This window comes from Protopterus annectens, chromosome 6.part0 (genome assembly GCF_019279795.1).
Source record: "Protopterus annectens isolate FY-2018-M chromosome 6.part0, PAN1.0, whole genome shotgun sequence".
NCBI lineage: Eukaryota > Metazoa > Chordata > Ceratodontiformes > Protopteridae > Protopterus > Protopterus annectens.
In genome coordinates, this window is record NC_056737.1 from 786,705,629 (window position 1) to 786,849,807 (window position 144,179).

Here is a 144,179-nt window from a genome sequence, read left to right on the forward strand (position 1 = left end):
TTTTCTTTCTCCTTTCTTTCTTTTCTCATTATTTATTTTAACTGCATCTTGTCTTCCTTTCTAAATTCTCTCCTATTTACTATACTGATATAGTCTGTATATATTTAATGACTCACTATCTATACATAGATAAATAATAGTCTGAAATAATCTAGTTTTAAGGTAGACTAATTGGAATAGTGAACTTAATTAATTATTACAATATTTATTAGATTAATGATAGTCACTGTTACGCTTATTGGGATTGAGGACATGTTCGTGATTAACTCTGAAATGTTTCATTCATGTACATATGTCCTTTGAATTATTTCCTGTTAGTATTAACAAATACATAAAAAAGGAGGGAAAAATGTACATTTGGTTAAGAGAAGTGAAGCTTTCTTCACAGTCTATTGGTGTTGCCATAGCAACAGTAAATAATTGCTACAGTTTCTAAGGACACTGTGAACCTGCAAAGTGCATTTAGCCTCACATATAACAGATAATAAGAAAAAGTAATGTTGTTTAGTTATTAAAATGAAAAACAACCTAAGCAAGGTAAAATAAATACATAATAGGACTATTTGTAAATACTTTATGATTTATCCTCATAGGATTCACATTCATTTTAGACCTGATGTAATTACCCATTCTGGAAGCAGGAGGTGCCCTATGCAGGATGGGAATTGTCAGGGTGATCATAGTTCATTCTTAGACTCTGCTTTGTAAATCTATAAATATGTAAAAGCACTGCACACTAGAATGTAGGGCGCCTCTACTCAGAGTCAGGATATCACTGATAAGCCATGTATTTTCATGAGTGTAAGTTGAAGTTAGCGAGCTGAAGATTGGGAAAGTAAAGGAAGACAGTACACCTACAGTAAATTCATATTTCATTGGTAATCACTCATTGTCTCCTGTAGAGTCCTTTTAGTCAAATTATTTTAGTAATAATCTATTTGTTGTTGGCTTATTTAGTGTATGCTCCTGTGCTGCATTTAATTTATCCAAAATGACATATCTGACATGTTTGGGATCTCTTAAGGGTAACTAAATATTGGATATTTTCTAAGTCAACATAATAATTGTTTACACAGCTAACATTCCATCCTAATATATAAAATACTATAGAACAATAATAGAATAATATAGAATTTCATATTTCTTTTAAGAAAATTCTACATATAATAATTTAACATATGGAGCTCAGTTGATATTGTTGGTTAAAGGTATGAGTGATTGTCCAATAGATATATCTTTATCTATTGGAATAGGAATTACTTTCATTCCATATTCAACGGGAAATTCATATTTACTTGTATTTTATACTTTACAATTAATGTTTTATAGAAGTACTCTTTTAAAGCCTGACCAGAATTTTACCCTACTTATATTTAAAGAAGAAAGAACATTAAATTACACTCCCAAGTTTGCACACATAAAAATAACATCCAATGTTATCAGATAATGTGGTATGACTACTATAATCAAAATAAAAAAAAAGAAGCAAAAAGTTTTTTCCAACAATAACTTGAAATGGATGTAACATTCTTATCATTAAATACTAATGGCTTAAATAATGCAAATAAAAGATCAAACTTACTAAAATATTTAAATCTAAATAAGGTACAAGTAGTATTTTTCCAAGAAATGCATTTTAAGATTAATGATAGCTTTATTTGGAACCCTAAGGACAGTACAGTCTTAGCTCAATCTTCCTATAGAGCAAAGACAAAAGGAGTATCAATTCTCTGGAAGAAAAACATAATCATTCCAAAAGTTATTTATAAATATGAAGACAAAGAAGGTCTACTAGCATTTGTTATAATTCAAGTTAATAACAGAATATGGACCTTAGCTAATCTATATTGGTTCCCAGGAATTAGAGCAGGAATGGTTAAAAAACACCTAGGTTTTATTTCCAACAATTATAAAGGAAATCTTATACTGGGAGGAGACTTTAATTGTACCTTAGAAGCTTCTGAAACCACCAAGAAGTCTTTTCGCATAGCAACTATTTCAAAATACTTAAAAAATGGATTGATTAATTTCATTTAATAGATACTTTTAAAGTAAAAGATGATAAATCCTTATTATTTTCCCATAAAGACCATAGATTTGGAACACAAACCAGAATAGACAAATTATTCATAGTTCAAGATTTACAAACAAAAATCCTCAACTTCTCAATAGTTCCATGCCCCTTCTCAGATCATGACTCTGATAATGAAGCTCCAAATAGAGTTTAAACCTTTAATCCTCTCAACTAGAATTCCATCATATATCACAACAATTAAATAATTCAGACCCTGGATGTTGTCAGAACTACAATTATTTCTTGAAATTAATAATACAACAGAAATCAGTAGAGTCATGGTTTGGAACTCATTAAAAGTGTATTTATTTGGTAAGAACCTTAGCTGGTACGAAAACAAAGTTAGAGAGTTGGAATCTGAATCAGTAGACTTGCAAACCAGACTCTTGACAGCAAAATCTAAAAAAAAATCTGAATTGTCCAGAAGTCAAAAAAGAAATAGAGGAATTAAATAAAAAATATAATAAAATTTTGACACACAAAACTTGTCTAACCTTGGAAAAATTAAAAATAAACTCATTAGCCACCTCCCCCAGATATCTACATAACCTATCTACAAGAATTGAAATACAATCTAAAGTAAATAACATTAGTAGTATATATCATGAAAAGAAAGGGAAAAAAATATCAGATATAGGAGACATCCTTGAAGCATTTCAGTTTCTTCATATGGAACACTTCAAAAAAGAAGATTTAGGTACCAACCAAATAAACTTAGATACAAACATTATCAATATAAAAAAAATCCCAAAAATGTAAAACTAGACCTACAAAAACCTATATCCTGCAAAGAAATTGTTGAAAAGATAAAAGAAAGTAAATCTAACAAAGCTCTGGAGATAGATTGTATAATTACGGAAATTTACAAACTCTTCCCTTCAACAGTAATCTCACTTTTTCATAAAATTTTGCTAGAAGTCCAGTCAGAAGCAAAAATACCACCCTTGTGGAAATATTCTCTCATAACACCAATTCTAAAAGATAATAAACCATCGGACCTTTGCACCTCATACAGACCTATATCATTACTGAATAATGATTACAAAATATTCATGGCAGTCCTAGCTAACAGAATGAAAATCCAACTTTCAAAGACAATTAATAATGATCAAACTGGATTTTTATATAACAGGCATACACATGATAATATTAAAAGGATATTTACTCTTATAGATTATGTGAATAAAGAAGATAGAGAAACACTTGTAATCAGATCAGACATAGAAAAAGCCTTTGATTCCCTCAACTGGGAATATCTATTTAAAACTTTAGCATTATTTGAATTTCCTCCTCCCTTCATCTTATTACTAAAAACATATATATTAATAACTTAGCCTACATTAAATTAGGTCCTTTCACCGCAGAATCTATCCATATAATGAAAGGTACTAAACTAAAAACATATATATTAATAACTTAGCCTACATTAAATTAGGTTCTTTCACCTCAGAATCTATCCATATAACAAATGGTACTAAACAAGGATGCCCCCTTTCTCCTATTTTATTTGCTTTGGCTGTAGAAATACTTGCAGAAATAATATGCAATAATCCAAGAATAAAAGGAATAGAAGTTTATGATCAGTACATATCTAAAATGAAGCTTTTTGCTGATGATATTTTATTAACCCTATCAAACTCCAGAGAGTCATTAGGAGAGCTAGAAGAAGTAATGGAGAAATTTTATAAGATTTCAGGTCTACACTTTAATAGATCAAAATAAAAAATTCTATTTTTAAAATAAGAAACAAGACCTACAAGTTACAGATAAATCCATCATAGGAAAACAGCTTCCGCTAAAGTATTTAGGAATAGTGTTATGCAAAAAATATAAACAAAACAATATTAATAAATTATAAAAACATTATTGAAACTATATATATATATATATATATATATATATATATATATATAGAGAGAGAGAGAGAGAGAAAAGTGGAACAAAATTATATTAACTTTCGAAGACAGATTGCAATTAATAAAAATGGTCTTATTGCCAAAAATACTATATGTAGCATTAGCAATACAGCTAATTCTTGAAAGATGCATTCTTAAAGAATAAACTCATGTTTAATAACATTTTATGGTATCCCACAGAGAAAAGAGTAGCTTTAACTCATCACATTAGACCCTGGAAGCAACGAGGATTGAACTTCCCAGAAATAAAAACATATAATAAATAATAAAGATAATCTATGTAAAAGATGTAATGTAGAAATTAATGCTGACTGGGCTCATATGTTTTATGATTGTATAAAATTGAAAGAATATTGGAAGTCAATCAATGATTTTTTGCAGGCTCTTTTTACAGATAATTTCATTATTTCTAAATCTCTTATATTATTCAACACACCTGTACCTCAAAGTGTTAAAAAGGTTAAGCTTCCCTTGTTATGGTCTATTCTAGCAGTGGCTAGAAAAATAATAACCAGAAATTGGATTTCAGATACACCTCCTTTGTTCAATGAATTTAAAAATGTTATGACTATAGTGTGCCATATGGAATTGATGACAATAAAATCAAGAACTACTAGAAAAACATCTTATTATATTATATGGGATACTTTACAAAACTTGTTAAAAAAATCTTAACTTCAATAGCATGGTATTTTAGTTTAATTAATTGATATGATTGTAGTGGATGTCTTTGTAAATACTATGGTTATTTTGTTGAATGTTATAATCATATCTATTTTAATTACTTGTATAAAATTGTTATGATATTTCTCTTGTATGTTAAAAACAATAAACTTGTTTTAAAAAAAAAGAAATAAAAACATATATAAAAGCATCTGTGCTTAAAACTACAATAGACTGGATAAACCCACATTATTTTGCCAACTGGAAAGAATTAATGATGGCTATATTAACAAATGAATTTAATCTGTTAAAAACATTTTTAATAGTAGACAAATCAAACAAACACTGGTACATACTATGCATAAGTATACAATATAATATAATATAACAAAACCTTCTAAAATAACACTGATTAATCATTACATCAATTCCATTAGGAAACTTATCAATACAAACATAGATCTAAAACTCTGGTTTGACCTTTTAACCCCATTTACCATCACTAAGAACTTTCTTCACAAAATATATAGGGAAACAATAACCTCCTGGGAACAAAATGGATTCTTATGCTGGTTTCAATGTGTAAATAAATTAACGTTTTAGATAAAAATATGATAAAAACTGCTTACAATATTACAACACAGGACTGATTAACCTTACAAAGCATTCTAATGTACACTCAAGATTTATGCAGATTAATTAATAATTCCTCATTTACAGATATTCCAAATCTAATAAGCTTTCTGTATGAATTTATATATAATAGTTATGAAAAGAAAAATTCCATTTCAAATCTATATAAAGAGTTAATAACATATAAAACAATTCCCAAACCATCATACTGGGAGTTCTTAACAAAAGGTCAGTCATTGCAGTTAACAGAAGAAATTAAAAGTAACATCTTACTATCAGTTAATTAAACCTCTAACACACAGTACTGGAAAATATTTAACTGGAAATACGTACATAGTGCATTTTTAACAGCAGAAAGAATTAAAAAGATCAGTACTACTAAAAATCTTTTTTGCTGGAGGTGTGAAAAGTCAAATAAAGCAGACTGGATTCATACTTTTATGAGTGTAATAAAATTAAAAAATATTGGAATGGAATCAATCATTTTTACAATCTTTATTTAATGGATCCTTTACCTTAACTAAAATATTGATAATACTAAATATAAATGAAGGTCCCTACCTGAATAAGACAAATATGTATTTGTTATGGACAATACTTGCTATATCTAGGAAATGTGTAACCAGAAAGTGGAATTCAAATACACCCATGACCTTGGAAGAATTCTACACTTTACTGAAGACAACTGCATCGATGGAAATAAAAATCAAAGAACTATGAATCTATCCTAGGCCATTGGTAAATAATCCTTGGAAGAAAGTTATATCTTTGTTGGACACTCTGCAATAATCAGTATTGAATCTCTGATAACTGATCTGTTAATTATATATTTAATAACATACAGTGTATACAATTGAAAGTCAGGCTATTGTAAATATTGTATATAGTTGTTTAAAATGATATTTAAAAATATTATGTAAATGTTTTAAATTTTAATTGAAAATAAAAAAATTGAGAAAAAAAATAAGTTTTGTATCTTCAATGGGCTCTATTTTTGTGCCATTGGAGGATGAAATAGAGTTAGGTTGTTTGTTGTTCAGGTATTATAGAAGACCATAAGCTTGGTTTTATTGGGGTTAAGTATAAGTTGATGGGCTGTTAAGTGAGTTGCCTGGGTTTTTTCTTGGAGTCCTTGATAGAGGGGGCAGAGTAGTTTAGGGAAGCATTGTCAGCATATTGTATAATTGAGGCTGGATTTGCTGAGGAGTTTAGGTCATTGGTAAAACTGTGAATAAAAGTGGGCCAAGGGTAGATCCTTGTGGGACTCCTATACATATAGGGAGCTGGAGGGAGAGTTTATTGTCCCGTAAAGTGGCTTGTTTCCTATCTGAAAGGTAGCTGTGAAATCAGCTTAGGGGTTCAGAGCTGCACTGGTAGAAAGCCAGTTTATTGAGAAGTATTTGATGAGATACAAGGTCAAATGCTTTTGACATATCTAGGAAAGTAGCAGAGACTAGTTGTTTTTTTTGTGTTGATTTATGGTATTAGTAAAGCTAATTAAAGCTGTACTGGTGATATGCCTTGGTCGTAAGCCATGTTATGTATTATATAATAGATTATTTGACAGAAAGTGGTCTAAGATCTGTTTGTGTAAACATTTTTCCAAGATTTTGGCAAGTGGTGACAAAATGGCTTTGGGTCAGTAGTTGGATACATCAATAGAGGGACCACATTTATGTAAGGGTATGATGTGAAACATTTTCCAGAGGAATGGTACATACTGTTCAGAGATAGAATGCTTAATGAGAATAGATATAGGGTAAGCAATGGAAGTAGCAGCTTATTGTACAGAGTCACCAGGTAACTGGTCTGCAGCTAGTGTGCAGGGTTTTATTTTTGAAAGGAGATTTTTAACATAACTTGTTTGGATAGGTTTGAGATAGAGGTGGGTAGAATTGTTGTTGGAGGTTTGAGGTATGGACAGAGGCATATTAGGGATTCTGTTTAGTAGAGAGGTTACTGAGCTAATAAAAGGGGTGTTAAATCAAGTGACTATGCAATCATTTGAGTTTGTCAGAGTTGGTGCTGGGGTAGTGGGGTTTCCTGGGTTGAGAAGGAGGTTGATTGCCAGAATCATTTGGGATTTTCCTGGCATTTTAGCTGGCTTGTTTGGAAGTAGTTTTTTTGTCTTGTTTAATTAATTTTTGGTTTGATTTCAAAGTTGTTGGTAGGTAATGAGATTTTGTTTACTTCTACTATTTTGAAAGAGATACCAGACTCGGTCCCTTTGTTTTATAGGTTTATAGGTTCATAGGTTCATACTAGGCTATTTGCCCTGGGGCAATTATAAGCCTAGCCCGATTTTGTATGGCTTACGCCACCCCTTGATTTGAGTATACTGTGCCCTTCTTAAGGTTTAGTTTACTGTGCCTCTGTCTAATAGTGACACAGGAGTAATCCCTGGGACAAACCTACGATCTCCCATCCACTTATAGAGATTCTTCTTGAAGAGATTCAGTGAGGTGCTCTGCCTCACATGAACTGGAATTCTATTCCAGAGTGAAGGGAGCCTCTGGGTTATGAACCTGTCCCTCCACCAAGTTCTATTTATTTCTGTGCTGAGGTTCAAGTCCCTCGAGCATGTGGCTCTAAGGGATTTAGATTTACTGAGGTGGAGCATGTCCATTAATTCTGGATTTGACATAGCTTTGTATGTCAGGCATAGATCGCCTCGAAGTAGGCGGTATGCAACTGAGTAGAGCTGGAGTTTTTTTAACCGAGCAGCATATGGCATCTGTTTGAGACCCTTGATCCTCTTGGTGAGATACTTTTGGGGTCTTTCTAATTGCTGCAGGTGTCGGGTAAGGTACATCCCAAAAGAGGCATTGTATTCTATGATGGGCCTGATGAGGGATGAATAAAGGGCACGATTACCTCTCTTGATCTAGATGTGAAACCCTTCGTGATGAGGTGGGCTATGTAGAAGGTCTTTCTAACCACTTTGGCAATGTGGTTTTCAAAGGAGAGATTGCTACCAACTTGGGTCCCCAGGTCCCTAATAACTTTCTCTGTACTTAATGGGTTTCCACCTATGTGGTAATTTGTGGGCACATTGTTTTGCCAAAGGGTATGACTATACATTTTTGGCATTTAGCTTTAAACCATGGCGCTGGCACCAGTTATCTGTCTCTGTGCGACCTTTTGAAGGATGTTTGTGTCAGCTGGAGAGTTGATTATGGCGCCCAGTTTGCAGTCGTCTGCAAACTTGGTGAGTCATAGTCCTCCCACATTTGCCTGTACCTCAGAAAAGTATATACCAAACAAGAGTGGTCCCAGGACAGAACCCTGTGGGATGCCACTTGTGACCAGTTTCGAGTCTGACATGGCTCCAGCAACTCTCACTCTGTGGGTTCTGTCTTTGAGCCAGTTTGCGACCCATCTTGTGACATAGGGGTTTATATTTAAGCTGGATAGCTTATCTATGATGCCCGAGTGGGGTATTGTGTCAAATGCCTTTGCAAGGTCCAGATAGGCTGTGTGGACTACCTTCCCTTCATCTATGGCTTTGGTGACTGTTTCAAAGAAGTCAACCAGGTTCAAAAGGCAGGATCTGCCCTTGACAAAGCTGAACTGGGTAGGATCTAGTGTCTGTAGGTCCCCAATGTCTTTGTTTATGAGCTCCATGATGATCCTCTCCATAGCCTTGCAGACTAAGCTAGTCAGGCTTATGGGTCGATAGTTTCCAGGGTCCGTAGAGGCTCCACCTTTGTGGAGTGGGACCACTGTTGCTGTACGCCATTCTGTGGGCACATATCCTGTAGTGAGGCTGAGATTGTATAGCTGTTTTATTTGAGAGATTAGTTCCTCTTGTAGTTCATGTAGGACGCAACCTGGGATGCCATCTGGTCCAATGGAAGCAGTGTTTTTTGCTTTGGAGAGGGCAGCCTTCACCTGAGCATCTGAGATGTTTGGGAGGCAGCCCTCTGCCGGGATAGATACTTTCTCTTTTGGGGGGGAGGGGGTGGAGTAAGTTTGCACTTAACCTGTCTGCCAGGATATTGGCGATGTCTGTGGGTTCAGTGTATTTTTTGTCGTTTAGAATCAACTCAGAACAAGTTGGGAGTTGCATCCCAGGTTTCTAACATAACTGAAAAAAGCCTTATGATTGTCTTTGGTGTCCTGTGCAATTTTTCTCTCAAAGCTGGCCTTGGAGGATTTTATGAGGGATCGTAATTTTTTGCTAGTACTGATCAGAGATGTCTTCCCTATTAGGGATTTTGCTCTATCATGTAGTAGCTTCCTCCTTCTGTTGTACAGTTTATTTATGGCAGGGGTCCACCAGACTGGACGCCTGCCTTTGGCTGATTGGGTCTTTAGTAGAAGAATTGTGTCTTTTGACAACCAGGGAAGCTGTTTGGATTTGGTACAAATTTTTCTAATTTGGGCTAGATCCTTAAGTACTTGTAGAAAGGCACTATTGAAGTACTGTACAGAAGAGTTTTTAGAGCTGCCCAATCATATTGTTGAAGAAGAGTATTAAATAAGGTAGGAGAAAAGTGTTTTTTATTGTGAATGTAGAGAAATGAAATGTTACAGGAATTGTGTGTATATTTTCTAATCAAGTAGGTAGGGAAGTGATCACTTAGTGTGTCAGGGAGACACCCAGCATCATAGCTAATGTTGGATTTGTTTGTTACAATCCGGTCAAGAATGGATTGCCTGTTGGTGTGTTTGTTGATGTGTGTGGGGTGGTTAATTTTTTGAAAGAAATTGTACATGTTTATAAAGTTAGTAGGGGGGCTAGGAGAGCAGGTAGTCCAGTCAAGGCTGAAATCTCCAAGTATGATGGTTTCATGGCTAAAGCTGGTAAAGGCCCTTTCAAGGATGTTTTCAATATTTTGGAGGTTATCAGTATGGGACAGGTAGATAGCTATAAAGATAATGGACTTATGATTATTTGTATCTAGGTGTGCTACTGAAACTTCTAAGTTAGGGATATCAGGTGGAGTACAGTTAAGTTGTGCCAATTTAAGATGGTCTTTAAACAAAATGGCAACCCCAACACCATGTCTAGACACTCTATCAGTTCTGAGGATGTTATAACCATTGGGAAGAAATTCTTCAGATTTAATATGAGGCTTAAGCCATTTTTTAGTAATGACATCTATATCAGGGGAGTAAAGGGCAATAACAGCATGAAATTAATGTACTTTGTTTATCAAGCTTCTGAGGTTGACATTAGGAGGTCATAGTTACTTTTTTTCTGTGGCAGATAGGAGTTAGATGCAGAGTTAGGGGAAGTATCAGAATGTAGATTTGGGGGGAAGAGAATGTGGCAAGGGTTGGGCCTGAATTAGGATGGATGTCACACTGGATTTTAATATGGGTAAGGGACTGGAAGGTAAGACATCTTAGTTTGGAAAGCAAACTGTGATATATATATATATATATATATATATATATATATATATATATATATATATATATATATATATTGCAATACTAGAACTGTGGGTTTAAAAATATCTGAGAGAGAATAGTAAAGTAGGGGTATGGGGAGATGTGAACAGTGGATTTTTCATGATGCAGGTCCTCAATTACTGGCAAGGTAAGGGAAGGGTTGTTTGTGAGAAGGTATGATTGGAAGGAGGTGGTATAAAGGACTAGAAGTAACAAAGCTAACAGGACAGGGAGAGAGATGATAGGTTTTATTAGAGGTATAGTAAAGAAGGTAGACTGTAGTTAAGGTCAGGGGTGATAGATTGTAGATAAAGTAAAAAGAAATCTTATGTAGAAGAGTCAGAAAAGAGACTTGATGAGATAATGGATGAAGTGAGATTGAAAATTGTAGGTGGCTTGCTGACTGGAGGATAGGGAGAAGGGGAGGAGCCTGTCTAGGAATAAAAGAAATTAATCCTGGGGTGGGTGGGAATGGGAGTAGGGTAGGGGAGCTGAGTGATCCCGAGCGCAGTGAGAGCAAATGGAGTGAGAAACCAGCACCTAGAGCTAGCAAAGTGATAGCAGAAATGAGTCTGCAGAATAAAAATATCGGTATCAGTGTAGACACTAACCAAGTAAGTCAAGAATAGAGGAAAAATAGTATAGGATGGCTTTACAATAAAGATGAGTTAAAGAAAGCACATGCACTTGCTTTTGAAAGTCAAATAAGAATTTCATGCACTAGTCTGTGAAAGTCCACCTGAAAAGCCTGGTAATAAGATAGATGGTTGAATGTATCCTTTTGTTAGGGAATTATAAGCCCTGGGTCCAAATACACTTCTGAGGAACAGGGTCACCAAACTACAAGAAGTATTGAAGGGAGTCACTGGAGGGAATCCACAAAATGATAAAAAGGACCAGTAGAATCAACATTTGTTTACACATGCAAAACTTGTCTGTCTGTACCACCTCAGCTTCATAGCCTTCCAGGAGATTATAATATACCAACATATGCAAACACATTAAATAGCAGCATCAATTAAGTCATTATATAATTGAACAATTATAATATTAAACCATCAACACAATTAATTACAAAAGGTATTTCCAATTGCACTCTTGCTTTAAACCAAGAGGGGTCAGAGTATTGTATTTTAAAATAAAAACAGCTTTGTTATGTAACAACCAATCTTTAATATCATCAGTAGCAATAGGAACATAATTATGCTCCAAAATACAGCCCTTCAAACAACCATAATTCTCCCCATGTATAGAATTATAATGGCAAGCAATGGGACTTTCAGCTTTCTTATTCTTAGTATCATAAATATGCTCCCGAAACCTAATTCTAAAGCATGTTTTAGTTTCCCCTATGTAAAAAAGGGGGTCTACCTGATAACACTGACATGCCAAAACACCGACAACAAAATCACCGGCACCACAAAACTGAAAGTTCAAAAACACGAAACTTCACATGCCCGACAAACCACAATCCCGACAACAAAACAATTACCTTTTCTGAAAAACACACACACAACACAAGCACACCAACAACCTTACAAACCTACACTAAACCTTACATACACATCTATCTATGCACTAACCTTAACCTAAACCCTAACCCTAAGGTCCGTCACTATAGCACACTTACCTTACCTGCACCCTAACCCTAACTCCCTTAATCCGCCCCTAACCCTTAAGTCTGTCACTATCGCACACTTACCTTATCAGCACCCTAACCCTACCTCACTTAATCCATCCCTAACCCTTAAGTCTGTCACTATCACAAACTTAGCTTACCTGCACCCTGACCCTAACATCCGTCCCTATCGCACACTTACCTTAACATGTCGGTGTTCTCAGTGTCAGGATTTTCAACTTTCGGTCTTCTCTGTTGTCAATCTTCTGGTGTCGGTTATCTCGTTGTCATTCTTCTCAGCTTTCGGCGTTATCAGGTAGACCCAAAAAAGGTTCCACCTTTGCGACCACCACAAGAGCCAGAGAACTTTAGAAATTGTTTTCGGAGTCAATGAGATGAGAAAGGGAGGAAAAGAAATTGGGCATAGGCCCATGTGTTAATCTAGGTCATATGCAAACCCAGATATCCCAGCTATCTCATTATAGGTTCATAGGTTCATAGGTTGGTAATAGGCTATCGGCCCTAGGGCCTATAAAGCCTAGCTATAACAATTCCCTGGATATTTCTTCCCACAATGTTTACTTTCCTGGACCCATGTCTAGCAGGGCAACTGATGTGATCACTGGGATGATTTTCTTATCTCCCATCCAATCATCAAGGTTCCTTTTGAAGAGGGCCAAGGAGGTGCTCTGCTTTACATGTATGGGCAGTCTATTCCAGATTCTGGGGAGTCTTTGGGTCAGGAACATATCACTCCAGCATGTTTTGTTCATTGTGATGACAAGGTTTAGATCCCTGGAGTGTGTGGCTCTGAGGGATTGAGATTTTTTTTAAGTGGAGCATGTCCAACAGCTCAGGGTTTGACATGGCCTTGTATGTTAAGCAGAGATCACCTCTGAGTAGACGATATGCCACAGAGTACAGGTGGAGTTTTTTTAGATGGTCAGCATAGGGTATCTGCTTTAGGTCTGTGATCCTTTTAGTGAGGTATTTCTGTGACCTTTCCAGCTGTTGCAGATGTCTTGTGAGGTACATACCAAACGGGGTGTTGTACTCTGTAATGGGTCTAATGAGGGATGAGTACAGTGGGACAATGACCTCCTTTTTTCTGGATGAAAAGCCCTTAGTGATGAGGTGTGCCACATAGAAAGATTTCCTGACTATTGTGGCATTGTGGTGATGGAAGGTGAGACCACTGTCCACCAGTGTCCCTAAGTCTCTCATCGCACTTTCGGTGTTTAGTGTACTGCCACCTATGTGGTAATTCATGGGTACATGTTTTTTCCCAAAGGGGATAACTATACATTTCTTGGCATTAAGCTTGAGCCCATCACTCTGGCACCAAGCATCTGTTTCTGTAAGGCCTTTTTGTAGAATATCCACATAATTTGGGGATTCAGTAATGGCTCCCAGTTTGCAGTCATCTGCGAACTTTGTTAGCCAGAGTCCCTTAGTGCTGGCCTGTACTTCAGAGAAGTAGATGCCAAACAAGAGAGGTCCCAGGACTGAACCCTGAGGTACTCCACTTGTCACTTGTCTGGAGCTGAATTTGGAGTTGGTTACATTTACAGTGTGGGTTCTGTCACTAAGCCAGCTAGCAACCCATCAAGTAACGTAGGGATTTATGCCCAGCTTAGTAAGTTTATCTATGATTCCAGAGTGGGGGATGGTGTCAAAGACCTTGGCGTGGTCCAGATAGGCTGTGTGGACCACCTTATACTCGTCCATAGTTCTATAGACTGATTCTACTACTGCATGGACAGACTAAAACGCTAATGATTGACTACCTTAAGCCATATATCATGGAAATACTAATATTGGTCACTGTGGACTGAAATGGTGACTAAAAACACAGTATTGGAATCAAGGAGCCATTACTAGACAAACAAACTAGAGATGTGCAGTGTTAAGGAGGTTTGAACGGTGTGCCAAAGTATACACCGAGCTGTAACTAGGTCAATGGATACCTTGGACATTTTCTAAAGTGGCATTCCTCCCCCCAAACCTAAAGATGAGGACAAAAAAAGTACTCTAAAGGGTACCTGTAGGGCTTTGAGGTGGTCTTTATAGTACGTGTCATTTACATATTGTATTCTTTTAGTGAGAAACTTCTGTGGATGGCCTAATTGTAGAATGTGCCTAGTTGAGTACATACCAAAGGAGACATTGTGCTCAAGTATATGTCTGATGAGCACCAAACACAGTAGAAAAATGACCTCTTTGGACCTAGATGCCATACTTTTGTTTATAAGTTGCACAATATTGAATGATTTCTTACCTATCATGTGATGGTCAAAGGATCACTGTCTCTGTGTCCCCAAGTCCCTGACTACTTGGTCAGCTCTTAGGGGTGTGTTGTTAATATGGTAGTCAATAGCTGTGTCCAACTTCCCGAAGGATACTATTATGTATTTCTTGGCATTTAATTTTAGTCCATGGCTCTGACACCAGTTGTTTGTCTGTATCATCCCTTCCTGAAGAACATTAGTGTCAGTGGGGGATTCTATGACAGCTCTTAATTTACAATCACTTTCCAATTTGGTAAGCCATAGGCTCTTGACATTGGCCTTGGCTTCAGACAAGTGGATGCCAAAATGGTGCGGTCCCAGGACTGATATCTGAGGGACTCTGCTGGTGACTTGCCTCTTTATAGGAGTGGACTACCCAATTTTAACTTCCTGTGTCTTGTCACTGTATCAGCTGGCTATCTACTGGATGACATAAGGGTTTATACCTAGCCTCTTCAGTTTGTCAACAATGCCTTAGTAGGCCATTGTATCAAATGCCTAGGCCAGGTCAAGGTAGACAGTGTGAACTGTTTTACGCTCAAGCATTGCTTATGTGACCTTCTTAAAGATGTCCAACAGGTTGTGTAAGTATGACTTGCCCTTGGCAAAACCAAATTGGGTTACTCCCATTGTTTGTATGTGTTTGAGAAATGTCATTTTAGTGGTGTACTTATTATTCAATGAAGTATGTATGTCAAGTTTTAGACCTGATAAAAATATATTTCAAGAGAGCTTGCATATTTGATAATGAAAACTTTTATACATCCCATTGTGATTTCTGATCATGTTGCCATACAACATCAGTAACAGATTAATATGCCTCTTGTAAAAGTTTTATTATAGTTTTTGGTGACTGTAGACAGTATTGAAGGTGATAAAGTGTTGCTTTTATTTTTGGATTTTGTTTTATATTTCATTCAATGTTATACAGACAGAAAACAAGAGTGGCCATTGGAGCATTGATGGTTCCCTAATTTGCCATTACTGCAATGGATTAATTTGCCATTACTGCAATGGATTTATTTGCCATTACTACAATGGATTTATTTGCCATTACTGCAATGGATTTTGGCAGGAAAAATACAATATGTTTAATGATCACTTTTTAAATGTCCTATTTTTTCTATGCAAAGTTAATGAAAAAGAACTAGTATTATTTCTAAATTATTTGAATGGTACTTCTTTCACTTAAAAATGTTATTTTAAGTACCATTATGAAGCTTTTGATTTTTAGATTAGATTATTTATAACAATAAGTAAGCTATCAAGCTTATTTAAGAAAATAGTAAGTACTAACCAATATCTTCACTATGATAGCTTGTATCCCAAGTATATGAAATTTAACACAGTGAAAGGTCACGTGACAAAAGTTTTATGTCAACGCCTGAATGTGGGGCATTTTAGTAGAAAATGAATGGGTCAGCATGAATGCTTAAGGAAAGGGGTTATCCCCATTATTTTATTCAGGAAGTGTGTGACCAGCAGAGGAAGAAGAGGTAATGCCCATTAAACAATTGACAAATATAGAAATACTGGATGGTGGTCAGACAAATAAAGACGGTTTTCCAGCTATGAATTTAACTTCACATGTAACAGTAATTTGATTAAAACAATAAAGAGGAAGCACTGGGATATAATAACAGGTAATGAACAACTAGGTCAGCCAATTGTTATATTTTCTCATTTCAGGAATAAAAAGTCTAAGAATTTACATTTTTTTCCTTTGAGGAATAAAGTATCAGCAAGTAATTTATAGACAACAAAAGGTGAAGGTGCATAGGAATCAGATTCTGAAAAAGCTATAGGTTCCTTTCCAATGGTCCATATACTGTAAAGAAAGAAAGTGGCACATCTGGAGTAGTGGACCATGATCATTGTGTGGCACACCTGGAGTAGTGGACCATGCTCACTGTGTGGCACTCCTGGAGAAGTGGACCATGCTCACTGTGTGGCATACCTGGAATAGTGGACCATGCTCACTGTGTGGCACACTTAGACTAGTGGACCATGCTCATTGTGTGGCTCACCTGAAGTAGTGAGCCATGCTCATTGTGTGGTATGGCTGGAGTTGTGGACCATGCTCACTGCGTGGCACACCTGGAGTAGTGGACCATGGTCATTGTGTGGCACACCTGGAGTAGTGGACCATGCTCATTGCGTGGCACACCTGGAGTAGTGGACCATGGTCATTGTGTGGCATACCTGGAATAGTGGACCATGCTCATTGTGTGGCACACCTGGAGTAGTGGACCATGCTCACTGTGTGGCACACTTAGACTAGTGGACCATGCTCATTGTTTGGCTCACCTGGAGTAGTGAACCATGCTCATTGTGTGGTATGGCTGGAGTTGCGGACCATGCTCACTGTGTGGCACACCTGGAGTAGTGGACCATGGTCATTGTGTGGCACACCTGGAGTAGTGGACCATGCTCATTGTGTGGCACACCTGGAGTAGTGGACCATGGTCATTGTGTGGCACACCTGGAGTAGTGGACCATGCTCATTGTGTGGCACACCTGGAGTTGTGGACCATGCTCATTGTGTGGCACACCTGGAGTTGTGGACCATGGTCATTGTGTGGCACACCTGAAGTAGTGAACCATGCTCACTGTGTGGCACAGCTGGAGTTGTGGACCATGCTCACTGTGTAGCACAGCTGGAGTTGTGGACCATGGTCACTGTGTGGCACATCTGAAGCAGTGGCTCAAGGTCAGTGTATGACTTGTCTAATATTTTATACAGGTATGGCGACTAGATCTCATAGATTCAGTATTTCAGATTAAGTTAGATCCATTAGTAAACATGTTAATGAATTATCAATATACGTTACTGAATGTGCAAATTTTAGCATATTTCATGTTTTACAGAAAAAGAATTTGGATTAAACTGGATGTGGTATGAAATGCACTTTAGAAAGGTAATTCATTATTAACAAATAAACTGAATTATAATAATTTAATAAATAAATGTAATACTGTCAGTAAACCTGCTCTGACTGTAATGTTTAAAAAAACAGAAGGCTGCATTATTAAGTTTATAGTATTTGCATATTTTGGCAATTTGATTTGTTAGTTTATGTCACAGAAAGCTTGGGGAACTCAGAAGCTTACATGTCATGTAATTTTAAGAAAACAAGTCAAAGTAAAAGTAAACATTACTGCCATTTAGTTACACAAGTGCAGTCTAAATGAAACTGCATGTATCAGGCTTGAATTGAGAAGACATATACATACATACAATAACACACATCCATCCTCCATCCATCCACAATCCGCTTTTCCCATTTTTGCAATTGAAGTCAGGGTGTCACTTCACAGTGCCAGTCATCTTGAGCCAAGGTTTACACTGCCGGGTGGCTAACCCTGCTGCAGAATAACACATACACAATGGACATATATTCATCATTTCACATTACATATATATACCAAAACTCACCACCCAAAACACACCCAACACCGACACACAAAACTCACAAAAAACACAACGACACAAAAATCACCAAAACATACAACACAAAACACGAAACAACACGCCCCGACACCGCGGGCACACACAACAAACCTGACACCACACACCATACCCCCACTACATCACAGCATTGACCTACCTCACCCACCTACACTCTCACCCTCCTACCCTAGCCCACCCCTCGACACAACTACGACACTTATCACCTACCTACCACCACCACCCTACACCCTAACACACCCCTAGCCACCTAAGCTACCTCACTAGCACACTAGCCCAAGCTCCACCTACCCCCACTCTCACTTACCTGACTCCTACCTACCTCCACGGCCCGTCCCGACACTTACCCGTCGCGGTCGCATCGCACCCCCTTCGGGTTCTTTCCACTGTCGGCTTAATCACCACCCTGTCGGTAATACCTGTTCGTGGTCTCATCTGCCGGTGATTTCGCGTCGAGGGAAATCGGCGTTTGGTCTTTGAATGCATACATACAATAACACATACACAATGGACATATATTCATCATTTCACATTGCATATACATACATCCAATAACACATACAACAGACATATATTCATCATTTCACAATAGACAGGTTCTTCTTCCTACATATTACAACAGTTTACCATATCTATAAGTTTTCAGCAGCTGAATGATTTCTTATTGCATAAGTTCCTATTGCACTGTATGATTCTCACATGAATAAGTGACTCTACTTACATATGGTTGTACATTCATTGCCATCTACATATTGTTAGTGTAAGAATCTGAAACATCTTTTAAGTACCAGTTAGACATGCCATTGTGTCAGTCTGATAAACTTATGTTTCTGGTAATGAAAACATTCACTGATAAGTTGTTAGTAAACTGACTGTCGCAATGTCCCTTAATTCAAAGTGATATTGAAACCTTCTTGTTTTTTTATTTAAAGACTGGGAGACAAATTCAGAAACAAGCTCCTCTGCTGTGCAGGGTTTTGTGTGCCATAAACTGGCTCACAAAGCCATGTCTTATTTATAAACCCTTCTATTACAATAGGGCAGGACCAAGCAAGGTCCCTTCCACAATCCTGCTCGATTACATCCCAACCACTTACCGCTATGCTAACGAGCCCACCCTCATTTGTTCACTCCTCACAAATCTGGCAGAATTGTTGCATATGCTGGTTCTTGTGGTATCAACTGCATCATGTCTATATCATAACATCGCAGACGCAGAATGTCGAACACTCACAAGAGCGAAAATGCTGAAACTCGAATTCAGTATTGTGGGGGGCTATGCCCTCCACACCCTCCGATAAATATATATTCCAACTCTGAGACTGCACTACAGTGAGGAAAGGCCAAATATCCCAATCTTCACTGTACTGTGATCTCAGAAACGGACCCTCGACATTTCGGCACTTTCGCTGTTGTGCCATTCGACATTTTTATTTTACGATAACGTGATATAGATTCAACTGCATCACTCCAACAGCATAAAAAATGTCATAACAGCCATAGCTGCAGCAGTCACACCCTGCTTGCTTAGTAGATTATGCTGACTAGTGTCCTGGTGCTGACACAATGTAAACCATCCCATAAATGACTGTTACACATCAGAATAATCCATATCGGCAATGTAATCCTGTACAATGTAGGCAAACCTGCTACCATATGTTGCCATATCACTTGAATGCTTAAAGCAAGCTTCTGCTAGTGACAGTTTGCACAGCACCAGACATCCTGTTTGCCATAATAGGGTAGTGACTCCAGCATTGCTGGCATACTGAGTGGCCTTGCTTTTTGGTGTGAATGGCTAATCATGAACACAGGATTACCTGGTGCACATTGCACCATGTGCTCCAACCTGCTGCAAAGAAAAAAAAAAAACAGGAGAGTGAAGGTGTGCCCCAGGGAGTATCACAGCTCAGTGAATCATGGCATTCATCGGTAACATACTAAAGGTAACACACAGGATGCATGTATGGCTCTATGGCATCAAACCACTTGTGTGTGTGTGTGTGTGTGTGTGTGTGTGTGTGTGTGTGTGTGTGTGTGTGTGTGTGTTTTTGCACTGTGCACCTGTCTGTGATAGTGCCCAAATTCAAAATTATGTTACTTCACGACCTGTTACCTCTTATTCCCTGTTCAAGTTTCTTTGTAACACTAGACTTAAAAGATGCTTACCACTGCATCCCTATTCATCCAGACTTTACGTGTTTCTTAAGGTTTTGTGTGTCTGGGTCACATTATCAGTTCTCTACCTTAACCTTTGAACTATCCACTGCACCAGGAGTGTTCACAAAGTGTCTAGATCCAATTATAGCTCATTGCAGGCTACAGGGTATCCACATTTTTCCATATTTTGACAACTTGCTTTTCTTTGCAGAGTCTTTTTCAAAATGTCAGGAATCTTCTGTTTGGTGAGAGATCCCTTTCACAAGCTGGGATACCAAGGCAGCATTCAAAAGTCTTTTTTGACACCCTCACACAAGATTGTTCCTGGGATGTCAACTAGACACTTCAATTCCAACAAGGTTTCTTCCACAGGAAAAAAAGGGATCTTTATATAGATCTCTTCCTACAGTTTTCCACTCAGACTTCAGTCACTATGAGGGAATATTTCAGGATTTGGGGTCTCATGGCATCTGTGATACTCATTCTACACCCAGCAAGAGTCCAAATGAGAAAGATACCAACATAAAAATGTCAACAAAATGCAAATTAAAGGTCATGTTGCTAAGCGCTAGGAGTCTGAACATGAAACTGCACTCATTGCAAGCACTCTTAACCCTGGAGGATGCTGACATTTGTGCAGTCACAGACACCTGGTTCAAAGCTGTAGAGAGCACCCCAGCCTTACCGGGTTACTCATCCTATCATACATTCAGACCCCAAACTCTGAGCAGCAAAGCCAAAGGAGGTGGAGTTTCAATGTATATTAAAGACACACACACCTCCAGGCTGGTCAAACATTATGATGCACAGGAGACACTTCAGGTGCAGTTAACTGTTGACAAGACCCCTATTCAAATCATAGTTAGCTACAGGCCCCCAAAATTACCTCAAGATGCTCACTCCACCTATCTGGACCTCTTCAAATCTGTCAGGATTCAACCTATTACCCTGATCCTGGGTGACTTTAACTACCCAACCATAGATTGGAAAAACTACTCATGCCAGAATACAAATGCTGAGAGAGTCCTTGATTTTATCAATGCAAATGCCTTGGAACAGCTAGTTGATACCCCCACAAGAGGTAATAATAGCTTGGACTTGGTATTAACCAACACGAGTAACCACTGCAGCATCCCTACAGTATCATCCTCCCTGGTAAGATCCCTCCATAAAGGGGTCACTTTCGAAGTTGCCATCTCCCCTGAACCCCTCTAGCTAGGGTTAAACAAAAAAACTTCACCAAAGATGATTACAGCCTCCTGAGGGATGGTATAAACAGCTCCACAGCCCCCTCCCCCTCTCTAGGAACTGGCACCAGTATCCAAAACTACACCAAATTACTATACGAACATTTATATAGATGCATGGAATTGGGAATACCTGACAGGACTAAATAATTTCAGCAAGGAAGAGTGAACCTGTCTGGTATACATCTGCAATAAATAAACTATATAACAAAAGGAAAAAAAATTGATGTCCAGGACCAAGAAGGAGCAGGTGCCCAATTGGAAGCAATCTCTCCTTAGTCTGAACAAGCAAATAAGACCACCAGTGAAATCCTCTAAAGCCAACTTCCAGTCCAAATTGGCCACATCTACTAGAGACAATCATAAGGTCTTCTTCACAATTATCCACAATCTAAAAGGAAGCACCCAGATCTGTTCAGAACTGGTGGTCAAGGCCTCCACATACACAAATGTTGTAGATATAGCCAACCTACTGGCTGACAGATTCAGTGAAAACTTCACTCCTCCTTCCCTCATCAGTATATCAGGGTAACCCCAGTACCTGACCTCTCCCCTTATCTCTAGGGCATAGGTCATCACTGCCCTCGCAAAGGCATAAAATACAGCCTCCATGGGACCTGATAACATCCCAGGCTGCATCCTACAGGAACTCAGGCATGAACTTGCAGCACCATTAGGCACCCTAGTCAACCAAAGCCTGAGTACCAGCTTTGTCCCAGCCCAGTGGAGGACAGCCACTGTCACCTCTTTACACAAAGATGGAGTGTCCACCAATCCAGGAAATTATAGACCCATCAGCCTAACTAGCCTGATCTGCAAGGCCATGCATATCTCTCAACTGTACAGATTTTCACAGAATGTCCCAGATGTTTGCCCCATGTTTTTGGATCATTTTGCATAAAATTGTGTTTTTTCCTGGCAAATAATTGGCAAATCACTGAGGGTTAAAGTCAGAAAATAATGACAGGCATTTGGAGTTTCAGATTTCATACTGTTCAGAAAATTGATGCTAATATAAAACCTCTTATACTATCAATTTTCTAAGTTTGTAAGAGCAATACTTAGAAAGTGCCCCTATTTTTGGGCCTTTGTCCCCCCATTATTGATGGCCTTGTCCAGATTTGTTTGCTGTAAGAGGTTGAGAGGTATGAGGCCATGGAACAGATTATCATGGACCTCATTAACAGGGACACTGGCAACCTCTAAACACTTGACCTCACATGATTTGGCTTTGTCAAGGGGAGTTCATGTCTGTTAAATCTGTTTGATTTCTTTGAGACAGTCACCAAAGCCATGGATGAGGTGAAGATGGTGCACACTGCCTACCTTGACCTGGCCAAAGCCTTCAACTCAATTCCCCACTTTGGCATAATAGATAGACTCTCTCTACTAGGCATCAATCCATATGTTACCAGATGGGTAGCAAACTGGCTCACTGATAGAACCCACCTAATCAAAATAGACTGAAATTCAAGGAAAATGGATGTGCCACCATGGTGTTTTGCAAACAACCACAGTAAAACACAAAGAAGTCTTTAATAATAAAACTCTAAAAACAAAATGTTTGTACTCAGGATAAGTGCTTTTGGCTGTAGCCTTCCTCAGATTCTGAAAACTCCATCTAATTACACTTCTTAAAAACTGAGTTCTGGACAAATAAGATTAGTGTTCCACCCCTTATTTCCTTACTCAGATATTACAGTTTCAAACCCAGGTGTTACGTTCTCCAGTGGGATGGTATCTGGAAGGACATGCCTCTTCAATACTGAGTGACTCCCGTTAGGAAAAAAGAGACATGTCAGCTTTAAAAACATGATCCTTACTTTAATACAAAATTATTCCTATAAATAGAGTAGAGGGAGCTCTTCATTTTTTCCAGAGATGCCTTTCTTTTAGGATAGGCTTAAGGGGTACCACACCATTTAGTCCTGGAGATCGAGCACCTCTCAACTCTACAATCTAGTGTGTTTCCTCTACTTCAGTTCTATTACTGAGGTCTCCCCCTCTGAGGTTCGCTCTTAATTGTGCCAAAGCCATGAATTTAAACTTGTGATTAGGATTATCCTTAATATGACATGCCAATGCATTCGTGTCCACACTCCTCCTAATATCCGATAGATGTCGAAGAATCTGTTCTTTGAATGGTCTGTTCATTTTTCCAACATAGTAGGCAGAACAGTAGTCACATGTTGCAATATAAACAATGTTTCTACTGTTACAAATTACAAACCCATGAAAAGAGTATTTCATTCCTGTTACAGGATGTATAAAGTTTTTATTAGTTCTTATGGCATCACAAGCCTTGCAAAAACCACATCACCATGTGATTGTGCATATATTACTAATGGCTGTTACACTGGTTCTTCTTGGATGACCATCTTTTTGACAAAGCATCCTCTTGAGGGTTTTCCTGTTTTTAAAAGCAAACCTTGGTGTATCTCCCACAATGGCTTTAGTCTTGGCCAATATTTCCCGATCACCAGACATACAAACACAGAATCAGTACTGTACATCAAAGTACACTTCATAACATTATCCTCTAGAGGGCTTCTGGTTTTTAATTTGTTATGAGTATCTCTTTTAGAATAGTAGGGATGACCTTTACTTGTCCTAATGCTAATTGCATCTTCTTTTCCTACATTGACCTTTCTACCAGCATAGCCCCTCTCAGTAAAATTGTCAATGATTCTACTATACTTCATTAGAAAAGCTTCCTCTTTGGCACAGCATTTAGATGTCCTCATTATTTTATTGTCCACTATATTTGAAAAAAACATGCCTGGGGTGCATGCTATTATGACATAGCATATGATTTTGCCATGTGGGTTTCCTATAGAGGGCAGTATTAAATCCTTCTTCAAGGTCCGTACTTATTTTTGTATCCAAGAACTCTATTTTCAAGTTTGAAAGATGTAAATCAAACTGTAAAAAAGACGTGGTTTGACCCAAAAGGTTGCAAAATCATGTAGGCTGATTTCATCATCTTCCCACACAAGAAAAATGTCATCCACGAATCTGCTGTAAAACACCAACTTTTGCTTCTATATGTCACATAAATCATGCATCCATTCCACCTCCCATTGTGCTAGGACAATGTTGGCATAACTATTGACAGAGTGGGGTGCCCATGGCTACTCCCCATTTCTGCCAGTAGTAGTTGTTGCCATATATAAAAACATTGTTTTCCAGCATCAGCTCTAATAGTCTGCATATCAGGCCAATGTCCATGATACTGGGGTTAGCAAACTTCCTGATTGCTTCGATCCCATAGACATTGGGAATCACTGTGAATAAGCTTCTCACATCCTAAGTTACCATGATCAGGCCATCAAATTTTTTTCTTGTCCCAAATTTATCATAAAGTTGTTCTAAAAAATGGAGTGTGTCTTTGAGTACAGTAGTGGCTTTCAGCAATACCTTCTTTAATTCACTCTCTTTGTATATGATCAGTGGTTCCCTTATCCACCCTCCTCCCGATACTATGGGATGCATCAGAGGGTCTTTAACTTTTTTATGTATTTTCGGTATTTTTATGTATTTTCGATAGTCTGCTCAAGCAGGGAATCACTGGATACTGTACTTCAAAGTAGTCAGATAGTTCTCTAGTGATGCATCTTGATATTAACATATCATAAAGTGTATCCTGCACCATACGTATGAGTTTCAGTGCATTTTGTTATTAACATATCATAAAGTGTATCCTGCACCATACTTATGAGTTTCAGTGCATCTTGTTATTAACATATCATAAAGTGTAACCTGTACCATACTTATGAGTTTCAGTGCATTCTTCTTAGTAATCTTCTGATATGTGCTGCTATCACTCAATAGTTCTTCTAACTTCCTCACATAATGTTCTGATCTCATCACGGCAATAGCCCCACCCTTATCAGCTGATTTCATCAGCACCTCATCATTATTCATTAACTCATATAGTGCTGATCTTTCACCAGGTTTCATGTTGTGAAAATGTTTGTTGGCACCTACTTGCCTACATTTGGATATCTCATCTTCACAGAGTCACATAAACATGTCCACCATGTGGTGGGTTAGTGGTACAAATGTACTAGGTCTTCTAAGCTTTGTAGAGGAGTCAGTATTACTAGCATCAAACAGATGTTTCAGAGTTAGATTCCTTCCAAATCACTTTAAATAAATGATAATCTCACTAAGAAGGGATCGTATAGATGGTATGAATGTTAAGCCTTTCTCTAACAATGATCGCTGTTCCAGGGTCAAATCTTTGCCTGATATGTTAATAACCAGGGAGGTGGTGTCTATATGACTGACTAGAACACTTTGCATTTCTTTCTCTCTCGGCTTGCCAATCTTGAATTCCATGTTTTTTGTTCCTGAATTAAAAATGGCAATTTATGAAATACAGGTACATGTGTCACTCCTTCCTTCGGTTTTGTCCTTAGGACCTTAGGAGTATTCCCAGAGTCATTGTCTATATGTATATCTTCACTATCAGATACATTACCTTGGTTAGGGGCAGGCATCACATGATCCGAACAATAAGCTCCTTCATTCTCAGAGTCAGTTGCTATTAAGGTCTTTGTTACTGGGCTCTTCTTTCTAATTGCATTTGCAGACAAGATATATTCTGGTTCTTTATGTATAGTGGCCATCACAAAATTATGTATCACACCTGCTGGCTGTTTGTCACTAATATTGACTTCACTACCCCTGTTTTTATTTCTGGATCTGTAGTTGTTAATATTATCCTCCATATTATGGCTATTGTTAGTATTCCTGTTATTAGTGTTACTCTCTTCCTTAGGCCATTCAAACACATGGCCTTTCTTAAAATCTGCATGGTCCCTCTTTAACGTATGACTCTTCAATGTCTTTAATTTATTAACATAAGCATCCAGTTTAGCTAGTAAGCTTTCCAGCTTTGCTATACATGCTTCAGGGAGTTCCATGCATTCAAGCTCATTCTGTTTCAGTTTTATGAACGATGCTAACTCCTCTTCCTTAGGTTTAAATAATTCAATAAGTAATTTTATGTAGCTAAAGCTAGTTTCCAAGTTAATCATTAGCCAACATGCCAATAGGTCTGGATATGTGTTGCCATAACTAGGCAAACACCTAACCCTATGACCTCGAGGAACGATCTGATGAAATAGGCAAGCTTCCATATGGAAGCGTTGCCATTGAAGAAGCCAAGATTAAAGCCATTGTGGGAGATACACCAAGGTTTGCTTTTAAAAACAGGAAAGACCTCAAGAGGATCCTTTGTCAAAAAGATGGTCATCCAAGAAGAACCAGTTTAACAGGTATTAAAAATATATGCACAGGCCCATGGAGATGTGTTTTGTACAAGGCTTGTGATGCCATAAGAACTAATAAAGACTTTATACATTCTGTAATAGGCATCAAACACTCTTTTCATGGGTTTGGGACTTGCCAACAGTAAAAACATTGTTTATATTGCAACATGTGACTATTGTTCTGCCTACTATGTTGGAAAAATGAACAGGCCATTCAAAGAACAGATCCTTTGACATCTATTGGATATTAGGAGGAGTTTGGACATGAATGCTTTGGCATGTCATATTAGGGATAATCCTAATTACAAGTTTAAATTCATGGCCTTGGCACAATAAATAGAGAACCCCAGAGGGGGAGACCTCAGTAATAGAACTGAAGTAGAGGAAACACGTTGGATTGTAGAGTTGTGAGCTGACTGCTCTCCAGGACTAAATGGTGTGGTACCCCTTAAGCCTATTCTAAAAGAAAGGTGTCTCTGGAAAAAATGCATAGCTACCTCTACTCTATTTATAGGAATAATTTTGTATTAAAATAAGGATCATGTTTTTAAAACTGACATAAGTCTCTTTGTTCCTAATGGGAGTCGCTCTGTATTAAAGAGGCATGTCCTTCCAGATACCCTCCCATTGAAGAACGTAACACCTGGGTTTGAAACTGTAATATCTGAGTAAGAAAATAAGGGGTGGAACATTAATCTTATTTGTTCAGAGCTCAGTTTTTAAGAAGTGTAATTGGATGGAGTTTTCAGGATCTGTGGAAGGCTACATCCAAAAGCAATTATCCTAAGTACAAACATTTTGTTAGAGTTTTATTATTAAAGACTTCTTTGTGTTTTACTGTACTTGTTTGCAAAACACCATGGCGGCACATCCGTTTTCCTTGAATTTCAGTCTGCTGTTTGCTATTCGGACTGCCTTTAGTGGCATAGCTAGCTTTATTTTTATTTTTTAATTTAATCAAAATCGGGGAAGCTACCTCAAGCAGTAGACCCATAACAAGCAGCATACCCCAGGGATCGGTCTTGGGTCATCTCTTATTCGGGATAGACTTCTCTGAGGTGCAGGCCAAAACCAGTGGGCTACGGCTGACCAGGTTTGCAGATGACTGCAGGCTGGGCATGGTCATCAATTCCTCTAGTGATGTGAACGTCCTCCAAGAGGGGGTCACCCAAACAAATGACTGGTGCCAGAAACATGGCCTCAAGCTGAATGCCAAAAAATGCATCATCATCCCCTTTGAGGTAGTGATGTCCCCACATATTATCACATCAATAACAATGTTCTAAGCACGCAAACAGTGTGAGGGATTTTAGCACCCAGGTTGATGGCAACCTGACTTTTGACCCACCATGTTGCTTCCACTGTACAAAAAGCTGTCTACATGGTCCACCTCATAAGTAAGGATATCTCATTCAGGGACACGGAGGTCATAACATCCCTGTACTCTTCCCTTATATGGCCAATTATTGAGTACAATGTCCCCTTCAGCATGAACCTTGCAAAACACATGCACCAGCTGGAAAGACCACAAAGGTTCCTCACCAGGTGAATCCAGGGCCTCAAACATCTACCCTATACAAATAGGCTAAAAGCCCTGTCCCTCTACTCAGTTTCATACAGACTGCTCAGAGGTGATCTCTGTCTGGCATATAAAGGAATCTCAGACCCCACCTTGAGGGGACTGCTGCATGTCCGCAAGTCAAGCTCCACTCAAGTAACCCACATGCGCAAGCTGAACCTGGTCTGTGACAACAATAGGACTTGCTGGCAGGATAGCTTTGTGTCCCAGAGACCTCCCCATCTGTGGAATAGTCTCCCTCTCCACATCAAGCAGAGTACCTCATTATCCCTTTTTAAGTGCAACCTTGATAACTGGATGGAAAACAGAAAATACACCCCTAGGATTCCACCTGTGTCCCTGCTGGACAGAGGCTTTGGGTGCTGACTTGTCTAAACATGGGCTAAACGTAGGGTAAACTCTTGGTTAGGCTTATAAGACCCTCAAGGCCAATAGCCTAGTAACTTCCTATGATCCTATGATATTATGGCATCTGAAATCTCTTTTGTCCCAGCATCAGCAACCTTCATCTTTTCACATCTCAGTACTGGGGTTTTTCAGAAAAGAAATATTTTGCTGGAGATAATATCCATAAATCCAGGTCTCCTCTTTTCCCTCCCTGCTCCAAAGCAGACAGTCACCACAGACACTTTGGGCTTTGATTGGAGAGGAGATTTAGGAGGGATATAAAGTACAGAGGATGTGGGACACCAAAGACAGATGAAATCATATAAATATCAATGAAATGCTTACCCTGATCAAGGCACTCAACTCTCTGAATCATCTTTACATCTTCAAGTGGTTACAGACAATACCAGAATCATGTGGTGCAGACTAGCCAATGTTAGCTTGGGATATAACTTCACAGCAAAATCTCACTCTACAGTAATCTTACATTCCATCAGAGCAAAACTGCATGGCAAATAAGCTGAGCAGGACTAGGGCTAAGATGTTATTGTTCCCCTTTACTCAGCCCTCATGAGGCGAGTCCTTGAATATAATGCCCCCTTTGGCATGTATCTGTCCAGACACATGCAACAACTGGAATGGCCACAGAGATACCTTACTAACAGGATACAAAGCCTAAAAACACATCCTACATAGACAGACTCAAAGCTCTGTCACTATACTTGGTATCCTACAGACTGCTAAAAGGTGACCTGTTACTGACTTACCAAGCATCTGGCATCCTCTGACCCATTACTGATACATTTAATGCACATCAGCAAGTCAAATGGCATCAGAACTTATCTGTCTAGAGATTTAAACCTCTTCTGCAACATCAATAGAACGGTTTTGAGGGACAGATATATCTCATAAAGGATACCACTGCTATGGAACTGAATCCCCATCCACATAAAACAAAATTCATCCCTGTCCATTTTCAAATACAAATTAGATCTAATTTGCATTTTCAAATGCAAATTAGATATATGGATGAGAAACAGAGAATTTACCCTAGGACTGCCCTCTTTACTACTAATGGACAGGTGCAGCTCCTAAATGCTTTGTCCCATGTGTGCATCCCCTCAAATTATCTTTGGTATGATCTCAGATATTCTCATTGGGCTAATATATAATTATTGACCATGGGCAGGGTAAGGCCAATGGATAACCAAATGGGATAGGTCAGTTTTTTGGAAAGAACAAATGACATTTGGGTGTAGTTCTCCTAGTTCTCCTTTAATACTCTCTAAAACTGAAAAGTATTAATGCATTAGTTTCTAATCTCCATGAAAACTCTGAAAATGTTCTCAGTCATTTAGAGAAAAGATAAGCTCAATTCACTGTTCATGCATATGACAACAAAATAATGACGTCAGTACCTGATAGCATTTTCATTTGGCATGACACATAGTTTCATAAGCCAATGTCCACCATCTCTAGATGTTCCCATTTTTAATAAATTCCCTGGAAAATACTTCAGGACCATACTTGGTAAAAGAAGTGGGATCCCTTTCTCCTCACATTTTGTCTCTGCTTTTCCCACCTTATCTGCCATCTGCATCATGTGTTTTTCAGACAGGACAAATAACATGCTAGGGTCCTTTAGAAAAACTGTCAGAGCATGACACTTCAAGAGGTGCCTAATTACAGTCCATTTCCAATAAATTCACTGAGACATGAAAGCATTTTAAGGCAAGACATTTATTTATTAGAACAGGATGCAAGCAAGCTGAAATTACACATAAAGAAAAATTACGTGAAATCTATCTCTAAATCCAAACATGATAGGCTTAAGTATATGAAACAAAACACTGGTGTTATCTTTTAGAAAATACTTTCCAATCATAATTCATAAACTTAATTGTCAGTAAAATAATGCAATTATCATTTAGAACCTGCCAATACTGTTATCCCTCTCCATATTCTCCTACACCCTTCTGCTTTTCCATGATCCAATGTTTGTAGTAATTTTTATTGCACAAACAAGGCTGCATTCATTAAAGGACTTATAATAAAGCAAGGACAAAATATAAGTCCATATTATGCATGCTTCTAGCTGCTTCTCTCAAGTAAGCAATGTTCCATAATATTCTTTTTTTGAACAATGCAGAACTATGAGTTTCATCCAAATGTTCAACATATAACTGCTGTATCTATGTCTAACAGAATATATTCTCAAACTTTCATTGTTTGTTTCCCTTATCCATTGTACCCATAATATTGTTTTCCTCTGTAATATTGTTAATTTGTCTCTATTCGTATGTATTTGTATGTCTGTTTGGGGCTTTTCCCCTCAGGTCTCCACTGAAAAAGGGTAATTCTTACCCAGCTGGACCAACCCGGTTAACAAATGCAAATAAATAAATAAATAAATATAAAGCATGTTTCTGGTCTGAATTACAGAAATCCATTTGCCAGTTGTAATATCTGAAATAATTCTACTAGAGAAAATCCATTTTGACACTTATATTTTTGATATTTCAATATAGACTTAACAATGGGGTCTCTAAGAGGAATGCAGGGAACAGATCAGTCAGGAATGAGCCTGTAAGACACAGAATAAGTGGACAGCATTTTAAGCATTTCTTGGTAGCTCAATCGTCTTAGTTAGGAACCTCTGGAGCCTTTCCAAGTGCCTAATAATGTACTTCCTAAAATGGGTATTTTACTCTATAACAGGTCTAATTAGGTCAGTGTACAAAGGTACGGTAACCTCCTTTGACCTGGATAGCATGACTTTAAATATTATTTGTGCTAGAATGAATGAGTTTCTGACCAGTGGAGCCACATGATGGTTGAAAGAGAGGGTATTACTAACCCAGGTTTCCAGAACCATAATTGCACGTTAATTTTGGAGAAGAATATTGGCTGTGCTGTTTCCCACATGAGATAATTGTATTTTTGTTTAGTCCTTTTTCAGTACACAACCTGTTTACAATGGTAATCCTTTGCTGGAAAAAGGTGGTATACAAAGGGGATTTGACAATAATGCCTAGTTATCTGTGAACTAAGTTAACCAAAGATCCCAATTTCTGGTCTGAAGATCACAGACACAGATACTAAAAAGGTGGGGTCCAAGTACTGAGCTCTGGGGGGGGCATCATTAATTATTTTCAGTTTTACAGAGATGGTGCCTGCTACTTGCACAGTATGGGTTCTGTCTTTTAGCCAGTTTGTGGCCCACCTTACTATGTAGAATAGATGTTTAAGGCACTTGGCTTATTAATGATGCCAGCATGGGGAATAGTATAAAGTGCTTTGACCAGATCCACATAAGATGTGTGACCGGGATAACCACTGTCTGTAATCTGAGTGGCTTTCTGAAAGAAGATACATTAAACAGGCAGGATATTCCATTGACAAGGCCACCAAGCTGGTGTGGGTGTTGACTTATAGTTTTTTGATATTGTATTTAAGGAAGGAAATTCTGATGCATTCCACGCCTTTGCAACTCAGTAACCAAAATGAAGGTCCACCTAGTCCTAGGCAATACAAGTTGGAAAAAGAAATTCTGGATTATTACTAATGAATCATGATCTGGAACAAAGGCAAACCAAATATTTATTCAAAAGATAGTTAAGCACTTTCATCCCTTCTACTTGGGACTTCCTCAAGACAATCTTATATCTAAAACCCATGGTTTAAATACATATTGACCATAACTGAGTAATAAATTCGTCAATGAAACAATTAATGGAAAAACATGTAAAAGGTTAATACAAAAATCCATAAAAGACCTTTTTGGTCATTGCTAATGAAAAATAAAATGTTATCAAAATTATGCATGCTAAAATAATGCTAATAATAATAAAAGAACAGTTAAAAACATGTGAATTAAGGTGACAAAAACAGTTAAATTCAACCAATAATTCAGAGCAAGAGAATTAAAAGACATCATAATTTAACAGCCTTTATTTTCAAAACAAGGTGAATAGATACATGTTCTCTTTTAAGGGAGAAGTAGAAAGGTTTCTCCAATTTAACTAATGATGAACAGATACTTTTGAACAATTTAAAAGGATAAAACTATAAGAATAATGAAGCTGATAAAAGAGGAGGAGTTGTGATAACAAATCAGATTGATTATGTCAGCAGGCTTTTTGAGATGTTGCAGGATGAATCTAAATATATGCTCACTTCCAAAAAATGAAATTAATATCACATATACGAAAATTGATCTTTTTAGATGCCACTTTCACTCAGCAGAGTGAAAAAACCTGAAACATTTGACTTCCTTCTTAACAAACACCCACTGATTCCAGCAGTTTTTATGATTCCTAAAATACACAAGAATTTGTTTAATCCCTTTATAGCTTAATTGTGACTCCACAGAGGTCTAAGATTTCCTTCTTCTCAGTTTACATAGAAAGGAAATTGAAAACTTATCCTTGAGGGTTATTCCCATGTTTTAAATGATTCATGGGATTTTTGGAGGAAATTAACATCTGACTTACAGAATTAAAATAGTTTCTTAACAGTGGACGTTATTGACCTTTTTACGAGTATTCCACATGATGTGATGTTGGACTTATTTCATGAAGCTCTCTTGGAATATGGAGTATTGGACACTAGGGAGGTGAGGTTTTTAGTGGAATTAATGGATTTGGTTTTACAGAACAACTTTTTATTTTTTGAAGGTGAGTTCTATAGACAGATCACAGGTGTTGTTATGGGGGATCTTGTGCCTCATTTTTGCTAATTTGGTTATGATTACTTGGGGCAAACATTATGTGTTTAAATTACTTTATCAGGACTGGTTGACATTTTACTGCAGGTTTCTGGATGATATCTTTATGGTCTGGCAAGGAAGCCCACAGGATAAGGATATGTTTTTGGAATATATTAGAGGTACAGCTACCTTTTTAAATTTTACTCACAAAGGGGTGAGAGGTTGGCATAATGGTTAAGGTGTTTATCTTGTAGACACAAGGTGCAGGGTTTGATTGTCGCATGGGGTAATTGGCTAGGCTTAAAATGGCCCACAAGGGCAGTTAGCCTAGTACTAACCTATGAACCTAAACTCTCAGTCCAATTACTCGTTCTTAGATCTGAATCTTACTGTTGAGATGAATAACATTGGGCCTTCCATTTACAGAAAGAATACATTTTCTAATTTGTGCTTACATTGTAATAGTTGTCACCCCTGGCTTTGTAAGGAAAAACTAAATGGAGAGACAATTTAATAGGGCAGCAAGAATTGTTATTGAGTATGAAATATTTTTGGAAAAATCATGTATAATGAGGCATGTGCTCTTGGAGAGGGTATACCTGAAAAATTTATTTATTAATATTCAAGCTGAGGTACTTAGGGACAGAGGAGTCAAAAACACCCTGTTGTTAGACAATCCCATAATGGTAGGGAGATGGAGATTTGTGTACTACTGTGTCTAACTTCCAGAATTCTATGAGTATTAAATACTTGTGAGGAATATTATTAGAAACAATTTGTCTATTTTAAAGGTTGATGAAGAAGGTTTTAGAACTGTTGGAGAAACGCCACAGTTTGTTTATAAGGCTGATAAAAATATCAAGAGAATGTTAGAGAGGGACAAGGCAGAGACTTTAATAGTGAATGCAAAATGTGGGACATGTAGTTTTTGCAATTATATTTTTGCTGAGGCAGCTATTATTTTAAGTAACTATTGCTGTACAAAGATTAGGTTTGAGAAAGGCAATTTTGAAACCAAAGGGCTGGTTTATATAGCAGTTTGCAAGCAATGCCAGTTGGTCTTTGTGGATAAAACTGAAAGGAAACTGGAGAAAAGGACATGTGAACATCTTTATGATAATAATGCACTATATAAACATTCCCTGATTTTTGAAGTTTTCATAAAGTCTGAATTTTACATTCTTGAAAAAGTATGCCCCAATATTAGAAGAGGATCGTGATAGAATAGAACTGTATATCGAGAACTAATCTGGCAAATTCAGCTTGATGCCTATACATTACCTGATTTGAATGAACATATATCTATTCACCCTGTTTTGAAAATGAGGGCTCCTAAATTACCTTGTCTAAATTATTGGTTGAATTTAACTGTTTTTTGTTTCCTTAATTGATGTGTTTTTAACAGTTTTATTATTATTATTATTATTATTATTGTTATTATTATGTTATTATTATTATTATTATTATTATTATTATTATTATTATTATTATTATTATTATTATTATGTTATTATTATTATTATTATTATTATTATTATTATTATTATTATTATTATTATTATTATTATTATTATTACTATTATTATTATTATTATTATTATTATTATTATTGTACATGCATAATTTTGATAACATTTTATTTTTTATTAATAATGACCACAATGTCATATGCATATCTGCCCAGTGTAAGGGAGTGAAGAGCCCTTGCAACATCACAGATCATGGTGCCAGAGAGACAACTGTCACCTAGTCCAGCCTAATAAGCATGGAGTCATTGTGCCTGACAATGGAGTCAGACTTTTGTGTGTTTTTCAATTAATTTTTTCATTGATTGATGAATCAGGAATGGCCAATGTGTATTTCAACCATTGGTTTTGTGTGTAAGATTGTTCTGAGGAATTACAAGTAGAAGGGATGAAAGTGCTTAACTGTCTTTTGAATAAACATTTGGTTTGGCTTTGTTCCAGATTGTTATTCATTAGTAATAACCCAGAATTTGTTTTTCCACCTTGTGCTGCCTGATACTATGTGGGCCTTGTTTTTGTTTCCTGGTTTTATGGTCGCACAGCATACACACCTATATTTGAGGTTTCAGACTTTGCAAATCAGATTAGTCAGGCTAATGGGTTTGTAGTCACTGGAATCCATAGTAGGACAACCCTTATACAGGGGCATCAGTTTGACATACTTTGTGGATCTGTCAACCCTGTAGCTATGTTTATATTAAACTGTTTAACTCATTCAAGCCTGTAACAACTTCTTGGCATACTTCTAATTCACACCGTCCCTCTTTATGGCATCAATTTTTTATGTTGTAGCTCTTTTAATTAAATGACTTACTAGCTAATAATAGGCAGCAGTATAAATGGCAAGGAGTTATTAACAAAAGACACTGGGCCAGATTTATGAAGGCTTGCACAGAGTCTAAGATTAGTGTAAGACGGCAGACAGCCAATATGTCTGCCTAGCGATCCAGCAACAGCCGGCAGGGGTGTGCATGAGAGCTTATAAAGCTACTCTTGCACGGGCAGTGTTATGGTATGCAAATTACCTCATTTGCTGCTGAAAACTATGCAAATGAGGTAAGTTTGCGATCCAAGAAACACTAACCTGTCCGTGTAAGAGTAGTGTTATTTGCAGAAATGTACTCCATTGGTAACAGTACCGTTCTGCAAATAGCTAAATGGAACTATGACAGCTCCAAATAAAGGATGCGTCTAGTTGACGAAGCATGCCAATGGCCAAATATAAGGCCACTGGCATTTGCAAATGTTGTAAATCCTTAAAATCCATTTTATTCCCCTGATCTCCGATGTTTAAGCATAGTGCAGCGCCGCACAAACATGCGGTGCTTTAAATAAAATGAAAAAAATTGAAAAATAGCCAAAAAATGGGCATTTTCACTAAAAAGCTTGTTCTGCCATGTAGGTGAATGGTAGGCTGAAAACAACATGGCCACTGAGTAGTGGTTGCTAAGGGGGGGATGCTCAGTGTGAGAGATGTAACCAAGCATTAATAGGCAATCCTATGCAAATGAGGATGTTGTTGTTGTTGTGTCTTTCGGCTTTTCCCGGTTAGGGGTCACCACAGCGGAACTCCGGTCCACTAATGATTGGTAGTTGATTTTTACGTGCCGAGTTACCAGCCCTGATGCACAACCTTCAATGAAGGTATGCCCATTCACGCTTGTCACCACGCAGAAGACGCTCTAGCTGAGAATTGAACCGGACAGCGTCTTACTGTGAGGCGACAATGCTACCGCAGCACCACCACCGCGGGTCCTATGCAAATGAGGATAAGGATAGTGAATCCAAATTTTCCCCAGCATGTGAGCCATATCCCTAGAGTGTAAGTGTAGGAGTAGGGGAGTAGTAGAGTAGAAGATAGGTGACATCATGAGGGGGTATGTCTGAAAGACTGTAAGTTTATTGGAGCACAGTGGCTTGTGTTTGCCCTGAGTTGCTCAGGATTGCAAGAGGCATGTCTACAGTTGTCCTAGCTGAAAACCAGAAACCAAAGGTGTACGCCGTGGATATATCTGAAATTTCTTGCAAATGTCCTTACACCGTGTGTGCGCGTGTGCGCTTGTTTGTGCGGAGCTGCCCCTTGTGGAAACAGAAAGGGAAAAGGAAGGAAAAGAAGTAGTAGGAAGCTAACCAAGAAGAACTAGCAGAGCTGCCAGGTGAAATATATCAGAATAAGCCAATTACACAGGCAGTAGACTAGCCCAGTCCAGCCCAGCACTTTAAACTCTGCAAACAGCAGTCTACCCTATTTTTCCCCAAGAACTCTGCAACATTGCAGTATACAAAGAGTGAAAACTTAAAAAGCTTAAGTCAGACAAAATGTTAAGGGCTGCTATTGCTATCTTAAACCAACATGTGCAAGATGCTGAGGATGCTGCTGAGCAACCCGCAGTGAGGAGATGGAGAAGAGTGTACAGACCCAAGGTAACCTACCAGGGGCTGGAGATAGTGGAGCGCTATAGAGTGGAGAGAGACTTCCGGCAGAAAATTGTTCAGCTGTGCCGGCCATGCCTCACACACAGAACCAACAGAGGGGAACCCATCCCAGTGGATACCAAGGTATGTGTTGGCTTATGAATACTAGCTACAGGTACCTTCCAGAGACCAACTGGTTATATGATGGGGTTTCACAGGCATCAGCATCCTGGGTACTGCACTAGTTCCTGGATGCCATGTCAGCACATGTCGGTGACCACGTATATTTCAAAACCACACAATGGAGATGGAAAGCGAAAAATAAAACCAAAACCAAACTAAAAATTGCTCTGAAGAAACCAAATGAGGGACCAAGACCGGAGAGTAAACGATTAATGATCCAAAGCAGCTTTATTCACAAGACCAGCAAAACACACTTTAATGCTATACATCCAAATTGCATTTTCGAACGTCTTCATCAGAAGCCTAAAAACATGTCATTCCCACCAACTCTCTTATATAAGCACCATAATCAATCAATAAAAACATCAATTAGATAATTCCATTAAGTAATTAAACCAAACTCATCGTATTACACCATTAGCCAAACCATGAAAAGATATATATATGTATAAATTACTGATTTAAATAAAGGAACAATTTTATTAAAAACACTTTAAAATTCTTATCCATCTTCTTGTGATATGTATTTAATAATTTTAATTTTCTCTTGTTTAAACAATACCAGCTAGTCACTGAAGATAAAAAATACTGTGCAGATCACATATATTTCCCCAATTCCCATGAGGCATTGGCCAGCAATATGCGTCTTTTCCACCAAATAGCAGAATGCCCTGAGGTAGTGGGTGCAATAGACTGCACGCATATACACATCAAAGCACCACCCGGTGAGTGGGGTAGGGTCTACATCAACCGCAAGGGCTTCCCCTCCATCAACTGCCAGGTCGTGTGCAATGCCCAGGGCATAATAATGAATGTGTGTGCTGGCTGCCTGGGAAGCTATCACGATTCCCACATCTGGCATCTGTTGCAGCTGAACCAGAGATTTGCCAGTGGGGACATCCCTGACGGTCACCTAGTGGGGGATGCCTGATATGCACTGGAGCCATGGCTGATGACACCCATCAGAAATGCCACACACCCAAACAAGAACTCCATAATGAGGCACACGCACAAACAAGAAACATTATTGAGCATGTGTTTGGGATACTCAAGTCATGGTTCTGGTGCCTGGGCACATCTGGTGGAGCCTTGCAGCACTCAACAACTACATGTACCCAAATTGTCATGGTATGTGCCATGCTGCATAATATGATCCTGTGAAAACAGCTGCAGCAGGAAGAGCATGGGGCAGGGCCAAACAGTCCCCCACCATTGCCAAGGCCTGCACAGGCACAGCGTGACTCAAAGGAGGAACAACCTGAGCCTGCCCCAGTAGGAAGAAGGAGGCGTGCCCAGTATGCCTTGGCAAAGAGGCAACGCATAGCAGATACACTGACTCAGTAGGAACCCTGGAAATGACACCTCTCTCTGACTCACACATACAATAAAAGGGATGCCTAACTTGACACTACCTGTTTTCAAACATGTATAGGTAGTGTGCTATGTGCATCCGACATAGGCAGTCCTGCAGCACCATCTGAGGCATGATTGCCCTAATTTAAGCAATATAAAGCAGTGCTAAGCACAGTTTACCACTATTTAGCATATTTAAACACAATTGCATGGAGCTGTGCACCACGCTAACTAGCGTAACGTCGGGCAACGTTGAGCAATGTTGGGCAATGTTGGGCAAAGTTGGGCAAAGTCGGGCAAGGTTGGGCTAAGTTGAGCAAAGTCAGGTAAACATGCTCACACCTGCTTTACTGTTCCTTAAGCAGTCTGGTCTCTCCAGCAGGAAAATAAAAAGTGGCAGGGCTCGAACTCAGGATACTGTGCACTATAGTCACAGTGCTGAACCACTAAGCCATGACAGCATTTCGCTGGCACAGACACAGCAGGACAGTTGTAGACTAACGCAAACACAAACAAATGCTGTATCATGCCCTCTGAAGAGGCATATGAGTAACTTCCCCCCAGGTCTATGCAGACAGATAACAGCAGGCCAGGCAGTGTGATGTGGGTTGGGTAGGCTATGAAGTTACAAACTAATATACGTGAAATTGGAAGCTAAGATCTGTAGTACAGTAGTATGCCATAAGCCAGTACAATAGGCAACAGTACAGACTGAAATGAAGTACCTGACATAGCAGTGCAGGCCTAGCAAATGTGTATAAGTGTCAGGTGAACCCCTCATCCTATGTACACCCACAGTAACAATCAGGTGTGCCCCCGGGTAGAAATGTACAAATAATAGCCGTCCCCCCTGTATGTAGAAATGTTGATAAGTCTATGCAAAGAGACTCATGGAAGCCCTGCAGGCACAGCATGCTTCCTGTTAATGTACAACACAAAGGTGAACCCTGAAGTAAAAAAACAACTTGATTTTTCACACACATATAGTATATATGTCCATACTGGGCATGTTCATACACTTAAACAAATTTAGCAAATTTCAGTCAGCAACATACTGAAAGGTCATACTGGGTGTGCTCACACACAAATAAATGAAGCAAATGTCAGTCAACAACATACTGAAAGGTCATACTGGGCATGCTCACACACTTAGGCCATGTCTGAGTACAGCAGTGGGCCACACATATCTGGCAGTTGCAGTTCTTACCTCAGAAACTTGTCACTATTCACCAATCCTGCCTTGCACACACAGTTATATGAAAACAGACCCATATAATATATTGGACTCCTGTCATAATCAAACTATGTACTACAAGTACTTAAGTTGTTCAAAGAAAGTGAAAATTCAAAGAAGATCAATAAATCTCTGATCAGTATCATCAATAAACAATGAGCACTCCAACATTATCCAATCCATGTTCTGGCAAAAATAATGTCAAAGAGTCCGTAGAGAACCATGAAGCTTTCTTTCGCTATGTCATAAATATCAATGTAAACTCATATATGTTCTGAGTCAGTGCAAACTGTAAATGAATACATGTACATGACTGACATTGCCAACATCTTGTCAGACAGGTTCATACATATTTACCCCCCTCTCACTGACAAAAGGGCCCATTATCATACCTGGAGATTGTGAAAACCCAGAAATCACATATACAATGGTTAAATAGCTCTTTCTAAATCTAAAAGCAGGGCATCTATTGGATGACATGGTTTCCCTAGCTGTGTCATATGTGAATTCCAAAACAAACAGACCCTACACCTAAACAGTCTGTTGAGACTCACCCTCTGTACAGGATATGAAACTGTTGAATGGGTTACAGCAACGTTTGGCACACTCCACAAGTGCTGGTGCACAACAGACCATGGGAACTATTGTCTTATAAGCCTATTAAGCCCGATCTGCAAGGCCATGGAGTCCATCATGATGGAACTCATAAACAGAGCTATTGGGAGCCTACAAACACCCAACCCTACCCATTTTGGTTTGGTCAGGGGCAGATCATGGTTCCCAAACCTGCTAGACTGTTTTCAAGGCAGTCACCCAGGACATACATCAATGAAATGAGCTACACACGTCCCACATAGACATTAAAAAGCCCTTTTCCAACATCCCAGACACATGTCATATCCACAAAATCAACAACCTGTGCATAAATATGTATGTCATCTGATGGATTGCCAACTGGGGCACAGATAGATCCCACAAGGTAAGAATTGTGGTCTCCTGTTCAAGCTGGTAACAACTGCTGTCCCCATGGCTCAGTCCTGGGACCCCTCCTGTCTGGTGTATACTTTTCAGAAATACAGTCAAACACACGAGGGCTATGTTTAGCAAAGTTTGTGGATGACTGCAAAAAAGTTGTCATAATCGATGTTTGGGACAACAGAGACATCCTTAAAAAGGGTCTCAGTCAGACAGATGTGGTTTCAAAATTATGGCCTCGAGCTACAGTCATACAAATACCACATAGGTGCCAGCACCCTAAATATGGAGGTGATAATAAGGGATCTATGGACACATGTGGATAGTCATCTCTACTTCCAGAAACACATTCACAAAGTGGTTAGAAAATCATGCTATGTGTTCCCACAAACTGCCAAGGTCTTTGCATGTAGGTCAAAGGAGGTTCCCTCTACTCATCAGTCATCAGACCCGTCAGAGAGTACCACAACACACCTGTGATGAATCTGACTAGGCACCTTCAGCAGCTGGAAAGACCACTGAAGTACCTCAACAAGAGGATTACTGGCCTCAAACAGTTGCCCCATGCAACAAGACTAAATTTAACTCAATCTGTACTCTGTTGCATACTGTCTACTCAGGATATCTCTGCCCAACAGACAGGTCCATGTCCAATGCAGAACTGATGTACATGCACTCTCTGAAGTAAACCCAAGCTCACTGTACCACATGCTCTAGGGATATCATCACCACAACATTAAACAGAACATGTTGGAGGGATACATTACTAACTCACAGACTTCCCTTGCTTTGGAACAGGCTCCCAACTGACATTAAGCCGAGTCCCTGACACTCTTCCAGAAGAGCCTTGATGAGTGTATGTGAAACTGAACTGTCACACCATAGATCACTTCATCAGCTCTACTACACAGATGCCTAGGGAACTAACTCCATGGGTGGTGATAGCTGCACACTCTGGCCATACTAATATATGCCTTCAGGCAGATAGCCTATTACCTACCTATGTATATATATATATATATATATATATATATATATATATATATATATATATATATATATATATATATATATATGTGTGGGGGAACACAGTATAATAAGCCAAAGATGGATGGGCAGAGATGTGTGTAAGAGGGTGACCTTGACAGGGAGCCATCCAGGACTGTCCCACCCAGCACACATCCCAGTGGCATGAAAGACATGAGGTGCACATCTCTCCCACTGTGCATAACAGCCACCAGTATCTGTAAGCATTACAGTGTATGTGGTCTATGTGCCTGCTGTACAACATGACTGTACAATGAAGTACACATCTACTATCTGTAGACATGTACCTGTCATGTAGGTTCATAGGTATGTAGTAGACTATCTTCACAAAGGCATATATCAGCCTATGCAAGTTGTGCAGCTTTCACCACATCATTGGGTAGTCTCCCAAGGTCTAGTTCTAATAGTTAGTACCCTAAGCCCCTTTCTAGTGGGGCTGCTGATGTGATGCCTGGGATGAATTGTCTGTTTCCCATCTACTCATCTAGGTTCCAATTGAAGAGTGTCAGCGAGGGGTTCTGTCTGATGTACATTGGGACTCTGTTCTACAGTAAGGCAAGTGTCTGGGATGGTACTCTATCCCACCAGCATGGTGTATTCATCATTGTAATGAGGTTCATATCCCTGAAATGTGTAGGGCGACTCAATGTTGTTATCTGTAGATGGAACATGTTCAACAGTTATGTGCTGGACATGGCTTTGTATGTTAGGCAGAGTATGCCTCTGAGTAGGCAGTACGCAACGAAGAACAGATTTAGTTTTACCAGTTGTGTTGCATAACACAACTGTTGAGGCCAGTAATCCTCTTGGTGAGATACCTATGTGGTCTCTACAGCTGCTGGATATGCTAAGTAGAGTACATCCAAAATGGTGCAGTGTACTCAATGATGGGTCTGATGACTTGTAGAGTGCCAACACTACCTCTTTGGATCCTGATGCAAACCCTTTGTTGATTAGGTGGGCCACATAGGATCTCCTAATCAATTTGGCAACATGGTTGTCAAAGGAAAGATGACTATCTACTTGTGTCCCCAGATCCCCTATCACCTTGTCATTTTTAAGGGGGTAACACCTATGTGGTAGTTTGTGGGTATTTTGTTTTCAACAAAGAGGATCACTATGCATTCCTCCACAGTGAACTTGAGGCCATGATTCTGACACCACACATATCTGTCTCATAGAGTCTCTTCTGGAGAATATGTCTGTCTTCCGGAGAATCTATTATGGCAAACACTTTACAGTTCCCAGCAAACTTAGTCAACCACAACCATCCTGTGTTGGCATGTACATTTGAGAAGTTTATACCAAACAGGAGGGACCCCAGGACTGATCCCTGGGGGACACCAGTTGTTACCTGTGTAGAGTCTGATATGTAGCCAGCAACTCTTAATGTGTGGGATCTATCTGTGAGCCAGTTTGCAATCCATCTTGTGATGTATGGATTCATGGCCAGGTTGGTGAGTTCATCTATGATACCTTACTGGGGAATGGTGTCAAAGGCCTTAGAGAGGTATAGGTAGGCTGTGTTGAGCTCATTTCAATCATCTGTAGCCTGGGTAACTGTCAAAGAAATCCTCTCAGTTCAGGAGGCGTGGTCTGCATTTGACAAAGCCAAACTGGGTGTGCTCAACTGTGTGAAGGTTCCCAATCTCTGTATTGTTGACTTCCATTATGATTGGCTCCATTACCTTGCAGAACATACTCATCAGGCTCATAGAGCATGAATGCCAAAGGGTTTTTTGTGCCCCACCCCTGTGGAGTGTGAAGAACATTGCTGTGCAACATTCTGTGGGTACATATCCTGTAGAGAGCATGTAGAGAGAGGTGTAGGTATCCTTGATGAATATGGATACATCCTCACCCTATGTGCTATGATTCAGGTTATGATGCCGGAAGGTATGGAATGAGTAGTATCCTGGTAGTGCTGGTGTGCCGTCTGAAGCCTTGAACTAGGTTTCTGTTACTGCACAGATATCAATATTCTCCATAATGAGAAGTGCCTCGAGTGTGTGCATCTGGATGCTGAGACTTCTGTCAATGAGTAGCATTTAGCTCACTTTGTGGTTATTTGTGTTGGTTACCGGGTTTGGTTTGTCCTGCATGACAGGTGTTCCACACCTGAAGTCAACGCTTCATTGGTCCCATCTGACCATAAGCGAATTATCCTTCATATCCACATTCTGGACCCACACCCTATTAAGGAAACCATGTTAAAAAATGTCTCCAAAGCCAACTTCATGCATCTTAAGACAGAAGTGTTGAACTGCAGGACACCCATGCAAATGGACAATACAGTTACGACTACTGAATCCTTCACAATTGCACTTTATAAGCACTTACATGACTGCATGCATCGTGCTATCACAAACAGAACCAAGATGCTATCCTCCAAGAAAAGGAAGCCGATCTGGTGTCCCTGCCATAAACAAACTGCACAACAGAAGGAAGAAACTGTTGCAAAAGAGGGTAAAATCCCATGATGGGAGGAGCTCCATGGTCAACATCAGTAAGAAGCTGTGATCCCTGATAAAATCCTCCAAAGCTAGTTATGAAAACAAAATTGACACTGATTCTAAAGACAACCACAAAGCATTCTATAGCTATGTCAGGAATCTCAATGGCAACACTCAGATCTGCTCTGAGTTACAGCACAATGGCACTAAATATAAAGACCCAACTGATATTGCCAACATCCTGGCAGATAGGATCAGTGCTAACTTTAACCCCCTCTCACCCCAGAAAGAGCACATCTTTATAACGGAAGACTGCAAAGTTGCTGTCATCATGGCTGCACAGGTAAAAAACACTCTCCAAAGCCAGGAGCACAGCATCCATGGGACCAGATAACATCCCAGGCTGTGTTCTACACAAACTACAGAACGAACAGGCACCACACCTACGTACCACGTTCAGTCATAACCTCACCTCAGGCTTTGTGCCTACTGAATGGTGCACAGTGACGGTTATCCCACTACACAAGGGGGGAGCCACCACAGACCCCAGGAACTAGCGCCTCATTAGCCTGATGAGCCTGCTCTGCAAGGCCATGGAATGCATCATCATATAACTTATATAAAAAGACATTGGTAATCTCCAAACTCTGGACCACAACCATATTGGGTTTGTAAAAGGCAGATCATGTCTCCTAAACCTGATAGATGTCATTGAAGCAGTCACCAGAACCGTAGACAAGGGTAAGGTGGTTCACACAGCCTATGTAGATCTTGCCACGGCTTTCAACAGCATCCCCCACTCTGGAATTATAGATAAACCCACGAAACTAGGTATAAATCGCCATGAACTACAACATAGGTGGTAGTATACTTAACACTGAAAGTGTGATAACAGACCTTGGGTCACAGGTGGACAATGGACACACATGTGATAATCACATCCCCACAGTAGTCAGGAAATCCTTCTACGTGGCACACCTCATCACAAAAGGTGTCTCATGCAGAATAGAAGAGGGCATTGTTCCCCTCTACTCATCACTCACTAGATCCGTAATAGAGTACAACGCCCCTTTTGCTATGTACCTCACAAGACATCTACAACAACTGGAAAGCCTGCAGAAATACCTCACAAAGAGGTTTAGTGGCCTGAAATACATGCCATATACAGAACGTCTCAAAGTGCTTCAGCTGTACTCTCTCGCATATCGCCTACTCAGAGGTGATCTCTGCCTAACATACAAAGCTATGCCAAACACAGAACTGTTGGACATGCTCCACATAAAACACTCACAATCCCTCTGATCTTCGGCCCCAAAACCCAGAGTGAAATACAAAAGGAAGGGGTGTATCCATTTACATTACGGATACCCACACCTTCAGGTTAGTGGCACAGCATGAGGCCTTGGAGCCCATGCAAGTGCAACTAACATTGGGCAAAGCTGCTTATCAGATTGTAGCCTGCTACAGATCACCTACCTTGTCTCAGGAACCTCACTCAGTATTCCTGGGAACACTGGAAAATATAAAGGTCCTACCAAACACCATTATATGAAGAGATTATAACTACCCAAACATTGACTGGGAGAATTACTCGTGTACAACGTCCTTTGCCCAATGCTTCCTAGAGTTTAAAAACTCAAAGGCCTGGAAGAGTTGGTCACCATGCCCACTAGAGGTGACAACATACTGGATCTGATCATCACCAACATGGGGTGCCAGTGTTCCACACCAGAGATAAACCCCTCTCTGGTAATATCAGACCATAAAGTAATCAGACTGGACATCCACTCCCCCCTCCAAGTCAAGGAAACCACTGTGAAAACATTTTCAAAAGCAAACTGCACACTTCTCAAGACCAAAGTGGAAAGTTCCAAAGTCCCCTTGCTATAGGATAATGCTATACAATCTGCAGAATCATTTACAAGTGCATTCTATGAGCATCTACAGGGATGCTTGGATCGAGACATTCCAAATAAAACCAAGATGCACTCCTCCAAAAAGAAGAAACCAATCTGGTGGTTGTTGCCCATAAATAAGCTATATAACAGAAGGAGGAAACTAGCACATGATAGAGCAAACTTCACAAAAGAAAAGGCATCACTGATCATTATTAGGAAGAAACAATGATCACTCATAAAATAATCCAAGGCCAGTTTCTAAAGACAAATTGCCAACGAATCTAAGAATAACAACCACAAAGCCTTTGTTAGCTATACCAAACATTTAGTTGGCAACTCTCAAATATGCTGTCAGCTACTGCAAAATGGCAAAAAATACACTGAACCAACTGACATTGCCCACATCCTGGCAGACATGTTCAGTGCAAAATTCACCCCCCTCACCCCCAAAAGGGCCTGTGTCCATCCCAGAAGAATGCAGCTCCCCAGACTTCATGGACATGCAGGTAAAAACAGCCTTCTCCAAAGCTAAGAACACAGCATCAATGGGACTGGATGGTGTCCCAGGCTGCATCTTACACCAGCCCCAAAAGGAACTACACCCTCACCTACATTCACTGTCCAGACTCAACCTTACCACAGGCTATGTACCCAAAGAATGGCATACAGCAACAGTCATCCAGCTCCACAAAGGTGGTGCCACAACAGAACCTGGAAATTATTGCCCTATAGACCTACTCAGCCTGGTCTGCAAAGCTATGGAGCAAATTATCATGGAACCCATAAACAGAGACATTGGGAACCTCCAGACACTGGACTCTACCCAATTTGGCTTTGTTAAAGGCAAATCTTGCCTCCTAAACCTAGTTGACTTCTTTGAAACAGTTACCAAGGACATAGGTGGAGGTGAAACTAGTCCGCACAGCCCACCTGGACCTCACTAAGGCCTTTGACACCATTCCTCACTCTGGCATCATGGACAAGCTTACCAGCTTGAACATTAACCCCTATGTCACAGGATGGGTGGCCAACTGGCTCACAGATCAAATGCACATGGTCAGTGTTTCGGGTGCCTTGTCCGACTCTAAACCAGTCACAAGTGGCATCCCATAGGTCTTGGTCCTGGGACCCCACCTGTTCAGTAGATACTGCTCAAAGGTACAGGCAAGCATGGGAGGAGTATGGCTGACCAAGTTTGCAGATGACTGCTAACTGTGGTCCATAATTGACTCTACGGCTGACACAGACATCCTCCAGAAGTGTCTTACAGAGACAGGTACCTGGTGTCAAAACAATGCCCTCAAGCAGAATGCCAAAAAATGCATAGTCATCCCCTTTGGATAAAATAAAGTGCCCACAAATTACCACATAGGTGGTAATCCAGTATGTACGGAGAATTTAATTATGGACCTGGGGATCCAGGTAGATAGTAAACTCTCCTTTGATGATCACATTGCCAAAGTGTTTAGAAATTCCTTCTATGTAGCCCACCTAATGTCACCTGATGTAACCCACTTTGTCAAATCTGATGATGTCACCATCCTACAAATATACATGTGGAATGAAGTACTCCCAGTAATATGCATAGCACGTTGTGTAAATGTGTACTGCTCTAGTGGCATAAAGTAGTTAGATAGGGGTTTGATTCCTGTACTTGCCAACTGTATGAGAGTGTGTGTGTTTCCTTGGAGGGGAGCAAGCTTTTTGAAGACTACTGAAACACCTTAAAAGTGGTATACTCATCTTTGTCAAGTTTGATGATGCCACCATCCTACAAATATACCTGTGGAAAGAAAAGCTCCCAGTAATGTGTATAGTGCATCATGTAAATGCATACTACTGTAATATCATAGAGTAGTTAGATAGGGGTTTGAATCCTGCACTTGCCTACTGTGTGGGTGTGTCTCCTTGGAGTGGAGCAATCTTTTTGGAGACTACTGAAACACCTTAAAAGTGGTATACTCATCTTTGTCAAGTCTGATGATGTCACCATCCTACAAATATACCTGTGGAAAAAAGAGCCCCCAGTAATGTATATAGCACATTGTGTAAGTGCATACTGCTATATTATCATAAAGTAGCTAGATAGGGGTTTGAATCCTGTATTTGCCAACTGTGTGTGTGTCTTCTAGGAAAGGAGCAATCATTTTGGAGACTACTCAAATACATTAAAAGTGGTATACTCATCTTTGGCAAGTCTGATGATGTCACCATCCTACAAATATACCTGTGGAAAGGCAAACTCCCAATAATGTGTATAGCGTGTCGTGTAAATGTGTACTGCTGAAATATCATAAAGTAGTTAGGTAGGGGTTTGAATCCTGCACTTGGTGACTGTGTGTGTGCTCCATGTGTGTGACACTATTGGTCAATGTGTCGTGTGTTTTGCTTTTACTACTGTATGACATATCACAATGACAACAGTATGTGCATTGCACATGTCAGGTAGCTGTGTGGCAAATACATATACATACATGTGACCTCAATTATTTCATAGGTGGGAACCCTGCTTTCTCCATGAACACATCTGTTATCTTTGCCAGAGTGTGCTGCCACTTTCCAGACCTTAGGTCACATCTGTATGCTTGTGACAAGCCTAGCCACTGCAGTGATCCCTGGTCTACGTCATGAGTTTCACATACACTCATTATGGTTTCTATTGAATAGTGTGAGTGAGGGTTTATGCCTGAGGTATATTTGAAACCTGTTCAAAAGCAGCAAAGTCTGTCAAAGATGGCTATTTATTATAGGTGTGCAACAACCTTTGTGGATATGCATGCAGACCACTTATTTCTTATGTGATCCAGAGAGGGATTTCCAAAACCCTTTGGAAATGTGATTATCAAAGGATAGATGACTTAACACATGGCTCTATGTATACATTGGTACCTGTTCCACATTTTGGGGGCTACTACCTATGTGGTACTCTGGGGATACTATGGCTTGTAAAAGTGGATGACTATGCTTTATTTGGCTTATAACTTTACAGCATGGGTTTGACACCAGGTATCTGTCTGTATGATACCCTTTTGGAGGATGTGTGTGTGTCATCTGGAGAATGCATTATAGCCCACAGTATGCATTACCAAACGTGGCCAGACATATCCCTACTGTGTTTACTTGTACCTAAGAAAGCTATATGCCAAACAGGAGTGGTCCCAGGACTGAGTGCAGGTGAATTCCACTTGTTACTGGCATAGAATAGTACTTGAAGGCTTCAAATGTTACTATGTGTCCTACATCTGTGTGTCAGTTGTCAAGCCATCATCTAGCAATTGTTTATGGGCACGCTGTTGAGGTTATGTATATTACCAGAATGCAAACCAATGATAGATAGTAACAACAGTATCACCCACAGCACAGTGTCAAACCGTGTCATACACACATGTGTACTCACATTCCAAAATGTGTGTAGTACAATGCATACTGGCCACCAATAGAAACTATGGAGTGTTACCACTATCTAATACAGGGCATGTCACCCTGCCCATGTGTCCAATATGCACGTACATGCAGACAGTGCATCTCAACCATGTTCACAAATGTACACCTGCAAATCTATGCTGCACACATCCCACACTTACTGCCCACTCTACAACACATGCGGACAAAACTACACACTTCAGCCAAGTGGCACATGGTCAGACAATACACAGTTGGAATAAACACTGGTGTAAACAATACTACATTGATAATTATAGCTTTAATGCATCATGCCTGCTCAGCTACACCTTCAAGGATATCATTACACTTTACTGCTGACAACATACTAAACATTAAAACATTGATATACTGTAATAAAGTCACCCTGTGCATCAGCACCATGTTAGCCTGTTCCTGCATCAATGTTACAGATGACAGGAGGTGGCACAGGTTTCATCATATGCACAGGGTGTGTTGCTGGTTTGCCAGAGGCCTACATTGAGCCATACAATCGACATGTGTGTGTGAGTGTGTGTGTGAGGGCCAAGAGTACTGTTATGGGCCAATGTGGATGTAAAGTGCGCGGGTATGTGTTTGCCCTAGGTGTCTGGTTTATGTGTTTGTATCTGCATGCACACAGTTCCACCATGTGGCTGCCATATACGGGGATATGTGGGACAGCTACAGACTGTACAAGGCAGGCTTTACAGATCACCGTCTCTGGCCATGGATACGGGACCTGTGCCTAGCAGGGGTGCTACAGACAGTATCAGGTACTAATCCAGACTGGGTACTATCCTCAGAGGTTGACAAATGTCCACTGGATCCAGGTCCCTGCTGGGACTGGCCAGAGCCACGTGCATGTGGTCTTCTAGGACGGTCTATGGACAGCTCCCCCAACATTGCTGGGGCTGGTACTGGCACTACAGGAATGGCTATGTCTTGATGGACGTCCACGGCGACTGACAGCTGATGATATTGCTGGCATATGTCCATGTCGACTTCTCAACCATCCTGCACTGTCCTGACACATGGACATGACATTGTGGAGGACATCTAATGTCTCACCCCAATGTCTATCAATGACCTCAGTGTAATTACATATGGCACTTGCTAGGTCACAGGTACTGTCATTTACAGAGGTGTTATGAGCTCTCTGTGCCCTTAGCCCTGTCTGGTGTACCGCTCCATACGTGCCTGTGCCTACATGACAGCCTGGAACATGCGTGTGGTTGTAAGAGTTGTGGCACATCTACCAGGGGCATGATGACCAGCAGTGCTCTGACGAGAACCCCTGGGCATCTGCCTATGTGGTACTGTTCCAGACATTTGGCTATGGCTGCTGTCTCCTGATGCATGTGCCATAGATACCACACTGTCCTGACCAGTGCCGATTGTACACTGTCCCCCTGCTAAGGGCATTGGTGATGATGGATGTACAGGCAGTATGACTGTGTGCATGGATGGGATGGAGACTTGTGTACTGTCAATTGGTGGCCCAACAACAGACCCTGACAAACCTGCCTGTGCCTCAACACACCTATCCTCATTATCACTATCTGTGTCAGTGACATCAGGTTCCTTGCTGCACTGAACCAGCCCCACCTCAGCACCTGTGAGAGGAAAACAGGAAACACACTTTAAGACCTGTACATGATGTCAGACCACATGCACACATGTGCACATGCACACGCACACATGCACACATGCACACGCACATGCACACATGCACACACACACACATGCACACATGCACATACACATGCACATGCACACATGCACATGCACACATACACACACATGCACACGTGCACACATGCACACATGCACACACACAAATACACTCCTCACTAAAGCAGACACACACACACACACACACACACACACACACACACACACACACACACACACACATACACCACCAGCAATCTCAGAACATACTCAATAGCAGTTGATGGTGGGATACAGTATCACAAGCAAAACAGTCATATCACACATGTCAGTATGCAGGACATGTGTTGCTCAACAGCATGCAGTGCAAGTGTAGACAGTCCTTGTTACTAACAGTATACATGGCTTTGATGCATGTGTTTTCTTGTTCAGTGATTGGCCTCCCCCTGGAACGCAATGCATACATGGACACATCATTGTTGTGCAAGTATTCAAAACTCTGTAATGTACTGTGCACCATCACTCACAAGTCTATATACCATGGCTGGATGTGTATCTGTGTGTCACATAGATATCCAATTTTGATTAGAGCCTCTGTGTCTTTAGCAAATAATTGTGGACACAGTTTTAGCTCATGCATGATGTGTATACATACAAGATCAGTGGTGCATGTATAACTTATGGAATACCTTTGGTCCACATACCCAATGTACAGCAGTTATTGTGAGTATATATATTGTGGACATGCCAGTGTCATCCATGACATGGCATGGTAAAACACAACTGCAAATTTAAACATCACACATACCTAATGTGTGTCATATGACCTAGCCACTCAATAGCATCACAAGACATATATGTGTAAGTTGTGTAAATGGTGATTGGTATGCATATTGTTTAGAGGTGCATATGCTTGCACACACACAACATTGAGGTGTATAGCAATGAAAGCTATGTGTAGTATTGTGGTTACAATAACTGGATGGGGTGTAGTACCATAAGCCATCATCATGAAGCATCATGTGGTCACCCAAGGCTACAAATGTGTCCCAAACCAAAATCTATCATGCTGTACTGGAACTGCACTACCATGGCTACATTCACCATTTCACAACCAGTTGTTACATGGGTTTGTAAGGAGGCCAATAAGGAGCATTCCCTAACATGAATGTGTTGTGTATTGTAGAGTGTTTCATTGCCCCATGATAGGCCTCTACCCCTCAGGTATATTATGTGTGCTGTGTGGATGATATTTGGGATACTGGAGTGTGACTTTACAGAGGGTTTGCAAATCCTTCATGTGTAGCATGTTAACATGTTCTGTGTATGACATAGTTATGTATGTTATGTGCATGTTGTGTTTCGACTCTGCCTATCCAGTGGTCACTACAGTGTAGCCACACTTGTTTGAGATGGTCTGCATGTGTTTGAGGCAGCTGCTCACATTAGTGATATGTGTGTGGTCTCACAGCAAACATGCACAGTATGCATTATGGGTAGGTGTGTTACATGTGTACATGGCCTACACCTTAACTATGACATGCACTTTTTATTTGCAATAATAAATGTAGAACACACTCACCAGCATCTGTCCGCTGCCTTGCTGTCACACCAGAGGGACCCACATAGATATGAGACAGTTTGTCAGTGGCAACAACTGTGGCATTGCTACTGTGGGTTTGCAATCTTACAGTAGAACAACAGTTTACATTCACAGGCCTACATATTATGTTCCAAATGATCAGTATTGCACAACAACAGGCTCCACATCTTCTAACTACACAGTACACATCTCACATATGCATGATCTACCAATAGAGGTAAGAGTAGTCTACAAATATGCCATGTTACCTGCATGTTCCATGTGTTCTTTCTGGGTGGCTCCAATCTCAATCATGGTACATGTCTGCTGCTGTTGTTGTTGGGCAGGTGCTGCCAGGCTCAGGAGCAGCTCCTCCACACTGGTGAGGGGGGATGGATGTTAACCCCACCACCTGTTGCAAGCTGTTGTCTCTGTACATCAGAAGCATGCTGACGGACATGTCTAAGTAGATCACTGCAGTGGTGGCGTACCTGCTCATATGTCCAGTTATGCAGGCCTACCTCATTTAGCCTCCGGACAACATCTTGCCACATTGCAGTACGCTCCTGCTGGTCTTGGCTTGTTCTGGAGAATAGTAGGCTATAGTGCTGAATCAGACAGCTGGTAAGGATCTCATCTTCAGCACTACTGTAGCTAGGATTTCTATGGTGTGCCATGATCCCTGGAAGACATAAAGAAAAGATATGTCTGAGCAAGTCATATGGCACATTTAACATTATACAGTACAGATATCACTGAACTGCCATATACAGCAATCTATGACTGAGGTTAAACACTTTCACTACCACTTATCAGTGCTCACCCCACAACTGCTTGAAAGTGCCTGGCACGCTCTATATAATAAACCATGTTCTGCACAGCAACAAAATAAAATCACTATATAAGACTATACAAGAGTACCTGGCACACTGTATACAACACAATGCACCACCTAGCCACAGCAGATATAGATCAAGCCAATGCATAAAGAAATATGTCATCCATCGCAATGTTTGTAAGGTCCAGTTACAGTATTACCATTATACCACACAACTTGTTGATGGCAAACCCGTGGCCAAAATATGTGCACAATTGTGAATATAGGTGGCATACTGCTATAGTAAACTATAAATGCTGCTAGATATGCAGTTATATCTTGTAACACACATATGACAGAGGACATGTTACAGGCATACCCACACACACATCAGACATAATTACAAGACACAAAGGTATGGCAACCCAGATAAGCTTTACGTGTATACCATACAGTACTGTGTGTCAGTACTTACAAAACCTTAAGCTTGAGGAATGTAATCTGTGATGACTACAGGGACCACACAAAACAGTGGTTCCAAGCAATGTGGACATACACCATACTTTGCTGTTTAGGCCCCGAGCTTCAAGTAGTACTACAGTACATACAGAATTTGGATTCAACATCAGTACCAATCAATACGCATACATGTAGTGCTGTAGCCTCCAATGACACACCCCAGTTAACACCAAGGGACTACATCAGACTGTATGCCATAGTGCTTTATCTGCCTAGCAACAGCATACACAGCATTTGATGGGATCAAAGCAAGGACCCATAATACCATGACAGAAACAGTTTCCCACTAAGCTATCCCACAAATACACATATTTGACATATTCACCAACACATTGACCATCACACTCAGTCAACTTTACATAGAATCTATTGCAACAAGTAGATGCGGGTGTGTATGAGTATATATATGACTCTGTGTGTGTGTGTGTGTGTGTGTGTGTGTGTGTGTGTGTGTGTGTGTGTGTATGTGTAGATATATATATATATATATATATATATATATATATATATATATATATATATATATATATATAAATATATATATATATATATATATATATATATATATATATATATATATATATATATATATATATATATATATATATATATATACACACACACACACACATCCATTGGTGTACATATACATACACATACAGGCACATATACAGTCCACCTTTCATGGTGGGAATATCAATTATACAAAGGATGTGAGGTATACAGTAATGTAATAATATCACACAGTCTTGTGAGAAATGCATTGAAAGTGTTCACAGCCCGGGTAGCTTTATCAGGCCTCACTGGCTGCAACATTGCAAATTGAACAAAACACCCACAGTGTTTAACCACCACATGTGATATAACAGCACTGTATGCTGTCTTGTTTATCACACACTAAAACCTACATACAAATAGGTACATAACAACCTTGACCAACATATATATGTCCACCCTTCACAAACAGTTGCAATATGTCCCTTGCTCTATGCACATATACAGATGCTAATATATATGACACATACATCTCTTCATATGTGTGTGCCATACACACACAAGGTCCACACTGTTGTAAGTCCCTGGACCTCACAGCTGAACTGTTGGACCTTGCTGCAACATGAACAGGTGTCACACGTGAACACACAGTAACATTAGAGGGGTATATATAGCTCCAAATGCTAGATTAGCATACTAGCCAGGTACAGCAGTTGCCAATGCTAGGCTACACTTTAATATAACTATCATGCATGTGTTATTCTGTCACACCCATGTTTATATAAATGTTTGGGCTAATCCCCCAAACAGCCATTGGCCACACTACTGTACAGAACACAGATAACATGGATCAGATGTTTGACATTTAATGCTGAGCTACACATTTCAAAGTTATGTCCCACTGCCCACAGGTACACACTGAATTGTCCATGGCAGTAGTTAAGCAGGACATCTGTGCATAGATACATACTGCTGCCACATATGAATGGTTCACATTATGTAGAGTACTCTTCAAAAACATCTACTACATGCCAGTAAATACATATCTTATTTTATTTTTATTTTTATTTTATTTAACATATCTGTTACATACCTTTCATTTGTATGAGTTGGTATTATTTCTTTTTCTTTTTCCTTTTGCTTTTCACTCTCTCTCTCTCTCTCTGTCTCTCTCTCTCTCTCTCTCTGTCAGTCTCTGCAATAGAGTGATTGAGTTTGTTGGCAGCAATTACAGCCTGCTTTTATAGGTATTTGTACATGTGCATGTGATGGCCTCTGCACCAATTGGTGGCCACCATTTGCTAATTGCATGCAGCCTGCTGTGTGGTAATTGCAGTAATCGCTGTCATAGCAACCCAATGCTATAAATTGCTAACTCAGGTAGGCATGGCCCTTTCAGCTTTCCAAGATGGGGATCATGTTTGTTTGCTGTGGACATCGTTGTTTAAGGCAGAATGTTGGTATAGTTCTTATATCTGAAGCCAGGGGTGTAGCCAGTGATTTAAATGTTGTACTCAGACCTGAATGTTGCTGCTTCCAGTACAAACTTGTCAGTGTAGATTTGTACTCACCCCTCAAAATGCTAACCCAAGATGCATGGGATTATGTACTTTCTTTTCTAATTGTACAATTAACTTCCATACAAAACTAGTTATTGAGATGTATTCCTTTGGCACATTAATTGTTTGTGAACTGCTATAATGTTAATATTAATTTACTCACTTCTGAACAGTTTGTGCTTTTTTAGTGTTGACATTAGCACAAGCTGCTCAAGAAAACTGGACAAATTTCAGTACTGAGTATGCCTACCTACATCCTTGGTAGACCCTGAACACACAGGTATATTCTACATTTGGGTAGGGGTGCAGAAGTACAGAGAGCATTATGTATTATCGTGTGAATTTTATCTTGCTGGACTTAAAGGGTTGCTGTGCACCTGTTAGTTTATCAAGGCAAGTGGTCTGTCTGCGTAGCTCCCAACTGTGGACCTATCCACATGGTGGCCAGAGGTTAGCCTGTTATTCTTTGTCTGTGCACCACACTGGTCTTTTCAGCACTGGAACAATGGCATTGTTACAGTTGGTTGCTACCAGTACATGGCTACATCCTTTGGTATTTCAGTGTTGTACTCCTACATAAGGGTGTGCTTCTGGAACTTCTTCCAAAGCTAATTGCACCGTGTGTAACAGCAAAAATGCTGATATGCCTGTGTGTTTCTGCCTCTGCCAGGCCTCAAAAACACTCAGGTACATATTTGAACAGACTCAGGGAAAAGTAGGTAAAAGTGAGGTACACCTTTAAAATATTAATGCCATTAAGTTGAGACTTTGAGAGAACCAGAGCATATGGAGTAATACACCTTTTCTGAAGTACAAGCAGTGTCTAACTCTTACTTATTGTCATTATTCATTAAGTATAATTCACCACCTTTCTGGCCAACGTCAATACTTTTCAGAGGGATTCAGAGGGACACAGCTAAAATTTGTTTCAAAATCAGGAACATCCCTGAAAATTAGGCACAGTTGGGAGGTATGGCCTCTGCCCTAATCAGAAATGCCAGTGTTTGTCTTGCTATGATACTGTGTGAGGGTTTTAAAGTGCTGCTGTAACATTATTTCTTGCTAGAATGGCTGCTTCTCTTATCACAGTCATGTAATGCAATTCCACAACAACTGCTGGTAAAGATCCACAGAACAAGTTGTGTGTTATGACATTCCTATTTTTCCTTTACATTCAGTCACTCTGATGCATGATATATTTATTTAAGTACCACCTTGTTGTATATCTGCTGTGGCTTAGCGGTACTTCATGCAGTGTAGTGTGTACAAGGTCCTGGGTTTGAAACTGACAGAGGTGCTTTATTTTGCTGCTGAGCAGAACAAGGGTCCTCACATACAGAGTAATTAAGGCACTTTTAAGCAGTTGTGAGCAGGTTTGCGTGGGTTTGTGCGATGCTTAGCAATGCTTAGCTAAGCGCACACAAGTGCACACTAGCGCATACTCACACAAACCTGCTAACTACTGCTTAAAAGTGCTTACTCCCACTAATCCCCACGCTCATTTCTTTGAAAGAAAAGAAAATGGGGAGATAGGAAAGTGGTGAAAAAAGGGCACAAAGAGGGAAAGACAGTAGGGGAAACAACTTGGGATGTGCAGGATGGGTGTAGGGAAGGTCCATAGCTGCCCATTTCTTTAACAGCAACAGCTGTGCATATGCAATTAATTTGGAGGGAAATACGAAACCTTCCACCCCTGAGAGAGGGGTGAGGATAACAAAGTATGTTGTACTGCCAATTAAATTGCATTTTATGTGTCCAGCAGACATGTGTGCAAAATGGGCAGCTATGTATGGGGCGTATTTTTTTTTGGGAGCAGATTGCCCTTTTTTTTTCATGTGAGAGTGGAATGTGGGGTAGGGGAGGTAGGTATATTTGGGGAGGTAGGTTGGGGAGGTAAACAAACAAGACAACCAAGATGCATGCAGGGGTGGAATATGACACATGTGGTAGGTGAACACCATTGATGGGGAAGGATGTTTGGAAATCGCAAGCCCATGCGCCCACAGATGGCAACAGTGGAACTGATATCCCCACCCATGGGCAGTCACCACTGCACCTTCACAGCCCGAGGATGGCTGTGCTGGGGGCTGTGTAGAAGGGGCAGGCTCACCCGTGAGTCACGCCACTTGTACCTCAAGCTGGCATAGAGGATCAGTGACAGAACGCTCGATCTCTCTACGCACCACAGCCCGGACCATTCGGAGGGTGATAGGTTACCCTCCTCCGCCCACGCTTGCATGGTGGGGATGAGCCCCATCCCCTGCAGCGCTTCCACCTGAAGGTGGCACAGGGCCAACGGAGGAGGAGGTCCCAGGCTGGGCATCAGACCTGCTGGTGCCAGGTGCCATCGCCAGCTGAGGTGGGACAGGTGGGTCCGCTGGGACCAGCCTTCCCATATGTTCTATGTTTTGAAGGATTTAATGAAAATATGGGTTAGTAACAATCAACAGCATTCCCAAATAGTTCTAACAGCATGCAGAAGTATTCCCATTAACCCAACACACCAGAGTTCCAACAGTTGAACAGCAAGCATAACACATGCATATATAGAACAACAGTGGACATTACAACAGCATGCAGGTTTAATTGATGGCAACAGGCCACCAATATTGTGGTATTTGAACAGGGCACATGCATCGAAATAAATGCAGATATTTATAAACCAATAGGACATATGTCCCAACAAATGTTTTGAGATTAGACATACCCATTGAGGTGTGGAATTGCATTTTTTATGCACATACAGTAGGGTGGAAAAAGATAGCTCCATTAACAACTTATATATCCTTCTAGTTTACACTACATTCCTATTAACTGCAGTTATATGTCCCCTACATGTATCATTACACTACCCAGTTGTCCTTAAATTGTGAAATGGGTTTTGCTAGATCTTTATATACATGAGCTGTATCTGACATACAAACTGTCCGGGATGCAGATGTTACTGCTACATATTTTGTGAGTTGCTCAGACACACTACTGCTGAGATGGTACACTGACAGCTCTACTTTCCTATAATTATCTAGATATGTTCAGGTGAAATTATCAGTTATATGTTAACAGCTCCCTACATTTCTGGCAGCACACTGACATTTCTGGGGAACACAATACCAAGCTACTCATGTGCCAAATTAACCTGTACATGCTGGGCATGAACCAACAGTTGAGGGCTGTACATATGATTAAAAGCTACTGGCACTCCCTTCATCCACTTTATATGGGCCTACCCAAGTGTGGGTTAACAGCGCTTAATACAACAGTATTATTTCTATAATGCAAGAGTACAACAACATATCAAAGAAAATGACACAGACACACTCCAGGAATTATACCTTTATTAAAGACTTAAAACACTTTTCTAGAGGCTCTCTCATTTATTTTATATAACAGTATATTCAGAGTAATTACTAACCTGCCTGGTGGTACAGCCTTAGCAGCCTATCTGCATAGGCTTGCTGGTTCGCAGTGCGGACACCTGCAGCTGTGAAGTAAATGAAGTGATATTGAGGCATACCTATCCATAGTATAGACTAGAATAGCAATTCTTACATACTTAATTCCATGACTACTTACTCAGTAGTGGGGCATTTTCCATCCCACAGGCCTCCTGGATCTACTGGTCCAATTGATCCTCCTTGCGTCTCTTCAGGTCTGCGTGGTGGTGTCTGACCTGCTCACCAGTCCGAGGGAAGCCTGTGGCATTGGTGAGTTCATGAGCTAGATATTTCCAGGCTACCACTTTGTATTGGGTGCCCTGGTACTGGCCCCGCAGGAGTCTATCCTCATGATTATAGACAAGGAGCCAAACCATTACTTTTGACTCCTCAATGCCCCAACGTTGCGCTTGAAATCGAGAGCCCTCTCCAGCACCGGCCATGCTGCCTGCAGATGGGAGCTACAACCAGTTATGGCAAGTATTCCTGCCTCTGGAGCATAAATATGCCTCATTTCCCACACTTATTTGTGACTGGCCAGTTTTGAAAACACTCAGCTGAAGGCACACCTGCTTAGAAATGGGTAAACTTCCATTGATATGTATGTGTGTGTTGAAAGTGCATGGTTGTGAAATGCTGTCATGGCTTAGTGGTTCAGTACTGTGATTATGGTGCACAGTGTCCTGGGGTTGAGCCCTGTTATTGCTTTTTATTTTACTACTGGCCAGACCGGCTAGGAGGTGTGTCTGTGTTTAGCCGGCTTTGCTCAACTTTGCCCGACGTTGCTCTACATTGCCCGACATTGCACTGGTTAGCGCGGAGCGCAACTCCACGCAAACATGCTCTGTTTGCGCTAGTTGGTGTGATGCTCAGCTACAGGCAAAGCCATTGCGCTAGTTAACGGAGTGCTAAGCTACGAGTAATTACATTTAAATATGCTTAATACTGGTAAACTTTGCCTAGCAGTGCTTCACATTGCTTAAGATACGTTACTTATGCATCCATCAGTATGCATAACCATTTCACCTTCTTATATATATATATATATATATATATATATATATATATATATATATATATATATATATATATATATATATAAATTTGTTCACTACTACATAGGCCATTTCAATGCTTTTTACAAAAATTTAAATGATAAATGTTAGGAATTATTTTTATATACAGATTTCCAACAGAAAATAGAAGAAGGAGTGGTGGGACTTGAACCGGGAATGCTTTCTATTTGGGCGAAGGCTCTACCACTATGCTATTGCTATTTAGCTTAATTTGCATATAAGTTTCTTATTATCCTCTTTGGTGTTTAAACTGCTAACTGTAGCTAAGCAATGGGCAAACCCGTGTAAACACATGCAAATACAGGCAGCTATATCGGAAATAATGACAAAAAAAAATGTTTTACATTTTATAATTGTACAGGGGTTTAGAATGTGGGGGAGTGTAGTGTTGGGTATGTACACATTTGAGAGGACTCGCTCATGTAAGTAGACATTTCCCGAGTGTCAGACTTGCAGGGGCATGGATTTATGGACTGCTCGGCAGTCCGACACACCCCCTGCACTTGTGCGCACTCTGTGTTAGCCTTAGAGTTGAGGCAGCATGCCCTTATTAATATGCATAGCGCTCTGCTGTCTTACTCTTAGACTGGCTCTTCTGTGTAAGACTAATCTAGTCTTACACGGAGGATTAGTGAATCCTGGTGACTAAGAGTGTTAATCTAAGATGTCCTGCAGTAGAGAAATTAATCACTGTCACTTATTATTCATGTTTTTATAACTCAGAGCCCTATATTTATTTGAGGGATACTGTGTGTTTTGCTGTGGTGGGAGACAGGAATATTTATTGTCAGAGTAGATTTCTATTACACTACACCTGAGATATTCCTAGCTATTTGTTTATAATTATGAAAATAAACAATATTTTCATATGTATTTAATACTTCAAAAACATGTGATTTACATAAAGTTGCATGATATCTGGTGAAACATTACGTGTTGCTGAAGAAATCTGTCTTTGATATTTGCACTGCGAGTTGTACATCTTGTGAGATATTCATTGTTATTTATTTTCCAGAATATACAATTCAGCATTTATTGTCATATTTCTGCACATAACTCAATAAACATACACTAATAGATTACTTTCTTGTTGTCATGTGAAAGCTTAAATCTGATTAACAAAAATAGTCTAACAATAAGTGTTTAGGTTTTGAAGTTACCAAGATATGACAATTTGTTTGTAAAAAGTTTAATAAAAGAACAATTTAGGAATTGCCTGCATTACAATATATTATAATACATATGAAAATACTGTGAGTAGTCTGACAGTTATCACCGTAAAGAACCTCTTACTGAGAATACTGGTATTTGTGCAGCTGGAGTAGCTTTTGTTGTTCACAAAATATGTTTACCTTATGCTTTTTAAGTTTATTTTTCAGAAAATGTTCTGGAGTGTGTGATGTGTGTAGGCTACAACAGGTGTAACAATCCACACTACATAGGTGTTAATGAGTTAAGGAGGGGGTATAACAATGGCAGGTTTAACGCTGCTTATAAAACATCCAGGTTAAGTTATCCAGCCTCCATGGAAGTAGTGTTTCTGATCTTAAAATCTACCTTCAGCACACATTTCTTTGTGGTGTTAGGAGGTATGACAAATATGGGAATTGGCAGTGAACGGATTATTGTCTGTGGTTACAGATTACACTAAGTTTGTCTGCTAGCATATTTGCTATGTCAGTTGACTCTGAGTGAATGGTGCTATTACGGAGTAGTCCTGAACATTGCTGTATTTTGTTTCCTAGTTTTCTAATATAAGTTGTTGTTGTTAGTCTTTCGGCTTTTCCCAGTTAGGGGTTGCCACAGCTGAACTCCGATCCGGTAATGATTGGCAGTTGGTTTTTATGGTGTCGAGTTGCCAGCCCGACGCTCAAACTTCAACGAAGGCACGCCCATTCAACACATGTCTTTTGAACGCCCACTCGACCTCGGGGAGAACATGCAGACTCCACACAGAAGGCACTCCCAACCCAAGCCGAGAATCAAACGGGAGAGCCTCTTGCTGTGAGGCAATAACGCCACTGCTGCACCACCGTGGTATGACTAACAATTATTTTTTTTGTTTCAGAGGTGAATGTAAGTTCAGATTACACTAAGTTTGTCTGCTAGCATATTTGCTGTGTCAGTTGACAATGAGTGAATGATGCCATTATGGAGTAGTTCTGAACATGGCTGGATTTTGTTTCCTAGTTTTCTAATATAAGACGAACATTTTTTTTTGTTTCAGAGGCTAATGTAAGTTTATGATTTGCCCTGTTAGCTCTGACAGGCGGTTTTTGCTTTTTGTTGGTACTTCTGATGTGACATTTGACAAAAAGTGTTTTAGATTTACTAGATGATTTAAAGAGTTTTTTCTTTTGTCATAGAGTTTGTTTCTTCCACTGGAGCACCAAAGTGGTACATTCTTAAGCTTCCAATTACATTTTGTTGTAGTGGGAACAGTCAGATCTACACACTTATTTATATGGACATAGAACTCATTGATGTAGACATCAGCCATCTCGTAGTTGGCATTGATGATGTTGCAAGTGAAATATGATAATTTGTCATAAAGTTCAATAAGGTTTGTCTGTTTGAAGTATTTGAATTCAGAATTGTTGCCTGCAGTAGTGCCTTTAAAACACATTTGCTTCCATCCATTTAAGTGGTTACATGCTTACAAAATTTGAGACATCATTACTGGAATAATATAAAAAGGTGGTAGGTGTTCAGCTACTTGATTCTGAAGAAGTCCAGCACTTATGGACGAAAGAGTTTAATCCTGCATGTTTTAATTATGCTATGCGCCTTGTTATGGCTTTATTTGATACTGCATGTAGAATAAAGTGGTAAAGTTTATTTAACAGACTATTTAGTCTGCTGGCATTCACTATCTGTTTTTTGGGGGGTTTTTTTTGTTGTGTGGTTGAGTGATGCTACACCTTATGGTTTTGGAAAAAAATGAGTTATTTACAGTGTGCAGAATATTTACATTACATTTTACATTACATTTTTAGTTACGGTGTTCTTCATCACTTAATATTTATACATGATTATTATTTTTTATCTGACCCCCACTCTAATGTCCAGAACCAGAATCTTATCTTTGTTAATATTAATGCTAAATCCCATTTAGCATTATACATGATCTCCATAACTCTTTGATTTAAAATGATCCAATTCACATTAAATATTCTTCTGTCAATTTTATCTACATATGTTTTACTTTTTTTTTTATAAAAACTATATTCAAGTCATGTCCATATTTATATATCTGTTCCCTTCATATCATCATAATTTATGCTTCTTAATTTATCCCATAATTTTATAATTCTTTTACATATTAAAAGAAACATGTTCTGCTGTTTCGTCTTCTCCACAATTATTACAGACGCTTTCATATCTTTTTATAAGGCATATTAGCTTTCACTGGTAGTATCTTAATAGCAAGCCTCCGCAAAAAATCCTGACATTCCCACATATTTTTACATCTTTAATTTCTAGATTTTTATAGCTGTAACTTTCATGTGTTCTAATCCTTTCCATGTATATTCATGCAAAAATGTCAAAGAAGCTAAAAATAAGGTGTAGAAGACAGTGGTGCATCCAGTACTACTGTATGGTACAGAAACCTGGGCAGTAAAGGCAGAGCAGCTGAGGAAGCTAAATGTGATGGAAATAAAGTGCCTGAGAAGGTTGTAGGATGCACACTGTGGGACAGGCAAAGAAATTAGGACATAAGAGCAGAAGCCAAAGTAGCTCCAATTGCAGAAAAGATCAAAGAGAACAGATTATGGTGGTTCAGAGTCACGTGTAGAAAAGCAGAAGACAGTCTGGTGAAGAAGATTTGGAACAGACAGGAAGAAAGTAAGAGGAAATGAGGCTGTCCAGTAAAGAGGTAGATGGATTGTGTGAAAGAAGATCTGCGACAGTCGGGCAGAAGAGTGGAACTGAATTGAGAGAGATGGTGACAGTTTAATATGATACCCCAACCCCATCTGACCCCATTTAGAAAATGTCAAAAAGGGGGCTGATGGCGATGAAGATAACATACAAAAATCTCGTTATTATATTTTCATATCACATTTTTCTATCCTTTTCCAGCTCATCCACATTTATTTTCCACTTACTTTTTTTTCTTTATAAGCCTTTATTTCATTTTTGTAAACTTTTTTCTCTTTTGTGAATTTTTTCTCTTACTTAAATTTTTTATACTTATCTTTTAGTGCCTTCTTTGTTAAAATCTCATTTTCTTCTCTTACCCATTTATGTCCTTTATACAAATTCAAACAAGCTGGCCGTGGTGGTGCAGCGGTTAGCATTGTCGCCTCACAGCAAATAGTTCTCCAGTTCAATTCTCAGCTGGAGCGCCTTCTGTGTGGAGTCTGCATGTCCTCCCTGTGGTCAAGTGATGCTTAAAGACATGCAGATGAATGGGTGTGCCTTTGTTGAAGGTTGGGTATCGGGCTGGCACCTCAGCACTGTAAAAATCTACTGCCAATCATAAGTGGACTGGCATTCCACTGTGGCAACCCCTATCCCCAAACCTTCTTTTTTCCTACATACAATGTTCCTCTCCTTACAGGGTTTAATCTAGATCCCCATGTAAAATAAACCATAATATTAATAATTTCCTTTTCAGATGCTGTTGGCATATTAAATGCACTTACCAGATAAGCTAATATATCTAAGAATACAGAATTCAAAAGGTATACTTTTTCATAAATGAATTCTAAATGTTTTCCAAATATCACATATGTACTTTTTTCTGTTACGGTCTTCCATTGTAAATCTACAATATCTTGCTTTCCAATTCTGATTCCTAATTTGTCTCACTCTTGCATATTAAAATCGGTTTCTTTTATTTTCCATCATACTCCAATCCTTTACTTTTCTCTCTATTCAGCTGCATACCTATTACTTATAATAATTTATTTAAATACTCTTTAGCTTCTTTCATACCAGTAATCTGTCTAGTAATTAAAATAATATTATCAGCATATGCTGACATTATAGGTATCTCTATTCCTTGCTTTGTCATATAACTTACATTTTTAACTCTTGATTAATATGGCTTGCTGATACATTAATTATTAATGCAGCTACTGTACCATTCAAAGGACAACCTTATCTGCTAATATTTACTGCCTCACTTTAGCAGCAATTAATTAATATTTTCACTTTATTATATGCATATGAAGTCTTACAAGATTTCCTTATCACTTATATTATGGGACTTAATATATCCCAAAAAATTCCATGTTATATAGTACCAAAAGCATTACTTAAATCTCCTACCATAATATATTGCTCTTCTTATCCATTCAAAATGTCATCTATTAATTATCTCATAATTATTAATAATTCTAAACTTCCTCTACTTTTAACACTATATATTATACCTTGTATAATGTTCAAAAATTTTACTTCCATTCCGTTTTGTGTAATCTTCATTAAACATTTTTAGTCCATACTATGCAGTATTGTAGGCCTCTACTTTCTTATTTCACTGCATTCACATTTTCCATATAAATTTAAATATCCCACTACATAATTCATTATATTAAAGCTTACATTCAACCATTCATTTAACACTTCTACGAAATATTCCTTCTGTTCTATTGTCATATTTTCATACAGTTGGTATTCTATTCCATCAGGGCGCATTGCTGTTTCTATATTTACTTACTCTATTATTATAATTCCACTAATTCTATGCTCTTCTCCAAATCCATATTATCTTGATTAGAAAAAGTTTTTACTGTCCATGATATTTCTTCTGTCTTTCCCTTCTCTTCAAGCATTTCTTTTACATAAAAATAAAAAACAAAGACGTAGCCAGCAACCCGAGCGGTAAATCCTCTGTTGCAAAAATACAAAATAAAAATAAAATGATGATAATATCAACAACGGGGCAACCCAGGCTATGTATATGCCAAAATATGATATATAATGTCCAACTCAATCTTAGAAATCAGGAAACAAAATATCAAAGCAACAAAATAAAAAGTCTTAAAGTATAAAATCCACAGGTTTATTGAAAACAGTAAGCTCTTTCGCATAAGAGCTTCATCAGACCAGATACCAAAAAATGTGCCAAAACCTTATATATACATCACAGAAAACTATTTAACATCAATTAAGTAATTAAATCATGAACTAAGTCAATAAAATACTAATAATGGGCCACTAAAAAATCCGACTAACTAATAAGCTAGGCATACTAAACATAAACAGATCAATCCCACAGAGGAGAAATACATATATGCATAAAAATATTAAAAGACAACTTAACTGGTAATGATTTCTATAATAGTACTTCAGTGACATACATCGTAAGTGCTAAATATTAATACTGTATATACTGAAAGAAAATAAACCCACTAACAAAAGAAAACATAACAGCTACTTAATGGATGAATATTATTATACATATACATGTAAATAAAAATGAATATGCATCTGTAATGAACCTGTGTATAAGACTAAACTATGCATATAAAGGACACCTGCCCTGGCATCATTTACGTAATCTCCTTTTCTTTAAAAAAGGTTTAATAGATGCCCTTTCATTTAAACCTTTCCCTCTATCAGCACGGAGAATAATAATCCAGCAAGTCTCTCTATGTTCAGTGTGCATCAGAATATCCCCTTCCCTGATACTAGGGAGAATGACCCTAAAGCTAAAGGTATGGGCATGACCATGTTCTAAGACATGCTTAGAGAGTGCGTTATGTGGGGAGCCTTTTTTAATGTGATAAATATGCTCCCTCATTCTATCACAAAGTATTCCATTTGTTTTCCCAACATAGAACGACCCACATATTGCACATTCTGCTAAGTAAACAACATGAGGAGTCATGCAGTTCACAACCACCTTAAAGGAAAACTCCCTACAAAGGTCTGGATGGTAAAAGACATCACATGTATTAATATATACACAAAAATTGCATGACCCACATGACAAGGTATGGACAGTGAAAATAGCCATATCCAAATGTCCTCTATCAAAACATAATAGCCTTTTCAAGTTCTTATGATTCTTGAACCTAAACCTAGGTCTATCTCCCACATTCCTACCAATCTCCTCATCAACTAAAAGGATTGACCAATGCTGATGGAACAGATCAGTGACCTGTTTATGATCACTTGTATAGAACAAGGGGATCCTAATGCCAGACACTGTATTATTAACAGTATTACTAGCGCTTTCACCAAATGCTTCTTCAGGTATATATCAAGTGACACTCACACACCTGCACTTATAGTAAACATTTAAAAATCACATGATCAAAAGGTTAAGAAGATTTAAAGGTATATAGATACAATAAAAATGTAACCACAATAAAATACATGATATTTCCTATCTAAATAAAAAGAATGCACAAATGCAATATATAGTTTATAGACCACACAAACACATAACATATTCTAATGGTCCGGGCTGTGGTGCATAGACCCTTATGTGATAGGATGAGGGAACACATCTATCACATTAAAAAAGGGTCCCCACATAATGCACTTTCCAGGCATGTAGCTGAACTTGGGAACACCCATACATTTAAATTTAAGGTGATTGAGGTCCTTATACCGAGCATTAGGGAAGGGAACATCATCACACATACTGAATATAGGGAGGCTCGCTGGATTGTTCTTTTACGGGCAGATAGAGGAAAAGTCCTGAATGAAAGGGCTTCTATTAAGCTCATTTTAAAGAAAAGGAGGCTGTGTAAATAAAGTTCATTAAATTAGGTTTTATGCATTTTGTTTAATGTGTTTCTTCATAGGTTTTATTATTCAGATTTATTGTATTATATATATTTTATTTATTTTTCTTTTCATATCCAGGATGTCATCTATTTATTTTTTGAGATGCTGAATTTTTGATTTATATAATATATAATATATAATGCTTGTACCATATATATATTTTGTACACTGTGGCTTTTAATGGTTGATTAATTGATTGATTATTTAATTGATATTTTGAATAAGAACTGCCCTATATAAATATCAGCCAGTCCTTTGTTCACTATCTGATCTGATGAAGCTCCTATGCGAAAGCGCTTACCTGTTTGTGTTTCTGCAATAAATTGTGGATTTTTTATCACTTTGGACTTGCTTTGTGTTTGGATATTTCAGACTATGTATCTATGTCAAACAGAGCTCCTCATTAGCACTCTTCAAGAAGAATCCTGATGATTGGATGGGTAATAGGAAATTATCTTCGGGGATCACTTCTGTGGTTCTGCTTGACAGGGGCACAGGAAAATAATTTTTTTGGGTGGCGAAAGCCAGGGTACCTTTTTGGCTAGGCTTGTATAGGCCCTAGGGTCAATAGCCTAGTACTTACATATGAACCTATGAACCTATGTAATAACTTGCGAGAGTAAATGAACACATTCTCAAGCATGTCATTCATTGGGTTTATTACTAAGTCAGAACCATACTTTCTGCACAAGTCAAGGTATTTGTTTTTGACTAGTCATAATACCATGGATTCTTCTCTTTCAGCAGAGGCAAATAGTAATTTAAGATAACCTGCACTGGTCTGTAAATTTAGTTTCTGCCATTCACTTAATAGTGAGGGATCACAGTCCATTTGAGCAGGCATCTTAAGGATTCTTAGCCCACGAGGTACAATGCCTTCAGCAATGCATGCTTGAAGGTGAAACTTTTCAAACTGTGCTCTTTTTAGTTTAAACAGATCTTTTTCCAGTAGAAATAGTTCACTCTTCAGTGCAACAATATCTACATTCATACATTCATCTCCTTCTGGAACAAAGTCAGTGTTTAATAAAGGATTAACATTTTCGCTCACCTTGAAAATAAACTGGTTGACATTAGATTCAGTCCATATAACATTAGTGGCAGGGTTATATTCCAGTTCAGTAATCTATTCTCCAGTAGCCATCTCCCTGGGTCCATTGGAAAGCATAAAAGATAAAAAACAAACCAAAAAGTCCGACAGTAACCAGGTACCTCTGTATAAAGACAGAACCAATCCAATAAAAAAGAGTAAACAGAGGCAAGGCTCCAGATTCTTCAACTGATTTATTCACACAAACACAAGCGCTTTCACCAAATGCTTTTTCAGGTGTATATCAGATGACACTCGCACACCTGTACTTATATCAAACATTTAAAAATCACATGATCAAAAGGTTAAGAACATTTAAAGGTATATAGATACAATAAAAATGTAACCACAATAAAATACATGGTATTTCCTATCTAAATTCCTATCTAAATAAAAAGAATGCACAAATGCATGCACTAAGATGTTATGAGAATCATAGGGGTGGTGATATTAGGACTCAGACTAAGAACTTAGAGGCCAACTGGATTGTTAGATTAAGAGTGAATGCAGGACATGGCCTCAATGACCATGTACCAATGAGGCCCATCCTGAAGAATAGACCCTTACGTAGATAGAATTTGTTATGTGTTCATGTGGTCTATAAACTATATATTGCATTTGTGCATTCTTTTTATTTAGATAGGAAATATCATGTATTTTATTGTGGTTACATTTTATTGTATCTATATACCTTTAAATGTTCTTAACCTTTTGATCATGTGATTTTTAAATGTTTGATATAAGTACAGGTGTGTGAGTGTCACTTGATATACACCTGAAGAAGCATTTGGTGAAAGCGCTTGTGTTTGTGTGACTAAATCAACTGAACAATCTGGAGCCTTGCCTCTGTTTACTCTTTATTATTGGATCATTCAATTTTTGTTGAGTTAATTTACAGGTAAAGTCTGTTAATACTATCTCCTCCTTTTAGTCCATAACTAATATTTCACTAGTATTGTCCTGTGTAATATTTCTGTTCAATGCAGATTCACTGATTAATGACTCAGTAACTGGGGAATTAATGTGTCCCTCAATGTTCTCCTTTTAATTTCTGTCATATAAGTCCAACTGGTTCTGGTTTATATTATTCCTATCTTCCTTTTGTCTCTTACTTGCTACCCTAAACTGAAAACTACTTCAGGATGCATCACTGGATGATAAATGAAATGTTCAGGTGAATTTAACGCCTGGTTATCATCTTAAAATGAGTTATTGTCTACAGTATTTTCAAAAGAGCTACGTGAATTATGTGATGGATTATCCTCAGGTAAAACCATTACCTCATTTGGAGCCCATTTTATTAAGGAGCTAACAATAATTTGATTTGATGCTAGTTTAGTTGATGCATTCAGAGAGTCTAAATCTATCACATCAGATGAATTAGAGTCAGTAAGTTGATCGGGACTATTAGAATTTAAACATGTCTACAAACTAGTATTGGTTAACCTTTTAGCTTTTTTTAGATGTTTAATAACCCCTGTACTTTCACTTCCCTGTTGAACTATTATTTATAGTCAGTCTTTGTGAATATTCTCTGTTAGCTATTTCTTCCTTTATTTAACTGTCTTTTTAAATTATTTTTTATTAATTTGGTACCAGTCTTATTTATTTATGTATTAATAACCAGGCCCTTTTCTAAAACATCAGTTAACTCATATTTCCATGATATCACAAACTGCAAAACTGACTGTAATAATACCCAAAGTCCACATGAACAGACCTTTTCTCCTAATAGTTTCCTTTCTATTATATTACTCAGCACCTCCAGTATAATACAATTAGTTCAAAAGGAATTAAATTGCCTCTTCTTAGATTTTATGCATAATATACATTAGAAAACTGAACGCGAAATTTATGATTGCTCAAGTCTTCCAAAGTGTTTGTATTCAACAAATCCATAAATTCACTTGTAATAAAGTTGATGCAACTATAGTGAAAATATAATAATTAAACTAATCACCAGAAAAATGTTTATTTAATTTGTATGAAATGATCTATGATAAGATGGAGGGATACAAGTTTAATGAAATATAAATAATAAATATGAAATGGACGGTGCACTGGTGCAGCAGTTTGCATTGTCACCTCACAGCAAGAGGCGCTCCAGTTCAATTCTAGGCAGGGGTGTCCTCCCTGCATTAGTGTGGGTTTCCTCTGGGTACACCAGTTTCCACCCAAGTTACATCTTCACAGGCCTTTGCTGAAAACTGGCTCATTCCAAGTCAGAGTTTCCCAATAAATAAATACATACATTTTTAATTTCTCAGTGAAATAATAGCCATTATATAATATCCAATGCTGTAAAAGCCAAAAAGAATACCCATTAAATATATTCTGCCAATAAAAGGATAATAAAGTTATAGAAACAGTGATGATATGCAGTATCTTTAAAAAATAACTGTGTTGACCTGCAGTATAGTAAATCACAAAGTTAATGAGCATCACAATTCAGCCATTATACCATGCAGTGCAGAAAAATTATCTGCAAAATCAGTGTGACCAAAGAAACTTAAGTTGTTAAAATGAATGGAATGAAGTTAAAAGTGAATGTCTTCAGAAAAATAATGTAAACTGACCACTAAAAGTACCTAAAATGTTAATACACCAGCAGAATCAATAAAATATAACAACAGTTGTAAATACTAGCAATAATTAAACTAAGAGCCTAGTAATCAAATACTCAAAAGTAAGGTTTTATATAACTCACTCAGTTGTGCTATAGGCCAAGGTCTCCTTCTCCTGGGCTCACAGGATCACAGAATCACATATTTGTATTAACCCAAGACATGGACGTATGCATGTTTTACAGCCGCTCAACATGCACATGCAGACATACAAAGAGCCTTCAGATAGAATAAGGCACCTGTCAATCAACTGATGTCAGGCAAGTTCACCAAGAAATAAAATGATGTTCCCCATGTCTTGAAAAATGAGGGAGTGGACATAAATTAATTAAAAAACAGTATAGCCTCAAAATCCTTAAAAGGACACGAGGTCTGTACTAAAATAAATCAAAATAAATAAAACAATTGTTGAAATGCCTGACTGGTGAAAATAAATGTCCACACAATGAGCATGTGCAGGTATACAGGAATGAGCCTTCAGTTAAGACAAGAACGTGTCAATCAGGTGATCTCAGGCAAATTCACCAGGAAATCAGATAATGTGTTCTCCACATGTTGAAAAAGATGGGGAGAGCACATAAAGAAGACACTATAGCCTCTTAATACTTAAAAGAAAACAACATCTATACTAAAATAAATCTAAATTGTTGTTCAAATGCCCAGTTGTGATGGTGGATACTTGTACAAACCAACTATGTGAATCACATAGCCGACCATATTACTGTGACATATAGTTATTTATCGATATGTTCTTTTCAAAGATTATTACCAGTACTGAGTTATTACATATTTATCCCGGCAGTAGAGTGAAATATTCCAGCTATTTCTGATATATTCTGATTATTCATTCCCTTGTCTTTTCAGATAGTTCATTATTGTATTATTAGAATGCTTATTTAAACTTTTAGATTCATCTTGGTTATAACAACAAGAATACATTTGCCTTGATTTTGTTCAACATCTATTTAGTTAGTCATGATACTGAAATAACATTTTATGCACACCTCTCCTAAAGGTATCAAACCAAAGTAGATACAAAATGTAATTTTACACTTTCTCTCGTATGTTTATATTCCACTTTCAAACAATTCTATAGAAAATGGGTTGCTAAGGCAATCATATGATGTGCTATAAATGGGGATTTTATATTTTTATGTATATAGTTACTATACAGTATCTGTTACATTATCAGTTACATTATATTTGTATGGATATACTTACTATAGAGTTACATTATATATTTATGGATATAGTTACTACATAGTATATATTACATTATGTGTTACATTACACTTTTATGTATATAGTTACAGTACAGCATCTGATACATTATATGTTATACTATATTTGTATGGATATACTTACTATTGAGTTACATTATATTTTATGGCTATAGTTACTACATAGTATATATTACATTATGTGTTACATTACACTTTTATGTATATAGTTACAGTACAGCATCTGATACATTATATGTTATACTATATTTGTATGGATATACTTACTATAGAGTTACATTATATTTTTATGGATATAGTTACTACATAGTATATATTACATTATGTGTTACATTACACTTTTATGTATATAGTTACAGTACAGCATCTGATACATTATATGTTATACTATATTTGTATGGATATACTTACTATTGAGTTACATTATATTTTATGGCTATAGTTACTACATAGTATATATTATATTATGTGTTACATTACACTTTTATGTATATAGTTACAGTACAGCATCTGATACATTATATGTTATACTATATTTGTATGGATATACTTACTATAGAGTTACATTATATTTTTATGGCTATAGTTACTACATAGTATATATTACATTATGTGTTACACTATACTTTTATGTATTTAGTTACAATACAATATCTGCTACATTATGTGTTGCATAATTTTATGTAAATAGTTACTATACAGTTATTTGTTATGCTACAATATGCATTTTTGTTTTTTTCTATATAGTTACTATACAGTATCGGTTACATTATGTGTTACATTATATTTTTATGTATGTAGTTGCTATACTGTACCTGTTACATTATGTGTTGCATCAATACAGTATCAGTTACATTATATGTTACATAATTTCATGTATATAGTTACTGTACAGTATCTGGTATGTTATGATTTACATTATACTTTTATGTATTTAGTTACTATACAGTATCTGTTACATTATGAGTTACATTATATTTGTTTGGATATAGATACTATAGAGTTACACTATATTTTTATGGATATAGTTACTATATAGTATCTATTACATTATGCGTTACATTATACTTTTATGCAAATAGTTACTGTACAGTTATCTGTTATGTTACAATTTGATTATTGTTTTTTTCTATATAGTTACTATACAGTATTGGTTACATTATCCTCCTGTTTGGCATATACTTCTCAGAAGTACAGGCAAGCACAGAAGGGCTGTGGCTGATTAAGTTTGTGGATTACTGCAAACTGGGTGCTATAATAGAGTCTCCGGCCAACATGGAGATCCTCCAGAAGGACCTAAATGAGACTGATGCATGGTGTCAAAGCCATGGTCTCAAGCTAAATGCAAAAACATGCATAGTAATCCCCTTTGGAAAAAACAGAGTACCCGCAAACTACAACATAGGAGGTAATCCCCTGAAATCTGAAGAAGAAATAAGGGATCTAGGGACTCAAGTAGATAGTCAGCTTTCCTTTGATAACCATGTTGCCAAAGTGGTTAGAAAATCCTTCTATGTAACCCATCTGATCACGGAAGGGTTCACATCAAGATCTAAGGATGTAATGGTGCCCCTTTACTCTTCCCTCATCAGACCCATTATTGAGTACAATGCACCAATTGGAATGTACCTGGCTAGACATCTCCAGCAGCTGGAGAAACCATAGAGGTACCTAACCAAGAGGATTACTGGCCTCAAACAGTTGCCCTATGCAACATGATTGAAAAAGCTAAGACTGTTCTCTGTTGCATACCACTTTCTCAGAGGCGATCTCTTTCTAACGTACAGAGCCATGTCCAACCCAGAATTGTTGAACATGCTCCATCTTAGCAAAACCAAATCTACTCGAGCTACATGCTCTAGGGATATAAACTTCAACACAACTATGAATAGAACATGCTGGAGGGATAGATTGCCTTCGCAGAGACTTCCCTTACTATGGAACAGGGTCCCGATCTATATAAGACAGAGCCCCTCACTATCACTCTTCAAGAGGAACCTTGATGAGTGGATGGGTAACAGAAAGTTCACACTGGGGATCACACCAATAGCACTACTAGATAGGGGCCAAGGGTACTAGCTGCTAGTACAAGGGTCTAGGGAACTACTAAAGGGGCAGTGAATACCGTACAATGTGGCTGGGCTAATATATGCTTTCGGGCAGATAGCCCAGTACCAACCTATGAACCTATGAACCTATTATATTTTTATGTATGTAGTTGCTATACTGTATCTGTTACATTATGTGTTGCATCAATACAGTATCAGTTACATTATGTGTCACATAATTTCATGTATATAGTTACTGTACAGCATCTGTTATGTAATGATCTACATTATAGTTTTATGTATATAGTTACTATATAGGATTTGTTACATATTTTATGTATATAGTTACTAAACAGTATTAGTTACATTATATTTTTATGTATGTAGTTGCTACACTGTATCCATTACATTATGTGTTGCATTTATATATATATATATATATATATATATATATATATATATATATATATATATATATATATATATATATATATATATATATATATATATATATATATATATATATATATATATATATATATATATATATATATATATATATATATATATATATATATATATATATATATATATATATATATATATATATATATATATATATATATCTATCTATAAGGGATCTGTACAGATCCCCGAATGCACTTTCCACTGAAGCAGAAATCGCCGAGCATACATCACCAAAAGTGCTGTTTACCGAAGCAGCACTTTTGGAGAAATATGCTCGTTGAGCCGGTCATGTGGATAAGGAAAAATTCCCTTTTCCCCACTATAGTGCAACCTTGGAGTGAGCATATTAAAGTAGGGGGGTGTGGGGGGCACAGGGGTGCTTGCCCCCCTGCATAGAAGTAGGTTTAATGTTGTATTTTTTCTTTAAACATACTTTACCGTAACCGCTTTTTTGGTGAACAGCGCTTTCGGTAAAGTATGTTTGATGATAATGGATTCGGACTTTTGATCTTAAGATGCTGAGTTGGGGCAGCCACGGTGGTGCAGCGGTTAGTGTAGCCGCCTCACAGCAAGAGGTTCTCTGGTTCGATTCTTGGCTGGGGTGCCTACTGTGCATAGGCTGCATGTCCTCCCTCTGGTCGTGTGGGTTTCTCCGGGTGCTGTTGTTTCCTCCCACATCCCAAAGACATGCTGCAGGTGGATTGGACACTCTAAATTGGCCCTAGGTGTGAGTGTGTGCATGTGTGTGTGCCTTCTGTGGAAGATTGGGCACCGGGCTGGCAACTCGACACAGTAAAACTCCACTGCCAATCATGAGCAGACAGATGATCCGCTGTGGCGACCCCTAACCAGGAAAAGCCGAAAGTAGAAGAATTAAGATGCTGAGTTTCAATATTTCCTCGGCCATCTTAAAACTAATGCATTCATTTGAGGCATTTGACTTTTGTCTTCTGCAAGTAAACTACTTTATAGCTTTCTTTTCATGGTACAAATCATGATTCTAGACTGACTTCTCAGTTTCTGTTGTTTTATCTTCAGTGTTACTGACTGCCCAATTTCACATGCTTCGTGTTTGAATCTGTATTCATGACATCATATAAAATTTATAAGGCATCGCAAATTAGTCTGCATTTCCTCTCTTAATTTTTTCCTCCCAAATCTCAAGGAGGTTAAATGTTACATGTTTATTGTTACTGTCGAATTTACAGAACAAAGCTCTTTATAACACTCTTACCCATGAACATTTGGAGGCATCACTTCTTAAAAAAGCTCTGCTTTACTTGTTTGGTACAAAACAAAATCCAGCTCTTGGTCATATCCCCCACCACTGCATCTAAATTTGAAATTAATTCCTTACTTGTAGAATTTAATTATGAGTTTGTAACCTCTCCTCAAAGAATACATTTATTGGGTATTATAAGCTATTTTCAGCCATTAACAGACAACACTAGTAGCTTACAGGAGAAATTATTTTTGAAAAAAATACCCTACTCTTGCCCCTTAGGACTGCTGACCCTTTTCACCATGAAATTTAATCGGTTCTAGATTTTTTTTTAATTTCCCCATCTGCCCAAAACTGGAAATGAATATCAATATTATTTGGTTCTCATGTTTTAAAAATATTCACCACAGTTTTATCAGTCAAAAATCCATACATATTAAGCTGCATTAAAATATTTAAAATAATACAAACTCTCAGTTAAATTTACAGTGAAAACAACCCCTCCACACACACACACACACACACACACACACACACACACACACACACACACACACACACACACGCACATGCACATGCACACGCACACATGCCCACACACACACATGCATGCACACGCGCGCGCACACACGCACGGGCGTGTACACACACTCACACCCTTTGTGCCAGCAGAGCTGGCTTACACAGATGCTTTACTTGACCTACCTGTTGTCTAATTCTTTCTACATCACAATGCATATTATAAGTTTGTCCTTGTGTCCCCATTTAATAGCACATGATTAGGGGATATTTATCTTTGCACACTAACTGGTAACATTCTAAACAGTTCTGACCAACTTTAGTGAGCCCTGTAATGCTGAGATTGAATGTCTGAAATAATGGACTTGCACATACTACATCTGAGATTGCCATTTCTCAGAGAATTCCCTTTTCTCCAAGGTATGTTGATCTCTAGGTTAGTATATAAGTTCAGACGGTGCGGGGGGGGGGGGGGTTGTCCTCCTGCAAAAACAAAGTCAAAGGAGAACAATGTCGATATTCACTCTTCTACATGACAGCATTTGGCATTAGAAGTGCCAGCATTTCACTAGGGACCCCAATAATACGCTAATTAAAGTTGGTTTTCAGAAATGAAGATTGCACTCACAGTATGGGTAGATGTAGTCCCTCTCATCTGATCAAAAAAGTCAGTAAAATAAACATAAAATAACAAGGAGTTAACTCTGTGACCATTTCTGAATATCTAGTAACAGAGTCCAAAGGATTTGTCCAGATAAAATCACTTTAGCTAGCAGATCTAGGACTCACTCTCTGTGATACCCTCCCTGTGGCAGGAATAGCGATGCCTTCTTGAAGTTTCAGGTAGTTAAGTAGGTAGACAGGAGAGCGTTCATCTTGAAATGTTCACTCATTCCCTGAAGAGTGTAAGTCAGCTATTCATCCTCTGTATTTAATATGATACCAATAAACACTGGACAGTGTAAATACAGTGCCTGTTTAAAGCTATAAATAATGTTAGATTTATTTTACATTTGCTTGAAATCAAGACATTAAGACTTTGCATCTATTGCCTCCAAATGAAATGATATTTTATAGCAAGGAATAAAGATCCGTACAAAACTTGCAGTCTTCTGCATTGTGCAAGGCACTTACAATCATACCAAGCTGTCTATGTGCCCTACTGTCTGTGGATACTGTTCTGCATTTTGAAATGTAATACCTAATATACATTTCATAGCTGTGTGAATGTTTTCTAATAGCTTCAATGATTATTTACTTGTTTCAGATGGGGAATGTTACCTCTTAAAGTAATATTTCATCAAGACAGGCATGAGAAAATAAAGACTGCAGCTGTCTTTTCTTATTTATTTAATCTTTGCAGTTTTCACCAAGGGCTACATGCTCTGTAAGAAGTGGTTTAGTGGCAGTTTTTTTAAAATTATATTTCAGTAAAATAGTTTACAGGAAATGCAAATACCTCCTGAATTTTGTAACATATCCAGTGTTATAATAACTGTGGTGGTGGTGCTGTGGTAGCATTGTCGCCTCACAGTAAGATGTTGTCCTGCTCGATTCTCAGCTAGAGCGTCTTCTGTGTGGAGACATGCATGAATGGGCATACCTTCATTGAAGGTTGTGCGTCAGGGCTGGCAACTTGGCATGTAAAAATCTACTGCCAATCATTAGCGGACCAGAGTTCCGCTGTGGCGACTCCTAACTGGGAAAAGCCGAAAGACACAACAACATCCAGTGTTCTAATAGCACAGGTAACGTAATTGTTTTATAGCTCTATGCCAAATTAAGCTTTACATATTTTTAATTTGGGAGGTTTACTTGATGTTCCTGTTTTACTCAAATGAAACAATGAGAAATTAAGTTATTTATGGAAACCCCATTTATGTACAACTTGTGTCTAAACACCGAAAGTGAAAACCTGGACAATTTAATTCAGATATATTTAAATAGTAATAATGGCTATCTCAATATGTGCAGAAATGACAGATGTTACAACTGATGAACCAGCATCAACTAATATTCGGTATGCAGTTCTTCTTTGGATAATATATACACCTAAGCAGTGGAACATATCTTCACAAATAACCAAAAGTTAACAGAGCAAATATGGTTTCAGTTGTACCTTCACAAAAATCGTGTTTATTTTTTTCTCATAGGTGCAGACCACACCCACACACCACCTATACAAGGGACTGTGATCCCTGCAGCCCATCTCTAAACACAGTCATCCCCAAAAACTGCAGTACCTGCTGAGTAAGGTCATATCCCCACTCCAGAATTACACTAGATTTGAGCAAATGCCCAAAGAGTACAATATTCAGATGTTGTTTTTGGCTGACTGTCAAACTGCCAAGTGGATTTTTTAGGCTTTGTAGTGAATGATATATTTTAGAGAAACAGTTAGAACTCTTTATTATGACATGATCTGCCGTGCTTGAGATAAATTATCATTTTGGGCTATGAATCAGACATTTAAATTGCTTTTGCTCTCCAACAGTAGAGTTTGCTATTATAATTTTATAATATCAGTAAAGCACAAAACAAACTATGAATTATGCATCAACAAGCAAACAAACCACAGTACAGTTATACCAGCTTAAAGTTTAAGCAGCTGAGATGAGATCGTGCATAACTAGGTAGTCATGTAGGTGACACATCCAAACAAAATCATTATTTCTAGACTGGAGTAATGTAAAACTTGTATCATCACATCAACACAACAGCTTCACAGCACTAAAACGTAAAACTCTGACTGCAACACAAACAACCTGGCATTGACTAGAGACTGAGATACAGGGAGAGGCAGGAAAGGCCCATCCTAGGAGAAGGAGGGAAGTGGTCAGGTCTGCTACAGTGATGCCACCTACTGGACAGATCGAGAGGTGCACAATATGCAGCATATTAGCAGGATTCATGGAATTGGTTCATCCACCTGCGTCTGCCCGGTAACCTTCATGAAGAAAGTACAGAAGCAGGCACACTCATAAGGGAAGGTGCAGCTGGCTCTCACATCTGTGAGTGCACATTTCTGCTACTGGGGAGGTGTGAGGGCTAGTAAAGAAAAAAAAACACCCTGGAAGCCTAGATGATAACTGCACCATGACCAGTTCATGACTGTAGCAGGAAATGACAGGTAGAATTGCAGTTGAGGCTTGATTGCAGGCAGGCATCAGGAAAAAGAGAATATGAAAATTAGAATAGAAATGTGTAGCACATCAACACTTTTTAGTGACAGCTTTTCTCATTTAGAAGAAACATCAGCCAAATGCAATTCAACAGACAATACAAGTGAGAATATGCTTTACCCAAAGCATGGGGGATATCGGTCTTTAAACAAATCATATGTACCAGTCCCTATCTGAAGTGGAAACACTGCACCGATGATGATGTCTCCTTTCTTTTCATACTTGAGAGGTACATCTTGGTATGGTGCAAACCAGACTGACAGCGTCATTCTGCACAGAAAGCTAAGGCTGAAGAACAGCACTGAAGTCAGGTTTACAGTTCCTGCAAAGGAAAGCTTACTGAACAACAGCACCTCCTTTCTTATATAATTTCTGAAATTAAAAACCATGAAAATGAGTTAAGGAGCTTTCTTTATAGATTACATTTTACAGCATGCCACTTAAAAAGAAAGTAACTGCATTCATCTTCTTATGTGTCCTTATACTAACAGACGCCCACAAAACCTTATTTCATTTTAAAAAAGGGTTCTTGCTTTATACTCTTTCTCACCATAAAGGGATTTACCCATAAACAAACAAATAATATACATGCAATAATTAAATGATTATTCTGCATGTTATGAGAAACAAAACACTACTTAAAAGGTGATTGCATTTCTGTGTGGGATTCTATCTGCAGCAAGGCTTCAGGCAAGGCACTTGTTATTGTAAGGAATGTTTTTTTCTCACCCCAGATGGTTTTCTTGCTACAATATGCACAGTCATGATGGCCAATCAAGTATCTGAAGGACATCTGATAAACAGATAAAACGCTGAAAACTGCGTCATTATTCTAAGTCAGAAACAATACCTCTGCAACAAGTCACCTGTAACAAAACAAAAGCATAAACAACTGCTTAGTAGTCAAAAGTACATGATGATTTTTGCTGAATACTCCTTTTTTCTGAACTGACTGGTCAGCAATGGCACCTTTTTATGTTGTACTGCATTTCCACAGATGTTGCTTTCACCACACATTAATTTCCTCCCACTCATCAGGTAGCCCACTTTATGTCTGTTGTTTCACCTAATGCTGTAATTATGCTAAAGTACAGTTTTGGTTTTCCATAAAACAGACTAATAAAATGTAAACTAAGATGCATTTTGTCCCATTATTGCAAGTTACTGCTAATGAAGCACTCATACATTCCTTGTAAACAAACATGGAGATGGAGTGTCTGTTTGGAGAACCTAACCCTTGTCTTGTAATCTGGTCTATCATTAAAGGGACCTCCTATGAAGCCTGGAACATCAAGCTGCTAAATAACCAAAACACCAAACACAAATAATCGAAATATGAAAAGGGTAAAACTTTCAACATTCTCTCTGCATCCTCATGTGAGGGGTTTTATCACACATCCTCATAACTTATATATACTAATGCCACAGTTGCAGAACCATGAAAAATGGAGAAATTTCCCAAAATACAAGAGTCACTGTCAGTGCACAATTAGAAGTTACACAAGCAGCGATCTCCAATGGTATAAAGCAGTTAATGTTAAGAATCAGTGTAAGTGCACAATTAGAAGTTACACAAGCCATGATCTCCTATGGTATAAAGCAGTTAATGTTAAGAATCAGTGTCAGTGCACAATTAGAAGTTACACAAGTAGCGATCTCCTATGGTATAAAGCAGTTAATGTTAAGAATCAGTGTCAGTGCACAATTAGAAATTATACAAGTAGTGATCTCCTATGATGTAAAGCAGTTAATGTTAAGGATTAGTGTCTGTACACAATTAGAAGTTACACAAGCAGTGATCTCCTATGGTATAAAGCAGATAACATTACAAATCAGTGTCAGTGTACAATTAGATGTTACACAAGCAGCGATCTCCAATGGTATAAAGCAGTTAATGTTAAGAATCAATGTAAGTGCACAATTAGAAGTTACACAAGCCGTGATCTCCTATGGTATAAAGCAGTTAATGTTAAGAATCAGTGTTAGTGCACAATTAGATGTTACACAAGCAGTGATCTCCTATGATATAAAGCAGTTAATATTAAGAATCAGTGTCAGTGCACAATTAGATGTTACACAAGCAGTGATCTCCTATGGTATAAAGCAGTTAATATTAAGACTCAGTGTCAGTGCACAATTAGAAGTTACACAAGCAGCGATCTCCTATGGTATAATGCAGTTAATGTTACGAATCAGTGTCAGTGCACAATTAGAAGTTACACAAGCAGCGATCTCCTATAAAGCAGTTAATGTTAACAGTCAGTGTCAGTGCACAATTAGAAGTTACACAAGCAGTGATCTCCTATGGTATAATGCAGTTCATCTTCTTTCGGCTGTTCCCATTAGGGGTCGCCACAGCAGATCATCTGTTTCCATTTCTTCCTGTCCTCTGCATCTTGCTCTGTCACACCAACCACCTGCAAGTCCTCTCTCACCACATCCATAAACCTTATCTTAGGCCTTCCTTTTTTCCTGTAACCTGGTAGCTTCATCCTTAGCATGTTTTTCCCAATATACTCAGTATTCCTCCTCAGCACATGTCCAAACCAATGTAATATTGCCTCTCTGGCTTTGTCTCCAAGCCTTCCAACCTGGGCTGGCCCCTCTAATATACTTATTTCTAATCCTGTCCACCCTTGTCACACCCAGTGTAAATCTTAACATCTTTAACTCTGCCACATCCAGCTCAAACTCCTGCCTTTTTGTCAATGCCACTGTCTCCAATCCATATAACATAGTTGGTCTCACTACCCTCTTGTAGACCTTCCTTTTCACTCTTACTGGTACTCGTCTGTCACAAATCACTCCTGACACTCTTCTCCACCCATTCCACCCTGCCTGTACTGTCTTCTTCACCTCTCTTCCACACTTAGTATTACTCTGAACTGTTGATCCCAAGTATTTAAACTCATCCACCTTCGCCACCTCTACTCCCTGCATCCTCACCATTCCTCTATCCTCCCTGTCATTCACACTCATATATTCTGTCTTAATGTAGTTAATGTTAAGAATCAGTGTCAGTGCACAATTAGAAGTTACACAAGCAGTGATCTCCTATGGTATAAAGCAGTTAATGCTAAGAATCAGTGTCAGTGCACAGTTAGAAGTTACACAAGCAGTGATCTCCTATGGAATAAAGCAATTAATGTTCTGTCCCTCACCATCTTGCGATTCAGGCATTTGGCAGTCCTGCAATTTGATCACAGCCACCTACAGAATACAGATAAATCCATTAAGGTTAAACCTTCATCAGCTACTTACTGTCATTGCAATCAACCCAATGACTCTGTCTCATTTTTAAACCCACTTATTTTTTCCTGAAAAGCACCTGTAACAATATTGCATTCATATCCGTATGCCATGCATCTGGATGATGAAAAACAGTTTAAACTCAGGTCAGTAAGTGTAGTAAAGTGACAATCTAGTGAACTAGGAAGTGTGTGTGTGTGTGTGTGTGTGTGTGTGTGTGTGTGTGTGTGTGTGTGTGTGTGTGTGTGTGTGTGTGTGTGTGTGTGTGTGTGTGTGTGTGTGTGTGTGTGTGTGTGTGTGTGTGTGTGTGTGTGTGTGTGTGTGTGTGTGTGTGTGTGTGTGTGTAGTGATCAGTCTTCAGTATGTCAAAGCAGACCCCATACTTTCTTGTTAAAATCCACTGTATTTACTAAAATAGCTGAACTTGATGACATCACACATATAACATAGAAGGATGTTGCTGAAGTTTAAGCCAGTCATTGTAACCTTTACCTCTTGCTGTCTCACTGTATGTCACATTTCATCCCTTCATGCACCCTATGTCACACCTCTCAGGCATACATGTACAACTTTTATATGTACACTCAACATTTCTTGTCACTAAATATTGCAAGACCCCCCAATACACTCTCAGTGAAACAGTATATTTTAAATAATCTAAAAATGCACCAGGCTGCATCCCCTTCTCTTAACAACCTTCATTCTATTTATGAGACCCTTGACAATCTGAATGATGTCATGAGCAATGTTCTCATTAATATGTTATGTCATAAGTGGGCGACTATAGTGTCCATGCAATGGCCAACTAGGATTAATGAGCACAAGGAAAACAAAACAAACCACTGAACTTTGCTACACACGCACGCACACACACACACACACACACACACACACACACACACACACACACACACACACACACACACACACACACACACACACACACACACACACACACACACAAACTCTGTTCTAAAACAGCTGACAAACTGGTATTATCACATGGAAAACAATGTTTCAGAACCCAGAGGATGGCACTTTGGTCTGCAGCACCTAGTGTCAGTATTGGAAAATGAATCCAAACTCCTGGTTTAGAAAAAAAACATGTGCATTCTTCTGATGTTCCACACATCAAAGGACAAAGTGCAACCTGTTAAGCCATAATATGAGTATTTTTTCTGCAAAACAATTGTAAAAAAACTACAGTGAGCTACATCTGGGTGATTAGCTTTACAGGCTTGAATGTATTTAAAGACTTTAACAAAAAGGCAGTAGCCTACCAACTGCTCCAAGCTGACCTGTGATTCTTTTGTGAGCTACGAAGGACCTAGTTCCATTTGACCTTCTTTTGTTTGCTAGGACTAGAGACATAAATTTACACCAGTAAATAAACAAGCCTCGCAGGAGGGATAGGTGCCTAACTCAATATATTCTCAGCCCATGGAACAAGTTACCACTACAGGTCAAATAAAGTACTCCTTTATGTGCCTTTAAGGTTAGTCTTGAAGACCAGATGGGTAGACACAAATTTACACCAAGGTTATCATGCTCGACCCTGTCTGATTTGGGATGCGGATAGTATTAGGTATTGGTGAAGGGTGGCAAGAACATAAGTGAGTCTACTTAAGGGTGTACATGGTCTGGCCTTTTAAGGTCCCTGTAATCACTTGCCTAGTGCTGTTCCTATCTTCCTAAATGCTGGTTATTTCACTTGTGTTGAATGCATGTTACAGAATGGTTTATACATGTTCTATATGGAGATATCTGAATGCATGTTACAGAATGGTATATGCTTGTTCTATATGGGGATATCCAAATGCATGTTACAGAATTGTGCATGCATGTTCTATATGGGGATATCTGAATGCATGTTACAGAATAGTGTATGCATGTTCTATATGGGGATATCCAAATGCATGTTACAGAATGGTGTATGCATGTTCTATATGGGATATCTGAATGCATGTTACAGAATGGTGTATGCATGCTCTATATGGGGATATTCGAATGCATGTTACAGAATGGTGTATGCATGTTCTATATGGGATATCCGAATGCATGTTACAGAATGGTGTATGCATGTTCTATATGGGATATCTGAATGCATGTTACAGAATGGTGTATGCATGTTCTATATGGGGATATCCGAATGTATGTTACAGAATGGTGTATGCATGTTCTATATGGGGATATCCAAATGCATGTTACAGAATGGTGTATGCATGTTCTATATGGGGATATCCGAATGCATGTTACAGAATGGTGTATGCATGTTCTATATGGGATATCCGAATGCATGTTACAGAATGGTGTATGCATGTTCTATATGGGATATCTGAATGCATGTTACAGAATGGCGTATGCATGTTCTATAGGGGGATATTTTATTTTATTTATTTATTTTACATCTCTTAACCGGGCTGGTCCAACTGGATATATTTCCATTTTCAGCAGAGGCCTGGGGGGGGGGGGGGAGCTCCACAGTAACATTCAAAAGTTTATAATGTACAAATTTAAGAGAAAAAAAAATTATGATAAAAATAATGAGAGAGCAGTAGTTACAAAGTCATACTATTTAAGCAACACAATATTCAAAAAGAATTACTTACACAAATATAAAGAAAAATTTAGTTAACAATCCCAATGCATGTTACAGAATGGTGTATGCATGTTCTATATGGGATATCCGAATGCATGTTACAGAATGGTGTATGCATGTTCTATATGGAGATATCCAAATGCATGTTACAGAATGGCGTATGCATGTTTTATATGGGGATATCCGAATGCATGTTACAGAATGGTGTATGCATGTTCTATATAGGGATATCTGAGGGCATGTTACAGAATGGTACATGCATGTTCTCTTTGGGGATATCCGAATGCATGTTACATAATGGTGTATGCATGTTCTATATGGGGATATCCGAATGTATGTTGCAGAATGGTTTATGCATGTTCTATATGGAGATATCTGAATGTATTTTACAGAATGGCATATGCATGTTTTGTATGGGGATATCTGAATGCATGTTACAGAATGATGTATGCATGTTGTATATGGGGATATCCGAATGTATGCTACAGAATGGTGTATGCATGTTCTATATGGGGTTATCCAAATGCATTTTATAAAATGGTGTATGCATGCTCTATATGGGGATATCCGAATGCATGTTACAGAATGGTGTATGCATGTTCTATATGAGTATATCTGAATGCATGTTACAGAATGGTGTATGCATGCTCTATATGGGGATATCCAAATGCATGTTACAGAATGGTGTATGCAAGTTACAGAATGGTGTATGCATGTTCTATATGAGGATATCTGAATGCATGTTACAGAATGGTGTATGCATGTACTATATGAGGGTATCTGAATGCATGTTACAGAATGGTGTATGCATGTTCTATATGAGGATATCTGAATGCATGTTACAGAATGGTGTATGCATGCTCTATATGGGTATATCTGAATGTATGTTACAGAATGGTGTATGCATGTTCTATATGGGGATATCCGAATGTATGTTACAGAATGGTGTATGCACGTTCTATATGGGTATATCCGAATGCATGTTACAGAATGGTGTATGCATGTTGTATATGAGGATATCTGAATGCATGCTACAGAATGGTGTATGCATGTTCTATATGGGGATATCCAAATGCATTTTACTAAATGGTGTATGCATGCTCTATATGGGGATATCCGAATGCATGTTACAGAATGGTGTATGCATGTTCTATATGAGGATATCTGAATGCATGTTACAGAATGGTGTATGCATGGTCTATATGAGGATATCTGAATGCATGTTACAGAATGGTGTATGCATGTTCTATATGGGGATATCTGAATGCATGTTACAGAATGGTGTATGCATGTTCTATATGGGGATATCCGAATGCATGTTACAGAATGGTGTATGCATGTTCTATATGGGGATATCCGAATGCATGTTACAGAATGGTGTATGCATGTTATCTATGGGGATATCTGAATGCATGTTAGAGAGCCTTAGCTAAAGAGAAGTATGCTAATTATGAAACACAAAACCTGAAAGGAATAAGAATGCTCTTACATTAAGATATGTGTGGTTGTTTATAATATGTTCACAGTTTAAATCATCTCTATTTGCAACAATAATTTAAGACAGTTACCACTACCCAGGGGTAAGTAGTGTTAAAAGGTGAGGGGAGGCAGTATTGAGAAAATGGCAAAAGAGAAAGCAGACAATTAGTCGGGGTAACAGCAGGGGCATAACTAGTGTGTTTTAAACTGTTGCTTGAGCCTTTGTTTAAAGAGAGGGAAGGAGGGAAGTACTGTTAGATCTGATGGCAACAGGTTCCAACATTTTCCAGCGGTATTAGAAAACAAGGAGTCACCTGCCAAGTTATTAGACATGCTAATGCTAGCCAGTAGTTTAGTGGGAGAGCGTAAGGAATTGAGGTTTGTATAGGGGGTAATATGGTTAGAGAGTATCGGTGTGTGTTGTCAGGTTGGTCGAATATCCTGTGAACAATGGTAAGTTGGGAAAGGATCAAAATGTTTTTTAGTTCAAGCCAGTCTAGCTGCTGTAGGTTCAGACAGTGGTGAGCTCTAAATGGGTTCCCAGTGGCAAACCTGTCAAATTGTTATAGGAGTTGGCTAGTTTAGTGAGATTATTTTTCTTTAGGTTAGAATATATGGGGGAAGCATAAAGAAGACTGGAGATTAGATGTGAGTGGGCAATTGTAGTTCTGGCTGTTGGCGTTAATAAGGGTTTTATTCTATATAGGGACCCCAATTTTCTATTTACGTTTTTTATTGTGCTATTTATATGATTATCAAATGTAAGGTTATTGTCAATTAAGACTCCTAATAGTTTGGTGGTAGAGTCGGGGGTTATAATGGTGCCATTATTTAATTTGATAGAGAAATTGATTGGGGGGACTTACTGTTAGGTGTGAAAAGTAAGAGCTTGTTTTTTTTGGCATTCAAAAGGAGGCAATGTTTTAAGAACCATGCCTCAACTGAGTTAAATACTGTCTGGGTTAGGGATTGTAGTTCAGATGTGGAGTTGGCAGAACATATGAGCATGGAATCATCTGCATATTGTATGCAGGTAGCTTGAGGGATTGCTAAGTGAAGGTTGTTGATGAATAATGAGAGTAGAAGTGGACCTAGAATTTAGCCCTGAGGGACTGTGAGGGAGACTGGCAGGTGGGGAGATAGTTTATTCTCCCAGAGGACTGCTTGTTGCCTATTGGTAAGGTAGGACTTAAATCAGAGAACAGCCTTGGTGCCAAGAGCAAGGGATTCAGGAGTTTTTAGGAGCAGGGGGTGGTTGACCATGTCAAAGGCTTTTGACAGATCAATAAAGAGTGTTGATGAGAGGATGTTGTTATTATGGTTTTTATTGATGGAGTCGGTAAAAGATAGGAGGGCTGTGGTGGTACTATGAAATGGCCTGAAACCATGCTGACAGTTAGCTAGTATATTATGTTGTGTTAAGTGGTTAATTAGTTGATGGTGAATGCATTTTTCCATAACTTTTGGTAAGGGTGATAAGAGAGCTATAGGCCTGTAGTTGGAATACTCATTGGAGTTTCCGCCTTTATGTAGAGGGATAATGAGGGAGATTTTCCAGATATCAGGGATTGTTCTTTCATTTATGGTTCAGTTTATAAGGATGGATACAGGATAAGCAACTGCTTTAGCTGCTTTTTGCAGGTATTCAGATGGTATTTGGTCAGCAGAGGGTGTACACGGCTTAAGTTTATGTATATGTTTTTGGATGTACGAAGTAGCGATGGGTTTTATTTGGAATGTTGGGAGAGTATCAGGTAAAAAGGTTGGGAGATTAGAGTTGTTTGTGGAAATTTGACAGGCTAGAGATTTTATGGTGTCAGTGAAGAAGGTATTGAAGGCATTGGCAGTTTGAAGGGAGGTGTTGTTATCAGCCCCTAGAGGGGGTGGTGTGCTGAAGTGCTCTGGGTGTAGGAGTCTATTTAAGCTTGACCAGAACTTTTGTGGATTGTTCTGGTGAGATTGCTATAGTTTACAATAGTAGTTTTTTGTCAGTAAGTATAGCTTTTTTGTAGTATTCCTTAGCTGTCTAAATGTTTGTTGCTCTACGATATTTTTGGATGGTCTCCACTTGGCCCAAGATTTATTCCTAAGCAATATGAGTTGTCTAGTTTCTTTTGAAAGCCAGGGGGCTGGTTTGGACTTCATTCTGATAGAACGTTTAGGAACATGCTTATCAAGGATAGTTAAGAATTTAGAGTTGAAATATTTGACAGCCTGCTCAAGAGGGAGAGTTTTTAGTGGGTACCAGTTACAGGCATTGAGTTCATTTTGGAATAATACAGGGTTAAAATGTTTGTTGGTTCGAGAGATCTTGTAAGTGGGGGTGTCAGGTATGCCATTCTTTTGTCTTATAATATAAGTTAACATATGATCACTTAAGTCATCTGGTAGAGTACCTACCTTGTAAATTTGTTGTTGTTAAGTATCCAATCTAAGATACTCTCTTTGTTGTTAGGTTTGTTAAGTCTAGTGGTGGTGGTAATAGTTTGACTAAAGCTATGAAGATTAATATGTGATATAGGATTATCTGTGTTTACACATTTCCAGTCAGTATTTAAGTCACCTACTATAATAGTTTCTTGTGGGTAAGTAGTTGATACCCAGCTTAGAATATCTTTTATTGTAGTGATATTATTACCAGGGGTTAAGTAGATGCAGATAATATATAGGGCTTTGGAAGCGTTTAGTTGACATCAGGAGATAAGAACTTCAGCCTTACTATCCTGAGTTGGGTTATAAGATATGGAGGAGATCTGTAGGGAGGATTTATACAGAAGTGCTACTCCCCCACCCCTACGTTTTGTGCGGTTGAGTCTCAGTATGTTGTAACCTGGGGGGATTATTTCATTGTCTTTAGTTACAGGTTTTAACCAGGTTTCTGTGAGGCAGAGGATATCAAAGGAATGAATATCAAGGAGGGCATGGAGTTGGGCAGTAATGAGTATCAAGGAGGGCATGGAGATGGGCAGTAATGAGTATCAAGGAGGGCATGGAGATGGGCAGTAATGAGTATCAAGGAGGGCATGGAGATGGGCAGTAATGAATATCAAGGAGGGCATGGAGATGGGCAGTAATGAGTATCAAGGAGGGCATGGAGATGGGCAGTAATGAATATCAAGGAGGGCATGGAGATGGGCAGTAATGAGTATCAAGGAGGGTGTGGAGATGGGCAGTAATGAGTATCAAGGAGGGTGTGGAGATGGGCAGTAATGAGTATCAAGGAGGGCATGGAGTTGGGCAGTAATGAATATCAAGGAGGGCATGGAGATGGGCAGTAATGAGTATCAAGGAGGGTGTGGAGATGGGCAGTAATGAGTATCAAGGAGGGTGTGGAGATGGGCAGTAGTGAGTATCAAGGAGGGCATGGAGTTGGGCAGTAATGAATATCAAGAAGGGCATGGAGTTGGGCAGTAATGAGTATCAAGGAGGGCATGGAGTTGGGCAGTAATGAGTATCAAGGAGGGTGTGGAGTTGGGCAGTAATGAATATCAATGAGGGCATGGAGTTGGGCAGTAATGAGTATCAAGGAGGGTGTGGAGATGGGCAGTAATGAGTATCAAGGAGGGCATGGAGTTGGGCAGTAATGAATATCAAGGAGGGCATGGAGTTGGGCAGTAATGAGTATCAAGGAGGGCATGGAGTTGGGCAGTAATGAGTATCAAGGAGGGTGTGGAGGTGGGCAGTAATGAATATCAAGGAGGGCATGGAGTTGGGCAGTAATGAATATCAAGGAGGGCATGGAGTTGGGCAGTAATGAGTATCAAGTAGGGCATGGAGATGGGCAGTAATGAATATCAAGGAGGGCATTGAGTTGGGCAGTAATGAGTATCAAGGAGGGTGTGGAGTTGGGCAGTAATGAGTATCAAGGAGGGCATGGAGTTGGACAGTAATGAGTATCAAGGAGGGTGTGGAGTTGGGCAGTAATGAGTATCAAGGAGGGCATGGAGTTGGGCAGTAATGAGTATCAAGGAGGGCATGGAGTTGGGCAGTAATGAGTATCAAGGAGGGTGTGGAGATGGGCAGTAATGAGTATCAAGGAGGGCATGGAGTTGGGCAGTAATGAGTATCAAGGAGGGTGTGGAGTTGGGCAGTAATGAGTATCAAGGAGGGCATGGAGTTGGGCAGTAATGAATATCAAGGAGGGCATGGAGTTGGGCAGTAATGAGTATCAAGGAGGGCATGGAGTTGGGCAGTAATGAATATCAAGGAGGGCGTGGAGTTGGGCAGTAATGAGTATCAAGGAGGGTGTGGAGTTGGGCAGTAATGAGTATCAAGGAGGGCATGGAGTTGGACAGTAATGAGTATCAAGGAGGGTGTGGAGTTGGGCAGTAATGAGTATCAAGGAGGGCGTGGAGTTGGGCAGTAATGAGTATCAAGGAGGGCATGGAGTTGGGCAGTAATGAGTATCAAGGAGGGCATGGAGTTGGGCAGTAATGAGTATCAAGGAGGGCATGGAGTTGGGCAGTAATGAATATCAAGGAGGGCGTGGAGTTGGGCAGTAATGAGTATCAAGGAGGGTGTGGAGTTGGGCAGTAATGAGTATCGAGGAGGGCATGGAGTTGGACAGTAATGAGTATCAAGGAGGGCATGGAGTTGGGCAATGTTATTATTTATACTGCGGATATTGAGATGACCTAAAAGTAAGCAATTAGTGAGACAGGTTTGGGTAGTTAGAGTGGGGGGAGTGGTACAAGAGTTAGAGTGGGGGAGTGGTACAAGGAGTTAGAGTGGGAGGAGTGGTACAAGGAGTTAGAGTGGGGGAGTGGTACAAGAGTTAGAGTGGGGAGTGGTACAAGAGTTAGAGTGGAGTGGTACAAGGAGTTAGAGTGGGGGGAGTGGTACAAGAGTTAGAGTGGGGGGAGTGGTACAAGAGTTAGAGTGGGGGGAGTGGTGCAAGGAGTTAGAGTGGGGGGAGTGGTGCAAGGAGTTAGAGTGGGGGGAGTGGTACAAGAGTTAGAGTGCGGGGAGTGGTACAAGGAGTTAGAGTGGGAGTGGTACAAGAGTTAGAGTGGGGGGAGTGGTACAAGGAGTTAGAGTGGGGGAGTGGTACAAGAGTTAGAGTGGGGGGAGTGGTACAAGGTGTTAGAGTGGGGGGAGTGGTACAAGAGTTAGAGTGGGGGAGTGGTACAAGAGTTAGAGTGGGGGGAGTGGTGCAAGGAGTTAGAGTGGGGGGAGTGGTACAAGAGTTAGAGTGGGGGGAGTGGTGCAAGGAGTTAGAGTGGGGAGTGGTACAAGAGTTAGAGTGGGGAGTGGTACAAGGAGTTAGAGTGGGGAGTGGTACAAGAGTTAGAGTGGGGGAGTGGTACAAGGAGTTAGAGTGGGGAGTGGTACAAGGAGTTAGAGTGGGGAGTGGTACAAGGAGTTAGAGTGGGAGTGGTACAAGAGTTAGAGTGGGGAGTGGTACAAGAGTTAGAGTGGGGGAGTGGTACAAGGAGTTAGAGTGGGGGGAGTGGTACAAGAGTTAGAGTGGGGAGTGGTACAAGAGTTAGAGTGGGGAGTGGTACAAGGAGTTAGAGTGGGGAGTGGTACAAGGAGTTAGAGTGGGGGAGTGGTACAAGGAGTTAGAGTGGGGAGTGGTACAAGAGTTAGAGTGGGGAGTGGTGCAAGGAGTTAGAGTGGGGAGTGGTACAAGAGTTAGAGTGGGGGGAGTGGTACAAGGAGTTAGAGTGGGGAGTGGTACAAGAGTTAGAGTGGGGGAGTGGTACAAGAGTTAGAGTGGGGGGAGTGGTGCAAGGAGTTAGAGGGGGGAGTGGTACAAGGAGTTAGAGTGGGGGGAGTGGTACAAGGAGTTAGAGTGGGGGAGTGGTACAAGAGTTAGAGTGGGGGAGTGGTACAAGGAGTTAGAGTGGGGGAGTGGTACAAGAGTTAGAGTGGGGGTGGTACAAGGAGTTAGAGTGGGGGAGTGGTACAAGGAGTTAGAGTGGGGGAGTGGTGCAAGGAGTTAGAGTGGGGGAGTGGTACAAGGAGTTAGAGTGGGGGAGTGGTACAAGAGTTAGAGTGGGGGAGTGGTACAAGGAGTTAGAGTGGGGGAGTGGTACAAGAGTTAGAGTGGGGAGTGGTACAAGAGTTAGAGTGGGGGAGTGGTACAAGGAGTTAGAGTGGGGGGAGTGGTGCACGGAGTTAGAGTGGGGGGAGTGGTGCAAGGAGTTAGAGTGGGGAGTGGTACAAGAGTTAGAGTGGGGGAGTGGTACAAGAGTTAGAGTGGGGGAGTGGTACAAGAGTTAGAGTGGGGGAGTGGTACAAGAGTTAGAGTGGGTGGAGTGGTACAAGGAGTTAGAGTGGGGGAGTGGTACAAGAGTTAGAGTGGGGGAGTGGTGCAAGAGTTAGAGTGGGGAGTGGTACAAGAGTTAGAGTGGGGAGTGGTACAAGAGTTAGAGTGGGGAGTGGTGCAAGGAGTTAGAGTGGGGGTGGTACAAGAGTTAGAGTGGGGGGAGTGGTACAAGAGTTAGAGTGGGGAGTGGTACAAGGAGTTAGAGTGGGGGAGTGGTACAAGAGTTAGAGTGGGAGTGGTACAAGAGTTAGAGTGGGGAGTGGTGCAAGAGTTAGAGTGGGGGAGTGGTACAAGGAGTTAGAGTGGGGAGTGGTACAAGGAGTTAGAGTGGGGAGTGGTACAAGAGTTAGAGTGGGGAGTGGTACAAGAGTTAGAGTGGGGGAGTGGTACAAGGAGTTAGAGTGGGGAGTGGTACAAGAGTTAGAGTGGGGGAGTGGTACAAGGAGTTAGAGTGGGGGAGTGGTACAAGAGTTAGAGTGGGGGAGTGGTACAAGAGTTAGAGTGGGGGAGTGGTACAAGGAGTTAGAGTGGGGAGTGGTACAAGAGTTAGAGTGGGGAGTGGTACAAGAGTTAGAGTGGGGGAGTGGTACAAGGAGTTAGAGTGGGGAGTGGTACAAGAGTTAGAGTGGGGGAGTGGTACAAGGAGTTAGAGTGGGGGAGTGGTGCAAGGAGTTAGAGTGGGGGGAGTGGTACAAGAGTTAGAGTGGGGGGAGTGGTGCAAGGAGTTAGAGTGGGGGGAGTGGTACAAGGAGTTAGAGTGGGGAGTGGTACAAGAGTTAGAGTGGGGGAGTGGTTCAAGGAGTTAGAGTGGGGGGAGTGGTACAAGAGTTAGAGTGGGTGGGGGGAGTGGTACAAGGAGTTAGGGAGGGGGAGTGGTGCAAGGAGTTAGAGTGGGGGAGTGGTGCAAGGAGTTAGAGTGGGGGGAGTGGTACAAGAGTTAGAGTGGGGGGAGTGGTACAAGGAGTTAGAGTGGGTGGAGTGGTACAAGAGTTAGAGTGGGGAGTGGTGCAAGAGTTAGAGTGGGGAGTGGTGCAAGGAGTTAGAGTGGAGGGAGTGGTACAAGAGTTAGAGTGGGGGAGTGGTACAAGAGTTAGAGTGGGGAGTGGTACAAGAGTTAGAGTGGGGAGTGGTACAAGAGTTAGAGTGGGGGAGTAGTACAAGGAGTTAGAGTGGGGGGAGTGGTACAAGAATTAGAGTGGGGGGAGTGGTACAAGAGTTAGAGTGGGGGGAGTGGTACAAGAGTTAGAGTGGGGGGAGTGGTACAAGGAGCTGTGAAAGTTGGGATGTTTGTTGGCCCTGGGTTAGGGTGGATGTCACCGTCTTTTAAGGTGGGAGTTTTTAGGGCAAAAAATGGGTAGTTGAGGAAACTGGTTAGGTATTTTAGCTTCTTTACAGTTGTGTTATTAAATTTAATATGAGTAAGTTGATGATACTTGGCTAGCAAGTAGCAGGGTGTGGGTGTGGTATTTATTTGAAAATGGGTAAGGGTGTAATTGTGACTGACTGTTTATTTAGGAGAGTAGTTGAAGTGGTAATAATTCAATTTATCAATGGAGGTGAAGAGATAGGCAGAGGTGAGGACAGGTATGAGAGTAACTAGGAGTAAAATTTGGTTAGGATAGGTTTAGTTGTTGAAGACATATTATAAGGGGTTTCTTATACAGGTACAGCAGAACCTGGGTAAGGTAAGACAAAGAATGTATGGGTTTTATAAAGTTCTTTGAGTGGGAACAGTGATAAGGTAATGAATAGTCTTAAGAGGTGTAGGAAGAGGTACTGGATGTAAGAGGTGCGGGAAAAGTAGATAGGTGGGGTGTGGTTAAATTATATAGATTGGTTGAAGTATGGGACTGGATGGTTGGGAGAGAGGGTACGGTTAAGGAAGTATAAGTTTATGACCCCTGGGGATGGGTTGGAATTGGGGGTAGGGTAGGGGAGCAGAGTGAGCCTGCAGGGTGAACGGAGCGGGTTAGAGATGAGAGAGGCTGAGCGGTAGTCAGTTATTCAGTGAAACTGAGATCTATACAGCTTTGAGTAGGTACATGGCACTTTCTTTAATTACTTTCCTTATAAAAGAAATGCAAAGGGTGTACTTAGTTCTAGGTGTATAGGGGAGTAGGTATTTAGTAAAAGAGCCCAGAAGCAAGAGTATTAAGTGACAGAAGGTTAAGCTATCTAGATTATCTACTGTTATGACTAAAAGGTAAATCTCTGTTTTATGTCTTTCTGGGGGAGGAGGGATATCTAGAAGTAAAGATCCTACAGGGATAACTGGAGATAGGTGTTCAATAGAGCTGGTGGAGTTCAGCCAGAAGTAAATATACCATTTTTAAAGCCTTGTGTTCTGCAACTCTCTAGTGGCCTATATGGGAACTACACTAATTCACTAAGCTAGATAGGAGGTAAGGCAGAGAAGAAAAAAAAAAGGGGCTGGACGGCCTCGGGGTAGGTCTGCAGGTGTACTAGCCCTTACAAATAGGTTTAGCTAAAGCACTCACTAATATATACTTAAACCTGTAAAAATGTAGGATATTACCTACACTGTGAGGCTGAGCAAAGCACTTCTAGGTAGTCCATGTAAGGGTTACAGGTTGGGTTTTCTTTTCAGTTCAGTAGGGATTTCTTTTATGTTGCTATGCTGTTGATAGGGGGGCAGTCTGTGTCACAGCACAAGGCTTATGAGCTGAAAAAGAGACAAAGACAAATAAATACAAAATGGCAATTAGGTTACAGTCTTTGCAGGAATGGGAAGAGAAATGGTGGGGAGTGCAATTCAGTGGCTGAGTGGAGTGTCAAAAACAGTGCAGGTTAGACACAGGAAAACATCATATAGACTCCTGAAAAACGAAATAGTGAGGCACATAAAAAAGATTTAGCCCCCTACAACCTTCTTCAAATAATTTGTACTCACTTTAGGAGCTTAGATAAAGAAGATAAAAACTGAGCAGAGTAACAGTTAATACAACTTTCACAGCAAGATAAATGCTATTATTAGCTAGAGCAATTACTGTAGACTATAGCGCAAAAACATTGAATATCAGACTATACAAAATTACTAAAGCAACTACATTTGATAAACAACAACTGAAAGTAACATGTAGTAGGTAAAGCTAGGGTAATTTCTAGTAGCTAGGTTATTTGGAGTCATAATCCATATACTATCAGCCAGTGCAAGTTCTAATATAACTAGATTAATTAACATTAGTAGGACCTTGCATGAGGTATGGAAGGCTAGGGCGATGTCTAATAGCTAGGTTAATTTTACAGACTAAAACTACTCAGAAATACCAGCAAGTAGGTTTATCAACAGCTATTTTAAGTTCCTCTCTTCTAAACACAGCATCCATTAATTGTTTGTCCCAGTTGCAGCAAACAGGTCAAGAAAATAAGGAAAAGATGCCCGGATAGCAAGAATCACGTCTTTGTGCCTGAGAAAAGTATCCGGTTGCTAAACCAGAAGATGAAAAAAAAAATCTGCACTCTGTGCCTGAGTACATTTAAAGTGGGCTATAATCGTAACTACAGTAAATCATAGTGACATGTGTCTGAAAGGGTGATAATATCAGCGCTTTGTGGCTGAGCACATTTAAAGTGGACTATAAGCGTAACTACAGTAAATCATAGTGACATGTGTCTGAAAGAGTGATAATATCAGCGCTTTGTGACTGAGTACATTTAAAGTGGGCTATAAGCGTAACTACAGTAAATCATATAATAATAATTCTATATGGGGATATCCAAATGCATTTTACAAAATGGTGTATGCATGCTCTATATGGGGATATCCGAATGCATGTTACAGAATGGTGTATGCATGTTCTATATGAGGATATCTGAATGCATATTACAGACTGATGTATGCATGTTCTATATGGGGATATCCAAATGCATGTTACAGAATAGTGTATGCATGTTTTATATGGAAACATCCGAATGCATGCTACAGAATGGTGTATGCATGTTCTATATGGGGATATCCAAATGCATGATACAGAATGGTGTATGCATGTTCTATATGGGGATCCAAATGCATGTTACAGAATGGTGTATGTATGCTCTACATGGGGATATTTGAATGCATGTTACATAATGGTGTATGCATGTTGTATATGGGGATATCCGAATGCATATTACAGAATGGGGTATGCATGTTCTATATGAGGATATCTGAATGCATGTTACGGAATGTTGTATGCATGTTCTATAGGGTTGGAAGGGTGGCCTAATGGTTAAGGTGTTTGCCTTACAAACACAAGGTGCAGAGTTTGAGTCTCACAAGGGATAATTGGGTAGGCTTAAAATGGCTCACAAGGGCAGTTAGATTAGTATGAACCTATGAACCTAATATGGGGATATCCAAATGTATTTTACAGAATGGTGTATGCATGTTCTATATGGGGATATCTGAATGTATGTTACAGAATGTTGTATGCATGTTGTGTATGGGGATATCTGAATACATGTTACAGAATGGTGTATGCATGTTTTATATGGGGATATCCGAATGCATGTTACAGAATGGTGTATGCATGTTCTATATGGGTATATGTGAATGCATGTTACAGAATGGTATATGCATGTTCTGTATGGGGAATATCCAAATGCATGTTACAGAATGGTGTATGCATATTGTACATGGAGATATCCGAATGCATGTTACAGAATGGTGTATGCATGTTCTATATGGGTATATGTGAATGCATGTTACATAATGGTGTATGCATGTTCTGTATGGGGTATCCAAATACATGTTACAGAAAGGTGTATGCAGGTTGAATATGGGGATATCCGAATGCATGTTACAGAACAGTGTATGCATGTTCTATATGGGGATATCCTGAGTACTCTTCTGAGGTCTAAAAAAGGTACATGGATATTTCTGTGGTTTGAGGGAGGCTCACCATCACAGAGTTTGAGTACCCGTGGTTCAATGGCACTAGTTTACTGGAGAGCTAGACATACAGGTGTGTAATTGTTGTCCCACCCTGAAAGAACCCCACAACTTCTCAGAAAATAAGGGTCCTGTGTTGGTTCTGCCATACATTTTTGATTATATAGCAGGGCTGACTTTGCCATAAAACAAGGCCAGTTGTGAAGAAGTGTGAACTAGAGACTGCACAGTACTCCTCAGAGATGCTGTCCCGATGTTGGTGTCAATCTCTCTAGCATGCTGCATGTTTGCTGTTAAGAGGTAAGAACCAAGTAACCACAAAGTATTGTATAACCACATTTAGGCAGAATAAGCATAAGACTAAAAGCTCTCTGACACTTAAAATTGTGCTCCTTAAAAATCCGTAATCACAAACACAAAAGAAGGAGTTGAAAAGTGAAAGCAGTATAAGAAATACTAATCAGCCCAGGTTTCTGACATTGTAACACTGTCAGCATTAATTACACTGTAACGCTATCAGCATTAGATAGTTACACTGTAACACAATCGGCATTAGATAGCTCACACAAATATTGTACTACAGTAAAAGGCAGAGTGTCATGAAACCTGATCAAGAAGTAAACAGATATGATAATGGCAGTGACATTGAAATTAGACCATCAAACAACTATTGTGTAATTTCATCTGAGGTGATTTAATTTTGAAAGTCTTTAAATGTGGCCACAGTTCGCTTAAGCTGCTACTTTTGCTAAGTAGATGAAGGCTGAGAATTTAAAGTTGCAGTGAGTTTCACCACAATGCATTGTATTGTGTAAGTCGGTGGTGCAGCATTTGGTAGGAGGTCCTCTTTTCTTCACTGTGATGCAACAGTGGAGTTGGTATGTATAATGTTGGAGAGGGAGAGGCTTACCCCCTGCAAAAATCACTTTTTTGTGTTTTTTATGTTTTTTCTCCTCACCATTTTTGGCAAGTGATTTGTGATGAACTATGAACCTAAAAATGCACTTCACATTTGCATATGGAAACTATTTTGAAAGGCTACGCTGTTTCCCACATTAAGTCTGCTACCTCGCTTTGCTATGGATCTCACTGGAAAAGTAGTTTCAGGTCAATATATACTGATTCATCTTCTAAAACATTCAGTAACTACCTAACCTAACTCAAGACATGCTCCACGATATTGTTCTCTTACTACACTCTTTTTTAATTTCTCCAAGACTTTTGGTTTTCTAATACCATGATGGGAATGGACCCCATTCCTAAGACAAAGTACAATTAAAGTTCATGAAATTAGTATTGTTTTAATCTTTGATGTCAGGCAAAAGTGCTCTTCGGAGTACCCGCAATGTGCCTAGTAATGACACCTTCAGCAATTCATATGGAGTTACATGTATTGGTAACATGTCTAAATACGATTGTAGGTTCTTTTTTATAAGACCCGTTGCTCCTACTACTATTGTAACTGTCTGGGTATCTTTCTTCCACATTGCTCTCATTTCTGCCTGCAGATCCTGATATTTTATGACTTTGTGCCTCTCTGTAAGCAAGGCACTGTTGTCACTGGGTGCGGCGATTTCAGTGATCAATGGTCCCCTTCTCTTCTTTTCTTGCACCTGTATATCTGGTTTTCTACCATCTTACAACCTCTATAACTACTGCACACTACCAAAATGACACAGGAAACAGTGAAAATGTCCAACTGCTGGTATAAGACTCAACAATTTTCAGCACAGCTCGAACAGAGAAATATTATGTGTAGTATGATCCACACAATGAAAACCAGTTGAATAATTTATTGTAAAATCCACACAAGAAAAATCACGTAGCACACAGCGAAATTCTAGTTAAGCACTTTCATCTGTAACATACAGACTTCATCAGAACCAAAAAATTCTTCCACAACACCATTTAAATAGAATTTTTAACGCCAAAAATGCACTTAAAATTTTTTTAAAGAAACATAACTCAATTTGTTACTCAAAAGAAAAAATGCATATACAGTTTCAAAGATACATATAAAAATAGATAAATGAATAAACACTCTATAAAATCCACAAAAAAATATAATATTCATAACATTTTCTCAAAATATTCACATAAATAACAATAAATGCAAATAATAATTATATTGTTATATAATGTATAGTATTTTAGTGTAAAATAATAAACGCAAATTATATGCTGTCTAACTGATAGATCATGTAATACTAAGTCATAATGAGGAATGGCTTGATACTGATGAATTCATTGATGCCAGGGTATCTAGTGGCATCTGTCAGTATCTGCCATTTACTCTCTTTCATAGCTAGTAATGCTTTCCAATTCCCCCCATATGACATGGTATCAACTTGATGAATAATAACAAGTTTAAAATGGTGTGAATCGCCATAAATGGACAAATGTTTATATAATGCATTATTTTTATCTTTCACTTTAATGTTGTAAGTATGCTCATAGATTCGTTTCCTGAAGTGTCTCTCCGTCTTACCTATGTAGAATGCAGTGCAGGCTTTGCAAGTAGCAACATAAACAACTTGTTTAGAATTGCAATTGCCTGCCTTGCATCTGACAAAAGTTCTATTAATATCTTCTAACTTAATACAATCATCTTCATTGACAGCACAACATTGTTTGCAGGACCCACATTTTTTGGTACCCAATGCTTTCCTTTTAAAGTGTGTAGAATTTGATGCTTTCTCTAATAATTTTTTAATATTGGGTGCAGTTTTGTATACAAAGCAGGGATGCCTTCCCAATATTGAGGCTGTGTCATCATTTACCATAATCAAATTCCAATGCTGTCTAACTATATTTCTAATATATTGTGTATAGAGTGTATACATCAACACACAAACACGGTTACTATGAACACCTGACATAAACATCTCCTTCTTACAATTGATATTTTTTACGTCATTAAATGGCCTGCCCAATAGGGGTGGATATTTTTTGCCCTATTCATTTTTAACATAATTGACTACATGAAACAATAAAGTTGGAGGGTAGCCCCACATCTTGAGCATATTACATATTCGCTCAAGTTCATGATTCATAACTTCTCTAGTTGATGACATGCGAGCTGCCCTAATACATTGTCCTTTAAAAACATTTCTAAACACATGAGGAGGATGGTGACTGTTGAATTCAATATAATCATTTGAAAGTTTTCTTCCTGTATATTTGAGATGTAAACCCCCCATCAGAATGACTAATAAAAATATCTAAGTAAGCAGTGCCACTGTCACCGATGTAAGTGAAATTTAAAAATTCTGTGGTACCGTTCATAAATTCTATAAAGGATTTAATCATCTCCTTGGGACCCCTCCATAAAATAAACAAATCATCCAAATATCTGGTATAATAAACTATATTTGAATAAAATTTGCTCTTAAAGAGGAATTCCATTTCCCATTCTAACAAAACGAGGTTGGCAAAATTTGGAGCACAAGATGCTCCCATGGCCACACCTCTAGTTTGTCTGAAATATTCACCCTGAAAGTGAATATAATTATGATCAAGAACTAATCCCATCATATCTGTTATTAAACAAATATGGTCCCAATCCATGTTGGAAAATTTTCTTAAACTATTACTAAAATATTCTAATCCAATATCCTTAGGAATGCATAAAAATAAATCCACTACGTCTATTGTGATATAAATAAGTTCTTTGTTCCAAATATCGGGCGTAAGCTGGCCCAAAAAAGTCCATGAGTCCTTAATCAAGTGTGAAATATTCTCATAGACCGGCTTAACCCATCTATCTATAGCCACTCCCAATGTATATATTTTAGATCTTGTTCCTGAGACAATAGGTCTAAATGGAGGTTGTGTAATACACTTATGTACTTTAGGAATGCCTATGATGGTAGCTAAAGTAGGATAGTCAACTTTTAAATATTGATACATGTCATTAGTGATTCTATGGTCAATAAGATATTCTTCCAATTAAATATCTATTCTTTTATAACCAATATTAATTTCATTAAGTGATACTACTTCATAGTTACCAGATGAATACAAAATATTATGCATTTCATTAATATAATCAAATGTATTGAATATCACTATTCCGCCACCCTTATCCGGTTTCATTAATCTAATTTCCTTATTATTCATGAATTTATTGAGACATTTACGTTCATCTTCAGTTAGATTGTCCTTTGTGCCATACTTACAAATACCTTTTGTCTTAATAGTTTTATTTAACTTATATATATCTTGACACGCCATTTTTTCAAAATTGGCTACTGATTGTTAGATACAGGAATAAATGTACGTTTCTTTTTGAGTTCATGATGGGCTGCCAACCCTTGATTATCACTGTGTTGTCTAAATTGCATGGCCAAATTAAGCCTCCTACAAAAAAGTTTGATTTCTTTAATGGTATCCACCAGGTGAAAACCCACAGTTGAAATAAATTTCATTCCTTTACTAAATAGCATGTAAAACTCTTATGTGATATTCATATCAGTATAATTAAACACATTCAATCCATTAAAAGAATGAATAATATTTTCTGAATATTTTTTCCTGTTGTTATCATCGTGATAATTAAGTTGTGAAGTGACCTTACTGCCATTCACAGGAGCGTTAATAGAAATATTTGATATTGGTTTTTCTATTACCAAGTTGTTTGACACTCTGTCTGATTCCGATGGATCAATTGCTTTTTTGCGGCTGGATAAAATCTGCCCCCCTGAAAATTAGTATCCTTATCAGTTTGTCTGACCCTATTCCTATTATATCTTTCAGTATCAATCACGGATCTATCCTGCGGCCAAATATATGCCCTATTACCATTATATTGTTCAACATCCCGCTGTATTTTTCTACTTTTCCTATTATAAATTCCTTTAGCTTTATGTTCTGCTGTAATAAACTGCTTATTGTAAAAATCTTTCCACTGTGCAAAAGATGTATCATTCAAAATATCCCGGTTCAATTTTTCTACTTCACGAACCAATGCAGACAATTTTTCATCATTCAACTTGATAAGCAAATTCATATAGTCATATCCAAAATTATCAAACAATTTGTTAAATTCATTAATAATGCCAATGTTGTATTCCACACCCATAGGTAATTTAAAAAACCTAAGGTCCTTTGGTACTATTTGTAATGAAATACACTTGGCTAAATATGCATTGTCAATCTTAATATTCTTAATGGCTAATAATTTCTTTCCTAACATATTAATCGAGTCTTTAATGGACCCCTTTGAAAGACTGTGATGTCTCCCTTCTTTGTGACTATAACAATGTCCATCATTGTTACTGAACTCATATTCATCTCTCAAAAAAATATCAAGACAATCTTTATCATGTACGCTAAGTGCCCTGCTCGGGCCATTAGTCTTATAACCATTATGCTCCACACCGGAAGTATATCCCTCATTGGTGAGATCAGACCATAAATTAATCTCACTGGAGATCCACATCCCGCCCCCAACCCCAGCAAAAAAAACCACAGTGAAGAACTTCTCAAAAGCAAACTTCACACTTCTTAAGACTGGAGTGGTATCCTTCAAAGCCCCCGAGCCAGTGGAAACCACAACCCACGCTGCTGAAACCCTTACAAATGCCTTCTACGAGCACCTCCAGGAATGTATGGATCAAGCAATCCCTAATAAAATCAAGACCCTTTCCACCAAAGGCAGGCGCCCGGTCTGGTGGACCCCAGCCATAAACAAACTCTACAACAAGAGGAGAAAGCTACTACATGACAGAGCAAAATCCCTAAAAGGGAAGGCATCTCTGATCACTACTAGCAAAAAACTATGATCACTAATAAAATCATCCAAGGCCAACATTGAGAGAAAAATCGCTAATGACACAAAAGACAATCATAAGGCCTTCTTTAGCTATGTTAGAAACCTGGGTGGAAACTCCCAGATATGCTCAGAATTAGTCCAAAATGATACAGAAATCACTGAACCCACAGACATTGCCAACATACTGGCAGACAGGTTCAGTGCAAATTTCTCCCCTCCCTCCCCCCCAAAAGGAGAAATATCTATCCCACCAGAGTCTAGCCTCCCAAACATCTCAGATGCCCAGGTGAGAGCTGCTCTCTAAAGCAAAAAACACAGCATCAATGGGACCGGACGGTGTCCCCGGCTGTGTGCTACACGAACTCAATGAGGAACTAAACCCACACATAAGGCTGCTGTTTAATCTTAGCCTTACTACAGGATACGTACCCAAAGAATGGCGTACGGCAACTGTGGTCCCACTCCACAAAGGCGGTGCTTCTACGGACCCTGGAAATTACCGCCCCATAAGCTTGATGAGCTTTATCTGCAAAGCTATGGAGAGGATCATAATGGAACTCATAAATAAAGACATTGGGGACGTACAGACACTGGATCCTACCCAATTTGGCTTTGTCAAGGGCAGATCCTGCCTCTTGAACTTGGTCGACTTTTTCGAAACAGTCACTAAGGCCATTGATGAGGGTAAGGCAGTTCACACAGCCTACCTTGACCTAGCAAAAGTGTTCGACACAATACCCCACTCGGGCATCATAGAAAAGCTCAAAAGCTTAGATGTAAACCCATATGTCACAAGATGGGTTGCAAACTGGCTCAAGGACAGAACCCACAGGGTTAGAGTTGCTGGTGCCATGTCAGACTCTAAGCCGGTCACGAGCGGTGTCCCACAGGGCTCAGTCCTGGGCCCCCTCTTGTTCGGCATTTATTTTTCTGAAGTGCAGGCAAACATAGGGGGATTGTGGCTGACAAAATTTGCAGATGACTGCAAACTGGGCACCATAATTGACACTCCATCAGACACAGACATCCAACAGAGAGGTCTCATAGAAATGGATAACTGGTGCCAGAGCCATGGCCTTAAGCTAAATGCCAAAAAATGTATAGTCATACCCTTTGGGAAAAACAAGGTAACCCCTAATTACCACATAGGTGGTAATCCATTAAACACAGAAGAAGTTATCAGGGACCTGGGGACCCAAGTTGACAGTAACCTCTCTTTTGACACTCACATTGCCAAAGTGGTTAGGAAGACCTTCTACATTGCCCACCTGATCATGAAGGGATTCACATCCAGATCAGGAGAGGTCATTGTACCCCTGTACTCTTCACTTATCAGACCAATGATTGAGTACAACGCCCCATTTGGAATGTACCTTACCCGACACCTGCAGCAGTTGGAAAGACCCCAAAAGTTCCTCACCAAAAGGATAAAGGGGCTCAAACATATGTCATACGCTGCCCGACTGAAGAAACTCCAGCTCTATTCAGTCGTATACCGTCTGCTCAGAGGTGATCTGTGCCTGACATACAAGTCCATGTCCAACCCGGAATTAATGGACATGCTCCACCTCAAAAAATCCAAATCCATCAGAGCCATGAGAGCAAGAGACTTAAACCTCAACACAGATATAAACAGGACGTGCTGGAGGGACAGATTCATCACCCAGAGACTCCCTACACTATGGAACAGAATCCCAGTCCATGTGAGGCAGAGCCCCTCACTGACTCTGTTCAAGAGAAATCTTGATGAGTGGATGGGAGATCGTAGGTTTACCCCGGGAATCATCTCTGTGTCACTGCTGGACAGAGGCACAGCAAACTAATGGGTATAGTATTCTCATCCTAAGGGGTGGTGAAAGCCACACACACTCTGGCTAGGCTTATAAATGCCCTAGGGCAGATAGCCTAGTATGAACCTATGAACCTATGAACCTATTACTTTTGTTAATATTGTTTCCATATGGACTAGAAACAATATTATCAACCACAGTACCTTTCAGTTGGTCAAACCGTGTCCTAGTAGCTGCAGAATATGTTTTGATAGTATTTGAGTGTTTAGGTCTCGCTCCCAAGCGTTCTACCTCTTCTCGAACATGGAATAAGCTGAAATCAAAAGTAAATTCATTCTCCGATAAATGACTCATATTTGCTTTCCTATAGTTCATAGAAGGTAAATCCTGCGTAGGTAAAACTCCACTGTCTGTATTGCACACTTGCCCATTTGGAATATCTATCTGCATGCTTATGTCAATGCCAGTAGGGACGAACGAACGCTTGGCTGGTGCGCTCTAGTCCAGCCCCTTCTAATGGCTTAGAAGATGTCAGCGTCCGTCCCACTAGCTCAATAAATCTGGAAACCTCGGACTTAAGAGATAATACCTCTGAATGTAGTTTGTTGAATTCTTCCCTGCTCAATGAAGCTTGTAACTCCTCATTGTTGTCTTCCATACCAGCCAGCAACAATTGCACACTACCAAAACGACACAGGAAACAGTGAAAATGTCCACCTGCTGGTATAAGACTGAACAATTTTCAGCACAGCTCGAACAGAGAAATATTACGTGTAGTACGATCCACACAATGTAAACCAGTTGAATAATTTATATATAATTAAAGTTCATGAAATTAGTATTGTTTTAATCTTTGATGTCAGGCAAAAGTGCTCTTCGCAGCACCCGCAATGTGCCTAGTAATGACACCTTCTGCAATTCATATGGAGTTACATGTATTGGTAACATATTTAAATACGATTGTAGGTTCTTTTTTATAAGACCCGTTGCTCCTACTACTATTGTAACTGTCTGGGTATCTTTCTTCCACATTGCTCTCATTTCTGCCTGCAGATCCTGATATTTTATGACTTTGTGTCTCTCTGTAAGCAAGGCACTGTTGTCACTTGGTGCAGCGATTTCAGTGATCAATGGTCCCCTTCTCTTCTTTTCTTGCACCTGTATATCTGGTTTTCTACCATCTTACAACCTCTATAACTAAACCAATGACAAAGCAGAAACTGGAGTATTTACTTATGATAGTAAAGCAGTGGGGAAGAAGCCACCAAATGTGGAGTCTTTAAATACTGAAATTCTAAATAAATAAACAAACAACTAAAGAAAGGAAAAAGCTGTCCCCGGGATTCATAAACAGAAATTTTTCATGCAGGAACAGTGTAGCCACTCCTGCACAGAAAATGGCTGCCTCACAATCCATGTACGCGCTGTTTTGACATGCACAAGTGGCCCTACACTGTTCCTGCACAGAAAGCCATGCAGGATGCTAATCAGCTCATTTGCTGGTAAAACAACATGCAAGGGAGCTGATTGAGTGATCCTGCAAGGAGGCTGGTCTCCGTGCAGGAACAGTGGTATTTGCAGAAATGTATTCGGTTACTAACCAAATACATTTCTGCAAATAAACAAACAGAACCCTGACAGTGCCCAAAAAAGCATGTATTAAATGCATTGGGCATGCCAATGGCCAAATATATGGCGACTGGCATTTAGAAAAGCCCAATATGTTTAAAAATGATTTTTTTCTTTGCCAATCTCAGCCATTTAAGTATGGGGAAGCGGTGCGCAAATGGGATGGTGGGGAAAATAAAAAAAAGGGAAAATACAAATGTAGGGGAAATCTGCATTTTGCTATGACAGTCAATGGCATGCAGAAGGTAAACAATGGCAGGTAACAATGGTTGCTAAGGAGGAAGGCTCATGTGTAGTGCAGTAACTAGGGATTAAGGCAGTGGGGTATGTTAATGAGGGGACTTATACTAAATCACAAATTTCCTCTAAGTGTCACACTCCACATAACCATGTAGGTGCTCTAACACCACCTTGTAGACAGGAGGAGCAACTAACATTAAAAGGGGGTGTGTCATGCTTGCTGTAAGCACATTGGAGGTCTGTTGGATGGGTTTGTGCTTAAGTGATGTGGTGTGCCTGAAGCTGTATAGTCTTATTCAATGAACTGAGGAGCGTGTTCGCAGCCAGGGGAGGGTCATTTCTTGCTGTTTACACTAGCTAAATGGGTCTGGGTGGTGCACCGAGGATTAAACAGGAAGGGCATAGGAAAAGTAAAAGGAAAGAGCATAAAAAGCGAAATACAGTGCAAACAGCAATATGGGATACTGCAACACACAATAGGCCATTGAAAACACTCATTAATACAGCAGGCAGGTGGCTGCATAGCCTAAAATGGGAGGAGATGTAAAAAAACAAATAAATAAAGGGCAACAGCACAATAAAGGAGAAATGAAGTATAAATCAGTAATATAGGATTCTTGCAACTCACAATGGGCCAGATAAAACACATAATAATACAGCTGGCAGGTGGCTGCATAGCTGAAAGTGGGAGGAGATGTAAGTAAAAAATAATTAAAAAAAGGCAACAGCAGAATAAAGGTAAACATGCACAAATTACCTGTAATGCTTCTAACACTCACAGTGGCCAAATACAAAGCCATGAATAATATAGGTGGCATCTGGAATGTATCATAGTAACCCAATCATACAGGCAACATCTGTAATGCCACAGTATAAAGTATGGAAACACCTTACAGTCTAGTTTATCCCATAAAACTCTGCACCATTGGTGTATACATGTGGGGGAATTTTAACTGTAAAATGTTAGGGGCTGACATTGCTTTGATCCATTAGTATGTGCTAGAGGCTGAGGGCAGAGAGGAGGATAATGCTGACAACCGCCCCAAATCCAGAAGGAGGAGAAGACTGTTCAGACCCAGGGTAACCTACCAGGGGCTACATGACCTGGAAATAGTAGAGTGCTACAGGGTGGACAAGGACATACTTCAACAAATTATGGAGCTGTGCTGGCCTCACCTCACTTCCAGAATGAAGGGGAACTCATCCCAATGGATATTAAGGTATGTGTAGCCTTAAGAATAATAGCTACAGGTACTTTCCAAAGACGTACTGGGGATATCACGGGGTGTCACAGGCATCTGCATCCAAAGTACTCCACCATTACCTGGATGCCATGCTACCAAATGCCCGTGACCACATATACTTCCCCAACACCCATGAGGAATTGTCCAGCAATATGTGCCTCGCCCACCATGTAGCTGAATACCCAGATGTACTGGGTGCCAAAGACTGTACACACATCCACATCAAAGCACCACCCGGTGAGCAGGGTAGGGTCCACATAAATCGCAAGGGCTTCCCCTCCATCAACTGCTAGGTCATGTGCAACGTCCGGGGCATTTTCTTGAATGTGTGTGATGGCAGCCCTGGAAGCTGTCACAACTCCCACATCTGGCATTACTGACAGCTGTATCAGGGATTTGCCAGGTGGACATCCCGTATGGCCATCTGGTGGGGGGTGCTGGCTATGGACTGGAGCCATGGATGATGACACCCATCAGAAATGCACACATACCCATGCAAAAATGCCATGATGATGCACACGCACAAAGAAGGATCATTATAGAGCATGTGCTTGGGATGCTCAAGTCACAGTTCCGCTGCCTGGACATATCTGGCCTTGCAGTACTCTCCACTCACATGTGCACACATGTTCATAGTATGTGCCATGCTACACAATATGATCCTGTGGAAACAGCTTCAGCAGGAACAGAATGGGGAAGGGCCACACAGCCCCCACCATTGCCAAGGTCCCCACAGGCACAGAGGGACTCGGACGAGGAACCCCGTGAGCCAGCCCCTGTAGGCAGATGGAAGAATGCCCAGTATGGCCTGGCCTTGGCAAAGAGGCAACACATAGCACACACACTGACACTGTAGGCACCTAGTGACTGATGCCTCTCTTTACTCACACACACAGTAAAAAGGGATGACACACACATCACACTACCTGTAACTTACCATGTATAGGCAGTGTACTGTGTGCAGCCAACATAGGTAGCTCTCAAGCTCTGTACACACAACTGCCACAGCCACAAGACAAGTCAGTCACCTTAGCAGTAAATTAATGTATCAGTATGTTCTGCTAGCATATGTATGGTATTGTTGGATGCATGCAATGGAATGGGGTGGACTACTGGGATAGCAGCAGACAACTGACAGCTATGTGAGACACCAAGAAATGTCTACCCAATACTGGTCTCCCAACACTATGCAGTAGTACCCAAGGTGGCAAATCCCACTGCAGTATATGTGTGGGGCCAACTAATAGGGGGGTCATAGCTCACAGCTATAGATGTCAGTGTGGGTTCCCATACCCACCCCTTTGACCCACACAGCAAGTCAGCTGTAGAAAACCAGAGAAAAATGTCTGGAAAAGCTCCACAAATGGCAGCAATGTTGACCACCTCCCTTACAGACCAACACAGTCATAGCACATCAGGTCTCGCAGTTGCAGTAGGGCTCTGAAGGGTAACAAGTCTGACATGCAAATGTATGCCATTACAATCTCACCTGTGCTCCTTACTGATATGCCTGTAGTCTCCAAGACAGGGCACAATAGTATGGTAAATGGAATCAAAATTTAAAGCAAATATCAGTACAGTCTCTGCAAATGTCTACAGTTGACAGGTGTTCCCCCCATATACCCACAGAAATGTAGTAACATGTATGTTTGCAGGGAAATAGCAGCATAACACAGATTGGTAGGGCTGCCCCAATACACCTGAAAACATGTTGCACGTGGTCAATATGCAGGGGTCAATGAGCTATGTCCATGTGAACTCAATACTGTCAGGATCCGGCCAGCATGTTCTCCTGGCTGTCATCTTGTGCTGCCCTAGGTACAGGCTGTCTGTCACATGGCCATGTGCAGATAACTGCAGTGCCAATGATTATGCATGTCAGTGACACCTATTGCTCTGCCTCTAACATACCTGAAAGTCACAGTGCTATGTGGAATATACTACACATACAATGGAGTTCTTGATGGCTGTGTAGCCGAGGTGCTAGGGCTTGTGAATAATCATGCTTCTTGGTAGTGTTGCCAGTGGTCATTGCCAATGTGGCTTTTGTCCTTGTTTTATGTCTGCTTTTGTATATACTGGACATGGCTGCACAGTACAATGCAGTCCGTACCCACACCCATAACACAAAACCTCTGACAGCAACGTGTCTGAACAAGGGCAGAAGTAAATGTGGAACAAAGTCAGAATGATATGCATGTGTGGTAAATACTGCCCTGACATACTGACAAAGTTGGTAGGGTGAGGGGTTTGCAGTAGCGGGAATTGTCTGAAGGTTATGTAGGCTGACACAGTAATCTCTGTCAATATTTTGTAACATCACTTTTCAATTATACTGAAATAACTTGCCATAAAAACACATGTTTATGCAGACTGGACAAAACCTCTAGTCGAACTCTCGGACAATCTGCCAAAAAATATACAGCAGAGAGATATGGCCACACCAGGATATGACATCTCAAGTTACACAGATACCACAGAAGCAGAAGACCCCCCCATCCAGTATATCAATATGTTGCTAGACTATCACTCAACTGGCTGTAGTCACACCTCACAAATGGCCTTGTTGGGCAAGAATATACATAGCTGCCATGATAATATCAGTCTACCCATCAGATGACTAGTATTCCTCTGGTAAAGCACTGTGATGATTTGAGGATGTCTGACACTAGGTAATGACACAATACATTGCACTGTCAGAATACAGATATGTCAGAAAATGTCTGCCAAAACAAACCATTACCCATAGGAAAGTCCTCTGTACCTCTGAGAGGTATGTATGTAGTACACAAAACCCTTGACCGGAGTACACTTATATCTGGAATGAAGTCCCACACTAAGTATACAAGGTCGCACTGGGCATGCTCCTACGCTTAGAGAAGCACAGAACATGTTGGAACCTACATTGGTCTATATGACTATATTGTGTAGATATATCTGAGCATACAGACAGCTATGTACACCTTAACTGTCCCTACACACACATATCAGACAGGATTGACACACATGCAGACATATATGGCCAACAGATAACTATATATGTCATGCATACAAACACATAGATGTGGGGAAGTGAGAGACAGACAGTGATAGAGATTCAGGGGGACAGACAAAGCAGTGTCGGTCACACAAATGGGTACCCTGAATAGCACACAGTGATGTCCTGCTGTAGACAGTGGGATACTGGTGTTAAACAGTAGCACATGCAAGCATAGAAGGTGACCCCCATTGTGTAATAGTACTGAGGTTGGGGTGTTAATATCACATCCCCTGCATGTTTGTGTGTCTCTGTAGGTCTAAGTATTGGCAAACTGTTCCCACTCAGTACATTTCACATCACCCAACTGCACAAGATATGCTGCTGTCATTCACCTTAGAAGTACCATTGGACACCTACTACCCCTATAAGCTTGGTAACATGTAAGATAACTGCGTAACACTATAGTACAAGTAAATAGGTAGGAGTTCTAAACCCAATACTGGCAACTGTGTGTGTGTGTGTGTGTGTGTGTGTGTGTGTGTGTGTGTGTGTGTGTGTGTGTGTGTGTGTGTGTGTGTGTGTGTGTGTGCAAGACTCAGGGATTTGTTTGTTCATTCGTAGGTGAAACAGTTTTATGCCATTCTCACCCACAACACTTCCCACTGCCCACCTTTATCAGTCCAGATGATGTAATTTCCCTTTATCAGCAACTTTGGCCAACTCTCAGCCCAGAAAGCTCAGTAGTGTGTGCGATAAATCCCTAACACTGTAGTAGCAATAACTAGTCAGGCAGGGGTTCTACTCTCATATCTGGCAAGTGTGTGTGTGTGTGTGTGTGTGTGTGTGTGTGTGTGTGTGTGTGTGTGTGTGTGTGTGTGTGTGTGTGTGTGTAAGTGCGTATGTTTGCAGGACAAAGTATTGTGTAAGTTTAACACCCACTGCCCTACTTTATCAGTCCTGCTAATGTCATTCCTCTTATGGGTTCATAAGTGTGTAGTAGGCTAATGACCCAGGAGCCTTTACAAGCCTAGCCCATAGAAGGGCCCTGCCATTGTGCCACCCAGTGTTACTTCCAAGTTCCTGTATCAAGTAGATCCACTGCAGTGATCCTAGGGGTGAACTGTCTATTACCCATCCAGTCATCAAGATTTCTGTGAAAAAGGGTCAACTAGGTGCTCTGCGTGACATCTATGGGAAGTGTATTCCAGGGCATGTGCAGTCTCTTGGTGAGGGAACTATCCCACCATTATGTTGTGTCGATTGTGGTGATGAGGTCGAAGTCTCTGCAATGTGTAGTGTGGAGGGATTGGAATGTCTTCATATGTAGCATTTCTAAAAGAGCTGGGTCAGACATGGCTTTGTAAGTCAGATAGCCTCTAAGTAGGTGATATGACATAGAGAATAGTTGGAGTCGTCTGAGTCTGTCTGTGTAGGATATGTGTTTAATGTCTAGGAACCTCTTTGTGAGGTACTTCTGTGACCTCCCCAGCTGTAGCAGGTGTCTAGTGAGGTACATGATGAGTGGTCTAATGAGGGAAGAGTAGGCAGAGATGATTATCTGACGAAAGCATAAAATAAAGTTTGTGTATGCTAAAGTTTTCTCTGACTTTTATTGACCATCAGTAACATTTGTCTGCTTCTGGTTTGGTTTGTCTACTGGGCTTTGGTGCATGTAAGTTTTCCTGCTTTTCTGTACGATGTCTGCATCACTTGTGGCATTTGTGATGGCTCCCAGCTTGCAGTCCTCTGTGAACTTGGTCAGCCAGAGTTCCTCTGTGTTGGGCTGGACTCCTGAGAAGTAGATGCTGGACAGGAAACTACCCAGTACTGATACCTGTGGGACTCCACTCATGACTGCCTGGCAGTCTGACTTGGAGTTTGCCACTGTCACACTGTGTGTTCTGTGAACCAATTTGCAATCCTCCTACTGGTAGGGGTTGATGCCTTGTTTGGTGGGTTTGTCAATAATTTCTGACTGAGGAATGGTATCAAAAGCCTTTGCCAGATCGAGGTAGGCTGTATACAGTGCCTTACCTTCATACACAGCCCTCGTGACTGACTCATAGAAGTCAACCAGGTTGAGCAGGCATGATCTGCCATTTATAAAGCCAAACTGTGTGGAGTCCAGAGTTAAGGAGATTACCTATATCTTTGCCAATCAGGTCTCTGATGATGCAGTCCATACATGTACATTTTAGACTTGTCAGGCTAGTGGGCCAATAATCCCCAGGGTCTGTAGTTGCTACCCCTTTATGCAGATGAATGACTGTAGCAGTGCACCATTTTGGAGGGACAAAGCCTGAGATGAGGCTGAGACTGAACAGGGCACACAGATGTGGTCCCAGGTCTCTTTGTACATCATGTAGAAGACAGCCACGGATATGTTTGTGTCCCATGGAAGCTGTATTCTTGCCTCTGGACAATGCATGTCTAACCTGGGCTGCAGTTATGCTGGGTGCCTGGTATTCATCTGCCATTGTAATTGTTCCCTTAAGGGGGGAGTGAGAAGTAAGGCTGTCACTGAATGTGTTGGCAAGAGTGTTGCCAATATCTGTTGGCTCAGGATAAGAGTTAGCATTGTGCAGTAACTCACAGCACTTGTGGGTATTGCTGTGGAGGTTGTTGGTATAACTATCAAAGGCTTTTGAGATTGTTGTCAGTGTCTGGTGCAATTATGCCTTCATAGCTGGCTGTAGATGATTCCATGAGGGATCTCAAGTTATTGATAAGGCTAATAAGAGGGTTTACTAGTGTTGGGACACCACCTTTTTCTGTAACAGTGTCTTCCTTATGTTGTACACTTTAGTAATGGCAGAGGACCATCACATTAACTTCCAGTGTTTGGAGGACAGTGTTTTGGTTCTGTTGGCTATGGCTAGTACCATGCATTCATGTACATGTTTGTACATTGCATTTGTGCATGAGCCAACATTCATGCTGCTATTTTCCATTGGCATGGGTGCAGTGAAGTCACCCACCCCTGTTTTTATGACTCCAAAGTCAGCTTTGGAGAGTTTTTTCATGGTGGTTAAATTTGTGGGGGTGTGGGTGAGATGTGGATTGCCATGGTGATAGCATCATGTTTGGATCTGACCAAGTAGGAACTGACTACTGTCAAGAAATGGCCCCATATGCGAGTAATCAACACAGGTCAAGGTTGTTCCATCTTCTACTGGGGGTCAGTATGAGCCGGCACAGGGCATTGTAACTGATGAATTTCAGGAAGCGTTGGGCCAGCCTATTGGTGCTTGACTACTTTTCCTAGTTGATGGAGGGGTACTTAATGTCTCCTATGATGTCAGTGCTAGGTTGGACCTTGATAGATGCCATGGTGTTGAGGAATGTGGATTGACAGTCTAGGGACATGCATGTGGACCCATACCAGGCTATGACCTGGATTGCACTATTATCCAAAGTCAATTGTACCTGAATTATCTCAGATGCATTATGCTGGAATACTAGTCTGGAGGTGGGCATATCTGTTATGAATATGGAGATGCCCCATCTGTGGAGTTGTGGTCCATGTTTTGGAGCTGACAGCTGTGGAATGCATCATAACCTGTTAGCACAGGCTGCTGCCTGCTGCTCTAAATCAGCTCTCTGTTACAGCATGACTGTCGATGTTCTCCATTTTGAGGAGTCCTTTGAGTGACTGCAACTTGAGAGGTAGATGTCTACCGTTGAGCAACATGACCCTCAGATTGCATTCATGTCTAGCTGTTACAGTGGGTAATGTGATTTAGAACACTGCCTAAAAAGGCCCTATAGGGGTGGCAAGAGACTTAGCCAATACCTGGAAACCAAGGGGTGACAGCTGCAGATCATCTCTGACAAGGCATTGAGGTCTGTCAGTCATGTTATCATAAGCAGAGAGACACTGGATCCCCTGCGAATGACAAACAACACATAAGACAATGTTGAAGTCAATCATTTGTTGATAGTACTGCGGCATCATTCTGGGTGATGGTATTATACTGCTCAGGGCTATTATCATATCTGCCTGAGACACATTTTCTGAGAGCTCAACCATGTCTCTTGTCTTGTAGTCCAGGGAGGTGCATCTCAGGTCATTCATGCCCACATGGATGATGACAGAGTGATACTTGTAGTTGTTGTGGAGTGACCTGATGGGTGTGTCATGTGCTGGATGCTGGCATGTGATAGACAGCTGGCTGTTACCTTCTCCATATTCAACCTAGTGAGTTGGACATCTGTGTGCCTCAGTACTGAGTCACCCATGATTACTGTATTGGGCAAGGTGGTTAGTCTGAGGGGCTTAGGTTGAGGGGCACACTGTGTAGGTGACATATGTCTCATAGATTCATAGGTAGGTACTAGGCTATCGGCCCAAGGGACTAAGTAAGCCTAGCCAACAAGGTTCCCTGGCTTACACCACCCAAGAAAGTTATTTTCTTGTGCCCCTGTTGCGCAAAGCAACAGAAGTGATCCCTGGGGTGTATTTCCTATTTCTCATCCACTCATCAAGAATTTTCTTGAAGAGTGCTAATGAGGAACGTTGCTTGACATAGATGAGTAGCTTGTTCCAGAGTATGGGAAGTATCTGGGAGAGAAATCTATCCCTCCAGCATGCCCTGTTTATTGTGGTGATAAGGTTTAGGTCCCTAGAGCATGTAGCTCAGAGGGATAGGGATTTATTTAGGGGTAGCATGTCCAACAGCTGTGGGTGTGACATAGCTTTATATGTTAGGCAGAGATCACCTTGGAGTAGGTGATATGCTACAGAGTGAAGATGGAGTTTTTTGAGACGGTCAGTGTAGGGCATCTGTTTGAGGACAGTAATCCTCTTTGTGAGGTACTTCTGTGGCCTTTCCAGCTGCTGCAGATGTCTTGTGAGGTACATTCTAAAAGGGGCATTGTACTCTATAATGGGTCTAATGAGTGTCGAGTAGAGGGGAACAATGACCTCTGTTTTTCCTGGATGAGAACCCTTTTGTGATGAGGTGTGCCACGTAGCAGGATTTCCTGACTACTATGGCGATGTGATTAGCAAAGGAGAGACCACTGTCCATCTTGCTCCCAAGGTCTCTTATCACACATTTGGTGTTAAGTAGACTGCCGCCTAAGTGGTAGTTCATGGGTACAGACTTTTTACCAAAGGGGATGATGATGCACGTTTTGGCATTGATCTTGTGGCCATGGCTCTGACACCAGGCATCTGTTCGGTGAGGCCCTTCTGTAGGATGTCCACATCATTTGGGGACTCAACTATGGCTCCTAGTTTGCAGTCATCTGTGAATTTCATTAGCCAAAAGCCTTCTGTGTTGATGTCATTCACCTTACAAGTACCTTTGGACTAGGTGAACTTTTATAAGCTCCGTGACTATAGTAGAAATAACTAGATAGGCAGGAGTTCTAATCTCAATACTAGCATGTGTGTGTGCCTGTTTGCATGTGTGTGAGAATCATACATTGTGTATTTCCATCACCCTACTTTACTAGGCCTGGTGATGTCATTCACCTTAGAAGTACCTTGGGACTAGAAGAGATTAGGTAAGCTCCGTGGTGTATTTCATAACTGCATAACACTATAATAGAAATAACTAGATAGGTAGAGTTTCTACCCTCATTACTGGCAAGTGTGTGTGTGTGTGCCTCTTCAGGTGAAGATCATATCCTGTTTGGCTGATGACATTTTTACTGGTGTACAATCCACACCTTTTTACCACCTACTGATGTCATTACTTTATATAGCATGGTAACGGTATCTGCTTCACATGCAGCAAGATAAACTATTGTGCAGGCCATACCAGTCCTCTGCAGAGATGTCTATGGAATATCCAAATGTTATGGCTCATAGGTTCATAGGTGTGTACTAGGCTAATGGATCTGGAGCCTTTACAAGCCTAACCTATAGGATTACTCTGGCATCATGCCACCCAACATTAGTTCCCAGTGCCTCTGTTGAGTAGAGCCACTGGAGTGATCCCTGGGGTGAATTGTTTTATTCCCCATCCATTCAGCAATATTTCTCTTGAAGAGGGCCAGTGAGGTGTTCCGTTTGACATGTATGAGAATTCTATTCCATAGCATAGGCACTCTCTGGATTATGAAATTGTCCCTCCAGCATGCTCTGTTGATTGTGGTAATGAGGTTGAGGTCTGTGGAGTGTATGGTGTGGAGGGATTAGGATTTCTTTAGATGTAGCATTTTTAACAGAGCTGAGTCAGACATGGCTTTGTAAGTCAAGCAGAGATTGCCTCTAAGTAGATGATATGAGACAGAGAATAGTTGGAGTTGTTTGAGTCTGTCCATATAAGACAACTGTTTAGGGCCTGGGATCATCTTTGTGAGGTACTTTTGCAGCCTCCCCAGTTGTTGCAGGTGTCTAGTGAGGTACATGGCAAATGGGGCATTGTACTCGATGAGTGGCCTAATGAGGGAAGAGTAGAGGGTGACAATGACCTCTTTCTTCCTGGATGCAAAACCCTTAGTAATGAGATGTGCCACACAGAAGGACTTTCTGACCACAGGGGCAACATGGTGGTCAAAAAAGAGGTTGCTGTCATCCTCTGTTCCCAGATCTGTTATAATGCCATCTGTGTTCAGTGGACTACCATTGATGTGGTAATTTAATATGGGAACCGAGTTTTTCCCAAAGGGGATGATGACACATATTTTGGCATTGAGCTTAAGGCCATGGTTCTGAAACCAGTTGTTGGTCTCAGTGATGCCTTTCTGCAGGATGTCAACATCATGTGGGGAGTTAATAAGAGCTCCCAACTTGAAATCATGTGTTTAATTTGTCAACCAGAGAGCCTTTGTGTTGGCCTGGACTTCAGAGAAGTAGATACCAAAGAAGAGAGGACCCAGAACTGAACCATGTGGGACTCCACTTGTGACTGGTTGGCAGTCTGACTTGGAGTCAGTTTGCAACCCATATAGTGATATAGGAGTTGATGCCTAGTTTAGTGTTTTTTCTATGATTCCTACATGGGGAATGGTATCAAAGGAGTGGCCAGATCATGGTAGGCTGTATGAACCACTTTGCCGTCATCCACAGCTCTGGTGACTGACTCAAAGAAGTCAACCAGGATAAGCATGTATGATCTACCCTTCACAACAGCAAACTGAGAGGGATCCAGAGTTTGAAGATTCCCTATATCCTTGTTTATTAGGTCCATGATGATGGGTTCCATAGCTTTGCATATTAGACTTGTCAGCCTAATGGAGTGATAGTTCCCAGGGTCTGTAGTCACTTCTCCTTTGTGGAGAGGGATAACTGTAACAGTGCACCATTTTGTAGGGACAAAGCCTGAGGTGAGGCTGTGATTGAACAGAGTACTCAGGTGTGGTGCCAGTTCACTTTGGAGTTCATGTAGAACACAGCCAAGGATATTGTCAGGTCCCATAGAATCTGTATTCATGGCCTTGGACAGTGCTGTTTTAACCTGTGCAGCAGTAATACTGTTTCCCTTCAGTCTACTGGTATTGTGATTGGTCCTTTGGTGGGGAGAGAGGAGTAAAGTTGGCACTAAATCTGTTGGCCAGTATATTGGCAATATCTGTTGGCTTGGCATAGGAGGTACCATTGTGCAGTAGCTCAGAGCAAATCTGGGTATTACTGTGGAGATTCTTTACATAATTATAGAATGCCTGGTGGTTGTCTTTACTATCTGCTTCAATTCTGTTTTCATACCTATCTGTAGAGGATTTGGTGAAGATCTCAACCTTTTGTTCAGGCTGATAAGTGAGTTTTTCCAGTCTTGGGACTTCACCTTATTTTGCATCAATTACTTTTTCTGTTGTAGAGTTTGTTTATGGCAGAGGACCACCAGACTGGCTTCCTTTTTGGGGGGACAGTGCCTTGTTTCTATTGGGTATGGTGAGATCCATGCATTTGTGTACATGTTCATACAGTGCATTGGTGCATGATCCAGTGGTCCTGAAACTATTCTCCATTTGCATGGGTGCTGTAAAGTTAGCCACCTCTGTTTTAGGAGCCCATGGTTAGTTTTGGAGAGGTTTTTCATGGTGGTTACCTTTGCAGTGGGGTGGGAGGGATGGGAATTTCCAAGATGATTGGTTTGTGGTCAGTTCTAACCAGGGAGGAGTTTACTATTGGTGTAGAGCAACAGTCACACATGTTAGTAATTTCCAAGTCAGGAATGTTGCTACCTCTAGTTGGGGTATGAACGAGCAGGTCCAGGGCACTGGAATTAATGAATTCCAGGAAACCTTGGGCAAGTCTATTGCTACATGAGTAGTTTTCCCAGTTAATGGACGGGTAATCTAAGTCGCCCTGTATGAGATTGTTAGGTTGGACCCCAATATTCTCCAGGGTGCTTAGGAACATGGAGTGTGGGTCTTGGGACATGGTTGGGGAGCTATAGCAGGCTATGACCTGAATAATTTTCTTACCTAATGTTAGCTGCACCTAAAGTATTTCTGATGCTTTATGTTGGGCTACCAGTATGCAGGTGTGTGCATCTTTTATGACTTTGGAACTGCCACCACCTTTGGAGCTTCGGTCCAAGTTCTGGGGCCGAAAGGTGTGGCTTGAGTTATAGCCTGGTAGTGCAGGGGTGCTTTCTGCTGCCTTGAACCATGTCTCTGTTACAGCACAAATGTCAATGTTCTCCATTTTAAGGAGTTCTTCGAGCGAGTACATTTTGAAATTTAGGCTTCTAGCATTGAGCAGCATGACCCTCAGATTGAATTTGTTTGTAGCTGTCATGGTTGTAATTTGGTCTTTGGAACACAACCTATAAAAGCACTATAGGGGTGGCAAGAGCCTTGGCCAGTATCCAGAAGCCCAGGGTTGACAGATGCAGGCCATCTCTGGCAAAGCATTGAGGTCTGTCAATCATGTCATCCCAGGCATACAGACACTGTATCCCCTTGGAATGACATCAGAAACTTAGCCAATTGTTGAAATCAATCAGTTACTGTTGTGCTGTGGTATCATTCTGGGTGATGGTAGGATGCTGCTCAGGGCTAGGGTCATACCCGCCTGGGCTGCATAATCTGAGAGCTGCTCTGTGTCTCTTTTCATGCAGTCCAGGGAGGTATGTCTCAAGTCATTCACACCCACGTGTACAATGGCAGAGTCATATTTGTACCTATTGTTGAGAGACCTGAGTGTGTGTATTCTGTGGTGGATCCTGGCACCTGACAGTCAGCTGACTGTTACTTTCTCCTTATTCAACCTAGTGAGTGGGACATCAGTGTGTCTGTCTATTGAGTCACCTATGACTAGTGTGCTGGGCATGCTGTTTTGCCATAGGGACTTTGGCTGAGTAGCACACTGTTTAGGATAGTTATGTGTCTCATGACTGGTGTTGTGTTGTGGTGGTTGAGTGCGTTTCTGCCTTGGAGGCCTCTGCTGTTTGGGTAGATTTGTAATGAGAGCCTCCGGGAAGGTGGGTGTATGGTTTGGGTTTTTATGTGAAGGCAGTGCTGGTGTGTGTTTTAGAGGGCTATGTGTTCCATGTGGTGTGATGCAAGTGTTGACCTTCTCCTCTTGACCAGCTATTCCGGTCTTGGCTGGAGAGTTCGTGGCTTCCAGTTTGGATATATAAGGGCATCCCTCACAAGTCTCACTGTTGGGAGGAAAGAGGAGAGGGTTGTCAGTGCACATGAGGAAGTTGCTACATTGCCTCAGGATGCCCATGTTCACCAGGATAATAGGAGAAACCCCATGGAACTGACCTTTAGACATGCCTAGAGAGGTGGGCATTAATAATAACTACTTGAGCTGTTTTCCTGTAGACCAATTAGTGCTGGTAGCACTTTTGTGTGCTACAATAATTGCTACAAGATGACTGGTAAAGTGATAGACTAATAAGCTAGGAAAAGTGCAGGAGAGGAGAGAACTATCAGATCTAAGGGAACAATTGAAGAACAGACATTTTAGCACCACTCAGATGCTTACAAACAGTCCTGGATACATCAAAGCTGTATCTGGACTAGACTACTTATAGGAAAGGCAGGAAACAAGCTTAGACCATTTTTTTGGCAAACTATATGTGGTCTGTGTCCCTTAATAATGCCCATGTATGTGATATTGTTGCCAAATTGGCCACAGTGAGGGTAGTGACACAAGTCAGCATCATGCATCATACCTGCCTAAAACATCATGCAGATACAATGTCTGCTACACTATCACTTGTCCCGGCTTGTAGGAGTACTACATGACTCCATATCCTATGTCTGGTGGGTTATCTCACCATCCATGGAGGCATTTGGATCATTACATGTTGTAAGAGGTAATGTGCTATGTCCCATGCACATAATCTATGTGGGGCATGTCATGTGTATGTAGTAGTACAGTGCATAATGGTGAAAATGTAGGTTTACTAATCTGTGTATTGCCAACTGTGTTTATGTTACTGTGTGCACATCCCATGTGTCAGTTCTTACTGTGTGTATGCAAAGCATATATCATTTTATCTCCCTGTTCCTCCCAGTGGACTCAGGAATACATACAACAAAGCTATCATACACAGTATCATGCATGCTCTCATCAACTGCATCAGGGTTGAGTGTATGGCAAAGGAATGGCAGGGCCAACAGGTGTTGACAGGTGAATCTGTTGCAGTTAATGTAATGGCTGCACTTGTGAGGGACCTACTGACAGTATTGCAGTAACCTGTTCTGTATGTATCAGCCTGTGGTAGTACACAACACTGAGCTGACATGTTTGAAGGCTACCTGTCTGTGACAAGAGGTATGTATGCAAGGTCACACTGCCTGACAACAGTGTCCCTAACACACCTGGTACATATACATATAAAGCTATACCTTGCCTATGACATTGCGGGTGTAATTCCAGTCTTCCATAAACCTCTTGGGAATGTCTGCAGGGCCACAGCCTGCAGACATACAGACACCAGGAACACTAACAGAATACAGCATGTCAGACTACATTCAGTCAGTGGTACTAACAACAATAATGCATCCTGGCTAATATGGCACATACACCTGTATGTGTACCCATAACAAATGCAAGCAGACAGCACCTTACATAGTATTACATAGCTACACTGTACCATATTCCCCCTGTGCACCAGACCCATATTAACATGTCCCTGCTGCATCAATGGTATGGATGACAGGGATATGGCACAGGTATCATCATATGCACAAGGTGTGGTGTGGGTTTGTCAGAGGCCTAGGCTGGGCCATACGGTTGACATCATGTGTGTGTGTTTGGAGGGGTATCCAATAGATGGGCTGTGCAGAGGTGCTGTGTGTGTCTGGAGTTGACCTGTCTGTGTTACAGATGTGTGTGTGTGTGTGTGTGTGTGTGTGTGCGTGTGTGTGTGTGTGTGTGTGTGTGTGTGTGTGTGTGTGTGTGTGTATGCACACAGTCACACCATGTGGCTAGCCTACACAGGGGTAAGTCAGACAGCTGTGTACCTTACATGACAGGGTGTCCAGGTCACCGTCTCTGTGGACACGGGAACTGGTCCAGCCATGGGTATCACTAGCACCACCAGGCCCAAGGCTAGATGCAGTACTCCTTCCTGATGGTGACTCTGTCTGTTGGATTTGTGCCCCTGACAGGACTAGGCAGGACCACATGGCCATGGCCTGTTCCAGTGTGATGTGGACAGCAACCCCCCTTTGGTAGTGCTGGTGTCACTGCAACTAAGGGAGTATGAAGGTGCATGGCCCCATAGGCTCTCAGCTGTTGTTAGTGATGACCTACGTCCATTTGGACAATGCCCATCTTCCACCACATGCTCTAACACAGACATGCCAATGTCGAGGATTGACAAGGTCTCAAACCACAGTCTATTCATGACCTCAGTATTTTGAAGTATGACATCAACAAGGTCATGTATGTTACCACATAAATCAGGGAGAGTTGCATCCACCACCCTGAATATTTGTGTGTTGTTGCATTCACTATGTGCTTGTGCATCTATGACAGCCCAGAACATGTGTCTGGTGACTCCTTCTGTGGCACTTGCAACAGAGGCCTGATGACCAGTGTTCCTACTGCAAGCACCCCTGTCCATCCACCTGTGTAGGACATCATCTGCACTCTGGCTATGGCGAGTGTCTACACTCACACCTACCATAGTCAATAAACTAGCCTGTTCAATGCCACTACCTGCCAACTGTCCATCATCTGTGGGCACTGGTGATGGGGTATGTGTGGGCATTGTCAATGTGAGCAGGGATGGTGTAGACAGGAGTGAGATGCCAACCAATGGCATACATTTAGCCCCTAACAATCCCACCTGTACCTCACTATTCGTTTCATCATTGTCAGAGTCTGCAGAGATAATAACATCAGTTTCCAAAAGGGGAGACCCCAAACCCCATTGCCACCTGTGTGGAGAAAACAATATATGTACATTAATACCTGCACTTTGGCATTGGCTGGTATACACACATACACACATACAGGAACACACACACACACACACACACACACACACACACACACACACACACACACACACACACACCCACACTTAGAGGTGAGGTGGCACATATCTGTTACATAGACCACACATTGCCCAAATGTTGACATGCATGGCACATGGCCCTCAACATCATGGATTGAAGCCAGTTTTACTACATGTAACTAGCAATATAGAGCTCTGGGATACATGATTAGTGTTAGTAAGTGATGGCCGTTCACCAGTACAGACTGCACCAATGTACACATCTTTGCTGTTCACCTGTATAGCACAGTGGCAAGTACTACAGCACATACCTCACAACTGTACAAATCCTCACAGGATGTATAGAAGTCTGGCTCATATGTTTGCTCTATTTTTCATAACCCCTGTATTTCTGTGACGCATAACTGGGATGATCTGAGGAGTGACATCACTGATTAATGACACGCATTAAGTGTCAGACCTCCAAACCAGTGGTGAATGTATGGTCAGACAATTCCTGTTACACCACCGACCTCTAAGCTTACAGTGGATATGATAAGTGTACACAACCCTGTTAAAATGTCATGTTATTGTAAGATACAAGATGAGACCACACTAAAGCAGCCCTGATAAAATGTCATGTTATTGTAAGATACAAGATGAGGCCACACTAAAGCATTCAAATCAGTTACCCACCGTTCATGCGACATATGACCTGTGTAATCCAACAGATAAACAAACACATGTGTTACGTGTAAAATATAATGACTGCAATATGTACAATATTGTGATTGCATAATTGTGCACACCCTTAAAATGATATTTCTTTGAAGCACCTTGTATGTGACTTACAGCATTCATTCTTCTTGTGAAGGTGTCTATCAGCATGGCATATCTTGACTTGGCATTATTTGGCCACTCTTCCATGCAAAGGTCATTCAACTCTGTCAGATTGCATGGGCTGCTCATGTGCACAGCCCTCGTCAGGTCACACTGGTGTTTTACTATCTGGTGTAGGTGTAGGCTCTGGCTGGGCCAATCCATAACCATGAGTGTGTTCAGGTGGATCAGGTAGATACCTTTGGATGTATGCTTCGGGTCTTTGCCATGTTGAAGCTGACACACCTCCCCATACTCAGCATTCTTGCAGACGCCCAATGGATTTTGGGCAGACGTAGGTGTTATTTGGAAATGGCCAGAATTCCAACCACCATGACTACAGGCCCTGTTCTGGCTTTGGAATGGCATAAATTTAGTCTGCCTACCAGCTATTACTTCTGCCTTAACCCCGCTCTCACTAAATCCAACAGGTACCTCTTCCCAAAAACACTCCTTCCAATGACTCACACTCCGTTTGGAAATCATTGTCCAAGGTGGTCATCCAGCTACCCCGGACATATTGACCCTTAACTATATTCCTTTTACAGTGTGGGGGGTGTGAACTCCTATAATGGAGAAAAGAATTAAAGAAGGTAGACTTTTTAAATATTTTAGTTTCTAAGTTGCCATTTACTTTGTAAACTTCAACGTCTAAGTATTACAACTGCTCATTAGAAAGGGTAGAGGTAAAATCTAAAACATTGGTAGTATTTTTCATATACACCATAAGCTCTTCAAACTTCTCTCTAGTCCCTTTCTATGTCATCTAAAAACCTCTTCTAGAGGATCCAATGTGTTGCATACTCAGAACTTAGTATATAGTTTTCTTCCCATTTAGCCAACACAAGCTTAGCATAAGCAGGGGCACACACTGCCCCCATTGCTACTCCTTGTGTTTGTTGATAGAATTCACCGTTAAAAAATATAAAGTTATATTTTAAAACCATTTCCATTAAACCCATACATACTAACTTTTCATCGTGGCTCAAGTCACCATCCTCAAAAATAATTTCTTCAAATAAATTCATCCTCTCTTAGTATGGGATACTTGACATAGGGAGATATATTAAAAACAGCAACAGAGATGTTCCTTTCTCTGCTGAAAGGAAGATCTCCATTGCATTTTTTATGATATCTTGCTATGTTTTACGAGTTCCTCAAATCATGTTAAAAAAAGCAACAGAGATTTTCGTTTCTCCGTTTCTATCTCTGCAGAGAAAAAAAACTAAGAGCAGGAGATTTACACACGGACACAAGTCTGGGCGACTGGACCTTTTTCCATTAGTATACTCTCGGGTTTACAATGGGCACTCTGGTTGGCCTGGCCAATTAGCGTACTCGTTTTTGTATGTTAATGGCCAGTCATTGTATAATATAATATAATATAATATAATATAATATAATATAATATTTACATACATATTATAATTTTACATTTACCTTCCATGACATCTCACTATGTGCTTTCTTTACATTATATTCTTGTGTGACTATACTGTATGGGACACATGTGTTTATATGGGGGTTTCACATCTTTTCTACACTGACATCTCAGTTTTGGAACTGCTACACTACCTTAGTTGACATAAAAAAGGTTGCTACATAATTTAAGTTTAGTAAAATAATTTTAACACTACTTTCACATGGGAAAAGAAGTTGCCTCTCTTGGGACTCAAACCATGAGCATCATATATAAAGCTACAACATTAACAACTACACTACTTTGGCTTGGCTACTTTTCATTTATCTCCTATGAATGTTTAAGCTATGCTAAGGGGGCGGAGATAATGTACACCCACTTAGCTACACTTAAATATTCCTTAGGATATTACAAATAAGTATATATTATTATTATATGTGTAGGTTACATGACTGTGTATTGTGGTGTTCTGACAACTATTTGGGACTGCATTTGTGAATTAATGGCATTGATTGGGCTTTCCGGCGTCTATGTGTGTTTCATGCTGATGCATGACATGTTCTCTATCGACTTTGCGTGTTTGTGGAGCTGTGCTTGTGCTTTTTAACTGTTGGTGGATTTAGCCCCTTTTATGTGTGCATTTGGACACATTTCCTGCTTTTGCAGGAGGTGGAAGTGCCATACAGCGCATTAGCAATACATGGGGTGTGACACACCCCCTGTATTGCTTTACTCTTGCCATTTTAATTTCAGTGACCATGGACAGTGAAATGATCAATTTTACATTTCAGTTTCTGTGGACACTGAAATACTGGCAAAATATTAGACCAAAGCTCTAATATTATGCCAGTACAGCTTAGTGCAGGGGGTATATTTAGTGTCTGTGCACTGCTCGGACATGCCCCCTGTGCTTGTACATGGTTCATGTCCATGTGGGTTAAACAGCAGCGCGCCTTCATGCATATGCCAAGCGCACTGCTCTTCTACATGGACACAAACCACTCCGTGCTGGAATAGCACTATTTCTGCACAAAGTTTAATGAATCCTGGGGTGGATCTTTTTTATGTTTGTCACAGTGTATGTGTGAACAGACATCCAGCATGCAAGAGTGTCTCACGTCACAGCCACATATCTGATTCTGTGCAGAATTTTCATCAGGGAATGTGTGTCCTAACATGTAATGTGCAGAAGTCTCATCAGGCCATATGTGGTCATGTAGGTGTTCAGCTTATAAGGAGCAGGAATCAGGAGTCACATGTTTCTCTGTTACAGGATGTAAAGATTTAGTTATTTATTTCAGATTTACCACTCCATATTTTAGCTGTCCCACCATCCTTTTCAGCATTCCAACAGCATTTATGTTTGAGCTTCATTCCAAAAATCTTTCCCTCAGAGCATGACACTTAGACATGGATCGAGAAGTCCAGGCATGATCTTGTCACTCCCTTGGTGCATGACACACATGGATAGAGAAGCCCAGGCATGACTTTCTCAGTACTCTAACACTAGAAAACAGCTTCCACTGTTCTTGTTTGTACCTGCCTGATGATGGTCCAGTCAGCATCTTGTTTCTATGGCTTTTGGGGTGTCAAACTCCCTATTTGATTCAGCTTTGCGATTATAGCATCATTCAAATCACATGCTTTGCCTGCTTGGTAATCCCCAGAACCACCCATTTTGTCAGATGTGTTTTCATTGTATCTTCCCATTAGAAGTATGGAACACAGATTTCTGCATTAATAATTAGCTTCTCCACACTACAAGTCAGTGTAGCTCTTGCAGGAGACAGACCCCATGATCTTCACTCATGGCTGCAGTCTCAGTGTCACTGAACAAAAAATAATATTTATTTCCATTTCCTACATGATATGTTAAAAAGATACTGCTGATAGGACAAGATAGGCACCAGTCCTGTGAAACTTCACTGTTAGTAGCATTTGTTTCAGAATTGTCTTGCTCGTCTCTCTGTGTTTTTATGACTTACCAGTATCTTATCCATTTCATAGTTTTGCTCTTATCCCTTTAATTTTCCTACCACTGATGTCAGGTTACAACTGTTCTTAGTACCTTATGAATGGATATCAGGTTACTAATGTACTTAGTACCTTATGAATGAATGTCAGGTTATCACTGTTCTTAGTACTTTATGAATGGATGTCCGGTTACCACTGTTCTTAGCACCTTATGAATGGAAGTCAGGTTACTAATGTACTTAGTACCTTAGGAATGGATGTCAGGTTACCACTGTTCTTAGTACCTTTTGAATGGATGTCAGGTTACCACTGTTCTTAGCACCTTACAAATGGATGCCAGGTTACTAATGTACTTAGTACCTTACAAATGGATGTCAGGTTGCCAATGTATTTAGTACCTTATGAATGAATGTCAGGTTACCACTGTTCTTAGTACTTTATGAATGGATGTGCGGTTACCACTGTTCTTAGTACCTTTTGAATGGATGTCAGGTTACCACTGTTCTTAGCACCTTACAAATGGATGTCAGGTTACTAATGTACTTAGTACCTTACAAATGGATGTCAGGTTGCCAATGTATTTAGTACCTTATGAATGAATGTCAGGTTACCACTGTTCTTAGTACTTTATGAATGGATGTCCGGTTACCACTGTTCTTAGTACCTTATGAATGGATGTCGGGTTATTACTGTACTTAGTACCTTATGCATGGATGTCAGGTTACCACTTCTATTAGTACCTTATAAATGGATGTCAGGTTACCACTGTTCTTAGTACTTTATGAATGGATGTCCGGTTACCACTGTTCTTAGTACCTTTTGAATGGATGTCAGGTTACCACTGTTCTTAGCACCTTACAAATGGATGCCAGGTTACTAATGTACTTAGTACCTTACAAATGGATGTCAGGTTGCCAATGTATTTAGTACCTTATGAATGAATGTCAGGTTATCACTGTTCTTAGTACTTTATGAATGGATGTCCGGTTACCACTGTTCTTAGTACCTTATGAATGGATGTCGGGTTATTACTGTACTTAGTACCTTATGCATGGATGTCAGGTTACCACTTCTATTAGTACCTTATAAATGGATGTCAGGTCACCACTGTTCTTAGTATTTTATGAATGTATATCAGGTAACCACTGCTGTTAGTACCTTATGAATGGATCTCAGATTACCACTGTTCTAGGTACCTTATGAGTGGATGTCAGGTTTCTAGTGTTCTTAGTACATTATGAAAGGATGTCAGGTTACCACTGTACTTAGCACTTTATGAATGGATGTCAGGGTACCACTGATGTTAGTGCCTTACAAATGGATGTCAGCTTAACACTGTTCTCAGTACCTTATGAATGGAAGTCAGGTTACCACTGTACTTAGTAACTTATGAAAGGATGTCAGGTTAACACTGTTGATAGTACCTTATAAATGGATGTCACATTACCACAGTTCTTAGTACCTTATAAAAAAATGCCAGGTTACCACAGTTATTTGCACCTTATGAATGGATGCCAGGTTACCACTGTTCTTAGTATTTTATGAATGTATATCAGGTAACCACTGCTGTTAGTACCTTATGAATGGATGTCAGGTTACCCCTGTTCTTAATTTCTTATGAATGGAAGTCAGGTTAACACTGTTGTTAATACCTTATAAATGGATATCAGATTATCACTGTTCTTGGTACCTTATGAATGGATGTCAGGTTATCACTGTTCTTGGTACCTTATGAATGGATGTCAGGTTATCACTGTTCTTGGTACCTTATGAGTGGATGTCAGGTTTCTAGTGTTCTTAGTACATTATGAAAGGATGTCAGGTTACCACTGTACTTAGCACTTTATGAATGGATGTCAGGGTACCACTGATGTTAGTGCCTTACAAATGGATGTCAGTTTAACACTGCTGTTAGTACCTTATGAATGGATCTGAGATTACTACTGTTCCTGGTACCTTATGAATGGATATTAAGTTTCCACTGTTCTTAGTAGCTTATGAAAGGATGTCAGGTTACCACTGCTGTTAGTACCTTATGAAAGGATGTCAGGTTAACACTGTTCTTAGCACCTTATGAATGGAAATCAGGTTAACACTGTTCTTAGTACCTTATGAATGGATGCCATTTTACCACTGTTCTTAGTAATTTATGAATGGAAGTTAGGTTACCATTGTTATTTGTACCATATAAAAGGATGCCAGGTTAACACTGTTGTTAATACCTTATAAATGGATGTCAGGTTTCCACTGTTCTTAGTACCTTATGAATGGACGTTAGGTCACCACTGTTCTCAGTACCTTATGAAAGGATGTCAGGTTACCACTGTTCTTAGTACCTTATGAATGGAAGTCAAGTTATGACTGTTCTTAGTACCTTATGAATGGCTGTTAAGTTACCACTGTTCTTAGTACCTTATAAATGGATGCCAGGTTACCACTGTTCTTAGTAATTTATGAATGGAAGTCAGGTTACCATTGTACTTTGTACCATATAAAAGGATGCCAGGTTAACACTGTTGTTAATACCTTATAAATGGATGTCAGGTTTCCACTGTTCTTAGTACCTTATGAATGGACGTTAGGTTACCACTGTTCTTAGTACCTTATGAATGGACGTTAGGTTACCACTGTTCTTAGTACCTTATGAATGGACGTTAGGTTACCACTGCTGTTAGTACCTTATGAAAGGATGTCAGGTTACCCCTGTTCTTAGTTTCTTATGAATGGAAGTCAGGTGATCACTGTTCTTAGTACCTTGTGAATGGATGTCAGGTTACCCCTGCTGTTAATACCTTATGAATGGATGCCATTTTATCACTGTTCTTAGCATGTTATGAATGGATGTCAGGTTACCACTGTTCTTAGCATCTTATGAATGGATGCCAGGTTACCTCTGCTGTTAGTACTTTATGAATGGCCGTCAGGTTACCACTGTTCTTAGCACATTACAAATGGATATCAAGTTACCACTGTTCTCAGTACCTTATGAATGGATGCCAGGTTTCCCCTGTTTTTAATACCTTATGAATGGCTGTCAGGGTACCACTGTTCTTAATACCTTAGAGATGGATATCAGGTAACCACTGCTGTTAGTACCTTATGAATGGATTTCAGGTTACCACTGTTCTTAGTACCTTATGAGTGGATTTCAGGTTACCACTGTTCTTAGTACCTTATGAATGGAAGTCAGGTTACCACTGTTCTAAGTACCTTAGGAATGGATGTCATTTTACCACTGTTCTTACTACATTATGAATGGACGTCAGATTACCACTGATCTTAGTAACTTATGAATGGACGTCAGATTACCACTGATCTTAGTACCTTATAAATGGATTTCAGGTAACCATTGCTGATCGTACCTTATGAATGGATGTCAGGTTACCACTGTTCTTAGTACCTTATGAATGGATGCCATTTTACCACTGTTCTTAGTACCTTATAAATGGATTTCAGGTAACCATTGCTGATTGTACCTTATGAATTGATGTCAGGTTACCACTGTTGTTTGTACCTTATGAATGGATGTTAGGTTACCACTGTTCTTAGTACATTAGGAATGGATGTCAAGTTCCCAGTTTTCTTAGTACCTTATGAATGGATATCAGGTCATCACTGTTCTTAGTACCTTATAAATGGATGTCAGGTTACCGCTGTTCTTAGTACCTTATGAATGGATGTCAGGTTACCACTGTTCTTAGTACCTTATGAATGGATGCCATTTTACCACTGTCCTTAGTACCTTATAAATGGATTTCAGGTAACCATTGCTGATCGTACCTTATGAATTGATGTCAGGTTACCACTGTTCTTAGTACCTTATGAATGGATATCAGGTCATCACTGTTCTCAGTACCTTTTGAATGGATGTCAGGTTATTACTGTTCTTAGTACCTTATAAATGGATGTCAGGTTACCGCTGTTCTTAGTACCTTATGAATGGATATCAGGTCATCACTGTTCTTAGTACCTTATGAATAGATGTCAGGTCATCACTGTTCTTAGTACCTTTTGAATGGATGTCAGGTTATTACTGTTCTTAGTACCTTATGAAAGGATGCCAGGTTATTACTGTTCTTAGTACCTTGCTTAAGGACACAAAAATCTGATTAATAGCTTTGGAGTGCAACCAGTAATGTAAAATGGGCACAAAAAGCTGACCTCTTATCTAGACAGCAGGGAGCAACTGCACAAGAAGATTGTACCCAGCATTACACATATGTATAGGAAAAAGAGTGGGGCAATTTAAATCTTAACATTAGGGCTCAAAGGCAAACAGGAAACATCTGGACTGAGTACATGCTAAAGTCTGAGAGAAAATGTTTTCAGTGTCACAAAATGGTGCATGTACAGCCCAAATATCAACAGTGACAGGGTGGGAAAGAAAGCCACATAATGGAGTTAACCAAGGTAATACCATGATAGTGGTCAGCTGTCTTACCAAGGTAGCACCATGATAGTGGTCAGTTGTTAACCAAGGTAGGACTGTGATAGTGGTCAGTTGTTAACAAAGGTAGCACCATGATAGTGGTCAGTTGTCTTGAAACTTTATCTGCTCCAGGTTATCTGAATGGGCCTTTACCTCTTCATGACAGGAAGTGCATCAGACAATAATTGTTATGCCCACAGTTCTTTGAAAGAAAATGAACTTAATGTACTTACCATAATGATAGATCCATGTTGTCTCTTCTTTATTTTTTCAAAGTCTTTTGGGTTTCTAATACCATGACCGGAATGGACCCCATTCTTAAGTAAAAGTATGATTAAAGTTCATGAAATTAGTATTGTTCCAATATTTGATGCTAGCCAGAAGTGCTGTTTTTGCAGCACCTGCAGTGTGCCCAGTAATGGCTCCTTCTGCAATTCATACAGAGTTACATGTATCAGTAGATTGTAAATTCATTTTTATAAGACTCATTGCTCCTCCTACTACTGGAACTGTCTAGGTATCTTTCTTCCACATTGCCTTCATTTTTGCCTGCAAATCCTGGTAATTTATTACTTTGTGTCTCTCTGTACACAAGACACTGTAGCCACTAGGTGTAGCAATTTCAATGACCAATGCTACTTTTGTCTTCTTTTCATGGACTACTATATTTGGTTTTCTCACATCTGTCTTTTGAACTGTTGGTAACAAGTGATCCCATGTGATATAACCTTTATCATTTTCTATGATGCTTTGTGGTTCATGTTTCTACTGTTTCTCAGCTACTTATAATGTTTGCACAATACCCAATGCAACAGTCTTGCCACATTATTATACCTGTCAGTACACGGTCTTCTGCCATTAGTTTATCACAACCAGCAACAAGATGTGTGATTATTTTTGATTCTGTTTTACAAAACCTACATTTGTCTGTTTCTTCACATGTTCAATGGACTTTGTAAACCAACATGTACATAGTCCACCAACATGTACATATTCCACTATCCTGTGCTGATAATATTAACTTTTTGTCTTTTGGTTTAAATTCACCTCTCCTTAATCATTCCTGCATTCAGTCCTGATCAGCATGAAGGTGCTACAAGAGTTTTCTATACTTGCAACTATATTTATACATTTCTTGCCTTCTCATATGATCTTTCACCTTATGTTCGTTTTTTCATTTTTTGGCACATTCAGTTGCTGCCTGATTTTTGTCTACTTCTGTTTTGATTTCTATTCCCACTTGATGCCGATATGCTTCTGCTAAACTAAACAGGGAAGTCACATTAGACATATTCTCCTCATGTTTCAAAACTTTCACTATGTTTTGGTCTTGTGAGGGCAACAGAAATGTATGCAGTCCCATGACTGCAGATCTATGTGTGTAATCAATTTCAAGGTAGCCAATACCTCCTTCAGAATGGAGAATGTATAATCTTGGTATGCACTGATTTTTATAAATCAGTTGATGAGCATAAAGCATCCATCTTGTTTTCCTGTCTAATTTATCCAACGCCTTTTGGGGCCAGTCAATCACTCCAAAAATGCAAGTTAGGACAGGAAGAGCAAATTGGTTTATAGCCTGGACTTTGTTCCTAGAAGTCAACACTGTTTTCAGTATTAATTTTAGTCTTGTAAAATGTTACTTACTCAGTTTTATTCACATTTGTTCCTATTTTATTGTTGATCCTTCATCACTTCCCAAATATTTATACACTCGCTCTGATGTTTTCTTGGTGCTGCAGTTTTCCTGCTTTAAAGGTTGCTTTTGCACATTTATCAAGACCAAATGACATTCTTATATCATCTGAGAAAGTTTTGACCACTTGCAGTTGTGATTTCAGTTCCTCAGCTGATGAACTATACAGTTTTAAATCATTTACAAAAAGAAGATGAGAAGTCTTTACACTTTGTTGTTTTCTGGGAGTCAAATTGTAGCCATGGCGTAATCTGTTAAGTAGACAGCTTAATAGATTAAGCACAAGAAAAAAGAGCGGGAGTGACAGAGAGTCACCCTGGAGTATCTACCTTTGAATTTTTATCCCTGGAATAATAATTTGTGCTTTATCGTGGCTTAAATACAAAGTGGTTTGCCACTGTTTAATGGTTACTGTGGAGTAATCGATTGATATAGGGTGCATGTTATACAATTTTAAGCACTCTATCCATGAATGTGGAATATTGCCAAATGCTGTTTCGTAATCTATCCTTGCCATACTTAGATTCTTCCCCTTTTTACAGTTCTGCATTAGGACTTTATTTAACAGCAAATGGACCTTTGTTCCATATAACTTTCTTTTATTACACTTTTGTTTTCTTCTAAATGACTATAAACTCTATCAGACATCAATTCCAGTGTATAGTTTATACATCTCTGAAATGCAAGTTATTGGTCAATAGTTTTTAGGATAGCTTGCAGGTTCACTCTTAGGTAGGGGTGTTGTTTTTCCTGTTGTTAACCAGGATGGTGTCTGCTTGGGTGTGTATATAAATAGTCCTTCCTCATGGCTAAGTCTTCATGTAAAGATGTATGACTTTTAGCCAGAAGTTAGGTGCTGCATCGGAGCTTGGAACTTTCCATTTAGAAGATATACTTAACTTTGTTTCAGTTTCTCTGGCTGTTACTTCATCCCATTTCATATCCTGTACATTTGAACATCTTATTCTTTCTTTTACTTCTTCTATCCATTTAGCATTTTTGTTATGTTCCACAGGATCTTCATAGATATTTCTCCAAATGGATCTATTTTGTCTATTTTGGTGGTGTTTCAGCTCCTTTTGCCTTGTTTCCCATTTCCCTATAAAACTTTCTGGGTCATCAGTCAATTGCTTAATTTGTACTTTTTCTTTATATTTATCTGTTTATCTTTTAAGTTTTTCTGCCTGTGCTGTTTTTAGTTTGTGATTTGGGATAGTACACGATAGATCCTGATCTGTTCTGATGCTGCGTATTGCTTTTATCACATCTGTCTTTTGAGTATTTTTGTTGATATGTTCTCTCTTCTATACTCTTCTAACAGTGACACTTCTTTTCTTAACTGCTTTATAGTTTTCTCTATTCGATAATTCCATAATAGTATTCAATTTCTTCCCTTGCTTTCTCTTACTGCCCTATGTTTTTGAGGTAAGACTTTATCTGTTATTAATTTAGTTGCACAGTAGTATAGCCTATTTACTTCTGTTATATCAAATAAATCTCTATGGACAATCCTAATTACTGTGTTCATTTGTTTTATGAAACTTCTAACTTTTTAGGATTTTATTTACTTTCGATTGTGTGTTTCTTTCACTAATCTTATATGCCTGTCCATTTTTATTAAATCAAGCAATTCTTTTCTTAGATAATTTTCTTCTAAACTGAGGGCACATTCTTTGTTCTCCATTTCCTGTGGACATTCTATAGGTAGTTCCACAACACCTTCCTGTGCCACCTTCTCTTCAATTTCATCCTGTGTCATCCATTGATCTTTCATATGGGAAGTCACTGGCCTATCACCCCACAACACTGGCTGTGTTAGATTTGCCACAGTTTCCTGTTTGTCCCCTTGGTGTGCAATTGAACATTTGTACTGGTTTCCTGTGGAAGGTTCCAAAGTATCTTCATCTGACAACTGATCAGATGTTTCCCTCTCCACTGGTTCTCTTTAATTTGGGGATCCATTACTCCATCCTGGTGTGATGTTATCTGAGCTATATTTTTTACACTAAATAATTCACTTCGTAGGAATCCATAACCTCCGTTTCTACTTTAACGTCTACCTTATTAATCCTCTTTTCTACCTTTTCTCTTTGTTTTCTTATTTTTTGTGTTGTAAAATTTTCCCTGTCTGGATGTCTTTGCCTGTATTTCTCTTCAAACATATTTGGGCTGTTCTTTTTGTGTTGGTTAGTTTTGCTTTCTATTTTGCATAAGTATAACACCATATCAAATCTTTTTTTCCTATGTCCATATTTCTTCTTCAGATGTCTCCTGCACCTCCTCTTCCTCCTTGCTTTGGGGATTCATTGTTTCATCATGCTGTGATGATACCTGTGTTAAGACATTCTGTACTAAATCCTGCACTTCACAAGTATTCCATAACTTCATCTTCTATTTTTTTTATTTCTACTTTACTAATCTTCTGTTCTGCATTCCCTCTTTGACATCTTTTTTTTTTATTGTGAATTTTTCCATATCTGGATGCCTTTGCCTGTATTTCTCTTTGAATATCTTTGGGGCTGCCTTTTTTGAATTGATTAATTTAGCTTTCTCCTCTGTATAAATATTGCATCATATCAGATCTCTCTTTCTTTCCCATGTCAATATTTCTTTTTTATACCTTTCAAAAGCATTGAGATTTTGTTCTTTATAATTTACCACTTCCTCAGTCACTTCTTTTTCCAAACAGACCAAGGGTTCTATATAATATTTTCATAAATCATATGTATTAATTAATACACATTTTTATTTCAAGCTTCTGATAGTTTTTTCTTGTGTAAGCACTTTTCATTCCTCTAATTTCTCTCTTAATCTTTTTTTATATCTTCTTTCTGAAAATTCTATGCTTCTTGCATAATAGTAACAATACATAATTTGTTTCTTATCCTCAGTAGTCGACTCTATTGTTTTATGGCTATTTTTTGGCCTATCAATTTTTGTGATTTTTGTGGACTGCTACTTCCTTCTGCAACAGGGCAGCCATCCTCCCTCTGGGAATGACCTAGCCCCATTGTAGGAATCTTTCCATGCCTTCTGGGTTTTACATTTTTTTGCAGTCGTGGCAGCAGTGTGCCTCCAGGATTGGGCACTTTTTACCCAGGGTTTGTGCACCCAGCTATCCTTTTTTATTTTGAACCTTCTTTTGTCCATGATATCTGTATATAAAATACAGTTGATATATCAGTGTCATCTTGGGGAGATTTTGTGAAAAATAGGGTCCACCTCATGAAGGTACTCACCAAAACTTGAGGATGAATTAAATTATAGCAATACTACACTCCTTTGCTTGCTGACTTATCATGTGTCAATTTAGACCCCTGTCTGACTTATCATCTCTCCATTCAGAGAGTACATGATGTTCATTTGAAAGCAAATGAATGTTATGTACTTACCATAATGATAGATCCATGCTGTCTCTTTTTTTAACTTCTCCAAGTCTTTTGGGTTTCTAACACCATGATGGGAATGAACCCCACTCCTAAGTCAAAGTATGATTAAAGTTCATGAAATTAGTATTGTTTCAATCTTGGATGTTAACCAGAAGTGCCTTGAAAGAAAATGAACATTATGTACTTACCATAATAAGAGACCCATGTTGTCTCTTTCTGTATAGTTCAACATGTGGGTTATCAGATCCGAGTCAGAGCCAAGACTGGCCATCTACCATAGACTTCAGCCCATAAAATTCTACCTCTTCTAGCCACAATCCCTACCCCTCATTCCTCAGGACTACATCAGATCAAGTTTGCCACATAAACCCAAACTGACACTGCTCAATATCAATGGGAACCCCACCACCACCACTCAATTGTCCCATAATCAAGAGACACACCATAATGGCAGGGGCAGGAGGAAGGGAAAGTTGAACTAGACAGAAAGACACAATGAGCATCTATTGTTATGGCAAACACATAACTATCTTATCCAATGACGTGTATCTATTGTTATGGCAAACACATAACTATCTTATCCAATGACGTGTATCTATTGTTATGGCAAACACATAACTATCTTATCCAATGACGTGTATCTATTGTTGTGGTAAACACATAATTATCTTATCCAATGATGTGCCTCTATCGTTGTTATAAATATATAGCTATCTTAGCTAATATTGTCACTTCTATCTGGATTCAAGCCAATTAACACTCTAGGGAGATGTCATAGAAGGATACTGTGCAATATGATGGAACCAAAGGAAGCTCTGGACATCAACTGAATGTCTATTTTGTAGTGGGACACAAAGGGGTGAGGGCCCACCTAAGTAGCAGCTGCACAAATCTCATCCAAAGCAGCCCTGGGTGAAAAGACTGCAGAAGTAGCCATAGCTCTAGTAGAATGACATTTTGATTTACAATGCAAGGGCTTCCCTTTCAAACTACACCCAAAAGGAATACAATCAGGCAGCCATTTGGAGACAGTAACCACAGACACTTGCATGCCCAACCCAGCTTTGGGGAAGGAAACAGAAACAACTGTTTAGGCTTTCAGAAAAAAATGTATTTTGTCCAAGTAAAACCTCAGCTGTCTAAGAAAATCAAGGCAATGCACCAATTATTCCTTCTTGTTGGGAATTCAGGAAAAATTACTGGTAAGTGAATGGAGTGGTTCAAATTATTACCTGTAGCCACCTTATGAAGAAAAGAAGGATCCTTGTGGAGGGAGACCCTGTCTTTATGAAAAACCAAGTACCAGGTGCTGATGAGAGTGCTGACAACTGACACCCACTTGGCATAATTAACCGCCACCAAGAATAAGGTCTTTCAAGATAAAGACTTCAAATCAACCATAGCAGAAAGTTCAAAGGGGAATGTAGCCAAAACCTGAAGCATGAAAGGCAAATCCCATGAAGGGACAAGGTCCCTGACCAGAGGACATAACACAAAGTTACACTTGAGGAAAGCCTTCAAAATTTTGAGAACTGCTAAAGGCATATTGTCCCCACAAATGTGGAAATTGAAAATAGTTGCCAATTGCACCTTAATAGTAGAATAACTGGAGACTGAGTTAGACAAACCTGCCAGGGAGTTTAAAATTATTTCCAAAGGTGCTAAAATAGGGTCCACACACTTACTGGTAGCCAAGCAAGCAAAATGCTTCCACTCACTGACATATGCCCTAAGTGTAGACAACTTGTGAGAAGGAGACAAAATACACACTACTCTCTCTGAAAACTTGGGATTCTAGGCCATTAATGGTGATCAGATCTGGAATGGGATCCAGGACTCAAGGAGTGTAGTTCAGAAGAGGCAAAAGAAAGGTAACCACACCTAACAAGGCTAAAATAGGACAATGAGGATTACATTTACTCTGCTAATGTTTGCCTTTGAAGAAACATTATTATCAGTAGAGTCAGAGAATAGGTGTATGGGAGACCTGGGTCCAAGTATACAGAACAACATCTCTGGGTGACTGTGCCTAAGAAGGGACAAAGGCATGAAAGCTGCTGCACTTGGTGTTGGATGGAGGATGCAAACAGATCACAACACAGAGTATCACAGCACAAAAAAATCTGAGCGGCAAATCTTGGACTCAGGGACCACTTGTGTGGAAACAAAATGTTCTCGTTCAAACTGTCTGCTAGTATGTTACATCTTCCCAGGATGTGCATTGCAAACAGAAACCATTGAGATGAAATTGCCCATTGCTGAACTCTAAAGTCTTATCAACAAAGAAGATTGAATCTCCTTTGTTCAGATACTGCAGCACAGACATGTTGTTGGTCTGATCCAAAATCACACTATTGGGAAGAATGTCATGAAAAGCCTGCAATACAAGAAGGGACACTCTCATCTCCAAGATGTTGATGTGTAGATTGGCTTAGGTGAATTGAACAAGCTCCCTGGACAGTCCTACCTTTGAAATTCCCCACCCCCACCCAAAAAGAGAAGTATTTGTCATCACTGCACCCAGGGGGATGAACATTCTCTCAGAGAATGCCAAGGAAGACTTCAACCACCACCTGATTTGATTCTGACAGACTTCTGATATCACAAATGGGAACTCCACAAGATGTGTCAAATATGTCCCCTGCACCACCAATGTCAACTGTAGAACCCTCATGAAGTATCTCACTAGGAGAACCAAGCAAATGGCAGCAGCCATATGTCTCAAGAGTTTGAGAATAAGTTAAGCTGGGGGGGTTTGGGAAAGAGGGCAAAGAAAGAGCTATACCCTACAGGGCCAATATTCAGGGGAATGGAAGTCTTGTAGTCTGAGAAACTGTGTCCAATTGGAAACATAACTATTTTTAACTGTACAGGGAGAAGGCTGGACTTCTGATAGTTGATTGTGATTTCCAAGGAAATCCACAGTTGGAGTAAAACATTTCTGGCTCTGCCTAAATTTGCTCTCATGGTGGCAGTAAGAAGCAAATCATCCAGGTAAGGAAAAACCTGGAACTCCTGCAGCCTGAGCTAGGCTGCCACAACTGCCATATACTTGGTGACACCCAGGGTGTTGCAACTGGCAATGAATGGCTCCCAGCTAGAAGCAAAAAAAACCTCCTGCAATGTTTTGTAATGCTTATATGATGCCAAGTATCACTAAGGTCAATTGAGCACACCCAGTTGTTCTTCATCAATAGAGGTAGAATTGACTGCAGCATGACCATTCAGAACTTGGTCTGCTTTACAAAACAGTTTTTTTTGCTCAAATCTGAAATTGGTCTGAGGTCCTTGTTCATCTTTGGACACTAGGTCTGCACTGATTTGATGGGACCATTAGATTACTTGATTTTCTAATAACTTTTGAAGTTTAATGAATGAATCCTCTCTCTGATGGGGTGGCATGTCTGGGAAATGCTTAGGATTTAAATTTGGAGTTTCCAAAAATGGAACTGTACAACTTATGGATATGTCTCTTAACACCCATGCGTCTGAGGTGATGGCCTTCTAAGCTTTTGGGTGTAGAGCCAAATGAACCTCAACTGTTTCCAGACCCAGACAGTCAGGCAACCCTTCAGGATTGTTGAAACAGCCTCCTGGACAAGCATCAGCAAAACCCCCTGATTTTGTGGACCACCCCTGCTGTGAAGGCAGTGCACATTGTGGTTACCCCCCTTGCCACAGGGGCAGCCCTCAAAAGGAGCTTTCTGGAAAGACTGTTGCACCTTCCTAAAAAAAGAGACATTTTCCCTTCTTTTTCCAAGACAAGGTCTGTCAAGGCATACCAAAACACACACCCACAGCAGATAACATCTTCTTATACTTCTCACTTCTGGTCGTTGTCCTGAACCCTAGGCCCAAAAAGAGAAGAGCTGCCAAATGGGGTTACAAAAAGATGCATTGGAGCAGTCTACAAAATTACATAGTCTAATCAAAATATAGCAACACATTGCAATTCCAGTACCAATGGCTCAGGACGTGACATCAGCTATGTTAGACAGCAGAAACATGGACATGTTAGCAGTAGAGTGCAAAGTAGACTTCTGAGTTTCTAATGTCTTCTGAGACTCTAGAATCTGTTAATTGTTAACTGTCCTTGACACTTCTGACTCAATGTCATGCTGAAGTCTGTTAAGTGAGAGAGATAGTTAAATTACCTCAGTGTGAAGGCAGCTGAGACATAAGATCACTTCTCCAAACAAGCCAACAGCTGAGATTCCTTATTGGGGGGAGGAACCAAAAAAGTTTCTTCTGAGATGTCCTTTTTAGTGGCTGCCACCACCACAACAGCATGCATCAGACCCTTACTCCAGTGTTGTCAGTTCTTGGAAGGGGAAGGAATCCTCTCTGGCTTCTTAGGGATCAGTTCTACCTTATCAGGCACATTTTAACCCCTTTAGGACACCAGGTCAGTAAAGGTATCTGGAGGAGAAACCTCCCAGGAGGTGGATGGGCCCACTTCTAAAATCTCCAAAAATACCAACTCCTCTGGAGGCAGGGCTTTGGCAGCACAGCCCCCACTGTGGTAAAGCATCTCCAAAAGCCTGCCAAAGGAAGCATCCTGTGGGAGGATTTGAAGACCCCTCTCCTTTGTTGAGTTCAATAACCTTGGTGAGAGACTTTTCAGGAGACCCCATGTGTTTTCTCTTGTATCACCTCTTGCCTGAAAC